This window comes from Callithrix jacchus, chromosome 20 (genome assembly GCF_049354715.1).
Source record: "Callithrix jacchus isolate 240 chromosome 20, calJac240_pri, whole genome shotgun sequence".
Taxonomy (NCBI): domain Eukaryota; kingdom Metazoa; phylum Chordata; class Mammalia; order Primates; family Cebidae; genus Callithrix; species Callithrix jacchus.
This window is the reverse complement of record NC_133521.1, coordinates 46,710,302-46,850,396: the sequence shown is the minus strand read 5'-3', so window position 1 is coordinate 46,850,396 and position 140,095 is coordinate 46,710,302. Positions and strand designations below refer to the sequence as shown.

Sequence of the window (140,095 nt, the reverse complement as noted above, 5' to 3'; positions counted from 1 at the left end):
CTCAAGAGCTGGGATTACAGGTGTGAGCCGCTGCGCCTGGCCTGTGCCTGGTATTTTAAAGCTAATTTTGGAAGCACCTTAACATCACTTCTGTCATATTCTGCTGGTCATAGAGACCAACCCTGGTATGACACGTGAGAGGACTATGCACAGGTACAAATGTCAGGAAGCAGGGATTACTGGGCCACATCATCCTCCTAGAACAGGGAAGAATTTAGCAACACCCAGCAAAAGTATGGGTGCGACCCAGCAACCCTCCTGCTCAAAACTGTCTCTGAAGGGAAATCTCGAACAAGTCAAAAATGCCTGAGAGTACTAATTACAGCCCAGTAGTCAAGTGACTGAGTACTGCATGGCACATCCGCCAGTGGAGTGCTGCGCAGCCCTGGGGATGCAGGTCTCTGTGAGCTCCTCTGGAGTGATTTCCAAGATACACCATTAAGTGAAAATGCCAACGGCACACCAGTAGCTACAGTAGGAAGCCTTTTCTGTAGAAAAATAGACGGGGTGCAGCGGCTCACATCTGTAATCCCAGCACTTTGGTTGAGGTGGGCGGATCACTTGAGGTCAGGAGTTCGAGACCACCCTGGCCAACGTGGCGATACCCCGCCTCTACCAAAAAATGCAAAATTTAGCTGGCCATGGAGGCATACACCTGTAATCCCAGCTACTCGGGAGGCTGAGGCAGAATCACTTGAACCTAGGAGGCAGAGGTTGAGTGAGCCAAGATCGTGTCACTGCACTCTAGACTGGGGACCGAACGAGACTACATCTTAAAAAAATAATAACAGACAACAAAATACATATGTATATTTATCTCTTCATGTCGAATACAAGGAAATACAGATGAGATTATTCAGAAAAATAATAGCTCACAGGCTGAAACAGATGGTAGGACGGGAACAAGGTGGAAAGGAAAGGATGGGGACAGGGAAAGCTCTCAGCGTGTCATTCTGTTCAGTTCTGATGTCCAAACAGTTATTTCTTTACAGTCTTAATTCTAAAAAATTAACAGGGGGCCAGACATGGTGGGGTATGCCTGTAATCCCAGCACTTTGAGAGGCCAAGGCGGGAAGATCACTTGAGGCCAGGAGTTCAAGACCAGCCTGGCCAACGTGGTGTAACCCCGTCTCTACTAACAATACAAAACAAATTAGCTGGGCATGGTGGTGGGTGCCTTTTATCCCAGCTACTCAGGAGGCCGAGACAGGAGAACTGCTTGAACCCGGGAGGCTGCAGTGAATTGAGATCACGCCACTGCACTCCAGCCTGGGTGACAGAGCAAGACTCCATCTAAAAAAATAAAAATTAGAAAAAGAATAAAACAGTAAGTAATTTAACCAAGGAGGTAACAGAACTGTGCAATAAAAATCTACAAAATGCTGGTGAAAACAATTAAAGAAAGCATAAATAAATGAAAACACATCCCATGTTGATGGTTTAGAAGATATTGTTACAAATGTCAACACTGCCCATATAAATCTACAGATTCAATGCAATCAATTTTGACAAATTCAAAACAGTATTAAATATTCTATCAAAAGATTTTGATAGGGAATCTATATCAAAATCCCAGGGACATTGTTTTTGCAGAAAAAGAAAACCCCGCTTAAAAATTCATATTGAACCTGGAAGAACCCCAAATAGTCCAAATAATTTTTTCTTTGAGACAGTCTCGCACTGTCGCCCAGGCTGCAGTGCAGTGGCGCTATCTCAGCTCCCTGCAAATCCCACCTCCTGGGTTCAAGCAATTCTCCTGCCTCAGCCTCCTGAGTAGCTGGGACTATAGGTGTGCGCCACCACACCCAGCTTTTTTGTGTGTGTTTTTAAAAGAGACGAGAATTCACTATGTTGGCCAGGATGGTCTCGATCTCCTGATCTCATGATCCGCCCGCCTTGGTCTCCCAAAGTGCTGGGATTACAGGCCTGAGCCACCGCGCCTGGCCTTTTATGTGATGTGAGTCCCACCTCAATAGAAGTCTTAGGAATCGAAGTGCCAATTGGAATTGTGCAAATGCAGAGCCCACTGACAAAGCGAAACGAGAGAAATTGGGGGTCCGAAACCTCAGGAGTGACTCACAGGATCCACCGTGATTGTCCTCACAAATGTTACCGCGAAAACAATGTGACTTGGCCGGGAGCCGTGGCTCACGCCTGCAATCCCGGCACTTTGGGAGGCCGAGGTGGGTGGATCACTTGTGGTCTGGAGTTCGAGACCAGCCTGGCCAACATAGTGAAGCCCCGTCTCTACTAAAAACACAAAAATTAGCTGGGCTTGGTGGCGGGTGCCTGTAATCCCAACTATCGGGAGCCAAGGCAGGAGAATCACTGGAACACGGGAGGCAGAGGTTGCGGTGAGCTGAGATCACGCCATTGCGCTGCAGCCTGGACGGCAGAGCGAGACTCCGCCTCCAAAAAAAAAAGAAGAAAAGAATCGGACTCGAAAATAAACGCAACCTACTTGGTTCTCAGAAGGGGAGAAGGAACCCGGCGGCGAATGGCGTCAGTTCTCCCTCGATCGCCCCGGAGATGCCGCGCAGGCCCCCGAGCTCCCAAGCGGTGGTTTCAGAACCTGCGGGTCACCTGGGAGCTTTTCCCGCAAAACCAAACGAAAGCTCCCCGCGCGGAGAAGAGCAGGCGGCTGCCCGCCCCGACCTCGCCCCGCCCGGGCGGACGCCCTCGGCGCCACGCAGGCACCACCCCTTCGAGACGCCCGGGACCCGGCGCCCAGAGCAACCTGCGTGCACCTGCGCCCTGCGGGCACCTGAGCGCGCGGCCACGCCCCTGGCCACGCCCCCGGCCCGCTGGCCGCCCTCACTGTGCCCCGCCCTCTCGCTCTTCGGCCTCAAGTCCCGCCCCTCAAATCCCCGCCCTATCAGGCCTCGGCCCTCACAGGTCCCGCCCACATCCCCGCCTCCATTCGACTCAGGCCCCGCCCCAGGCCCCGCCCCCAGGCCCCGCCCACGGAGCCCGCCCGGGTCCCGGCAGTGTCCCGTCCAGCGCGCAGCCGGCGGCAGATGGAGCAGGAGGCGCGGGTGCTGAGAGCTGCGGGGGGCTTCGGCCGGGCCCGGCGCCTGCTGGCCGCCGCCTCGTGGGTGCCCTGCGTGGTGCTGGGGCTGGCGCTGAGCTCCGAGGTGCTGCTCATCGCGCAGCCCGCGAACCGCTGCCGGCCGGACCCCGCGCTGCTGCCCCCCGCGCTGCTCGACGCCGCCATCCCGCGTCTGGGACCCACGCGCGTCCGGAGCCCCTGCCTGCTCCTGCGCTACCCCGCGCCCGCGCCCAACGGCACTCGCGGCTGGCTCTACGCGCTGCCCGCCGCCGGCCTCCTGCGCATCCCGGTCACCCAGGTGCGCCCCTTCCCCGCTGCCCGGCGGCCCTCCCCGCCCGCAGCCTGCCGCGGCCCTGGGTGTCCCTTCTCCGCCCTCCCTGGAGCCTCTGTCCCCGGCCACCCGCCCGTCCTCCTGCGCTCCCTGCTTGGGGGCGGCCCCCGGCCCGACGGTGCGGTGGACGCGCGCCCAGGGCCAGGCCTGCGGAGAGGCTGTTCCCAGGGGCGCGGGCTGAGTCTGGGCGCGGGGTGGCCTGGGGCGCAGGAGGATTGGAGCTGAAGGCCACGGGGAGCAGGACTTGGAATTTGCTTCCCGACCACCAGCGTCTTGAGCAGACCGTGGCTTTGGGCTGGCTTCTCAGGGACAGTCTCTGCTTGGAGAGACTGGCGTGGTCAGCACAGATTGGGAACGGTGGGCTTCCCACCAGTGGGGGGTGGCGCGCGGAGGCTGGGCTGGAGGCAGCATCGCCTGAAGGGGAACCTTGACGGCCTGCGTGAGAAGAGATGGGGAAGCAGCGGCGGGGACCCCCAGGCCCCTCTCTTCCTTCCCACTCCTGAGGCAGCCTTTACCCCGCGGCCTCCACCTCCCACCCTGGGAGGATTGGAAACTGGTTCTGGGTTGCCACATCTCCGCAAGGGGCCCTGGAACCCGCCCGGCTTCTCTCTCCACCCCCGCTCCCAACTGCCCTCCTGTCTGGGGCCTGGATCCACAAAACGTCAGGTTTGAAAGTAAAATCGCGGGCATAGCATGTTCCCCAGCAGTAGAGGAACTGGAAAGGAGGCGGTCCCCCCTCCTCCTCCCCCCCCGCCCCCCCCCCCGCAAAGCTGAGGTCAAGGGTCAAGAGCCTCACCGGGAAATGCCGCTGAGCACAGCTCTCCAGCCACTGCCTAAGTCCCTCTTGAAATGGGCAGGGCGGGGCGGGGGGGGGGGGGGGGAGGGCGGGTGCTGCGGCTCATTTCTTAGGCCTGTGTCATGGCTATGGCCCTTGGCTAGGTGGGGTGGGGGTTGTGTCTATGACGCCACCGAGGCCGTGGGTGTCCCTGGGATCCCTTGGAATAGGAGGTAGAAACAGGTGGGACAAGATTTGGCTTCTGAGGAGAGCAATGGTGTGCAGAGGTGGGGAGGCCCCTTCTACAGACCAGCAGAAAACAGACCCCAACCCCTCTGCAGGGACTGCCGCAGTCCCAAGAGGCTGCTGTGTGACCTGGACCAAGCCACCTTGTCCTCTTGTGCCTCATTTTCCCCTTCTCTTCAGGGAGGGATTGAGCAGGCCGTGTAGGGCACTTTCAGGCAGCCATTCTGGGACTCCCTGCACCTGTCCCCAGCGAGGAGGCAGGGAAGGGTCCTGAGCTGGCCTCCACGTGGCTGCTGTTCCCCACAGTGGAACCTTGTGTGTGGAGACAGCTGGAAGGTCCCGCTGGAGCAGCTGAGCCACCTCCTGGGCTGGTTGCTGGGCTGTGTCATCCTGGGAGCATGCTGTGACCGGTGAGGCCCCTTCCCCTTCCTCGCTGCCCAGCAGCCCTCCCCTGCCCTGGCCCACTGCTCTCAGGGTTCAGCTAGACCTGGAGCTGCCAGGATTAAGCAGACCCTGGGTTACCCTGACCCTGTCCTAGCATGTCCCCTGCTACCCCCTAGGTTTGGCCGCCGGGCAGTTTTTGTGGCCTCCCTCGTGCTGTCCACGGGCCTTGGGGCCGGTGAGGCCCTGGTGACCAGCTTCCCTACCCTACTGGTCCTGCGCCTAGTCCATGGGGGAACGTTGGCAGGGGCCCTGCTCGCCCTGTACCTGGCTCGTGAGTACCATGGGGGCTGCTGTCGCTGGGGGAGGGGCAGTGGGTGGCCTGAAGGCCTCTGAAGCTCGGTTGCCAAGAGCCCTGAGCTGCAGGAGTGGGGAGTCCAGCTCAGGCATCCCACTCACGGGCAGGTCAGCGCTAGGTCCCTGCAGTCCCCAGTGGGACTGTTCCAGCCCTCCCTGAGGCCTCCACCTCAGCCCATCTCTATCTGCCCAGGCCTGGAGCTGTGTGACCCTCCACACCGTCTGGCCTTCTCCATGGGGGCCGGCCTTTTCTCTGTGGCGGGCACCCTGCTGCTGCCTGGCCTGGCTGCGCTCGTGCAAGACTGGCGCCTTCTACATGGGCTGGGCGCCCTGATGAGTGGGCTCTTGCTGCTATTTTGGGGGTAAGTGTGATGGGAGCTGGGCCAGCAGCCCCCATGGGGGCTGAGTGTGTAGTTTCCCTCTGCACCAATGTATACCACACGGGGTAAGCTGTTGGGACAGGGTCACAGAGAACCACAGCCATGTCCCTCCCCTGAGTCCGGGGAGGAGTGGGGGCCGGGCCTCTGCCTCTCCGTCCTGGAGGAGGTGGAGGAAGCCTTGGGTATCCTCACCAACCCTGCAGCTTCCCAGCCGTGTTCCCTGAGTCTCCCTGTTGGCTGCTGGCCACAGGGCAGGTAGCCCGAGCCAGGCAGATCTTGTGGCACTTTGCAGAAGCCAGCGGTGTGGACCCCGAGGACAGTTCCTTGGAGGAGAACTCCCTGGTTACAGGTCAGGCACCGGGCAGGGAGGAGGGAGATTCAGGTACTAGAGGAGGGCTTCAGAGAGGCACTGCCTGCTCTTCACTCCCCTTCTGCCCCCACATCTCTGCTGCTACAGAGCTGGCCATGCTGTCTGCAGGGAGCCCCCAGCCCCGGTACCACTCCCCCCTGGGGCTCCTGCACACGAGGGTCACCTGGAGAAATGGGCTTATCTTGAGCTTCAGTGCGTGAGTAAAGGAAGGGCTTGGGTTCTGTACCTTCCCCGGGGGGTGGCTTTGTGGTCCCCAGAGTCCTGGCTCTGGCTGGGCCCATAGCTTTGTTCTCTCTCCCAGACTGGTTGGTGGGGGCATCAGAGCCAGCTTCCTTCGCAGCCTGGCCCCTCAGGTGCTGACCTACCTGCCCTACTTCCTGGAGGCTGGCCTGGAGGCAGCAGCCTTGGTCTTCCTGCTCCTGACGGCAGATCGCTGGGGACGCCGCCCCATCCTGCTGCTGGGCACCATGGCCACAGGCCTGGCATCCCTGCTGCTCCTCGCTGGGGCCCAGTGTGAGCTTGGGGCCCCACAGGCCATATAGGGGCCGTGGTGTTTGGGCTGAAGGTCTGCCCCATCAGGGGCAATGGTGCAGACAGGGGGGCAGCATGGTTTCCCTCTCATCCTTTTGGAAGGCCCAAAGTAAGGAACCAGGAACCTGTCTGAGCCCAAAACACCTAGCTGGGCACGGTGGCTCACGCCTATAATCCCAGCACTTTGGGAGGCCAAGGCTTGTGGATCACCTGAGGTCAAGACTCCAAGACCAACCTGACCAACATGAAGAAACCCTGTCTCTACTAAAAATACAAATATTAGCTGGGTGTGGTGGCGGATGCCTGTAATCCCAGCTATGTGGGAGGCTGAAGCTGGAGAATCACTCGAACCAGGGAGGTGGAGGTTGTAGTGAGTTGAAATCACGCCACTGCACTCCAGCCTGGGCAACGAGTGAAATTCTATCTCAAAAACAGATGTCCCCAACCACAGAATGCAGCACAGGGGTGAGAGGTCAAGAGGCCAGGCTGGGTAGGCTCTGCCCAGAGTTCAGCTGGCCCCAGGCTGGCATGGGAGGGCCCATCTACTCAGGGCTGGTCACACGGTATGTGGGGCTGGGTGTCAAATGAGATACAGGCCTTGCTTCCAAAGTCTTCAAGATTTCAGGACGGTTCTGGAAATTGCAGACAGTGGACAGCATGTAGTAGCTGAGCACGGGTGCATGGGGAGGTGGCTGGTGTGGCTGTGGCTCTGGGTTCGGGTTCTACCATCCCGAGAATCCGAGCCAGGCTGGAATCAGGCAGCAGAGGACAGGGTCCCCTGCCAGGTTCCTCAGAGGGGCTGGAGGTGGAGGCCTGGGAAGTAGGTGCCCAGACAGCAGTGTGTTTCTCTGTGGAGAGGCTCTGTGTGGCCAGGGTGAAAGGCCTGGGAACCCCTGTCCTCTGTCCCCAGATCTGCCAGGCTGGACCATGCTGTCCGTCTCCGTCCTGGGACTCCTGGCCTCCCAGGCTGTGTCTGCACTCAGCAGCCTCTTTGCAGCTGAGGTGTTCCCTACAGTGATGAGGTGAGTTACAGGGTTGCCCAGCCACACAGCAGGGTCCAGGGCCCCTCATAGGGAGGAGGGGCCAGGTGGAAGGAGGGCCGGTCCCCACACCCCGCCCTGCTGCAATTCCTCCATCCAGTGAGCACTCAGGTGAAGCGCTGCCCTGCTCCTGGGTGGGGGGTGCCCCTGCTCACAGGAGGCTCTGGGCAGACGGCTCAGGAACTGGGAAGGGGAGGGAAGGCCATGCAGGACTGAGCCGGGTGGTGGGGGACAAGGGGCAGGGCAGAGATGAGGAAGCCTCCAGAGATGGCAGAATTTCAGGAGAGCCGTCACTTCCAATCTTTGAATGAACAGAGCACCAAGTGCTGCCCCGGGACAGGAAGGAAGGAGGTTTTTCCAAAACCAGTTTGAAAGTTATCCTCAGCCAGCAAACCTTAGGCTCTGCTTCGGCCAGCCTTCCTGCCACTCACTCCGCAGTCACATGTGTGTGTCCCCGTGTCTGATGCCCCACAGCTGCCCCACCAGCTGTCCCCAACATACTCTCTCCCACAGAGGGGCCGGGCTGGGCCTGGTGCTAGGGGCCGGGTTCCTGGGCCGGGCGGCCGACCCCCTGGATGCCGTGCACGGCCGGAGGGGCTTCTTCCTCCAACATGTGGTCTTCACCTCCCTGGCTGTCCTTACCCTGCTGTGTGTCCTGCTGCTGCCAGAGAGCCGAAGCCGGGGCCTGCCCCAGTCACTGCAGGACGCCGACCGCCTGCGCCGCTCCCCACTCCTGCGGGGCTGCTCCCGCCAGGACCACCTGCCCCTGCTGTCGGCCTCTGATGCCTGCCGGGCCGGCCACACCCTCCAGCAGCACTAGCCCTGCCTGCGGGCCCCAGGAGCCTGGTCAGGCCTGCGGCATGGCTGAATACCCTAGGCCTCTGGTCCAGGGGAGACACATACCCCTCAGAAGCCCGTGTCTCAGTGCAGGTGGAGCCGTGGGGACGGCGCGAACTTGTCCCCAGCCGAGCCCGGGGCCCTGGGAGGCCCTGAGTCTCCTCCCTGGTCAGACTCAGCAGGTGCGGAGGATAAAGGTTTCTCTGGAACATGGCGTCCTCCCTGGTTCTTCCCTCAGGCCACACTTCGGGCCTGGAGGGGCCTCACCTGTGCCCACTCCCCACCTCTGGGATCCCTAGTGAGGAGCCAGTGTATCGGCAGCCCCTGGCCACCCCCTGCTCCAGCCAAGCAGGGTGGGATGGGGGCCTGGCCCTTACTCCCCTCATGGTCAGTGTGGCACTGGACGCCCATCCCCCATGAGACACTGGTACATTTTTCATTCAGATTTACCCAGGAGGCTGCTGTCTTTCATACAAAGATGAGGTCCACTGGTGGGAGGTGACCCCCCTCGGGCTGATGGAGAGAAGCTCTTCCCACCCCGGCAGGAAGGAGCCTCTTCCTGGTGCCCCTCCACACTCGGGTTCTGTCCAAGACTTGGGTCCTCCCCTCCAGTAAGGAGGCTGCCCCAGGCCCGTGGGGTCAGGCCCAGTGACCTCAGGCTGCCTCTGCAGGGGCCATCACTGCCAGGCGGCCCGGGAGTGATGTGTCCAGTTGCGCCCCAGTGTCAGGCTGTCCACCTTCTGTGTCTGGGTGGAGCTGCCCCAGGAGAAAGACTCTCCCTGGCCCGGTGGTCCCATCTGGTTCCTGGCTCCAACCCTCACGGGTACCCGTACATATCTGCCAGCCGGGCAAAGCGGGGCCCCCAGTCCCTGAGGTAGTCGTAGTCCTGATCCTCATCGCCCTGGCTGGACAGGATGGAACTTAGTGTCCCTGCCAAGGAGCCCTCACCCTCATAGTCATAGATGAGGGCTGTGTCATAAGGCGGCACGCTGGGGTCACTGTCCGCAGCCTCCAAGCCCTGCAAAGAGGCCGAGAGAGCTCAGGACGCACGTAGGGGACAGCAGGTGCCCCCCCACCCCACTGTGGCCACAGCCCAGGGCAAAGTCAGCTCCAGGCATGAGCTCAGGAAGGGGAAGCTGCCCACGTCCAGGGCAAGGTATGAGGGGAGGCAAAGGGTCCTGAGGACACAGCAGAGGGCGTGAAGAGGGTGCAGTGGGCTGCCCACTTCCTTAGGATTAGGCCAGTGGCCAGCCTGTCCCCCAGGGCTCTGCCTGCCCCAGCACGTGAAAGGGGTTGCTCCCATCACCCTGGTCTCCTTGTCCCCTCAGCCCCTGTTCACTCAAGCCAGAACCCAAGCCTCCCAGAGACCCCCATCTGCAGGACTGTCTGCCTGCCTTTCTGAGGCTCTGCACCTCTGTCCTCTCAGCTCCTGGAGATTGGAGACACACACTCTCCTACCTGGGGGTGCACACCTTTGTTGGGGTGCTTTCTCTGAGCCAGGTGCTACAGGTGCAGGCAGGCACAGGGGAGGGTGTTCCCTGCGCACCCCCAACCCCAGATTTCCCATGTTTGTATCCACCCTGTGGACGGCAGGGAATCGTTAACGCTGCGTCTAGAGGAGCTCCTGGGGAGGCCTTGATTCTGCTGAGAGCCACCAAAGCCCGTGGGATGCTCCTGGGGCTCCCCCTCCCCCTCCACGGTGGATATGGGGCAGTGGATGGGTCTGTGGCCACGCCACTCCATCCATGCAAAGACCTGCGTCATGGGCGGAGGCTGATGGTCCAGTTCAGATGGTGGCAGCGCGGCTTCCACACCCCCACCCGTGCTCCATCTTCCTCTGTGGGTGCCCTTGGACAGCTCGTGTACAGTGCATACACGCTGGTCATTGCATGTGCGGGCAGGTGTGTAAATGTGCATGTATGTGTGTGCCTACATGTGTGCACCTCTGTGTGCCTGTGTGTGCTAGGGTGTTCCCAGGAGCACCTACATCACTGATGAAGTCAGCGATGTCCAGGGGGCTGGTGGGCAGGGCTCGGAGTGGCTGGGGGTGCAGGCGGCCCTGTGGGGCATCTCTGCGAAGTGGCGGTGGCCCCAGAGGCAGGCTCAGTGCTGTCGGGTGACGCAGCTGGCTGATGTCGTAGGCATCCTGTGGGCGAGGACATGGAACAGAGCCAAGCATCCCTCGGTGGCTCCTGGCCAACTTGCTGTATGAAGGCCCGCAGCCTGTGTTCCTTGGAGACCCCTCCCTGCCCACACCTTCCCCCTCACCTGGTCTTCTTCCCCGCCTCCCTGCTCATCGTAGTTGAGGACATTGTCTCGAAGGTCGTCCTGGGGGCTCCCCAGAAGCCCCTTGCCCCGAGACTGCTGCTGGAACCGTGCCCGGAGCGCCACAAGCAGGACTAGCACTGGGGAATGAGGGGGACGCAGGCGGGGGCCAGACACAAAGCGCGACATCAGGGGGAGGGCTGCGAGGGAGGTGGGAGGAGGAGGCGGGCTGGGCAAGAGAATGAGGCCCGCAAGCAGGGGGCGGAGCTTGGGAAAGGGGCATGGCTGGTAAAATGGATCGGGGTTGGGTAGGAGGGGCGGGGTTGGGGAGAAGGGAGCGTGACCGGTAACGAGGAGTTGGGTAGGGAGGGGTGGCAGAACCTGGGATGAACAAGCGTGGCTGGTAACAGGGGGAGTAACTGGTAATGAGGAGGCGGGTTAGGGAGGAGGCGGCAGAACTGGGGAGGAAAGGGGGTGTCTGGTCACGGGGGCGTGGCTCGTAATGAGGGGCGGGGTTAGGGAGGGGAGGTGGAGCCGGGGGTGAAGGGGCGTGGCTGGTAATGAGGGGGCGGGGTTAGGGAGGTGATAGCGCTGGGGAAGGGGCGTGGTTGTAATTGGGGGCGGGGTTAGGGAGGAGGTGGTGGAGCCGGGGAGGAAGGGGCGTGGCTGGCAATGAGGGGGCAGGGTTAGGGGGCGGTGGAGCCCGGGAGGATGGGGCGTGGCTGGTAAGCAGGGGTTGGCCTGGAGAGGAGGGCCCGAGGGTCGGAGGGTCTGAGGGTCTGAGGGTCCGGGTGGAGGTGGGTGCTCACTCACGCAGCAGCAGGAGGACGCTGGCCAGCACGATGACCAGCGCGCCCAGGCTGACGCCCGCGCCCCCCGCCAGCAGCGCCGCGGACCCCGGCAGGCAGACGCCATCCTGGCTGCAGCGGCACACGGTCACGTTCAGCGGCTGCTCGCGCTGCTGGGGCGGCTGCCCGGAGTCCCAGAGCAGCAGGCTGAGGCGGTGCAGGCCTTCGGGGACCTGGTGTCGCGGCCTCAGGCGCGCGTGGCTCACTGCGGAGGGCGCCGTGGTCAGCGAGGGCCTGCGGGGGCCGCCCCCACCTCGCCTGTCCTCTTCACGCCAAGACAGGGTGCGAGTCCCGAGATCCTGGGCCTGGGTACCCCCCATCCATCTGGGCGCGATGAGTAACCTTGCCCCGCGCAAGGATGCCGCCGGGGGTCCCCGCGGCAGGACCACGGCGTTGCGCACCCCTCGCCCTCCTGTCCCGTCCCCGGCCCGAGCGCGGTGGTGAGGGGAGCGCACCGTTGACCTGGCTGAGGCTCCAGTTCCGGCTGAGCTCTGGGAGCCTGGGGCTCAGCTGGAAGTGGAAGGGGGCCCCGTGGGGGGGCAGGTCTTCATCCGTGGCGCCCAGGAGGAGGCCGGGGCCCTGGTGTGGCTCACTGCACAGCCTGTCCAGCAGCGGCAGGGCCAGCACGGGGGCGTGGTCGTTCACCTCCAGGATCTCCACGGACAGCGTGCCGGTGGCGGTGCGGGGCGGGGAGGCTGCAGGCAAGGGGGCCACGGTTCGGTGACCCCGCCCCAAGACCCTGGACTGCCCCACCAGTAGCTCAGAGGGGTGCACCACTCTGAGCCCCCCTCCCCCCGGGGATGGGCAGAGCCTCGGACACCAGCAGGGGTGCTCGGCCTTCCGGGTCAGGGAGCCCCAAACTGCTCACCGTCATCCTGGGCCAGGACGATGGCTCTGTACCAGCCACCCTTGAGGAAGGGGGACACCGGGCTGAGCACCCGCTGGGTCTGGATCCGGCCAGTGGCTGGGTCCACTTGCAGCCAGTCTTCTGGGTCATAGTCCTTGGAGTAGCTGATACAGAGGAGGGGAAGAGTGGGATCTGAGCTTACCCCAGGGCCCCCACAAGTGTGGTCAGGCATGGGTGTACAACACACCTTACACACACATGCCACACGCGCTGCACACACCACATATTCACACATGCACACAACATATGCACACACATGCTTGAGCTTACATGCCACACACATGCACACACCACATGCATGCACAACACATACACGTGCACACACATACACATGCATAGACATTCCCACACCTGTGCACATCACCCATGCACACACACCTACACATCTCATGCATATAACACACGTGCACACAAATATGTACACACAGCCCATGTGAGTATGATGGGAGCTGGGCAGGAAAGGGGGTGTCTGGTCACCTCACTGGCACCTTCTGTGAGGTGAGGAAACTGAGGCTCAGGGAGGGCAGGCTAGCTGTGCAGGGCCCTGAGAGTCAGTGTCCTCCCCCAGCATCATGGAGACTTGGGGTGAAATGAGACATGAATGGCCCACCACTTGGGAGCAGGGGCCTCCTGAGATGGACGTGGCTGGCAGGGACAGACTGTGGTGTGCAGGCTGGAGCCGGGCCTGCTCTAGGGGGTGAGGTCGGTCCAACACGTACACATGGGTATGCCTGGGACTCGAGACCCTTCAGACCTTCAGGAACCCACACCAGCAGATGGCCCCTACACCCTCTGACCACCGGCAGATGGCCCCTACACCCTCTGACCACCGGCAGATGGCCCCTACACTCTCTGACCCTCAGAGCCCAGGGGCCAGGGGTGCCTGAAGCAGGAATGCAGCTGTTAGCCTCCTCAGCCTTGCCCAGGGCCTCAGGAGCCCCACCTCAGCCTCTGCAGCTGCTCTGTGTCAGGGTCCCGGGCAGAGAAGGTGGCCACCAGAGTGCCTGGGGGTGCCCCCTCTGCTAGGCTGGTCCGAAGTGGGTTTTCCTGGAACACAGGAGCCTCGTTGGTGTCCTGTACATGCACGCGGACCCTGGCCTGGCCCCACTCAGCCCTGGGGGCAGCCGCCTGCAGCGGGGCCTCATTCTCCACTGACACTTTGAGCTCGTAGCGTTCACAGCTCTCATAGTCCAGGGCCTGAGGGAAGGAAGCACAGCCCGTCACCCGCACAGACCAACTGTAGGCGCCCAAGCGCGGTGCCTGGGGAAGCTGCTCCTTGGGTCTGTCCGGAGCGCCTGGACCTTCCTTCTGCCCCTGTAAGCTTGAAAAAACAGAAGTTATGCAGGACGAGAAGGCATGAAGAATACGATGATGCCGGTTGTGTGTGTGGTGCTTCGGGGGCAGCCCGGGATTGGAGCACACGCTCTGCAGGTGTCTCAGTCAGGGCCGAGAGGTGGGGCGGCGTTGCCAGAGCCTGCAGTCACTGGATTTTAAATAAAGGAGTTCACCCTGCGTAATGTGGGTCGGCTTTTTCCACTCAGGGGAAGGCTTTGAAAGCAAAGCTGCATTTTCTCCGAGGAAGAAGTTCTCCCTGGAAATGGCTGCTTTGGCCTGTGGTCTGGACGGTAGACCTGCCCAGCCAGACCCCAGCGTCGCATGAACCAATTTCCTGCAGTAAGCCTCTTACTGTGTCAGTATCTGAATGCCTCCGGATCTACACCTGCGTACGCATCTGTGCAAGTGCAGCTCCTGTGGGCCCTGCTTCTGTGGCAGAACCAGGACTGACACAGGTGTCCGGCTGTGTTTTTGGACACGGATTTCACGCAGAAGGAGGAAGGCTGGGTAAACAGAGGGTGCAGGGTGTTCCCCCGCCTCTGGCCCTCAAGCCCTCTGGGCAGCGTGGCCTGAGCCCTTTGACCCTGGACCCAGTCCTAGGCTGGGGGCTCCATGCCCTCCTCCACTCTCTCTCACCTAAGGATGAACACACGGCCCCAGCCAGTCAGGGGAGGCGACCCTACCAGGAAGGGGCGTGGACCCCAGTGGGGGACATCTGTGTGTGCCAGTCGGGCATTGCTCACCTTCACAATGGACAGCACACCCTCGTTGGTCTTGGGGTCTGTGCGGATGCTGAACTGCCCATCGGGGTCACCTTCCAGGATGGTGAACCTGGCCACCCAGTTGGGGGAGCCTGGCAGGTCCCTGTCCTCCACCTCCAGCCGCCCCACATCCACTCCGCTGATGGCTTCTGTGGCCTCCATGAAGAACTGGGGGGACCGCAGCTCCAGTTACCAGCAGGGCTGAGGGGACAGCATGGGTGGGGCCCTCGGGGCCCTCAGCCCACCCTCCCACCAACTTTCCCCCACCCTCCCCCCTGCCTCCAGTGGGAAGCCCCTCCCTTGCTCCTGCCTGTCGAAGCTGCTCCCCACCCACTGGGTGTCCTCAGGATTGCCTGTTTTGTGAGTCACTGCCTCCCAGGGACCCCCACTGTCCTCCTCTGTGGGCTCAGCTTCATGCCAGGCACCCATACATGCCACCTTCGCCTGGAGGGCAGGGCTGGCTGCTCTGACACCAAAGGGTTCCAGAGGGTCCCATGGGGCTGCTTCTGTCCCAGCTCTGACTCCATTCACAGGCTGCCATGCGCCACCCTAGGTCCCTCCAGCTGGGGCTTCCAGCCATCCACGCAGAGCCCCTTCTCCAAAGCACACCATCCTCCTCCTGCCCCTCGTGAAGCCCCCAGCCTTCTACAGGAGCCTGAGAAGGGAAGGCAGCCCCAAGCAGTGGCTACTTTCAAGGGACGGACAGCAGCAGCACCTCGTCCCTGGTGAACTCAGGGGCATTGTCATTGATGTCATCGAGGGTGATGATGGCCGAGGCAGTGGCTGTGAGGCCGTCTCCAGACATGTCCGCCACCTGCAGGGTTAGATTGTACACCGCGACCACCTGGGGACGCGGGGCATGGGGTCAGAAGCTGAGGGCCTAGGTGGGGCCCAAGGGGACTGGTTGGGGGCGGGAGCCAGGCCACCTGGCCAGCTCAGTTCCTACAGGAGCACTCAGTGGGTGCTGAAGACCCCAAGTAGCCCTGAGAATCCTGCCCCGATCCCAAGAGCATGGGACCGTGATGCTGCCCCAGCCTATGCGCTCGCTAAGCATTTACAGAGCACCTACTGTGTGCCGGGTTAGCATTTACAGAGCACCTACTGTGTGCCGGGTTAGCATTTACAGAGCACCTACTGTGTGCCGGGTTAGCATTTACAGAGCACCTACTGTGTGCCGGGTTAGCATTTACAGAGCACCTACTGTGTGCTGGGTTAGCATTTACAGAGCACCTACTGTGCAGTGGGTCAACATTACAGAACACCTACTGTGCGCTGGGTAAGCGTTTACAGAGCACCTACTGTGTGCCGGGTTAGCATTTACAGAGCACCTACTGTGTGCCGGGTTAGCATTTAGAGCACCTACTGTGTGCCGGGTTAGCATTTACAGAGCACCTACTGTGTGCCGGGTTAGCATTTACAGAGCACCTACTGTGTGCTGGGTTAGCATTTACAGAGCACCTACTGTGCAGTGGGTCAACATTACAGAACACCTACTGTGCGCTGGGTAAGCGTTTACAGAGCACCTGCTGTGGGCTGGGTAAGCGTTTACAGAGCACCTGCTGTGCGCTGGGTAAGCATTTACAGAGCACCTACTGTGTGCCGGGTTAGCATTTACAGAGCACCTACTGTGCAGTGGGTCAACATTACAGAGCACCTACTGTGCGCTGGGTAAGCATTTACAGAGCACCTGCTGTGTGCCGGGTTAGCATTTACAGAGCACCTACTGTGCAGTGGGTCAACATTACAGAACACCTACTGTGCGCTGGGTAAGCGTTTACAGAGCACCTGCTGTGGGCTGGGTAAGCGTTTACAGAGCACCTGCTGTGCGCTGGGTAAGCATTTACAGAGCACCTACTGTGTGCCGGGTTAGCATTTACAGAGCACCTACTGTGCAGTGGGTCAACATTACAGAGCACCTACTGTGCGCTGGGTAAGCGTTTACAGAGCACCTACTGTGTGCCGGGTTAGCATTTACAGAGCACCTACTGTGCGCTGGGTAAGCGTTTACAGAGCACCTACTGTGCGCTGGGTAAGCGTTTACAGAGCACCTACTGTGCGCTGGGTAAGCGTTTACAGAGCACCTGCTGTGGGCTGGGTAAGCGTTTACAGAGCACCTGCTGGGTGCTGGGCACTTAGTGCACCAGTGATCTTGGCTTCCTGCCCTGGGGAGCCATGGATAGTGGCAGGGACAGAAACGGGCAGAGACTAGAAACAGTGTAACCAGGAGGGCTTCCCAGAGGGGCTGACTCAAGGGGTGGTCTTTAAGGAGCACAGAAGCTTGGCAGCGAGGGGCAGCGGAGGCCCTGACAGAGGGAGCTAGTCACTTCCTAGCGGGGAGCCGTCGCCATGAGGCTGAGAGGGGAGGGGCCGCTTGGGGAGGCCCTGGCCTGTGCAAGGCCCCTCACACCCTACTTGGAGCAGACCTCTCCTGCCTGGGCCAGTGCAAGTCCTGTCTCTGTCCGTCAGTGGGTCCACCCCATGCCGTCTCCTCAAGAACCAGGACCACCGTGAGCTCTGCAGTGAAGGGGTGCTTCCCTTTGATGGCAGGGACGGGAGAGTCTGGGGTGGGCAGGCTGGGGGCAGAGGGACCCACGGAGATGGGCTGCTGTGCAGGCGTGCAGCCGCTGGGGCGCCTCATCTCGCGGTCCAGCCCCACCTGTTCACCTCTGGGTCCAGCCCCGCCTGCTCACCTCCCGGTCCAGCCCCGCCTGCTCACCTCCCGGTCCAGCCCCGCCTGCTCACCTCCCGGTCCAGCCCCGCCTGCACCGTGCGGATTTGCCCCGTGAGCTCGTCGATACTGAAGAGCTCGGGGCTGGCCTGGTGCAGGATGGAGAACCGCAGCGCCGCGTTGTCGGTCTCGGGGTCGTCAGCGTCTGTGGCCTCTGCCCTGGTCACGTAGGTGCCTGGGAAGCACAGGGAGGCATGAGGACCAGCGTCCACAGGACAGATGGGCTGGGGGCATTGTGAGGGGCGCATGGGCACCTCATGTGCACAGGCTCCCCGGTCCAGCACAGCTTGACCCCAGATGGGGCAGCCAGTCCATGCTGCTGTTTGCATTACTGAGGTGGCCAGCACACGACAACCGCCAAGTCCAGAAGCTTCCCGCTGCCCCGAAGCCTGCCATGCCGTGTCCACGCCACCTATTCGGCCGACCCACTTGCCCAGCTTGTGCTGTTACGGGGTCGAAACACACGAGCACTGGATGCAACTCTGGGTCAGGTGCTGGCTCCTGTGCCTGCCTGGTGCAGAGGCTAAGGGTGCTGGGTCACACCGGGAAAGCTAGTGGGGGGTCTCCAGGAGCTGCTGGTGTCCAGGGTGACAGGACACATGGTCAGGCTGAGCAGAGAATGCACGTCGAGTTTTGTAGGCCAGAGCCCCAGCCCCACCTGCTGTGGCACTCGGAAAGGTGCTGAGAGGAAGCCACATGTGTCGGGGCCAGCGTCTGCTTCACCTTCCCCCCTTTCCCTCTCCTGAGATTTAGGCCTGACCCCTCGGGCAGCTCTGGTGGACTGAGCCACGGAAGTGGGGTGGGAAGGATGGGCTTCAGGCCACCCTGGAGGGAAGCTCCTGTGACTGTGACCCCCCCCCAGGACAGCTGTAGCTGGGACGTGCTGTCACCTGGGGCAGAACGAGGCGCAGAGGCCACTGCCACAGACACGGGAAGGAAGATGAGGTGGGATGCCAGCCCTGAGGCCTGAGCCTGGCCTGGGAGCCCCAGACATGAAGGGGCCTGTGCCCGTCCACCAGGCCCTTCCCACGGGCCCCCAGGGAGGTGGGAGCAAGTCCCTGTGGCTGGCTGAGGCAAGCAGGTCAGCCTGGGTTTGGGGTGGAGCACACCGGAGATGCCTGTGGGTGCTCCGGACCCCGTGTGAGTACAGGGAGAGGATGGGGTCTGCCTGGCTCCAGATGTCCCCTCAGCAGGAGGGAGAAGCAGGACCCCTGAAAAAGCCCCACCCAGGCTCAGAGTTTTGGGTTTGAAATTTATCTTGAAATGGGAAGTGGCGTGGGTTGACCTGTGGAAACAGACCTGCCTTGGAGACCTGTTTGCTTACTCCAAGGGGCGTCTGGAATTCCTGCTTGAGGGAAATCCTGGACTTCAGGCTCCGCAGAGCCCCTCCCTGCAGCCCCTCCCGGCTGGGCTGGGCTCCTGCCTCACCTGGGGCTGCTCCCTCCAGCACTCGGCCCGTGAACGCCTCCTGCAGGAAGGCTGGGCGGTTGTCGTTCTGATCCACAACCACGATCTCCAGGTCCGTGGGGTCCTCCAGAGGGGATCCTCCCAGGTCCAGGGCAAACGCTCGTAGCTGTTCAAACAGAGAGTGAGGGCTGGCTCTGTTGCCCCCGAACTTCTGTGGCTCCCATTAGGCACATGCGAAAGAGCACGTTCAGACTTTGTCTCCAGCTGGAAACACCAACTTCAACAGGTGAGAAACAGCACAGGGTGGGGCATCTGCCACAGTGGCTGAGGACGTCCCTGGACGGGGCCACCTTCTCTTAGCAGACAGGGCAGGTGCCAATTTTCCTGCTTGCCTTGGCTGCCAGGAAGCTCACACCTGCTTTAGGTGTGACTAAAGTAAAGCTTTCCGAGGGTTCCTAATCTCTTCTCCCTTTCTCTCTGTGGTCTTGGTTCCTCCTGAAGTTTTTTTTGTTTGTTTTGTGACAGAGTTTTGCTCTTGTTGCCCAAGCTGGAGTACAATGGCACAATCTTGGCTCACTGCAGCCTCTGCCTTCTGTGTTCAAGCAAGTCTCCTGACTCAGTCTCCCGGGCAGCTGGGATTACAGGTGTGCGCCACCACGCCCGGCTAATTTTTGTATTTTTAGTAGAAACGGGATTTCACCAGGTTGGCCAGGCTGGTCTCAAACTCCTGACCTCAGGTCATCCGCCCGCCTCAGCCTCCCAAAATGTTGGGATTACAGGCGTGAGCCACTGCGCCCGGCCTCCTCCTGCAGTTTAATTCCCTGTGCCTGGGACATTTTAAACCGCCTCCCATCCTTCTGCAGAACGTGCACAGTGATAGCTTCCAGGTGAAAACTCTCTAATACCTTTCTCTGTAAGGGACCTAACCCCTGGTTCTCAACGTCTAAAGGAAGATTCAGGGCAAATAAAAGAAATCTGCTTCCTGCGGAGGCCAGGGCAGGACGTGTCCTTTCCCCACCTCAGGTACAAAATGATTTTTTTTTTTTTGAGATGGTGTCTCGCTCTGTTGCCCAGGCTGGGGTGCAGTGCTGTGATCTTGGCTCACTGCAGCCTCTACTTCTTGGGTTCAAGTGTTTCTCCTGCCTCAGCCTCCCAAGTAGCTGTCATAACAGGCGCCCACCAGCACACCCGGCTACCTTTTTGTATTTTAGTAAAGATGGAGTTTCACCGTGTTGGCCAGGCTGGTCTCGAACTCCTGACCTCAGGTGATCCGCCCACCTTGGCCTCCCAAAGTGCTGGGATTACAAGCATGAGCCACCTCGCCCAGCCCAAAATGACATTTTGCAGAGGTCAGGCTGGGGGCGGGCAGGTGCCTGCAGGGAATGCAGATGAGGTTCTGGGGTTCTGGGCTCTGGGGCTCCCTCCTCCTCTTGCTCCCACTGCCCTTTTTTCTTTTTTTTTGAGACAAGGTCTTGCTCTGCCACGTAGGCTGGAGGCAGCGTCGCCGTCCTGAGGGCCACCTCAGCCTTCTAAGTAGCTGGGGCCACAGGCTTACAACACCACCCCCGGCTAATTTATTTTACCATTTGATGTTCTGTAGAGACAAGGCCTCACATTGCTGCCCAGCCTGGTCTCGAACTACTGGCTTCAAGCGATCCTCCTGCCTCGGCCTCCCAAAGTGCTGGGATTCCAGGTGTGAGCCACTTCGCCCGGCCCTCACTACCCTTTCTCTCAGACCCCAGAACCCCAGCCTGCAAAGTGCATCAGTGTGGTTTCCTCCCCGACTAATCCCACCCACACAACAGTGGCTGCCGCTGGGATCAGCACAATTCCAGGGCTGGGCTCGGTGGCTCACACCTGCCATCCCAGCACTTTGGGAGGCCAACATGAGAAACCCCATCTCTACTAAACATGCAAAAATTAACTGGGCGTGGTGGCACACACCCGTAATCCCAGCGACTCAGGAGGCTGAGGCAGGAGAATCGCTTGAAGCGGGGAGGTAGAGACTGCAGTGAGCTGAGATCGCGCCACTGCACTCCAGCCTGGCAACAGAGCAAATCTCCGGCTCAAAAAACACCCGGTAACACTATTTTCAGATTCTTCACGGCACGCCTGAGCTGCAGCAAGCTCCTCCATGGGGCCTGCCTGCCCTCCTGTTTAATGGGAGTGTGGCCCGAAACACCTACCTCCTCGGGCTGCCGGTCCTGGCTCCCAGACCCCTGTACCTGCCCCTCGTTTAAGGGTGCCTGGATCTTGCAGGGAGGCGGTCTGGCCTAAAGCCCTGGGTGCTGGGGCAGAAGCCTGGTCTGGTGTGGGGAGGAGCACTGCTCCCGCCAGGCCTGCTTGAGGGACGAAGCCCGGACTGCGCAGACCCGCACCCTGAAGCGGTCGGTCTTCTCGCGGTCCAGCATGGCGTTGAGGAACACCTTCCCGGTGAACTTGTCGATAGAGAAGACGCCCCGGGGCTCCTCGTCCACGCCGGGCCCCTGGATGCTGTAGATGATGCTGCCCAGCTGCTGCTTGTCCGACTTGATCTGCGGGGCAGGAAACTGGGCTGGAGAGAGCCACTCCAGGGTGCGGTGGCCTCTGCCCTCTCCACAGCCCCTCAGGCCCCTCCCCGGCTGGGAGCAGGGTGGGTCTACAGCTCCCAGGACTGGAGGGGCCTGGCGCCCAGTGAGGAGCTGTGCTGGGCTGGGGCCGGCTGGGGCTGGGGCCTCAAGGGTGCCCCGTCCTGCAGCCTCCTTTCAGGCTCAGCCCCTGGTGTCCTCAGGGCGCTGGTCCCTGGGCCGATTCTGGGCCGATTCACCCTCACCTCCATCTACTCAGCACCAGTGGATATGTGGACAGAGGTCACGCCCGAGCGTGCAGCCCAATGAGGACTGTGTCCACCCGAGGAACACGTGGGGCGGGGACTGTGTCCACCCGAGGCACACGTGGGGCGGGGACTGTGTCCACCCGAGGCACATGTGGGGTGGGAGCCGCTCTGGCTTCCGATGCAGCCCAGGGCCACGGGGAGGGTTTGGACCCAGGTTGGAAGTCTGGAGCCCTGGCAAGGTCGTGAAGTGTGGCCCCGCTGGCTCGGCTGTAACAGCAGTGGGGGCTCCCCCAGCTCCCAGGAGACCTTTAGGGAGTGAGGAGACCCAAAGGGGGCCAGCCCACCCCTCCTCCCCTCCCACTCCACCTACTCACCTGTACCAGTGGGTAGGGGAGACGCTTGTGGTTCTCAGACACGCTGATGGGAGGGATGACCCAGGCCCTCCGCACGCGGCTTTGGGCGGGCACCCGGTGCCAGGGGTACAGGGTGCTGGGGCTCTTCCATCCAGGAACCCCCAAAGACAGGCAGAGGCTCTGCAACAGACAGACGTGTCCCATAGCACTATCTCCTGAAGCCCTGAGTGGCAGGAGCAGCTGGGAGCTGGGGCTTGTGGGGAGGCCACAGGCAAAGGGCTTCCCTCAGGGCTGTGGGTGGGTGCTCATTGGCTCACGGGGCTTCCATACTGAGCTGGGACCTTGGTGGCTACACCCCAAGTACTGGCCCTCAAAGCCCCATACAGCTGCCCCCAAGTCTCCTCCCGGCCCTCAGAGCCCCATACAGCTGCCCCCGAGTCTCCTCCTGGGCCTCAGAGCCCCATACAGCTGCCCCCGAGTCTCCTCCTGGCCCTCAGAGCCCCATACAGCTGCCCCAGTCTCCCCCGGTCCACTCAGCAGCCGTGCTGTCTGCAGCCCCTGGTGGGTGGCCACAGGGAGGAAGCGCGGGAGTTCTGGGTCTCTGGCTGGGAGAGAACCCTGAGATTCACTTGGTGGGGGCACAGCCTCGCCCCAGGTGCCAGGGTAGCTGTGTACACAGCAGGCCCTGGGGCCAGCCAGGGCTGGTGGTCCTGACTTCAAATGACCCCAGGAAGCTGGTGGCAGTGCCCAGAGTGCGGGGTGCTGGCGGTGGAGGGTCCCAGGGAGCCGTGGGGTGGTGCCTTCGGGAAGGTACCTGTCCCCCTCCACCTCTCCAGGCTGCTTTGTGGGAATGAAAGCCCAGGGTGCCAGAGCTGCAGTCCATCAAGAGCAGCTGGAAATGTATCCCCAGTTCCTACAGCAGACCCCAGCTGAGTGGCTGACCCAGCCCGACAGGTCCCATCAGGTCAGGGCTGGGCTGCCAATGCCGGCAGTGACCAGCAGTGGCTGCTGGGTTCCTGAGGCTGGCTGGCGGGGGCGGGGGGTCAGGGCTGCCTCGGAGGGGCTGGGTGCGGTGGGGCTTACCGTGGCTACACAGCCAAGAGGACACAGCGGGGGCCAGAGGGCCAGCCCCACCCCTGCCTCACTGCTCTTCTCCCAGGGCGGGAACCTCGGTGCAGTCTTCATCTCATACTTTAGCTCCTGGGACCCCGGCGTGCCCATCTCCTCCTCTGCCACACCCAGGGGCTAGGGTGCACTGTTGGTAATGCACCCAGGAAGCCCCAGAGGTAGGGGATGGGGCCTGGGCAGTGTGGGGCTGCAGAGGGAGACGCAGGGCATCTCCACCCACCCCAGGGCCAGGGAGCCTCGGGCCAGTAAAGGCCTCAAAGTGGAGGCAGCTGCTGCCCCTAACTTCTCCCGAGGTCCACTGACTGTCAGCAGCTTTTGTGACCACAGGTGGCCCCACCCCACCCCTGAGCTTGGGAAACTGAGGCCTAGAGAAGGGATCCACGTCAAAGACCCGGGTGTGGAGGGGCACTGGCAGCAACCCCAGAAGCACACCCTGAATGTTCCGGTGTTAGAAATGCAGTTGCCACACCCAGCTCCTAGCCTGGGCCTTGGGCCTGGGTTGCAGCCACCCTCCCAGGGGGCCTGGTCCCGCCTTGGTCAGAGGGAAGCTTAGACAGAGGTGGCAGGCCCTGCCTGGTGCTGGAATCACTGCGATCCCCAGGACACCTGTGCTTGGGACCACCCGAGCCTGGGGAGTCAGTGTTTCTGGGTGGACTGCATGGCTCTTCCTGAAAGACCCCTGACCCCAAAGCACAGCCTGGTAGAAGCTGCCGCAGCTGACAGGACAGGGACACAGATCGGCGCTGACCCCACCCATCTAGCCAGGGACATGGGGGTCACTGTCAGGGAGGCTGCCCAGGCCGATGCCTGGTGCAGCTTGTAGGGGCACAGAATCTAGCTGGACGTAGCAGGTGCAGCAGGGGCCAGGGTTGGGGGAGAGGTGGGGGGGAGGAGGTGGGGGAGGGGGTGGGGGAGGGGGGAGGGAGGAGGGAGGAGGAGAAGGGGCAGGAAGAGGAGGGGGAGGTGGGGAAGAGGGGGTTGGGGAGGGGGAGGGGGAGGGGGATGTGTGGGAGGGGAACACAGCTGCCCCTGCCCATCCTCTGTGGGCCTGGTTAGGAGCCATCTGAGCCCCCCAGTCCAGGGGTCTGCAGGCTCCCGGCCCTTCTCTTGGGCGGCCTCTCCTAGCTGCAGGCATGGCCAGTACGCCTGTTAGGCTGAACCCCATGAGGCTGGGCCTCTGCGAGATCCGCAGCATCCGAGACCCACGGGCTGCCTGGGGTGCTGAGCCCTTTAAATGTGCCTGGCAAAAGTGAGGAGCTGTGTCCCCTCCCCTCATTGTGCTTAAGGCCACGTGGACAGCACCCAGCCCCACAGGCCCAGCGCTCACAGCCTCAGTCAGCCTTGGCAAGGGTGCCCGGGGACCCCGGGTCCGTCCCCTGACCTTCCCAGTCCTCCACTGCGGGGCTGTGGGGTGAGAGACCTGAGGGCCGCTGTGTATCGAGGGTGTGGGTGGGAAGCTTCCAGGGTCCTGTGGCCAGCATTGTGCTGGGGGTAGCAGTGACTCCCCAAAGAACAGTCCCTAACGCAGAGGCTGGGCAGCCACCTGCAACACCCGGGTGGGGAGGGACACAGAGACCCCCTGCCCCCGTGCCGTGCCCTCCGGGGCACCCCCACCCAGGGCAAGCCCTCAGGCTGCTGGGGTGCCATTCGGGGTAGGGTGGAGCGTGTGAGGTGCTGGGGGTCCCGGGCAGACAATGGGGCATCTCGGGCAGGGCAGGCCCGAACACCACCCACCACGAATAAAATCCTCAGCTCCCCTTTCAGACGGCGCCCGTCTCATCATCGTCTTCACAGCTGGTCCTGAGCTCCTTCCTCGACAGCAGTTGGGCTGGGGTCTAGCGAGGCTCACAGGATGCCCTACCCAGCGCCAGGCTCTGTGCCTACCACGCCAACACCTAAACCAGCTTCCCACCTCGGGCGGGGGAGGGAGCGCCGACTGTGCCCTGGCCAGCGGGATTCTGCGTGGGATGGACTCGGGCGAGGCCTCATCCAGCTCCCCTCTGGAAGGGGGCACCAGCTCCAGGCAGGCTAGGGCACCATGAAAGGGAGCACTGGGAACTGGGGGCTCAGAGCTGGGCAAGCCGGGCCACCGCTCCTGCTGTGGAACCACAGACCTCAAGGGCTGCTCTGGCCACCGAGTGCCGCTGGCTCCCAGGCTGCCCGCTCTCCTCGGCCCCACACCGATGCCTCACCCTCCCGTGCCGCCTGCTCCCGCTGGCTTCACCAAGAACTTAGTCCCTGCAAGGGCCCGGACGTGGGGGCAGGCGGACTTGGGAGGAGGTAGTGGTTGGGGGCTGGTAGGTCTGGGCGGGCAGGGGCCAGAAGGAGATGTGGGCGTGGCCAGGAGTCCTGTTAGGCTGAATCCCAAGAGGCTTGGCCTCTGTCCTGCACCGCCGGCCCTCACCCCCTGTGGAAGTACAAGCTCCAGGCCGTCCACCTGCCCACCCTGAGACGGGGCGCTGGGGCCTCTCGCTCTGGCCGTGCCCTGTCCCCAGGGCTGGTCCAGCACACAGAGGTCCCCACAGGCTGTGGCAGCAGCATCCAAACCACGGCCAGCTTCCCTGGGGTTCTTGGACCTCGGCCAGCTGGACCTGGGCCCCTCCTCTATGGCCTCCTGGGAACTCAGAGAGTAGCAAACTCTTCTGCAGGAAGTGGGAGAGGACGGGGTGGGGGCTCCCCAGGCTTCCAGGTGGAGACCCTGCCGGAGAAGCTCTCTGCCAGCTGACAGATGGCGGCCCTGGCCTCAGAGCACAAGCCACTTCCAGGGCAGAGCAGCTCCTGCCAAGTGGAAACCTGCCTGCCCTGCGTGGGGCCTGCGTCAGCCTTGGCGGGCACAGGGTCTGTTTCCGCCCCGGCTGGGCAGCTCTGCGCTGGGCCTGGGAGCCACCTTTCCCTCCCCGTCCCCTCAGTCCTTGGGAGCCTGTGGTGGTCCTCTCACCTTCCGGCTATGGGCAGTGAGGTTCTGAGAGCCTGAATCGTTTACCCAGTTTACCCAAAGCCACACGGGCAGAGCCAGGAGCCACACGGGGTCTGAGACTCAAGCCAGGCTCTGAACCGCATCCAGCCACAGAGCCACGCCTGCCTTGGGCTAGGTCTGGGCATGGGGGAGGGAGACCCCAGGCCCTGGGACCCCCACATGGCTGAGGGGGAGGGGGCTGCCCCCACCATGCAGACATTTTCACCCTCTACCCGCCCAGCTGCTGCCAAACCTGGGCCAGCTGTTCCCCCACCCTCCAGTCATGCTGGGCCGGGTGCAGTGAAGGCAGCGCCTGGGAGTCCTGGGCCCAGGCCTGTCCACGGCCCGAGCTCACCAGGTCACAGAGGCCAAAAAGCCTTGGCAGGGTGGCGCTGCCCAAATCACAGGCGGTGTGGGTGTGGGTGGGCAGGCAGGCCACAGCCCGCTTCCGGCTCTTGGGGGTGTTCTCAAAGCTGGCTCTTTGCCCTCACCCCCATTCCAGAAGACGTGGCCAGTGGAGGCAGGGCCTGTGAGCTGCCTTGGGGAGATCAGGACATCAGTGCCCGGGACAAAGGCACCTCAACACAGCCGCCCACAGCCTCACACCTGGGCTAGGGAACCTGAGCGCCCGGGAAGGTGGGTTTGGTGGGCGCCGGTCCACTCCTCTTTGCCCCCCTAAGCCAAGTGAGACCAATGGACATTAAGGACCTGCTTCCCCATGGGGGTCCCCAGTGACATCCCCAAGCTCATCCTTGCCCCTGCCCTTAGCCCAGAACCTGGAGGGAACCGTCTGGAAACCACTGCCTAGAGCGGAGTTCCTGAGACCTAACACCTCTCCTGGGGTCCGCTCCAACCCCAAGGGGCTGCTGCCGGGGAAAGCTCCCCACACACTGATCGCTCACTGCAGTTCACAAAGACCACTTCGAGGTGGGAATGGGGGGGCTCTGGGGCTGACCTCACACTCCTGCTCCCCATTTCCTATGGAAGGGTGCTGCTCGATTCTAGGAACACGCTTGGTGGGCAGGTAGGTGGGAGGGGGTTGCCTGGGAAGGGAGTGTGAAGGGCCCTCAGACCTCACCCCTCCCCCAGGCTGGAATCTGGGGTGCCCCGTTCCTGGATGGCCAGGCATGCCAGGAATGGCCCCAGCTGTCGGCCTGGCCCAGAGTGGGTGGAGCATCTCCCCTGGGCCCCAGACTCTCTAGCTGCTGCCGGCTTCAGAGAAGGGATGTGGAGAAAGGCAGCTGTTCCCTGCAAACCGCAGTGTCTGGGGCTGTCCTGCCACTTTTTGAGAACAGTGGCCTGGGAGCCGTTTCCCTTCTTGGCCTCAGTCACAGTCACCCAAGCTAAGAGCCCCCATCTGGCCCCCAGGGCGCTGCTGATGCTCTGTCTCCCAGGCCGTGGTGCCAGGGGCCCAGAGAAGATTTTAAGGGACAGAGTCCAAGGGGCTCCCAAAACCCAGCAGGGTGGGGGGTTCTCTCTGAGTGACCAGTGCTGCCCCAGCCCTCAGCCGCCTCCCAGCTGGGGTGGGGTCCCAGGTGCAGAACCGGTAACTAGCAATAGTGTGGGTGAAGGGGGGGCTGACAGGGGCCAGGAGGCAGCACAGGACCCAGAGGCTGCCCTGGACCAGAGGTGGCACCAGAGCGCACATGGCCCTGAAGGTGGGGGAGGGGCACAGACATATTTTGCCTCACAGTGGAGTGAATTTGAGCCTTGGCTCCAGTCCCCTACCAGCAGGCCCCCCTCCACCAACTCCCTCAGCCTCCAGCTGTCAGGGGAGGGGGCCATTGTCCCCCAGCTCTGGGGGAGAAAAAAAGGGACAGCAAGAGGAGAGGGGAGGCCTCTGGGGAGGGAGAGGTCCAGCCCTCCCCCTCTGCCCGTCACGGAGCCCCCCGGGGCCCGTTGAAAGGCAAACACCCCCAAATCCAGAGGAGGTCTCAAGGAATGTTTTTGCAGGCGCTGGCCTCCCCTCAGCACACCCCAGGTTGGGATGCAAGGGGAGAAACGCTGTCCCTGGAACAGGTGGGGAAGGGCCCTGGAGGTATGGGGCCCCCCAAGCTGCTCTCCCCGGCAGAGGGCTGAGGGGTGCAGGGCCTGGGGGTGAGCATGCGTGCTGAGCCACTGTCTCCCCTGCCACTGTCTCCAGAGGGGGACTGGGGGGCCAAAAGTTGCGGGATGGCAGGAGCTGTGGTGCCCTTGGGGGCAGCTGCTGGAGGGTCTGGCTGGCCAGGTGCCTGGTCGGCTGCCAGGGGCTGAAATTGGAGCCAGCTGGAACCTCGAGGCCTGTGGGAATGAGGGGACTCACGAAGCCCCTTCAGCAGGGGTTGGGAAAGGGCTCCTCTCCCTCACTGTGTCCAGCGCTCCCTGACCACCCCAGGACCACAAGAGCAATGAATGCCGTGAGCGCCGCTAAGCCCTTTATGTCCATTCTCTCTTAAATTGGCAAGAGGGAGGCTGCCCTCTTGTACCCAGTGATGTCCCAACCGCAGCTGGCCCTGCCCCAGCCCAGCCACATCCTCTATGTCCAGGTCCGCCTAGGGTGTGAGGAGACGTGGCTCTGGCTAGCGAGTGCCCATGGCGGGTGGGGGGCCAATGCCTGGGCTTCCACCCTGGCTTGCTCCCATGTTGGAGAGGCTGTGGTGCCAGGGGCCCAGAGAAGATTTTAAGGGACAGAGTCCAGCAGCCTCCAGGGGCTGGGCCCCCAGACTGATCAGCCCAGGCAGCTGCTCAGGGTCCAGGAGAAGAAGCCCAGGCCCAGAGCCGCAGGGCTGCCGCATGCCTTGGTGAGGCCCCTGTCCTGCAGAACCTGGCTTGGGCTGGGCGCTCCCAAGCGAGAAGCAGCCCAGAGTGTGAGTTCCTGGACGGCAGGGCCTGCAGCCACCCCTGCTGGCCGGGAACTTGGGGTGGGCGGTGGGACATCACCCCAGACTGGCCAGGGTCATGGGCCCACCGCCGGGAGTCCCTATGGAAACCCGGTCCCAGCCCTGCAGAGTGGGGCTCTCCTGCCGCTCCCCCCGTCTCTCTGCTCCGCTCAAGACTGGCAGCCCCCTCAGACCCTGGCAGGGGTCCCTCCAAAGAGAGGGCACGGCCTGCTGGGTGGTCCCTGCTTGACCCCAGAAGTCCCGGGGTTATTCCACTAGGTGGAGGGTTTGGTTACACTCACTCCCCACACCCTCCAGAGTGCGGCACCCACCCGAGGCCCCTCAGCTCACAGGCCCCCAAAGCGGTCCTGGGGGAGACCTGTGGAGCTCCAGTGGAAGACGCTGTCCCGCAGGGGCGGGAGAGGCAGCCGGGACCCCGCAGGAGCCAATGCCTTACCTGGGCCAGGAGCCCGAGGACCAGGAGGAGCGCGGCGTCCATCGGGGCCGGGGCGGGAGCGGGGCCCGAGTGCACCCGCGACCCAAAGGAGCGCGGCGGGGCTGAGTGACAGCGCAAGTGCGCGGGGCGGGCCAGGACCAGCTACAGCACGTGTGAGGGGGGCGTAGCGGGGCGTGGCGAGGGCTGAGTGACAGCACGAGAGAGGAGTCTGACGGGCCGAGGCCGGCCTGGGCGGGGCTAAGGCTGAAGGACAGCACTTGGGCAGGCGCGTGGGGCGGAGCCTCCGGAGGGTAAGAGCGGGGCCGAAGGCTGAGTGACAGCACGCGTGCGAGTGGGGCGGGGCCAGGGCCGAGGGCTGAGTGACAGCACAGATGGGCCTGCGGAGCGGTCACTGCTTGTGGCGGGTGGGGCGGGGCCAGAGGAGGATGGGCGGGGATGGGAGGGGCCAAGGGCTGAGTGACACCTTGTGAGCGTGCGGGGCCGGGCCTAGGGCTGAGTGACAGCACGTGCGGGGCTCCGGCGGGCAGGGCCAGGGCGAGGTCGCAGATGCCCCGGCACGCGCGTCGGGGCGGAGGGAGAGGCAAGGCTGTGGGGAAGGCAGCGTGGGTGGGGCCGGGTCGGGGACCAGCTGCGGCTTGTTGCTTCATTTCCTGCTCCTTGGGCCCCAGCTCGCCCCTGACCCAGGGCGTCTGCACCGTAGTTCCTCCGTGGGGGACACCCAGGCTCTTCCTGGACCCCGCGTCCCTCGGGCTGCGTCTCCCCTCATCCTACTGAGCAGTCTCCACGCACCTCCTCATGGCCTCATTTTACTCAGCTCCTGTTCAGTATGGAGCTGCTCTGGTTCACACGCCTCTGACGCCAGCGCGGCTGTAGGACACCCCAGTTCCGCTGGGCCACGCGCCTCCTCCAGCATCCCCTTGTTCCCCGAGGCCCCTGCCTGGAGCACCTTCCTTCCCGATGCTGCCTACAGAACTCCTTCTCGTCCCTCAACGCCCAAGGTCAACGCCGCCGGCTCCTCCTGGAGCCTCCTCGCACCTCGGCCAGAAGCCCTCCCTCCTGTTGAGTGTGGCACCTGCTCTCCCCTCCGAGACCCCGCCCCCGGGAGGGCGTGGGCGCAGCTCAACACCCGCACAGGCCCCGCGCTTGGTCCCGGAGGCCCTGGAGGGAGGATGGAGGGGGCTGTCGGGAGGAGGACTCGTTCTTTTGAGCAGGCAGGTTGGGGAACAGCCCAGGGCCCGACTGGGGAGTCCGTTCCTCTCTGTGGTGGGAGCAGCCGGGCACCTCTGCTCTCCTCTCCGGGTTGTGGGGTGGCTGGGTGGGTTCAGGCACCATCTGTCCGGCTGGCCCGCTTGGAAGGAGGCCAGGCTGCCCGGGAGGCTCAGGCCGGGACTGTCCCTAGCGCTCACTGCTCCAAGATGAGGGAGCGCTGGGAGCCCCTCCATCTCCAGACCGAGAGGCCTGGGGGGGCTGCGTGTAGCCCACTGGGGACCACCAACCCGTCTCTGTGGTCAGACACCCCAAACTAGGGGTGGAGAAGCCCTCTGAATGCTTTTGGTTTTCAGCCTCACGGGACTAGTGCAGGAGTGAGACAGAAGTGCCCGCCCTGCCCCCAGAAAGGCCCGGGGTAGCTGCCATCCGCCACCCCCAGCTCCTCTTCCCTTCCACCCAGCATCCACCTTGCTCAGTCACCTGCCTCCCACTGATGGAGGCCAAGCCCCTTCTCCACGGGATGTGGGGGTCTCTAAGGAAAAGGCTAAGCTGGGCCAGGACCTGGGTGAGCCCCAAATGTGGGGAGGGGCTTGGAGGCAGCTGACTTGGCCGCTGTGGGAGGGAGACCCCACTCCACGTGCTCCTAGATCAGCGGGAAGGCCAGCAGGCAGAAGCCCTGAGTCCAGTCCCAGCTTGGAGCCTTGGGCTGGAGGTTCTTCCCCCCAGCCTCAGTTTCCCCTTGTGTCAAAGGAAGGGGGCAGGGAAGGGCTGGGCGCCCTGAGTCTGGAGGTCCAGTCCAGTGGGGGCAGCAGTCCAATTCCCGCTGCAGGACAATCACCCCTAGAAGAGCCCTCCTCTTTTCTGGCAGACTTGGAGACACCCTACCCTCCCTCTGCACCCCAAGCCTCCAGCTGGAATCCCACTCTGGGCTTCCCCCTCCTTTTTCCAGTGTCTCGAGTCCTGGGCCTTCCAAGTCTCTCCTCCATCACTCCTGCCCTCTGCCTCACCCACCTCAACTCTCCAGTTCACCCAGTGCCAGGGGAAGTGCCTCATGGGCATGGGGTGGGGGTGGGGCCGGCCGAGGAGAAGAGGGGGCCCCCTGGTCCACAGCCTCGGTTCCCCACCCAATTTGCTCTCCCTAGTATGAGGAACTGGGGGCCAACAAATGGCCCAGGACTCCCCCCCTCTCCGCCGGAGCCCCGCAGCCTTGGAAGTCCCACAGGCCCTCCCAGCCACCTAGCCCTGGGCTGCTCCTCCTGACACGGCAGGCAGTGGTCCAGGGTGGGCTGAGGAATTTCCAACTTTCTCTCGATAGATGTGGGCGGGTGCCAGTTTTCAGCTGAGAAGCGATGCTGCCCGCTCTGGAGTGATTCTGTGATCACACAGTACAGTAACAGCGCTCCACCCTCGGTGATTATTAAATTGAATCTGTGTAATCACGGTGTACAAATACAGATGCACACCCCTCCCACTAAGGGGCCAGCATGATTTGGGACGCTGGGGTCAAGCAAGGTGTGCTGACAGGGGGCCCATGGGGGCCCAGGACTCAGGCCAGACGCAGCCCTGTTGCCGGAGAGGCAGTGGGGTCCGCAGGGCAGGGGTTAGCAGGTGTGAAGGGGCCGTGTAGGGCAGAGGGGAGGTGTCCTGGGAGTCTGTGCAGCACTCAACACCAAGGGAGGGCCCCGGTGTGAGGAGGCCCTGGCCTGGGGGCTGTGTCCATTCCAGACCTGAGCCCATTTTGCCTGTGGCAGAGGATCTGCGGGCTCGTTCTGCACGTGGCAGCTGCTCCCTAAGGACCCCCTGGGCAGGTGGCCCCATCTGACGGGCAGGTGGCCCCATCTGACAGGCAGGGCCCGAGGCTGGAGGAGGCTGGGGTGCGGAGTCGGACACAGGTGAGGCCTGGCCGGGAGCCAGGTGTGGGCCACGGGCCATGCCTTTCCCACGTTCTCCTCTGGCCTAGAGGCCGCCAGGCGCTGGGGTGAGGCTGATACCCAGTCCCTGGGGCTGTCAGAGCACAGACCAGCCCATCTAGGCGGACGCAGATCCTCACAGAACAAGTGGATCCCGAAGGGCTGGGCCCGGCACCCACAGCACCTGAGTCCTGGCTGAGTGTCAGTGGCCCCCACTGGCTAGGGGCCGAGGGGGCGGGATCTTGCGGTGTGGAGGAGGCCAGGCGGTGTCTGGCTGGGGCCATCCTGGACTCCGCTGTGCTTGGGGTGTCTGGGGTCAGGGGTGACACTGTCCCCGTGTTCAGGCCACTACCTGACCCCACGGCCATGGGGCTCAGTGCAAGGCGCTCAAGGGACCGCCCATCAGGTTTGGGGTGCTGTTTTTATTCAGAAGCCACTGACACCCCCTACAACACACACATGAAAAGAATATTCGAGTCTGTTGAACAAATCTTGGGCATTCAAAACACACAGACAGACGCATGGGCAATGTTGACTAGGAAAAGCTGCTGGTGGGAGGGTGGCCCTCCTGACCTGGGGGACAGCAGGCCCCTGGAGCCTGACGGTCAGTACTGGCTGTTGTGCCAACAGGGAGTTGAGCAGAGGGGTGAGGGGTGGCGGGCCTGCTGGGGCCTCCCCTGGGCTGTTCGGGTCCTGTCCTGCCCAGCTGCCCTGACACTGGTCTTGCATCTCACCCCTACAGTGACAGGAGCCACAGGCAGGTGCAGCCTCAAGAGCTCGGCAGGCCTCCAGAGGCCTGGGGGCGGGGTCAGGGCTGGGGGGGGTCAGGGCTGGGGGCGGGGTCAGGGTTGGTGGGGTCAGGGCTGGGGGTCAACGGTCAGGGGGGATCAGGGCTACAGGCAGGGTCAGGGCTGGGGGCGGGGTCAGGGCTGGGGGGGGTCAGGGCTATAGGCAGGCCTCCAGAGGCCTGGGGGCGGGGTCAGGGCTGGGGGGGGTCAGGGCTATAGGCAGGGTCAGGGCTGGGGGCGGGGTCAGGGTTGGTGGGGTCAGGGCTGGGGGTCAACGGTCAGGGGGGATCAGGGCTACAGGCAGGGTCAGGGCTGGGGGCGGGGTCAGGGCTGGGGGGGGTCAGGGCTATAGGCAGGCCTCCAGAGGCCTGGGGGCGGGGTCAGGGCTGGGGGGGGTCAGGGCTATAGGCAGGGTCAGGGCTGGGGGCGGGGTCAGGGTTGGTGGGGTCAGGGCTGGGGGTCAACGGTCAGGGGGGATCAGGGCTACAGGCAGGGTCAGGCCTGGGGGTGGGGTTAGGGCTGGGGGTGGGGTCAGGCCTAGGGGCAGGGGCAGGGTTGGTGGGGTCTGGGCTGGTGGCTTGGTGGTCTGTCACACCCGCCGGCCCCGGCAGGGGGCAGTGTGGCTCCAAGACAGCAGCGAGGCAGGTGGGGGAGGGGTAGCCAACTCCTTTGCCAGTCTTCAGGGCAGAGCTGGGAGGGGACGATGGCCCTTCCTGGCTGCTGTCCCCATGCTGGACATGCCTGCCCCCTCCAGGCCTGCCCAGCACCGTCACCCAGCGTGGATGCCTTGGTGACTTGCCCTTGCAGCCACCATGTGGGCAGGGATTAGGGAGGCCAAAGGCCAGGACCGCGCCAGGGAGGGCTATGGAGTTTGGCCCAGGCCTACCTCCCTTCCCTTGGCCCCAAGCACTGGGAGGGTGGGCAGCTCACCTGAGGTCTCACCTGGCATTGCCCCGAGGCCACCCCAGCCTGCCCGATGGTCAAAGGCGCAGGGTGGCTGGACTGGCAGGGGCTCCTGAGGTCGGCCCAGGCCCCAGCAAGGCTGAGGCTGAGGGGGGGCTGACCACAGAGACCGGGACCTGGGCCAGCACTGTCGGGGGAAGGGGACAGACTGTGGAGGTGGCCAGGCTCCTCCCAACGCTTATGCTATCACAGGGTCCACGAGCTTCAGGGCCCCCAGTCAGCATCCTCCAAAGATGAGCTGGGGCAGGGGCTCACGGCAGAGCAGCCCACACCCCAAGGCCCCAGGGTCCATGGAGGCCACATTTGGTGAGCCTGGCTGTCCCCTCGGGCAGTGCTGGAGCTCCCAGCTGCCTTGTGAGTCATGGGGGTGGGGGCTGTATTTGGCTGAACCCCAGAAGGGCAGGTGGGACACGGGTGGCCTTGTCCTGGCCTAGTCCAGAAAGCTGTGGTCCCAGAGACAGTGGCTGTCCAGCCCCCCACACCATGTGAACTCGCCACTCCCAGCAAATCCCACCTACAGGCAGGCCCGTCCCTACCCAGATCTGGTCGTCTGTTCTCTCCTCCTCTTCGTGGGTGTCTGGGTCCCTCCCTCAGTGCCCCACGCCTCTGTGTCCTTCATCCCCATAACCCAACACTGACAGGAGGGAGGGAGGCAGGAGCAAGATGGGCTGGAGAGGGGAGGAGGGGCTCCGAGGGGGTTAGAAGGAGAAGGACACGGTGGGGTGGGGGTTAGAGGGGCCCTGGCTGTGTCTATAGCCCAGTGGCTGCTGCCTGGATGCACTCTAGGTCTCAGCCTCATCCCCAGTGGCCCTGAAGCTGGCCTGTGCCATGGGGCAGAGGCAGCCCCTGACCATCCAGCCTGGCTGCTGTAGCTGGGTGTTGCTCAGGCTGGAGGAGGCTGGAGACTGCTGGCTCCTGCCCACCAGCTTACTGTCCCTGCTATCCCATCTCTTGGGTGGCACCTGTGGAGGCTGGGCTGCCTCAGGAGTTGGCAGCACTCAGTTCTGATTCCCGGACAGGAGGAAATGGGGAAACGGGGTAAGAGGCCCTTTGAGCTTCTGGTCTTGTCATCAGAAGAGGCCAGCATTGCCCTGGGTCTTTTCCCACCTGGCCCTTTGTGGGGACCAGCTGGGGCTGGGAGAGGATGGTCCCATCTTCAGGAAGCTTCTGGAAGGATGGGCCACCTGGTGGCAGGTGCTTCTGGGCCAGGTCTGGGTGGCAGGGAGGGCAGAGGCCAGGGGATGTGTGCTGGACACGGAGGGCACCAGGTCCTCTCTGCCACCTCCCTGATCTTCCCAGCACAGCTGTGCTTGGCGCCCCTGCAATCAGCAGGTTAGCGGTCCCTGAGTCAGCCCAGGCAGCCCCGCCCTCCCCGCCTCCTCTACTCACAGGCCGAGGCTTTGTCTTTTAATCAGTATCAAGTGGACGGGAGACAGATTTGGGAGCAAAGAATCCCAAGTAGCCTTTAAACCACAGTAGTGACCATTCAGATTAAATCAGTTGCTGTCACAGAATCACAGCTGAAGCTGCTGGTCGCTGGTGGGAGAGGGGCTGATCTGAGGCTCCTCCGATGACCCCTCCAGGCTGGGAAGACAGGCTGGGCTGCCCAGGGCTCCGGAGCCACCACACATTCCTGCTGTCCTCTTTCTTTTCCAGACAGAGTGGACTTAGACCAGAGGAGCCCCAGAAAGACGCCTGTGCCCAGGATGGTTCAAAAACCATCAGACACATCGGGAGCCTCACCCAGAGCCAGGATTCCAGGCTGAGCAGCCACGCCCGGGGCAGGGCTGGAGGCTGGGCTGTGGCCCCAAGTCCCGGAGCAGCTGGGCGGTGTCCAGGGCATTGGTGTCCAGCGGGAGGCCCTACCAAGTGCTCAGGGTGTCCGAGGCTGGGCCCCTGGCTCCCTGCAGAGGCCCTTGCTCTTCTGGCCTCAGTTCCTGGCTTGCTCTCTGAACGTTGGCCCAGAGGCACACCTGTTCTGGAGCCCGTGCCTTTTTTTTTTTTTTCTCTGAGATGCAGTCTTGCTCCGTTGCCCAGGAGGGAGTGCAGCGGCGAGATCTCGGCTCGCTGGGACCTCTACTCCCCGGACTCTCCTGCCTCAGCCTCCTGAGTAGCTGGGATTACAAGCACAAACCACCATGCCCTGCTAATTTTTTCCCAGTTTTTAGTAGAGATGGGGTTTTGCCATGTTGGCCAGGCTGGTTTCGAACTCCTGACCTCATAATCCGCCTGCCTGGGCCCCCTAAAGTGCTGGGATTACAGGTGTGAGTCAGCGCGCCCGGCCAAGTACAGACTTTTCCTCACACACACACGGGGAGAGCTCGTCACACAGAGACACTGACGCAGACAACTAAAGAATATTGTTTATTAAAATGAAGTCCTTTGAGACAAGAAGTTGGAAAACGTTAGGAAATTTAGTGACTGTAAAACAAAAGCTAGTAAACAACATGAACTTGCGACTCGACAGGCCCTCCCAAGATGGCGGGAGGACTCCGCGGGGCCCTGGAGGATGGCCTTGGGGGATCCATGGAGTGAGAAGCTATCAACTTGGTTGGAAAAAAAACCTGCCGATTTTATAGTATTTTAAAACGTTGGCCGGGCGCGGTGGCTCATGCCTGTAATCCCAGCACTTTGGGAGGCAAGGTGAAGAGTTCAAGACCAGCCTGGCCAACATGGTGAAACCCTGTCTTTACTAAAAATACAAAAATAAAAAAACCTAGCTGGGTGTGGTGTCACCTGCCTGCAGTCCCAGCTACTCGGAGGTTGAGGCCGGAGAATCGCTTGAACCCAGGAAACAGAAGTTCCAGTGAGCCGAGATCGCGCCATTGCACTCCAGCCTGGGCAACAGATCGAGACTCCGTCTCAAAAAAAGAAGTGTTAGAGGTTAGCTGTGCACGGCTGTGACCCCAGATACTTTACAGGCTGAGGTGAGAGTCGTCTGAGCCCGGGAGTCCCAGGCCAGCTGGGTAACTGCAGAAAATAAAAATAAAAAGTCCCTCTTCAAAGTTTTCCTCTCAGTTCTTTATACATAAGAGCTTTTTAAGAAGTTAATTTACTCTAGACCCTTTGCAGACACTCCTGAATGGTTGTTAGTCTTAATAAAGAAATGTGTATCCAGCGTTCCTGGTTCTTAGAATTTAACCTAGACATTTGCCTGACATGCGTGTGGAGATCGTAGCTTGCCTCCCTTCCTTCTTTGGGGGTAGTTTTGCCCCTCTAAGTGACTCCCTCTGTTCCTTTGTTCTCCGCTGCCTTTACCTACTTAGAAAAGCCTTAAGTTGTGAGCCAACCGGGTGCAGCCTCCACTGAGGTCCAGTCCCAGCCCGTGGATCAGGACACACCAGCGGGGTGGATGTGTCAGATGTAAGTGGCCTTGCCGCCTTTGTTCCGTGTACTCTTGGGGCAAACTGCGGTTGACTGTACCCTTTCTGCAGAAGCGAAGCTGCCTTGCTGTGAGAAAATTTATATTTGGGTGCTACTTCTTTCGCGGCAATTAAAATTTACATATAACAGCAGCAAATGGAGGCCCTGTTGCTACAAATTAAGAAGAAAATTAGCTGGGGCTGGTGGCACATGCTCGCTGTCCCCGCTACTCAGGCTGAGGCAGGAGGTCAAGGCTGCAGCGAGCTACGACTGCACCACTGCACTGCAGCCTGGGCAACAGAGAAGGACCCTGTCTCAAAGCAAACGCCGGCCCTGGCGGTGCCTGAGGCTGGGAAACCAGCGAGGGGGGTCCACGTCCTGCAGCAGGAGAGCTCAGGGCCCTGGAGAGCAGGGAGAGGACGGGGTGCCCACAGGAGTTCCTGAAGAAGACAGAGCACCTGCAGCTGAGACGCCGCAGATCTGGGGAGAGCACAGGCCCCGCTGAGTTCCCGACAGCAGAGAGACGAGGCGACTGGGTCAGCAGGTCTGAAAGCCAGGGCGGAATGTATGCAGGCTGTCACAACTGTCTCAGAAGTAGAAATCCTGAGTAAACCTCAGCCCTAAGGACACCGAATCGGCAATCAGACACCCCACTTCCTCCACAAAGAGGCCTTAGACGCCAATTTATCCACCTTCAAAATCCTAAATAAAATGTGGCTCCTGCATCCCCGGCACGAAGTGTGTCGAATGCAGCTTTTCCAGTGTTGTAAAGGCACGTGGCCCACAGGGTTCTGGGACCCCTGAGCTGAGCCTCTGCCCGGGGCTGCCACTGAGGCCTCCGGAAACACTGGATAGGGCCGTCTCCACGCAGCCTGGGCTTCTTGGACGCATTAATTTACTGCAAACATTACAAAACAAAAAACCCTTTGATTTTCAGAGCTTTTGGGGTTTTGAAATTGGAAATAAGACTCCAAGGACCTGGAGCAACAGTCAGATTAAATACAATAATTCAGTCTCCACACGCGCACACACAACCAAGCAGGGTCCGTCCCAGGAACAGCAGGAAGTCCTCCAGGAGTTCATCCTAACGGAGCAAAGACGAAAAGGATCACCGACTTAGCAGAAACGGAGACATTTCCATAAAGTCTGCTGCTCACTCACGACAATCAGCAGTAGGCACAGCGGTAGGCTGAGGAAGCCCGCTGCCTACCGCTGGCCTCAAGGAAGCTTTGAAAAGGAACGTTAAGCTGCTCTTGGAATTCAGATAGAAGGGTAAGGGCTGGGCGTGTGGCCGTGCCTGTGATGCACAGCACTGTGGGAGATGAGGTGGGGGGATCACTTGAGCCTCGGAGCCTGTCAACACGGGCCACCAGCCTGGGCCACATGGTGAAACCTGTTTCTACAAAAAATACAAAAATTACCCAAGCATGGCGGTGGGCGCCTGTAATTCCAGCTACTTGGGAGGCTGGGGCAGGAGAATTGCTTGAACTGGGGAGGTGGAGGTTGCAGTGAGCCGAGGTCGTGTCACTGTGCTCCAGCCTGGGTAACAGAGCAAGATGCAGTCCAAAAAAAAGAGAGAGAAAAAAGAGGAAAGGACCAGGAACAGCTCAGACCGTGCTGTAGAGGAAACCAGAGGGGGTGCCCCGTCCTGCCAGACACCAAGTCCTCAGAGAAGCTATGGGAGGTGGGAGGAGCCCAGGGCAGCCTGGAGACAGGGACTTGGACCAGGCAGAGTTGGGAGCAGGGGGCAGTGCAGGGGGAGAGAAGGGCGACTCGGTGAACGTGCTGGGGGGGACATCAGGGCTGCACTTCACACCACACACAAATGCATTTCCAGTGAATTAACGGCTTCGGTGAGAAAAGCTTTGTAACTTCTAGAAGAACTATGTGAAAACATATTTAAAAGCTTTGAGTAAGAAATGCTGTTTTTAGGACAAGATCCCAAAAACCCACACCATAAGAAAGCAGAGATTAATGCATTTGAATATATTGAAATTTAACAATTCTGCACATCGATCGATAGAAGAAATGAAGCCAAAGGCCAGCCACATAACCCACGCACAATCACAAAAAATAGCGACCAGCCAACAGGAAATGGGCAGAGAACCAGAACAGGCGACTTGTGGACTAAGAAAACCAAACGGCCCAGAAACAGGGTGGAGACATCCCACCTCCAGCCATCAGGGAGATGCAAGTCAGAACCAGGAGATTCCACCTCACACAGCACCCAGGTGAGAACCGAGCGTCCGGCCGGGGCTGCAGGTGAGAACCGAGCGTCCGGCCGGGGCTGCAGACCTGTTGGTGAGACGGAGCATCACCCCCACCGTGCACACCCTCCTCGGACGGGATCAGGGAAAACTGAGCAAGTGGAAGACACCTGGGCCTATGGTGCAGTGACTGCACTCACAGGAATGTTTCCTGGAGAAATTCTTCCACTGTGCAAGATGCTGCACCTGCAGCCGACTGCGGCTTTGCTCCTGGAGGGGGAGCGTCCAACCGCTGGCGTCAGCGCACACCCCACAGGGCCACCTGAGGACGACAAGGCCAGGAAGTCCACGTAGGAGCCGGAAATGTGCCTCACAGAGGACCCGAGCTCTATCAGACGTGCCGGCACCGAAACCTAGACCCACAACACCACGGAGGCATCAGAGCCCTGTGAGCAGCCGGCCTCGTGGACTGGGAAGGCGCCCACCTGGTGAGAGCCAGAGGCTCAGGAGGCCGGAGGGCTCAGGCTCCATGAACCTGGCGGGGAGGTGCATGGGGTTGGCCGTCATCTCTCTCCTGTCCTCGATGTTTAAAATGGCTTTAAAAAATGTTCTTAAGCAATGTTAGATTTCACTGTCCTGGGGACAGCAGAAGCAGGACGTGAAGACATGGGCTTCCTGGCAGACTGGGAGGGGCTGTGGTCCCCGCCCAAGGATTAGAAGCTGTGAGTGACAGGCCTGCACCCACCTCCTCAAGCTCAGCCTGGGGCCAGCTCTGCACTCGGCCCTTGAGGCTGCCCTGATCCTGCTGTGGCTGTCACCAAATGCTGGGGCCTGGGGCAGCTGCACCTGGAGGGTGGTTCCGAGGCCATCTCTGTGTTGATGGACACGTGTGTCTGTGCGTGTATGTTTGTGCGTGCGTGCGCAGGGGACAGTCCATTCGGCTGGCATGGGGAAGAGGCGGCTGTTCCCATAGGAGTGGGAGTGCCGGGCAAAGACGCCACATGCTGCTGGCATTGCTGCTGTCTTAATGGGTTTGGCTGCGAGACTGGGGAGGGCTGGCAGGTGGAAATGAAGATTGATGACTCCGTGACCTGCAGCCATTCTGGAATAACTGAATGGTTGTGAGTGACCAGACTATCAATGGGGGACGAGTCCTGTGAGCTGATGACGAGGGGCTGCCGGGGTGGGCACTGGCTCATGCTTCAGGCAGGACCAGGGCTGTGGCTAGGGCCACCACTAGTGAAGGACGCCGGATGTGCCCCCCTCCCCACTGCACCGAGCCTGAGCCTGGGCCACCCGACAGTGCCCCCAAGTGGACACACGCACGTCCCCACAGGCAGGTTCGCGCCGGAGGCTGTAGGAAACCCAGTCACCGGCACACAAGGCGAGTCCGTCTCACTGCTCTGTGACGCGGCCGCGTGTGTGTGTGATGTGCTAGACACATGCTTGCCGATGTGGACTCACACACACGCCCATGTGTCCCACGGAGGCTGGGGCGGGGCCACAGGGAATGACGCTAGGAAGGGCGTCCCCAGAGAGGCCGCATCGCACCTGGCAGATGTACAACAGGGCAGCGGTGGAGCGTCCGGCCCAGGATGGTCAGAGCCTGGCTGGCAGAGCCTGGGGCCCTGCACCCACCCTGTGCTCCTGAGGCCCTGGGCCAGCTGGAAGCACAGTGGGTTTTGAAGATGTGCTCGCTGGCCTGCAGGCACCAAGCTCCACCCATCCCAGCCGGGACAGCCCTGGGGAGCCTGCTGGTCAGGGACTGAGGGCAAGACGAGGACACCCTGCTGAGCCTGAAGCCTGCCCAGGGAGCTGGACTAGGACCCTCTCATGCCCATGCACAAGCGCCCCTTATTCCTGTGTCGCAGACGAGGGCACAGGCCCTGAGTGGCCGAGGGACCCGTCGGGGGCAGGGCTGGCACTGACTGTCCCACTTTAAAGACTTGCCACAGCTTGGGACCCACGGAGGGAAGGTGAGGGGACGAAGGGCAAAGCTTGGCCCTGGGGCAAGGCCAGTGGCAGCACCAGGCTCCTGGACACAGCAGATGGCCCCAGGGAACCGGCCCCAGCCCCCCAGCTCAGCCTCCATCCAGTGAGACTGTGGACCAGTCGGCTGCTGGCCAAGGCCATGGGATACCCTCCTTGAGACTCCCAGGGTGAGGCTCAGCTCCTGATGGCTGAGTGGCCTCCGGAGGGCGCTCCCTCCCCATCCCACCACCTCTCCAGATCTGCCTGGCTCAATGCACGTCCATCCTGGGCCCTCCCGGCCCTGAGCCATGGCTGTGCCTGCCTGCCTGGACCTCTCCCTCCTGACTGGGTGTGTTCCGCAGACAGCAGCATCAGTGCTGCATGGAGGAGCTGCGGCCCAACGCCCACAGCACGCGCCACGTTCGTAAGCTGCACCCAGTCCAGCCTGGTGGCTCCTTGTGTGAGCTGGAGCTTGCGGCCAGTGCCACCAGAGGGGACAACCTGGGGCTTTGACCCCAAGCCCATGATCCCCGTCACCCTCAACTCACCTGCCTCAGCTGCTCATGTGCAAAGCTGGCTGAGCACTGCCTTCAGCGGGTGTGAGAACCCTGGGAAGGCACCTGCAGGGGTGTCTAGGCCGGGCGCGCGCCTTGAGGGTGCAGGTCACCCTGTGCTGTGTGTGTGTGTGGAACGGCAGCAGTACCCTCCGCCCACCCTCAGACCCGTGACCCGCCCCTTCCCTGCACCTGTGTGTGGCGCCTGCGGGTTTCCTGCTCAGCAAGAGGCAGATAGGCCCCACGCCACTACCATGCATGTCCATCCCTCGGCAACAGTGTGACCCCAAGCCTTGTTCATGGCTGTGCTGGCAGCTGGCAGGGAACGCCGTGGCCGCTGTGGTGACAGATCATGAGGTGCAGCTGCAGATGTGCATTCCCCAGTGACCTCCTCCCTCATGTGGCTGCTCACTGCGGCAGAGGCACATGGGGCATGCTCCTTCATATTGACCCATTTGGTGAGCTGCTCCTCTGCCATGTTGCGTCTTTCATGTGTCAACACAGGGTCCACTTTACTCTCCCAGGCAGGAGAAGGTGGCACTGACCTCCTGCTCTGTAGCCAGGGAGGAGGGACAGAATTGATGCTCAGGGCCCATAAAGCCAGGCTCTGGGCCTTTGGGGAGTGAGAGTCTGGTCCAGCTCAGGAAGGTTCTGGAAGGGCCACTGAGAGCAGCCCCAACAGTGCACAAGGACCTCGCAATGAGAGGAGCCTAAGTGACTCCCACCCTGATGAGAGGCACTGCGAGTAGGAAGCCGCAGTCTGAGTGACTGCCCGGGCAGTGACCACTGGCCTGGCAGAGCACGGCCTGAAGACGGGGAGTCCCTGAGGGAAGGAGGGAGGGACCGGTGTGCACGTGTATATATACGCAGGCCTGTGTGCAATACATATGTGTGGTGTATGCAGGTGAGACACAGATACATGTGGCGCATGCAGGTGTGAGACATACATACATGTGGTCCACGCCCACCTGCACACATCTGTTACTGACAGTGGCCGGCAACCAGCTGCTGTCCTGCACAAGAACTTCCTCCCACCTCCCAGCAAACGAGCCCAGAAGCTTTGACGTGAGGGTCCGGGAGCTGCGGCTCCTCTGGGTCGGTGGTGCCCACAGTGCTTGCCTCGCTCCCTGCTGTGCCTGGCGCTGCTCCCTACCCTGGTGCCACAGGACAGAGTCCGGGTGGGAGGGAGCGTGGGTGTCCAGTCCCCACGAACAGGACTTGAAGGGAACAAAGCCCCCATTCCTCAGTCAGAGCTAGAAGGGCCCCGAGAGCAGCAGCCTCAATTCAGAGTGGGTAAACTGAAGTGAAGCAGGCTCAGGCTGCGTTGGGCCTGGACACCGGGGAGGACAGTGGTCCCAAGGGCCACTGTTGGGTGGGAATGTGGGCCCAGCTTAGCACTCCTCAGCTGCCGGGCCTGGCTGCCCCGCAGTCTCTCTGGCCCTCAGTGGACCTGCCAGCCTAACACCTGGGCTGCTGGCCCCAGCCCTATCTGTTGAACGAATGGAGGAGGCAGGAGCTGAGCCCATGTCCCTCCTCCCGGGGAAGGCGTAGGCTGAGGGAAGGCAAAGGGTGGCAGGGGCTTCACCTGGCTCCTGAGGACAGGCTGAAAGGACAGGGTGGCGGCTCCCACAGGCTGCGTGTGGGATGTTCCTGGCAGCAACAGGCACGGTGCCACCACCCAGGCCTGAGAGAAGCTGGGTCACCAGCTTGTGAACAGCTCCTGACAGTACCCCCGTGTCCAACTGGGGTCAGAGCTGGCTGACTTTTCACAGATTCAAGCCAGCCTCCCAGGAGGCCAAAGGCACCCAATATGCAGACAGGGCTTCTGACCCAGCTGGCACCTGCTCTTGGGTCTGACTTGTGCAGTGTGGGGCTGCCCAGCCAGGGGCAGGGTGTGTAGGTGGGCGCTGCCAGCCATGGGGGGCTGTGGTATCTTGAGGGGCTCAGTCATGGTGACTTAGCTAATGGCTCCACCTGTGTCTCCAGACGCCAGGTCAGCACCAGTGGTTAAGACAGGGAATAAACAGGCCTTTAATGGGCTGGGGAGGAGGGAGGAGAGGGCGTTTCCTCCAGGATGGGCTTGGTTCTGGCTAGCAGAGTGGAGGGGAACTGGGGGGGGCCTGGCCGGGCACTGGCAAACTGTGCACGGACGCTGACCAGCCTGGCACAGGGAAGGCTGGAGAGTCACTCGTGACTTCAGGACACAGCATTCCACCGCGTGTCCTTGAAGCGCCATATTCTACGGCCAGTCGGCGAGCTCCAGGCTCTCTGCAGTTTGTGGTACTGGCAGCACAGTCGCCCTGGTTCAGAGCGTACGGTACATACTGTGGCATCTGCCGTGTGCGGTACTGGCAGCGCAGTCTCCCTGGTTCAGAGCGTACGGTACATACTGTGGCATCTGCCGTGTGCGGTACTGGCAGCGCAGTCGCCCTGGTTCAGAGCGTACGGTACATACTGTGGCATCTGCAGTTTGTGGTACTGGCAGCGCAGTCGCCCTAGTTCAGAGCGTACGGTACATACTGTGGCATCTGCCGTGTGCGGTACTGGCAGCGCAGTCGCCCTGTTTCAGAGCGTACGGTACATACTGTGGCATCTGCCGTGTGCGGTACTGGCAGCACAGTCGCCCTGGTTCAGAGCGTACGGTACATACTGTGGCATCTGCCGTGTGCGGTACTGGCAGCGCAGTCGCCCTGGTTCAGAGCGTGCGGTACATACTGTGGCATCTGCAGTTTGCGGTACTGGCAGCGCAGTCGCCCTGGTTCAGAGCGTACGGTACATACTGTGGCATCTGCAGTTTGCGGTACTGGCAGCGCAGTCGCCCTGGTTCAGAGCGTACGGTACATACTGTGGCATCTGCCGTGTGTGGTACTGGCAGCGCAGTCGCCCTGGTTCAGAGCGTACGGTACATACTGTGGCATCTGCCGTGTGCGGTACTGGCAGCGCAGTCGCCCTGGTTCAGAGCGTGCGGTACATACTGTGGCATCTGCAGTTTGCGGTACTGGCAGCGCAGTCGCCCTGGTTCAGAGCGTACGGTACATACTGTGGCATCTGCCGTGTGTGGTACTGGCAGCGCAGTCGCCCTGGTTCAGAGCGTGCGGTACATACTGTGGCATCTGCCGTGTGCGGTACTGGCAGCGCAGTCGCCCTGGTTCAGAGCGTACGGTACATACTGTGGCATCTGCCGTGTGTGGTACTGGCAGCGCAGTCGCCCTGGTTCAGAGCGTACGGTACATACTGTGGCATCTGCCGTGTGTGGTACTGGCAGCGCAGTCGCCCTGGTTCAGAGCGTGCGGTACATACTGTGGCATCTGCCGTGTGTGGTACTGGCAGCGCAGTCGCCCTGGTTCAGAGCGTACGGTACATACTGTGGCATCTGCAGTTTGCGGTACTGGCAGCGCAGTCGCCCTGGTTCAGAGCGTGCGGTACATACTGTGGCATCTGCAGTTTGCGGTACTGGCAGCGCAGTCGCCCTGGTTCAGAGCGTGCGGTACATACTGTGGCATCTGCCGTGTGTGGTACTGGCAGCGCAGTTGCCCTGGTTCAGAGCGTGCGGTACATACTGTGGCATCTGCCGTGTGTGGTACTGGCAGCGCAGTCGCCCTGGTTCAGAGCGTGCGGTACATACTGTGACATCTGCAGTTTGTGGTACTGGCAGCGCAGTCGCCCTGGTTCAGAGCGTGCGGTACATACTGTAGCATCTGCAGTTTGCGGTACTGGCAGCGCAGTCGCCCTGGTTCAGAGCGTGCGGTACATACTGTGGCATCTGCCGTGTGCGGTACTGGCAGCGCAGTCGCCCTGGTTCAGAGCGTACGGTACATACTGTGGCATCTGCCGTGTGTGGTACTGGCAGCGCAGTCGCCCTGGTTCAGAGCGTGCGGTACATACTGTGGCATCTGCCGTGTGTGGTACTGGCAGCGCAGTCGCCCTGGTTCAGAGCGTACGGTACATACTGTGGCATCTGCCGTGTGCGGTACTGGCAGCGCAGTCGCCCTGGTTCAGAGCGTACGGTACATACTGTGGCATCTGCAGTTTGCGGTACTGGCAGCGCAGTCGCCCTGGTTCAGAGCGTGCGGTACATACTGTGGCATCTGCAGTTTGCGGTACTGGCAGCGCAGTCGCCCTGGTTCAGAGCGTGCAGTACATACTGTGGCATCTGCCGTGTGTGGTACTGGCAGCGCAGTTGCCCTGGTTCAGAGCGTGCGGTACATACTGTGGCATCTGCCGTGTGTGGTACTGGCAGCGCAGTCGCCCTGGTTCAGAGCGTGCGGTACATACTGTGACATCTGCAGTTTGTGGTACTGGCAGCGCAGTCGCCCTGGTTCAGAGCGTGCGGTACATACTGTAGCATCTGCAGTTTGCGGTACTGGCAGCGCAGTCGCCCTGGTTCAGAGCGTGCGGTACATACTGTAGCATCTGCAGTTTGCGGTACTGGCAGCGCAGTCGCCCTGGTTCAGAGCGTGCGGTACATACTGTGGCATCTGCCGTGTGCGGTACTGGCAGCGCAGTCGCCCTGGTTCAGAGCGTGCGGTACATACTGTAGCATCTGCAGTTTGCGGTACTGGCAGCGCAGTCGCCCTGGTTCAGAGCGTGCGGTACATACTGTAGCATCTGCAGTTTGCGGTACTGGCAGCGCAGTCGCCCTGGTTCAGAGCGTGCGGTACATACTGTGGCATCTGCCGTGTGCGGTACTGGCAGCGCAGTCGCCCTGGTTCAGAGCGTACGGTACATACTGTGACATCTGCCGTGTGCGGTACTGGCAGCGCAGTCGCCCTGGTTCAGAGCGTACGGTACATACTGTGGCATCTGCCGTGTGCGGTACTGGCAGCGCAGTCGCCCTGGTTCAGAGCGTACGGTACATACTGTGGCATCTGCAGTTTGCGGTACTGGCAGCGCAGTCGCCCTGGTTCAGAGCGTACGGTACATACTGTGGCATCTGCCGTGTGCGGTACTGGCAGCGCAGTCGCCCTGGTTCAGAGCGTGCGGTACATACTGTGGCATCTGCCATGTGCGGTACTGGCAGCGCAGTCGCCCTGTTTCAGAGCGTACGGTACATACTGTGGCATCTGCCCTGTGTGGTACTGGCAGCGCAGTCGCCCTGGTTCAGAGCGTACGGTACATACTGTGGCATCTGCCCTGTGTGGTACTGGCAGCGCAGTCGCCCTGGTTCAGAGCGTACGGTACATACTGTGGCATCTGCCGTGTGCGGTACCGGCAGCGCAGTCGCCCTGGTTCAGAGCGTATGGTACATACTGTGGCATCTGCAGTTTGTGGTACTGGCAGCGCAGTTGCCCTGGTTCAGAGCGTACGGTACATACTGTGGCATCTGCCGTGTGCGGTACTGGCAGCGCAGTCGCCCTGGTTCAGAGCGTACGGTACATACTGTGGCATCTGCAGTTTGCGGTACTGGCAGCGCAGTCGCCCTGTTTCAGAGCGTGCGGTACATACTGTGGCATCTGCCCTGTGTGGTACTGGCAGCGCAGTCGCCCTGGTTCAGAGCGTACGGTACATACTGTGGCATCTGCCCTGTGTGGTACTGGCAGCACAGTCGCCCTGGTTCAGAGCGTACGGTACATACTGTGGCATCTGCCGTGTGCGGTACCGGCAGCGCAGTCGCCCTGGTTCAGAGCGTATGGTACATACTGTGGCATCTGCAGTTTGTGGTACTGGCAGCGCAGTTGCCCTGGTTCAGAGCGTACGGTACATACTGTGGCATCTGCCGTGTGCGGTACTGGCAGCGCAGTTGCCCGTGTACTTTTGAAAGGAAGTGATACATACTATCGTATAAAGCAAATGATTATGTAAACTTCTCAGGAATCAGATTTTCAGGGTTAAAGGAGATGCGAATGTAGAATCAGTGGAAGTAACAATCGGGCTATGTGAAATCTGACGTTTTCCGAACAGAAGGCATTTCCTTAGCTACTAGCAAGGCCTAGACACCGCCATCTGGACCGCAGTCTCTGGGTGCCATTCCCTGGGGTGCCGGCCTCTGGCACTTGGGCAGGCCCCCTTCCCCTGACCGTTCAGGGCACAAGGCCACATGGTGAGGCAGGAGTTCAGGTGTGGTCGGGCTGCGGCCAGGGGTGCCCACCCGTCCTGGAAGGCAGGGCTGGATGCTGCTCTGTGGCCTCACATGAGCTCGGTGGCGACATGCTGAAGTGAGCAGGGGCCCCAGGCCATGCCTGCCTGTCCCTGAGGCTCATGAGCCTGAGATGGGGCTGGACCTCTACCTGGGACACTAGTTTATGGCCCCCCTTTCATACGTGCATTCTGAGGGCAGAACGTTCTGGGTAAGTTGAGACCAGACACTGCTGGGCTATTACGGGAAATTCGAAAAAGTTCCTTCTTAAAGTTTCCTTTCTTGTTAAAGAATAAGTGTGCTAATAACTTTGTTAAGCCCTGTGCTATGTAGCTGTTAGACACGCCGTGCTTACAGGCACGTGGTACATTCTGTGTCCTGTACTTTAACCAAGATACCTGTGCTGGACGTGCTCACAGGCATGCCCCAGCTCTCCACTGCTTTTACCTGTTTAGAGAGTTTTAAGTTGTTAGCCAATCGGGTTTTAGTTTAGAACGTGAGGTCTGGCTCCAGCCAAAGGAGATCAGACACAGCAGCAAGGATGACCCCCGTGCATAAGGGATACATTGTCTGTTTTCCTTTGTTCATTGTACTCTCCTGGCACGAAGGCCAGTGAGGGTCCCCTTCCTGCAGCCCAGGAGGTGAAACTTCTGTTGCTGAAAGATCCTTTGTCTCGGTGCCTGTTTTTCTTTTCGGCACTGAGCATCTACTTCCAAGAGCTGTGAATGCTACTTCCCAGAGGCTGTGCTCCTGAAAACTGTTCAGAAACTTCTGGATTCTCCACGGTCCCCGTGCATCTGAATTGACCCCACTAAGTACATGCGACGTGGGTGCACCCAACATTCACAACACACCTTCCTGAGGTTTCTGCATCGTTCAAGCCTGTGGGAAGGGTCAGCAAGCCGCAGACATGAGATCGGGGGTGATGGGGCAGGTGGGGCTCTGGGTGGAGATGGTGATGGGAGGGAGGGTTCACGGGCTGAGGAGGGGCTGGTGTGGAGAAGACCTGGACAGTCCCTGCGCTGGGGGGTGAGGCGGGGTCCCAGCAGAGCGGCTCCAGGGCTGTCCATCTGCACACTTCTGGTGGCACGTGCCGGCGGACACACAGGACTGTGCAGGGTGGCAGGTGTCCCCACAGCAGGAGCTGTTCTCCTCAGATTCCCGAGACCCGCGGGGCAGGGCTGGCTCTGGGAGGTTTGTGAACCCTCAGCTCCTCCCAGGAGGCTCCCCCGGCACTGCCCAGACCTCCTAGGTGGGCCGGGAGACACTGGATCTGGGGAGGCACAGGCAGGGCAGACGGCATGGGACAGGGGCTTCTTTCCTCCAGTGGAGTCTTTATTTCTTTTTTGGGGGATACCTCAAGGACCCTCCTGGGACCTGCCCTGGAGAGCCCAGCAGCCACAGGGCACTGTGGGGTGGGAGGTGCCTGAGTGTATGGGGCTCACTGTGAAGTGGATGCTGACCAGGCAGGGGTGGAATGCGTGGGGTCAGCCACGCCGGAGCGTGGCTGCGTCGTACTACACGACTGAGGTCAGTGGTGACCAGGCCACAATGGAGCATGGCTGCCTCACGCTGCACGGGTGAGGTCGGTGCTGACCAGGCAGAGGTGACACCAGGGACAGGGACAGTTTCCTTAAGCAGCAAGTGGGCCGAGGCTGGGGCCTCATGAGGTGATTTCATCCCAAACCGCTGATTCTGTGTGTCGTGATTTGCGGGGCTGAGGTTTGAGGCCAGTTCTCCGCCCAGACCCCAGGTGCTCGCATGAAGGGGGCACCTGCCGATCGATCCCTGACAGACCTCCAGTCCGAGTGCCCAGCCCCTGGCACCTGGGTCATGAGGGGCAGAAGCGCCTGATGAGCTCCTTCTTGTCAGTCTTGCCCATCTGGTTCCGTGGGATCTCCTCCACCAGCACGAGATCCGAGGGCACTGCGTAAGGTGCCAGGACGTCTCTGCAGAGACGAGCACAGCCTGAGGCGTGTGGCCCTGACACTGCCCAGTGGCAGGAACTCGGGTGCCCCTGGGACCCTGCACCTGGCCAGGCATGTGTACTGGGTGACCACAGCCATCTCTGCCCCAGCAGCCCAGGGGTGGTGACTGCAGGAGGTGGTGGCATGCTGCCATCATTGCTACCACAGAAGCCACAGTGCATGCAGGTCCTGGGTGAGGTCAGCCCTGAGGACAGGGCTGCACACAGTGGCCTGCAGGGTGGAGGGCCCCTACACCGGGCCAGGCCTTCCAAGACCCAGCACTGTAGCTGGAATACCCTGTGTCACCCTATGGCCAGGTCCCCTTCCAGAGGAGACATCTGGAAGGGGTGGGGAGTGGTGGGCAGGGACAGGGGCATTTGAGATGGGAAAAGGCCACGTGGTTCTGCACACAGCAGCCTGCATGGCAGGAGGACTCAGACGCTGCATGGCAGGGACGGCCCCTGAGACTTGACATCTCCACTCAGCGTCCCCTTTCCTCACAGCCAAAACTTGGTGGGTGGGGCCGAGGGCAGTGGGCTGGGATCAGAAGCTGAGACTGTGGTGCTTGGTTCTCCTCCATTCACCATTTAAAGAAAGAAGGAAAGGCCGGGCACAGTGGCTCACGCCTGTCATCCCAGCACTGTAGGAGGCCGAGGTGAGCAGATCCCGAGGTCAGGAGTTCAAGACCAGCCTGGCAACATGGTGAAATCCCATCTTTACTAAAAATACAAAAATTAGCCAGGCATGGTGGCTCATGCCTGTAATCCCAGCTATTTGGGAGGCCGAAGAGGGAGAATCACTTGAACCCAAGAGGCAGAGGTTGCAGTGAGCTGAGATTGCGCCACTGCACTCCAGCCTGGGCGACTAGAATAAAAAAGGAGGGGAGGAAATAAATGAGACGAACCCCCTGAAGGCAGGTGGTCGTGCGGCTGCGGCCGAGGCACAGGGAGGGCTGGCTCAGGGCCTGCGGGCTGCACTGAGCCGTGTCAGAAAACAATCCGACCGTTGACCGTTCAGGTTACTGTTCTCATCTCAGAAAAGTCCAGAAACCAAGTGTCGTGTTTTCTTGACGCATTTCATGGAGAAAGCATTGCCTGCCATCCAGAAACGGCCAGAGACGCAGCAAGGCCCCCTGCCTACCTGCCCCTGCCCGAATGCCTCTCAGGATGGAGGAGAGTCGGCCCAGCCTAGTCCCTCACTCCCCAGGGGCAGCTGGCTTCCACCTCAGTGCTGCTATCAACCTTGACCTCCACATTTTTCTTTTTTTCTCTCTTCTTTCTGAGACAGGGTCTCACTGTTGCCTGGGCCAGAGTGCAGTGGTGCAGTCACAGCTACTGAAGCCTTCACCTCCTGGGCTCAAAGAATCCTCCTGTGGCCTCCCCAAGTGCTACAGGCACATGTCACTGCGCCCACCTCCAACTTTCCCACATATTTCACAGTTACATAAAACTATTACAGATATTTACATGGAGGTGTAATTCACACCCGGCTGTCCAATGCACAGTGTGGTGAGGGATGTGCAGTTTTTTTGAGACGGAGTCTTGCTCTGTCGCCCAGGCTGGAGTGCAGCGGTGTGATCTCGCCCACTGCAACCTCCGCCTCCTGGGTTCAAGCAATTCTCCTGCCTCAGCCTCCGGAGCAGCTGGGATTACAGGTGCCTGCCACCATGACCGGCTAATTTTTTATTTTTAGTAGAGACAGGGTTTCTCCATGTTGGCCAGGCTGGTCTCGAACTCCTGACCTCAGGTGATCCACCTGCTTTGGCCTCCCACAGTGCTGGGATTACAGGCGGGAACCACTGTGCCTGGCCTGTGTAGGAATTTCTGAAGTTTGATTGAAGCAACTGCCCCCATCTGAGTGGCACCCAGGCTGAAAGGGAACACGGCCAGGTCCTCAGAAGCCCATGCCTGCCTGAGTCTCCCCAGCCTCCATGTGTAACCAGTGTCTCGACCTCTAACAGCGAACAGACTCTGGTTGAATGAGACTGGGGGGCACTGGGAAGGGCAGACACCCCTTCTTGGTCACAAGAAGAAAGTGCCAGCAGCTCCCCACTGAGCAGGACATCACCTGGTGGCTTTTTATAGACGCCCTCATCAGAATCAGGAATTTTCCTTCTCCTGGTTTGCTAAGAGTTTTTGTTACAAAAGGGTTTTGAGATTTGCAAATGCTTTTTCTGTATCTCTTGAAATATGCTTTTTCTTCTACATTCTGTAAATATGGTGAATTACAGGAACCCAGTTTTGAATAGGAAAGTGACCCTCTATCCCTGGCTTCAGTACTGCCGTCTTTGTGTGCGTTGACCGGACGTCACTGCTGATGTTGTGTTGGGGACTGTGTGTGTGCCGTCTTTGTGTGCGTTGACCGGACGTCACTGCTGATGTTGTGTTGGGGACTGTGTGTGTGCCGTCTTTGTGTGCATTGATAGGATGTCACTGCTGATGTTGTGTTGGGGACTGTGTGTGTGCCGTCTTTGTGTGCGTTGACCGGACGTCACTGCTGATGTTGTGTTGGGGACTGTGTGTGTGCCGTCTTTGTGTGCGTTGACCGGACGTCACTGCTGATGTTGTGTTGGGGACTGTGTGTGTGCCGTCTTTGTGTGCATTGATAGGATGTCACTGCTGATGTTGTGTTGGGGACTGTGTGTGTGCCGTCTTTGTGTGCATTGATAGGATGTCACTGCTGATGTTGTGTTGGGGACTGTGTGTGTGCCGTCTTTGTGTGCATTGATAGGATGTCACTGCTGATGTTGTGTTAGGGATTGTGTGTGTGCCGTCTTTGTGTGCGTTGACCGGATGTCACTGCTGATGTTGTGTTGGGGACTGTGTGTGTGCCGTCTTTGTGTGCGTTGATCGGACGTCACTGCTGATGTTGTGTTGGGGATTGTGTGTGTGCCGTCTTTGTGTGCGTTGATCGGACGTCACTGCTGATGTTGTGTTGGGGATTGTGTGTGTGCCGTCTTTGTGTGCGTTGATCGGACGTCACTGCTGATGTTGTGTTGGGGACTGTGTGTGTGCCGTCTTTGTGCGTTGATCGGACGTCACTGCTGATGTTGTGCTGGGGACTGTGTGTGTGCCGTCTTTGTGTGCGTTGATCGGACGTCACTGCTGATGTTGTGTTAGGGACTGTGTGTGTGCCGTCTTTGTGTGCGTTGATCGGACGTCACTGCTGATGTTGTGCTGGGGATTGTGTGTGTGCTGTCTTTGTGTGCGTTGACCGGATGTCACTGCTGATGTTGTGTTAGGGATTGTGTGTGTGCCGTCTTTGTGTGCGTTGATCGGACGTCACTGCTGATGTTGTGTTGGGGACTGTGTGTGTGCCGTCTTTGTGTGCGTTGATCGGACGTCACTGCTGATGTTGTGTTAGGGATTGTGTGTGTGCCGTCTTTGTGTGTGTTGACTGGATATCACTGCTGATGTTGTGCTGGGGATTGTGTGTGTGCTGTCTTTGTGTGCGTTGATCGGACGTCACTGCTGATGTTGTGTTAGGGACTGTGTGTGTGCCGTCTTTGTGTGCGTTGATCGGATGTCACTGCTGATGTTGTGTTAGGGACTGTGTGTGTGCTGTCTTTGTGTGCGTTGACTGGACGTCACTGCTGATGTTGTGTTGGGGATTGCGTGTGTGCCGTCTTTGTGTGCGTTGACTGGACGTCACTGCTGATGTTGTGTTGGGGACTGTGTGTGTACCGTCTTTGTGTGCGTTGACAGGATGTCACTGCTGATGTTGTGTTAGGGACTGTGTGTGTGCCGTCTTTGTGTGCGTTGACCAGATGTCACTGCTGATGTTGTGTTAGGGACTGTGTGTGTGCCGTCTTTGTGTGTGTTGACCGGACGTCACTGCTGATGTTGTGTTGGGGATTGTGTGTGTGCCGTCTTTGTGTGCGTTGATCAGATGTCACTGCTGATGTTGTGTTAGGGACTGTGTGTGCCCCGTCTTTGTGTGCGTTGACCGGACGTCACTGCTAATGTTGTGTTGGGGATTGTGTGTGCCGTCTTTGTGTGCGTTGATCGGATGTCATTGTTGATGTTGTGTTAGGGACTGTGTGTGTGCCCACTGGGAACTCTGTCCTATCGTTTCCTTGTCCGGCTTTGATTTCGGGACAGCGATGGTCCCGGGAGGGGAGTTAGGAAGTGCTCCTCCCTGCTCTGTTTCGTCAGACACTTACTTTGTTGGGTCTGCTTTTATTTTTTGCCCTAAAGGTTTGACAGAGTTGACCAGTGGAGCCTTTGTGGCCGTGTATTTGCTTTACGGTAGTTTAAATTGAGGACTTGAAGTTCACAGATCTGGGACTTCTTTCAATCTGAAAGGAGACCCAACACCTGTCCTACTGCAGTCTCAGTCTGGGCACAGTGAACTGGGTTAGCACTGCAGGTGGGGGCTGCTGTCGCCTGAGCACAGCCAGTGGCCTGGACAGTAAGGGCCTGGCTCTGGGACTCCTGCAGGACTGGCAAGTTCTTGGCTGTGACCGCATGACGGGTGGCCTTCCCAGCCTGGTCCTGCCCCGCATAGGTGGCTTCTCCCCAGCAGGCCCTCAAGTGCCCAGCCCACAGCTTCCTGCCTCAGGAAGCTGTGACCCACTGTCATTGCCCACATGATGCTGCGCGAGGAGCCTGACTCCAGAGAGATGTACAGAGCAGGGGCGGGCAGCCTGGTGTCCCCAGGGAGAGGGCGGCCTGGTGTCCTCAGGCAGGGGTGGCCCTGAGCACGGCCAAGGGCTGAGGAGCATCAGGACCTCAGCTCCTGCACATTTGGACCCTGAAACTCTCCAGGGCTCAGCTCTGAGCACAACACCTACCTTTTCTTTTCCACAAGGTGGCTGTTTAATGAAAGCTGTGCCCTGCACACCCGGGCCTCTGTGCTGCCTGATGGGCAAGGGTTCCTGCTCTTTGTGGAGTCACATCTGATGAGCCAAAACTACCTTCAGTGCTCACGAGAAGGCGAGTCAGGGTGGAGGCAGGGAGGGTGTGAACGGAGAGGGAACAGAACAGAGACAAACGTCTGTTCTGAAGGAATCTGCCATAGGTGAGCTCTTACTCCTGCTCCACCATGTGGGACGGGCCGGCCTCCCCCTCACTTCCACCAGGATGGAAGTCTCCTGAGGCCTCCCCAGCCATGCTTCCTTATAGCCTGCAGAACTGGGAGCAGATTAAACCTCTTTTCTTATAAATTACTGCCTCGGGGAGCTCTTTAAGACAGCAACAGGGGCAGGCAAATGTCCAGAGGGACAGGGCGGCCCCCATGGAAACCAGTCTTCAACCAAACACAGCCTGGAGCCTGCAGCCCGGAGCAAGAACTTCTACTCCCCTTTGCCCACTGTTTCTTTCTGAATAATGCTTTTTAACCAACCACATACCCTTTTCCAATGTCACCTGCAGCCTGCCTCTCCCCATTCTGTGCCCCAAAAAAGCCCTGGACCCAGCCACACCCAACTCCGGGTGGCTAACCACCCTCACGTCCTCTCTCTCTGCTGAGAACTCAGTAAAATTAATCGCTCAGGAAGATTCTTCTCCTCCCTCCTCACCCGTCAAACTGTCAGTGTAACCTCATACTTCTTGGACCCAGGACAAGAGCTTGGAACCGTTGAATGAGGCAAGAGCTAGGGCAGCCCTCACCCCGGACCACCAAGACCCCCCAGATGCCCTGCCCGCCCACCCAGCCCTACCTGGCCCACTCTTTGAGCTCCTTGTGGGACAGTGAGTGCCCTTCTCCAACAGTCACCACAGCAATGACCCGCTGGCCCCATGTCATATCCGGAACTCCAATAACAGCCACATCTGCAGAGAGAAGAACGGTATGGGGACATGGGAACGCCTCAGTGGCACTCACAGGCTGGAGAGGGCCCGGATGCACAGGGAGTGCTCGGTCTGGCTGCAGGCCTGGAGCCCGTCCTGGTGCCAGCTGGTCCTGTGGGGAGGGGAGTGAGGGCGGCTCCCCATGGTGGATCTGGCGCTGGGTGCTCGCAGGGCTCAGCCTTCCCACCCCTGGCTCTCTGCACTCTCCCTACTGCCCTCCCGCAGGGGCATCATGCAGATGCGAGCTGTGCCTGATCAGGCCTGGGAGACCCGGTGGGTAAGTGGGGGGCAGCTCCAACACTGAGCAGTCTGTGCCCCATCAGCCCTGTGTGCCCTGGCCAGGGTAGGGAGCAGAAGCAAGCATCACAGGGAGCTCTGCCTCATCCGCAATCCTCCAAAACGCAGCCGCAGCCGGGGAAGGCGGCACCTGGTCGTCTAGCCCAGCCTCCCCAGTGCCCATCTGGCCGCGCACCTGTGATGCTGGGGTGAGCCAGCAGGTGGCGCTCCACCTCCAGGGCGCTGACCTTGTAGCCTCCGGTCTTGATGATGTCCACCGAGGTCCGGCCTCGGATCCAGTACTGGCCGTCCTTAAACACCACGGTGTCCCCTGAGGAAAGGGGGCTCTGGTTACCCCCACGGCAACCGCAATACAGAAGCAGCCATCCAGGTAAGCCCACATTCCTGAAGGTCACGATGCGCATCCCAAGGTGGGACGGTGCCCACGGCATGGGATCTGCCCCTCCCCAACCTCAGCCGTATGTACCTCCTCCGGGGGCCCAGAGCCTCCCCGGACCAGGAGGTGGCTGAAGCACTGCTGGGCTGTGGGCTGCAGACACCCTGCATTAGCAAGTCGGCTCAGCCTGTTTCTGTCACAGTCGTTGGAAACCACCGGTCACAGGTGGGATGTGTGGCCTTTTCTAAGCACCAAGCACAGGATCTGATGCTTTGACCCTGACTCAGGACGGGCATCAGGGTGCGCCGGGTGAGCCTCGCTCAGGACGGGTGCCAGCGCGTGCCGGGCCTCCTGGCTGTGCTTTAAGGCCCCAGATAGCCTCCCTAGACAGCAGCACACAGGGGCCACCCCTCATGCAGGCAGGCTCTGGGGGAGGGGCTGAGGCCCACCAGGGCCTGCTGCTGTTTCTCTCAGGCCCACGAAAGAATCCAGGCCAAATATTCAGTCAAACAAGTGAACAAGACACCTCTCAACACCCGACCCTGGTGGGGTCCAGCAGTGACTGCCCAGCTCCTCTCTATGGGAGGGGCTCCGAAGCCCACACCGAGGCCCACAGGGAGGGGCTGGTGCTAAGGAGGACGGGCCTTTCCTGGTTCCTGGAGCCTCCACTTGTGTCCACCTCCTGCCCGCCGCAACTGACCACACTGGTCCTAGAACAGTGGCTGGGTTGCCCCACACTTTCTTCCTCAGGCAAAGCCATGGCCTCTGCTTGTCCCCGTGAAGTTCCTGGAGCCTCCTGCTGGGAACTGACCTTCCCTGCTACCTGCTTTCTCAAATAGCTCAACACAGACAGCACAGGCCACCGAGGGTGGGGAGCCCGGGAGAGCGGCTGCAGCCTCAGAGCCTGCACTCCCGGCCCGAAGCGGTCTCACGGCGCATAGGTACAAGGTGCGTGTGCCTGTGAGTGTGCGTGTGCAGCCTGGGAGGGCATGGTACACATGACTCTGAGCGTGAGCAGGCACACGTGTGCGCCTGAGGCCGTGGGAGCACGCGGTGCATGTGAGAGCAGTGCTGAGGCCTCGCCGTCTGCTTGCACACACCCTGCAATCCACACAGGTTATTAGCTGGAATAAATCATAAATACTTCATTATACATCATGCTGTTAGATGCAGAAAGGCCTCATCCATCACCTCGCCACTCCTTGAGACCCACGGTGCGCTCCTCAATCCATTAAACAAGACAGATGGGTGTGCCCCAGTGGGCTTTGGGCTCATTTATGGAGTGGAGGGCTGGGCGTTCAGGCAGGCCCCTCCCCAACTCTGGAACTCTGTGCTGATGGGAAGCAGAAAAAATAAAAGGCTCCCCACCAGGAGGTGAGCACGCTGTGGCCCTGGGGTAGCCTGACTGGGTGGCTGGCTGGCTGGAAAGGGGCGTGCAGGGAGGGCTGTGGGCAGGGGTGGACAAAGCCTGTCCCAAGTCCTGTGGGGCCCACTGTGGCTTGTGCTCCTGCTGTGCAGCCTGGCTCCATGTGCCCCCTCTGGAACAGACAGCCACTGGTCTTCCAACAACATCTCTTAATTGCATTAAGCCAGCCCGTCCAGGCTGCTCCTGCTCCACAGCTGCTGATACCTGGGAGGCTGCCGGGTGCCCAGGGTCCCCCCCACAGCCTCTGACGCAGGTCCCCACTGGCCTGCACCACCCAGAGACCCGGTGCAGCAAGGAGCCACTGGCCTGCTCTGGTGCTGCCGGAAGCCACATTGCCTGCACCCAAGGCTGCCGGGTGCCTGGCACCCTCTCAAGCTGCCCTAAGTGTAACTCTCCAGGGGCCCAGTGTCATCACAGCATGACACGAGGGTGAGTGTCCTCAGGACAAAGATAGAATCTCAGATCTGCAGGTGGTGCTGAAGGGGTCATCCCCGGGCTGTACCTACACCCCACACTGGGACAGTGGGTGACAGAGGCTCCCAGTAGGGCTGGGCCATTGGACACGACTGCTCTCCAGGGGCCCCTCCGAACAATGCCTGGGCCCAAGGGTGTGGCCCTGGTTCTGAGGTGCGGGACACAGGCTGTGGGGAGTGGGCTGTAGCGCAGGCATGGTGTGCGAGGAGAGCATCCTGTGGGAACAGTGGTGGGGGGAAGAGGTGCTGATGCGGTGGGGAGAGGCGCTGACTGGGGGATGGGAGAGGAAGAGGCACTGATGGAGGGCGGGAGGCAGGCAGGAAAGCACTGACCCAGCAGCAGCCCAGATGGACCTCCTGGGAGAGCTGCTGATGAAACGACCATTCCTAAAAGGCCCCATCACCTGACTGCAGTTATGAACCTTCCCTATCTGCAAAGTCACAGGAAGACCAGGGGTGTGGGGTAGCAGTGGGAGGGGGTGTGAGGCCATGATGGCCGCTTGAGGCAGCCATGGGGTGCTGCACAGGAGTGGGTTGGTAGAGAGCTAAGCTCACACAGGCACATGCCTTGTGTGTAGAGCTGAGGAAGCTGTCCACGCCCCATGACTGCCCAGTGCCGTGTCCTGGTTCCAAAGCTGCAATACAGTTACACACAGGGTTGAGGTCACACATGGGGCGGAGGCTGCAGGACAGTCACGCATGGGGCCGAGGCTGCAGGGCAGACACGCGCATGGGGCCGAGGCTGCAGGACAGTCAAACACAGGGCCGAGGCTGCAGGACAGTCAAACACAGGGCCGAGGCTGCAGGACAGACACGCACGGGCCCGAGGCTGCAGGACAGTCACACGCACGGGGCCGAGGCTGCAGGACAGTCAAACACAGGGCCGAGGCTGCAGGACAGTCACACGCACGGGGCCGAGGCTGCAGGACAGTCACACACACGGGGCCGAGGCTGCAGGACAGACACGCGCACGGGGCCGAGGCTGCAGGACAGTCAAACAGGGCCGAGGCTGCAGGACAGTCACACGCACGGGGCCGAGGCTGCAGGACAGTCACACGCACGGGGCCGAGGCTGCAGGACAGTCACACACATGGGGCCGAGGCTGCAGGACAGACACGCGCACGGGGCCGAGGCTGCAGGACAGTCAAACACAGGGCCGAGGCTGCAGGACAGTCAAACACAGGGCCGAGGCTGCAGGACAGTCACACGCACGGGGCCGAGGCTGCAGGACAGTCACACGCACGGGGCCGAGGCTGCAGGACAGACACGCGCACGGGGCCGAGGCTGCAGGACAGTCAAACACAGGGCCGAGGCTGCAGGACAGTCACACGCACGGGGCCGAGGCTGCAGGACAGTCACGCGCACGGGGCCGAGGCTGCAGGACAGTCACGCACGGGGCCGAGGCTGCAGGACAGTCACGCGCACGGGGCCGAGGCTGCAGGACAGTCACGCACGGGGCCGAGGCTGCAGGACAGTCACGCGCACGGGGCCGAGGCTGCAGGACAGTCACGCGCACGGGGCCGAGGCTGCAGGACAGTCACGCGCACGGGGCCGAGGCTGCAGGACAGACACGCGCACGGGGCCGAGGCTGCAGGACAGACATGCACGGGCCCGAGGCTGCAGGACGGTCACACACACGGGGCCGAGGCTGCAGGACAGACACGCGCACGGGGCCGAGGCTGCAGGACAGACACGCGCACGGGGCCGAGGCTGCAGGACAGACACGCGCACGGGGCCGAGGCTGCAGGACAGTCACGCGCACGGGGCCGAGGCTGCAGGACAGACACACGCACGGGGCCGAGGCTGCAGGACAGTCACGCGCACGGGGCCAAGGCTGCAGGACAGACACGCGCACAGGGCTGAGGCTGCAGGACAGTCTGAGACTGGGAGAAACGGGGGGATGGCACAAGGAGCACTTGTGTGCTATTTCTAACTTCCTGTGAATCTGTCTTTTTTAAGTAAGTTTTTTGCTTTTTGGTTTATGTAGCAGTTTTCTTCCCAATCTCCAGGAGCAGCAGCCCTTTAAGTGAGCCCATCAAGAGAGAAGTCACACCAACGTCAGCTCTGGATTATGATTGTGCAACTTCTTAAAGAACAAATTCACATAAACTAAGTTTATAAATACAAGGAATGAGTGCTACAAACACAGGAAAGGCCCAGCAATGGCTGATCACACACGCCAGACCTCTCTGCACACTGCAAGACCCCCCCACCCCTCCCCCGCCGCCACTGCCGTCTCTGCAGGTATGTGTCTCTCTCTGCAGGCATGGATGTCTGCGGGTGTATCTCAGGTCTCTGCAGGTGTGGGTATCTCTACAAGTGTGGGTATGTCTGCAGGTGTGTGTCTCTATAGGCATGGCTGTGTCTGCAGGTGTGGCTGTGTCTCTGCAGGTGTGTGTCTCTATAGGCGTGGCTGTGTCTACAGGTGTGGCTGTGTATCCCCAGGAGTGAAAGGCTGGGAGCTGAGATCTTTCAGGAGTGCTGACACTGTCTGCCCATCCTCTCTGGCTGAGCTGTTTCTAGCACGGTCAGGCCCAGGCCCAGTGACCCTGCTGTAGGCCTTGTCCAGGGGTCTCTCCCCTGCGTGGGTGTGGCTGCCTCTGCTCTGAGATGCTTCTCTAGGAGCCAGTGCTCAGGAAGGACTGGTGGGTGCAGGGAGTAATTCATTCCCCGGCCCCCAGGCTTCAGATCCCTGGGAGTCATCCGTTTCCTGGGTCCCGCTTCTCAGTGACAGCCCTGCCTGGCCTCCAACCCCAGGGTCACCACAGGTCCCAGCTTGCCCACTGTGCTACACGTAGCGTTTCCACTGAGCCATGTGAAGGGCAGAAGCGTAGGGGTCAGCACACAGCATGGTGCAATTCTCAGGTCCCCAGGCTTCTGTGCTAGAGCAGGTGCAGCCACACCTGTGGGGAAAGGCTGTGCCTGAGACTCGCTAGCAGCCATAGGCAAAGCCCATCAGTGCAGGACAGAGACCTGTTTCTGTGACAGACGCCTGTCTCAGGGAGGATTCTTGAAGGGAGCTTCTGTGCCCAAGATAGTGAGTGCAGGGTGTGTGGGCCCTCAGTGGATGGTGGCAGCTGTGCATCTTTCCCACCCTGGGCATCAGAGGGTGCTGTGGCTCTCAGCCCGGCAAGCGCCAGAGGTCCAGCCCTGCCCTCCATAGTCAGAATCTCCATCGTCGCTGCTGCCTGCAGCTCCTTCTGGGTGTAGGGAGAGACGTCTCACTGCCCACAGAAAAAGGCCAAGCCCCACGTGCATCCCCCAGGCCTGGTCGCCTTTGCCTGGACATTCCTGGTATCCTCCTTGCAAAGGCCCCTCTAGGCCGGGGCTCTTCAGGGTCCCTCCTGCTGTGCACACATGGCCCCTCTGCCCCAACGCCTCCGGTCTACCTGCCCTGGCCGGTGCCTTGTCTGCAAGGCCTGGATGCCTCCGCCCACAGGGGTCGCCCCGAGGCTTCCCTCCCAGCCCTTAGCTTGGCCTTTGGAACGCGTCAGGCTTTGTTCTAGCTTCTCAGCGCAGAGCAGCCTCAGCCCCAAGGGCTGGCACCTCCCTGCCCATTCCCAGACTGCCCAACACCTGTCTCACCCACCTTGCTATGCCTCTGCCAAAGGAAAGAGTGGCTGGTATTGTTCTTGCAGGTTTGGACCCTGCTATCAAGGGTTCAGGGGCATTGGAGCCAGGGTTTTAATAACGTCCCGGCCGATCAAGGGCAGGTTGGACACCACGGGAGGAGGTGCCGTGGCAGTGAGGGTGACCCACAAGGTTCACAGGCTCCAGGGCGACTGGCCGCCCAGAGCCGCAGAGGACACACTCGGTCATTGTGAAATGCAGGTCAAATGAGTTCAATTACCCTTACTTTTCTTTTTTCTTTTTCTTTTTTTTTTTAAGAGACAGGGTTTCACCATGTTGGTCAGGCTGGTCTTGAATTCCTGACTTCAGGTGATCTGCCTGCCTCAGCCTCCCAAAGTGCTGGGATTACAGGTGAGCCTCAGTGACCGGCCGATAACCTTTACTTTTTATAACAACATAGTTACCAAGATGCATTGATTCTGGAATGAAAGTCAGCTGCCAATGGGCTGTATATCTCCTCGACCTGACTCTCGCATTAAGGGAGTTTTGTTCTGACAGATACAATGTCGCAGTCACAGTGCTATTACCTGGACTGATAAGCTGCTTTTGGATTCAGCGCTGTTTCACGTCTCTGCCTTCCACTGTAACTGAAAATAAATCTGCCAGTACTCAGACTCTCTCCCCGGAAGTATGGGTGGAGAGCGGTGCTGAGGCCCCTGGTCCCCAGGCGAGAGACCTTGTCTGTGGGCCTGGGAGGAAGCACTCCCGGCCAGGGGCATCCTGACCCGCATGTGAGGTAACAACAGCGCCTGTGCTGTGCAGTTCTGGTTCCTGAGCCTGGATGTGGAGCGACACCAGCCCCCCAAAGCTCTGTCCCAGGAAACAAGGTGTGGAGATGCCCAGACCCAGCCTGTTGGACTTTTGCTCCCAAATGCACTGACGCCAGCGAAAAAATGTGTTTGAAGCTTGGCGCCTGGTCTGTGAGGAAGCGCTGAGGGAACCCCAAGGCCCCTGCCTGAGCCCCTGCCCCTGAGAGCTCTGCTCTCTGCCTCCGAGGCCCATCTTCGAGCCTGGAATAGGTGCCCCCATGTGGGTACAGAGGGGCAGCTGGAAACCAACTTACATGAAAGGCTCCGCCAGTTGCCCCTGGGCAGGGGAGGTGGCTACAAGGACGACAGACTGAGGCTCGGAGGGGCAGCGGCGCAGGCGGCCTCCATTGAGGCAGGCACTGGCCATCACCCAGCAGGAGGGAAGGTGCTGGAAGCTCCAGTGCCCGTGGACATTGGAGGCTCCAGTCATCCAGGTCTCCCCTGTGGGCCCGAGGTGAAAGAGGATTCTTGAAGGCAGAGGGAGTCCCAGGGATGGCCTAGACCTAGCTCCCCGACCTAGGTTCAGCCTTCACCCGGTGGCTCCCCAACCTGGGCTCAGTCCCCACCCGGAGGCTCCCTGACCTGGGCTCAGGGCTCTGGGGACGAAAGAGACACCTTATGTTAAAAACAAGGGGTCACCAAGTGCCAGGATTCAACATGGCTGTGGCACCAGCAGCTCTGGAGGCCAGAAAACGATAGAGAAGTGATTCTAACCCAGAACCCCAGACCCAGCCAAACCAGCAACCAAGGCTGAGGGCAGAACGAGGACAGAGACATGCAAGTCTCCAATACCAACCCTACGCTCCCTGCCTCAGGAAGCCCCACGGGAGAGCAGTCCCCAGAGCTGGGGGGTGGAGGAGGGAGGAGGAGGGCACTGCGGCAGGGGCAGAAGCCCTGACCCAGCAGGAGGGAAGGAGGGGCTGTGAAGGGGAAGGAGACTCATGGTGAGACCAGCCCAGCCCTTGAGGAACTGGTACACCTAGACCAAGAAAATCGAGGCTTTCCTGACTCTGGAAAACAAAGAAAAAAACAGCAGTGTCTCCTGGGCTCAGTTCTCAGTGGGGACACCAGGTCTCAACAGTGCGGACTCTGCACACGACAGAGCCGGGCAGAGCCTGAGGAGGGGCCTCCTGTGGGAGCCACAGAGGCAAAAAGGAGTCTGGAGGTGGCGGCCGCGGCCCTCAGGGCGTGGAGACACACAGAAGCCGCAGCCGGCAGGTCCTCAGGGCGCGGAGATGGCACAGAAGCCGCAGCCGGCGGGTCCTCAGGACACAGAGACCGCACAGAAGCCGCAGCCGAAGGGTTGGGGGAAGGGGCGCAGCTGTAGTTCGGTTCCTGAACTGCTAAGACTGCGTGGGTCTTTAAACCATGGGTACATAACTTCGGTTTTAAAAAAACCAAAGGAAAAACACTTGCCCTTTGCCCAGAGTCCTCATGCGTTTTCTAGGGAACCCAGGCTAAGATACATCTGACGCCCATCTCGTGGGCCTGGTGAGGCCCTGTGGGCCCTAGTGGCCCCACAGGCTGCAGGGAAGGGCATATGGCAGGAGGGTTGGGGCTGACCCTCCTCAGCATGGCCTGTCAGTCAGCCTGGCACCTGCAGGCAGCAAAACACAGCCCTCTCAGGAGCTGTCAGCATGCACACGTGGCTCAGAGGGAAGAGATGGGCTTCACCACACAGCCCGGCCAATGAGAGAGGCCCAGTGGGTCCCTCTGCCAGATGGAAGGGGCTGAGGCGGGTGTGGGCACTTCTGCACCTGTCCTCCTGTGGTCACCTCTGACCTTGGCTGGCAACCTTGGTGCAGGGGCTGGCAGCAGCCAGACCGGCCTTGGTTCCCACCAGGATGCCTGTGTCCTTCCCTTGTCCCACAGAGGGGCCCGTGTCCTGTAAAGGGAGGACGGCCAGGAGAGTTTTGGCCAAGGACACAAAGGCCCCAGGGCTTCTGAAAAGGCGCCTGCTCTGAAGGAGGGGACGGCTGTAGGAACAGCTCAGGTTCCACCATCTGACCTCCAATGTGCCACCAGGCCTGGGGCTCAGTGTCCACCTGAGATACTGGGGCTGTGGGAAGCTGAGAGGCCACGAGACTGGGTTCCCACTGGGCCTCCCCGGTGCCTCCCAGCCAGCTCTGGCTCCACAGGGGAAATCCCAGGTGGCTGGGGCTGCTGGGCCTCTGATTTTCTGCTTCTTGAGGCCAGCGAGTCCCACTAAATCATAAGGTCCCTTTAACCCTTCTGGCTGATGTAAGCACCCCATGGCTGAGAACCAGAGGGTCTGGGGATGACCGGTGACACATGGAGCCCTGGCTGGGCCCGGGAAGAAGTGACCTCAGACAGGCTGACAAGCAAGCTGGCGCCCGGCAGTGGTGCCCATGAGCATGGAGGGACCAGGTGACAGGGCTGACACTCAGCCTCGAGGAATGGGGCCACCTGGGCCCAGCTCCCTTCTCCCTCCCTGAGCAGGATGTCTCTGCCTGGAGGTTCTCCAGCCCCCTACTCCCCTCTCCCCATCTTTCCCCACAAGCTCCTGGTAATCCTCCAAATCCTCCAGGGACCCAGGGCTCCCCTCCTCAGTCCTTCCCTAAGAACTCCTGGTGGTCCTCCCGGGATCCCCGGCTCCCCCCGCAATCCTCCCCTGCAAGCTCCTAGTGGTCTTCCGGGGACCCAGGGCTCTTCTCTATGGAGCTCTGTCATCGGATTTCCTCCCCCAGCTAGAGCCTAAGACCCCATCCACCCATGCAGGGACACCGGCCTGCCCCACTGCACCCTCCTGACCCTGGTTCTCCCAGGAGGGGCTGCTGCTCCCACCACCTAGCAGGGATGCCCACCTCCGTGCTGCCTTCCATGTGGCCCAGGCAGCAAATGTGCCCGTGTGTCTCTGAGAGAGTGCAGGTGGAGTCAGAGCATTGGGAAAGACCATTTGGCTGTCAGAAGAACTACCTGAGGGAGACCTTTGACCCGCCCCTGAGCAGTGGAGACCCCATGGCCTTGAAGCCCCCTGTGCAATCTTGAGGGAGAAGCAGGCTGTAGGCTTGGAGGCAGGTCAGGGAGGCAGGAGTAGCCGGCATCGAAGGCGGCAACCTCTCCTGTCATCCTGACCCGGAGGAGGCCGCTGAGGAACTATGGACTGGCTTCGGCCAACCCCGGCCATCCCCGGCCATGTCTAGCCATCCCTGGTCATCCCCAGCCATCCCCGGCCGTGTCCAGCCATCCCCAGTCATCCCCAGTCGTCCCCAGCCATCCCCGGCTATCCCAGGCCGTGTCCAGCCATCCCCAGCCATCCCCGGCCGTCCCCTGTGCCCGTCAGCTTATGCCAGAATCCATGTGGTGGGAGGGGCTGGCCAGGGAAAGGGTTAAGTTTAATTTCTCCTGATTTCTATTTAATATCATGCTCTCCCTGAAGGAGTGGCAGCTGTGAGCTGATTGCAGGCTCTCATCACGCAGGCGGCATCGCTAATGGCCTGTGACAAAGGCATGCGGCTTCCAGGCCTTACCCCCGAGAGCCAATTAAACACACATACTCCCTTCCTGTTTGCAGCACATTACAATGAAATTAAACTGAATTTCAAAACCATTTTCTCCTAAAGACATCTCTTTACAATAATTAATGCACGCTATTCCGCCCCGGCTGAAATCCGCATGGGTGCCGGGGACGGCGGGTTTCCGCGCCCACAGCCCTGCATGTCACAGGCTGCCCTCCCAGCAGCTCAGAGAGCCCAGCCGCTCAACAAACCCACAGGGTTTTGGTTCCTGTGCTTTAAGAGAAAAACATCTTCAGCTTTTTATCTGAATTTAAAAGTAAAAGAAGAACCACAGTGTGAGTGAGGTTGGGGACACTCAGAGCAGGACGGACTCAGGTCGGGCTCCTGTGATTCCGAGTCTGAAGGGGAGTCACGGACAGGCTCAGTCCCCAGACCAGCCTGCATCCTGGGATGCACATGAACGACCAACCGGCAGGGAGGGCTGACTGTGTCGGCCACGTCCTATCACAGACAGGCTTCTAGGCCCCAGCCCTGGGTCCTCTGCTGATGTCCAGCCACGAAGGTGCCTCCTGGGGTCCCCTGGGGAGCCTGTGGGATGCTGCATAGGGCACTGGCCTCTGCTCTAGGGGCTCAAGAAATCTTCACTTTGCAAATGTGCTCAAGGACCACACACCTAGCACGCCTGCCTCTCAGCAGCACATGCTCCAGAGCCTCTGGGAGCCACAGACTAGGCCACAAGGCAGGGAGGCTGCAGGGAACTCAGCACCATCCAGCACCCCTCCAGGAGCCCATCCCCCACGCTCTCCTCCCTCCCACCCCTCCAGGAGCCCATCCTCCACGCTCTCCTCCCTCCCACCCCTTCAGAGCCCACCCCCCACGCTCTCCTCCCTCCCACCCCTTCAGAGCCCACCCCCCATGCTCTCCTCCCTCCCACCCCTCCAGGAGTCCAACCTCCATGCTCTGCTCCCTCCCACCCCTTCAGGAGCCCATTCCCCATGCTCTCCTCCTCCCCGCACCCCTTCAGAGCCCAACCCCCACGCTCCCCTCCCTCCCAGCACCCCTCCAGGAACCCATCCCCCGCGCTCTCATCCAGGAGCCCCTCCCACTTGCACACTGTGTCCCCTGAGCTCTGCTCCCTGTGGAAGGGCACGTGGCAGGCGTGTTTCTGAGTTTGGGCCAGCAGATTCTGATGTGTGAAAATGGGCCTCTCCCACCCTCACACCCAGAGTTCAGGAACAAAGTGCAGATCTTCTGGATAAATCCACTACCTGTGAACACCTGCACCTGCACACCCAAACGTGTCCACTATCCAAATGTCCAAATGCGCCCCATGGGGTGGGACGCGGGATCCTGGCCCAAGTCGGCTTCTCACAAAGGAGGGGGTGGGGCAGGCAGCAGTTCAGGGCAGGCTCAGAGAGAGCATGAGGGTGGCAGTGGGGGCTGCCCACAGGCTCCAGGGGTACTGCTGTCTCAGCTGACTGCCACAAAGTTCCCGCTCCCCCAGGCCTGTTCCAGCAGGCAGAGAGAGTGCGCTAATGTAGAATGGTAAAGAACAGCCACACAGCAAACCTATCATAATGCAGCACCGCGGTGGGTAGAGGGAGGATGTGCAGGGCCTGAGGGCGGCTGGGCGTGGGGGTGATGAGGTCTCTGGTGCAGGGGTGCACTTGGGAGGTGGAGGGCGCCCTGGCCCACAAAGTGCAGAGGGGCCACAGGAAGGGGTGTGTGGTGTCCAGCATCTGCGGTTAGGATATGTACTCGCCGGAGCGGCTGCCGCGCTGAGGGACAGTGCAGATGTCTTGTCTCGGGGCACCGAGGGACTGATAGATGGGGCCACAGACCCTGCTCTAGAGGCTGGTGGGGAGGCTGGGTGCTCAGAGGGTGCAGCGCCGGAACAGTGGTCTCTAGCCCTACCCGCACCACCCCCGTCTTCTGCCTTTGGCTGAAAGTTCTGGAATTCCCAGGCTTAGTGTCACTGAACCCGGGCAAGGCGTGCTCTTGCCTGTCCCCTCCCCCGCCCCGGGGTCTCCTCCGCTCCCCCGGGGCTGGGTCCTACCTGTCTTAAACCAGCCATCCCCGGTGAATGCGCTTTTAGTTTCTTCTGGTTTATTCCAGTATTCTCGAAACACGGAGGGTCCCCTCACCAGCAGCTCCCCGTCCTTCTCTTCAAACCCTGGGGTCACCTGCGGAAGATGAAGCACGTGCAGGTCAGAGGCGGCACACCCACCTGGTGCGGGTGCTGCCACCCTGCGCATCCCCACGTGCTTCCTGGAACTGAACGCTCTGCTGGAACGTGTGGAAAACTCAGCTTTCGAGAGGTAGAAGCCAACCACCCCAAGCTAAGCATTCCGCCGTCCGTGGCACAGGCCCTGGTGCCCTGACCAGGAGCCGGGTGGCCTTTCACTTGTCCAAGAACAGCTACAGAAGCAGATGTTGCTACCCCGTCCTCTAGACTTGAGCATGTGCCTGGCACTGCCCTCAGCACTCGGGGCCTATGCTGGATTCGGGCAGCCTGTCCACTTCTAAAACCTGCGCCCAAATCCCATCTTCAGGGTGTTTCTCAAACCAGGAAGCGTAGCAGCAGGCATCTGTGCAAACCTTGCCTGTAAGGGCTGGGGCAGCTTGGAGTGGGCAGCACCCTCCACAGGGCAGAGTGACCAATTACAGGAGGGAAGACTCCTGGGAGGGAAGGTGGGGCCCAAGGGTGGAGGGTCCCTGGAGGTCCTTGTTAGACATGCAGGCACTGCTGTGGCCCCAGGAAGCACAGCCGTGGCATTCTTCTATGGTGACCGTAGGGAGGGCGGGAGGAAGGCTGGGTTACATGAGCCTGAGCTGGCGCTCCCGGCACATCAGGAGCATATGGTGTGAGCACGAGGGAGGCCTTGGACGTGGCGGGTCTGTGAAGACACCAGCCAAGCCCTTGGCTCAATGGTCAGGAGGGTCTGGGGAGGGCAGAGTAGAAGCAGGGGCCTCAGGTGAGCAGCGGTCAGCACCACGACCCTCAGCTTCTCAACTGTGACGGCGTCTGGCTGTGACCCAGGAGGTCAAGGGATGCGTAGAGTCTCACTGAGGCTCATCACCTGCCATCTGGAATGGATCAAAAAGCCAGGGGCCAAGGCAGAGGCTGTGAAACCGCAGAACACATTGATCTGATGCGCAGAAAGGAAGCTGACAGGCCCCTGGGTCAACACTGCTCACGGCGGCCTCGGCCAACTGTGTCACCTGCTGCTAACCCGGCAGCCTGGGCTCCTCCAGGAGGGTGGACGCCATGCACAGGACGTGAGATGCCTGCCTCACGCGGTCATGGGCTTTCCGTGCAGTGCCCAGCCTAACTCCTGCCTGCTCAGAGGCTTGTGTTTGTGTTTTCAAAGGGAACCACGGACTTAATTTGGATTTCGTGGGATTTTCCACTGCTGTCCTTCATCTGCTCCACTGCTGTGGTCAGACTGGCTACCAGTCAGTACACCCGTGGGATGTGCAGAGACAGCAAGGCCAAGGCCCTAAAAATAAAATGACACTGAAACCAGTCCCAGGGAACAAGGTCAGACTTTACGGAGTTACGCCAACCAAGTCACAGTAAAACAAACACATCCACATCTTCGTGGAAGTTAAGTAAGACAAAGAATCTCATCCCTAACATTACGAATGTCCAGGGTACTGGCCGGGCGGGATGGCTCACACCTGTAATCCCAGCACTTTGGGAGGCTGAGGCAGGCGGATCACGAGGTCAAGAGATTGAGACCATCCTGGCCAACATGGTGAAACCCTGTCTCTACTAAAAATACAAAAAAATTAGCTGGGTGTGGTGGCGCGTGCCTGTAATCCCAGCTACTCAGGAGGCTGAGGCAGGAGAATTGCTTGAACCCGGGAGGTGGAGGTTGCAGTGAGCCAAGATTGTGCCACTGCACTCCAGCCTGGCGACAGAGACTCTGTCTCAAAAAAAAAAAAAAAAGAAAGAAAGAAAGAAAAGAAATAGTAAGGACAAATGTTTGGAAATACATGGAAAAACAGAAAGTCTCAACCAAGAAATAACATACAAAGCAGAACCAAACGAAAATTTTAAAACTGAAAAATACAGAAATAAAAAGATGTCACTGGATCGGCTCAATGGCAGAATGACTGACAGTGTGAAGACAGAGCGATAGAAATGTCCAACCTGAACGACAGAGCAAAACGGCCAGGAACACGAGCTCGCAGCGGGCTGGCGCTCACACTGCGGGTGACAGGGGAAAACACGAGACTCAGGTGCGGGAAGGCGTGTGACACACCTGGGCTAAAAACCCAAAATTTGGTGAAAACACAAGCCTGTAAATTAAAGAAGCTGAGCAGATCCCAAACAGAACAAAGCAAAGGACGTACAAGTGCAGACAGGTCGTCATGCAGTCACCGACGGCTCGACAGGAACAGCGGCTCCCGCGACCACTGCTTTCTCCACGGAAACAATGGAGGCCAGAAAGCAGCAGGTATTTTTATTACTTTTATCATAAAAGAAACACATCATATTTTTATTATAGAAAGAAGCATAATATTTTTATTATTATTATTTTTTGAGACAGAGACTTCCTCTGTTGCTCAGACTGGAGTGCAGTGGCGTGATCCTGGCTCACTGCAACCTCCTTGCAGCCTCCCAAATAGCTGGGATTGTAGGTGCATTCCACCAAGCCTGGCTAATTTTTGTATTTTTAGAAGACATGGAGTTTTCCCATGGTGGGCAGACTGGTCTCAAATTCTTGACCTCAAGTGATCTGCCCCCCTCGGCCTCCCAAAGTACGGGGGTTACTGGCGGGAGCCACCGCAATGGGCCAAGAGTCATTTTTAAAGTGCCAAAAGAAAACAATTATAAACGCATAATTCATAATCAATAAAAATATCTTTCAGGAAGAAAGAGAAAATCAAGAAATTCTTAGATGAATAAAAATAAGATAATTTGTTGCAAGCAGACCTGATCTAAAGAATTCCCACAGAATGTCCTCCGGACGGAACACTAGAAATAAAGGCAAGCAGCAGAAGAGGGAAATATTTGGATGAATAAGCTGAGTTCCTTGCTTCTCCAGTTCTCTAAAGTGTTTCTGACTGTGGAAAGCAAAAGTGACCATTTTGTTGAATGGAGTTGACAACAAATACAGGAATTATGACAACTACAACATAGAGGCAGAGGGTCAGTGACCCACACGGAGGCCGGGTATGGCTCCAGTCTTGTCGAGGTGTTACAATGTTTATTCTAAGTAGACTGTGAAAAACGAAGTCTGGATATTTTATTCCCTGGAACTTAAAAAACTATGCAAAGCATTTATGGTCAAGAACTTAAGAGACAAAACAGAACAGAATAGGAAGAAATGACCTCAAAGAAGACAGTAAACTTAGGCAGTAAAACCCTCAGGAAATAGCAGCAAACACATAGTAAATGGGAGGCGGAAATTCCAGCCCATTGATAATTACATTAAATGTGAACGGTCTAAACATACCAATTACAAAGCTTGTCAGGCTGGATTAAAACCACGCATAACCCAGCGATGCGCCGTTTATAAGAAACTTTCTTACAATTATACAGGTAAGTTGGAAGCAGAGGGGCCAACAGTATATACTGAGCAGACACCAATCAAGAGAAATTCAAACAGCGACATTAATGTCACAGTGACTTAGAGCACACGGCATTGCCAGAAGCATTACACGTTTAAGACACAATCATTCGGAAATGTGAATGTACCGAAGAACAGACTTTCAAAGTATACGAAGCAAAAGGCAAAGCAGAAAGAGGCAGTTACAGCTGAAAAATTCAAGCCCTCACTTTTAAGAGAACACGTGGTGAGAAAACCAGCAAGGATACACTGTCAAACACCTTCATCTAATTAACAGAACAGACATTTACAAAACAAGAAGGACACACACTCTTGCTGTCCCCCAGGCTGGAGTGCAGTGGTGCAATCACAGCTCACTGCAGCCTCAAACTCCCAGGTTCAGGTGACCTTCCCACCTAAGCCTCCTGAGTAGCTGGGACAAAAGGCAACCCCATGCCCAGCTATTTTTTTTTTTTTTTAAACTTTTTGTAGAGATGGGGATCTCACCATGTTGCCCAGGCTGGGCTCGAGTGATTCTCCTGCCTTGGCCTCCCAAAATGTTGGGATTACAGGTGTGAGCCACCACACCCGGGGAAGAATATATACTCTTCTCAAGTACACCAGAACATTCTTCAAAAGAAACTAAATTCTGGGCCACAAAACACAACTTAACAAATTTAAAAGAACTGAAATATACCAAGTATGTCTTCTGACTGTAGTGGACTTGAACTAGAAGCCAATGGCATAAAGATAATGGGAAAATATCCAGATATTTGGAAAATAGGTGCCATATTTCTAAATAATTCACAAGTCAAAGAGGAAGTCTTAAGGAACATTTAGAATATTTTGAACTCAATGAAAATAAAAATATATGAAAATCTGGCGATGCAGCTACTGCTTAAGGGCGATGCACATCATTAAATGCACATATTACAAACAGGAGAGGCCCCAAACCAATAACTAGAGCTTCACCTTCAGCAACTAGAAACAGAGAAAAGCCAGAAGCCAGCAGAAAAAAACAACAATCATCAGTGAAACTGAAAACAGAAAAACAATAAAGAAAAATCAACGTATCCAAAAGCGACTTCTTTGAAAAAAGAGCCATAAAACAGTTAAACCTCTAGAAAGAATAACATAGAAAAAGGAAAGAGAAGACACAAGCCACCAACATGAGGCACGCCGGGAACGTAACGTCAGGCCCCGGCATCACTAAAAGGTTATTAGGAGAATTCCCTTATTAACGTTTTGTAATCCTGTTTCTGCGGACCCTTATCAACCTTTCAATGATTTCATGGCCTGAAGGGAAACTCTACACACAAAAAGTTAACAGATGAAATGAACCAACTCCTCAAAAATCCTATGTTCCAAAAGTCACCCAAGATGCAACAGTGACCTGAATAGTCTTCTAAGCACTGAAGAAATTGAATTCATAGTTCTTCTTCTTCCAAAAAAGAAACACTGGTAGGGCATAGTGGCTCACACCTGTAATCCCAGCACTTTGGGAGGCCAAGGAGGGAGAATCACCTGAGGCCAGGAGTTCAAGACCACCCTGTGCAATATAGTGAGACCCCAACTCTACAAAAACAAAAATAAAAAGTTAGCTGGGCATGGTGGCACACGTCTGTGGTCCCAGCTACTCGAGAGGGTGGGGCAGAAGGATCAGTTGAGCCCAGGAGTACAAGCCTGCAGTGAGCTATGATTGCACCACTGCACTCCAGCCTGTATTCTGGAACGAGACTGTCACACATACACAGTGATAATAGAAAAGAAAACCTCTAGGTCCAGATGATTTCTTTGGTGAATTCCACCAATAATTTAAATTAGAAATAATGCCAATTCCACACAATCTCTTCCAGAAAAAAAGAGGAAAGGAGGGAACACTTCCCAGCTCATCTAATGAGGCCAACATCACCCTCAAACACAACCCAGACAAAGGAAGTACATAAATGGGAAACTACAGACCAGAATTTCTCATGAATACAGATGCAAAAATACTCAGCAATAGGTTAGCAAATCAAATCCAGTACTACATATAAAAAAATGACACACTGACAGGGCACGGTGGCTCACGCCTGTAATCCTAGCACTTTGGGCGGCCAAGGTGGGTGGATCGCCTGAGGTCAGGAGTTCAAGACCAGCCTGGCCATCATGGTGAAACCCCATCTTTAAAAAAGAAAACAATATATATATTTTTCTATTTAAAATTTTTAAAAAATGAAAAAATAAATGACACACCATGACCAAGTGGCGTTTGTCCTGGGAATAAAAGGTTGGTTCAATTTAATCTACCATATTAACAGCCTAATAAATAAAAATTACTTAATGCAGAATTAATGCAGAAAAGGGTTTTTGAAAATATTCAATACGCATTTGGTGATAAAAACTCTCAGCATATTATAGATAGAATCTGCAAAGAGCCAATGACGAACACGCTTGCTGAGAGACTGAATCCTTCTACTGTGAGATCACAAGTAAGCATGTCCACTCTCACTGCTTCTATTCAACATGGTATTGGAAGTGTCAGGCTTTAGTCACACAGACTGGAAAGGAAGAAATGAAACTGTCTGTATCTGTAGAAATTCCCAAGAAGTCTACAAAAACCTCCGAAAACTAGTAAGTGAACTTAGCAAGGTAACAACTCAAGTATCTGAGGCCAACACACAAAAATCAATTGTATTTCTACCTACTGGCAATGAACAATTAAACATTAACAACAAAACAATGGAAAACAGCAACAAAAACCTGAGTGTACAGATTACGCCTGTAATCTCAGCACTTTGGAAGGCTGAGGTGGGCAGATTACTTGAGGCCAGGAGTTTGAGACCAGCCTGGCCAACACGTGAAACCTTGTCTCTATTAAAAATTAGCCAGATATGGTGCACACATCTGTAATTCCAGCTACATGGGAGGCTGAGGCATGAGAATCACTTGAACCCAGGAAGAAGAGGTTGCAGTGAGTTGAGATCACACCATTACACTCTAGCCTGGGTGACAGGGCAAGACTGTCTCAAAAAAACAAACAACGCCCCACCCCCTGCCATACTTACAACAGTTTAAAAAGAAGAAGAGGAAAAGGAGGAGGAGGACTAAAAGGAGGAGTACAGAAAAGAAGAAACATTTAGGTATAAATCTAACACAACAAGTACAGCGTCTATATGCTGAAAACAACGTAGAAGAAACCAAAGTACAACTACGGAAATGGAGAGACATACCATGTTCATGAATTGGAAGACTCAATACAGTAATTGTTAATTCTCCCCCAAGTGATCTCCCCTATCAGAATGGCCAAATTCCAATCAACATCTCCTTCTCTCTCTCTCTCTCTCTCTCTCTCTCTCTCTCTCATATATATATATATATATATATATATATATATATACACACACACACACACACATACACATATACACGTATATATACACACACATATATATGTGCATATATACACGTATACATATATATACGGGCATATATATACGTACATATATACGTGTATATATATATCTTTTCTGAGACAGAGTCTTGCTCTGTTGCCCAGACTGAAGTGCAGTGGCAAAATCTTGGCTCACTTCAACCTCCATCTCCCAGGCTCAAACAATTCTTATGCCTCAGTCTCCTGAGTAGCTAGGATTACAGGCATGTGCCACCACATCTGGCTAATTTTTAAAATATTTTTAGTAGAGATAGGATTTCACCCTGTTGGCCAGGCTGGTCTTGAACTCCTGGCTTCAAGCTGACCTGCCTGCCTTGGCTTCCCAAAGTGCTGGGATTACAGGCATGAGCCACCATGCCTGGCTTTCCAATCAAGATCCCAAAAGGACTTTTTGTAGATATAGACAAGCTAATTCTAAAATCGATTACATGCACCAAAACAACTCTGAAAAAGAATAAAGCTGGTAAAATCACACTATAATTGTAAGACTTAGCATAAAACCACAACAGTCAAGACAATGTGGTGTCAGCAGAATAGAAACATAGATCATGGGAACAGAACAGAGTACCCACACACAGACCCTCTCAAATATGTCCAACTAATTTTTGGCAAAGAGGCAATGGTAACTCAATGCAGAAAGGGTAGTCTTTTCAAATGATATTTGAACAATCGTTCATGCAAAAAAATGAACCTCCCACCTAAACCTCACATATGACCCAAAAATTCACTGAAAATACTGCATGGATATAAATGTAAAACTATAAACAATCAGATGAAGACCTAAAAGAAAACCCTTGCGACCTGGAGTTAGACATGGCAGCAAAAGCTTGATCCATGAAAGTAAAGAAAAGATAGCAGACTTGACCTATGAAATGGAAGAGAATGAAAAGACAAGGCTGAGAGAAAATACTGGCAAATCACCTATTCTTCATCTCAACAGCAGGAAAATAAACCAGTTAAATGGTCCGAAGAGTTAAACAGATACTTTAAAACAAGACCTATAGATGGCAAATAAACATGTGTACAGATGCCCCACATCGATGGCCACTGGGGAAACAACTACTCACTGAAACTACAGCCAGGCACTGAAACCACAGCCAGGGCAGCACTGAAACCACGGCCAGAGTGACACTGAAACCACAGCCAGGGCAGTACTGAAACCACGGCCAGAGTGACACTGAAACCACAGCCAGGCACTGAAACCACAGCCAGGGCAGCACTGAAACCACGGCCAGAGTGACACTGAAACCACAGCCAGGCACTGAAACCACAGCCAGGGCAGCACTGAAACCACGGCCAGAGTGACACTGAAACCACAGCCAGGCACTGAAACCACAGCCAGGGCAGCACTGAAACCACGGCCAGAGTGACACTGAAACCACAGCCAGGCACTGAAACCACAGCCAGGGCAGCACTGAAACCACGGCCAGAGTGACACTGAAACCACAGCCAGGCACTGAAACCACAGCCAGGGCAGCACTGAAACCACGGCCAGAGTGACACTGAAACCACAGCCAGGGCAGCACTAAAACCACGGCCAGAGTGACACTGAAACCACAGCCAGGGCAGCACTGAAACCACGGCCAGAGTGACACTGAAACCACAGCCAGGCACTGAAACCACAGCCAGGGCAGCACTGAAACCATGGCCAGAGTGACACTGAAACCACAGCCAGGCACTGAAACCACAGCCAGGGCAGCACTGAAACCACGGCCAGGCACTGAAACCATGGCCAGAGCGACACGGAAACCACGGCCAGAGCAACATAGAAACCACGGCCAGAGTGACACGGAAATCATGGCTAGGGTGACACTGAAACCATGGCCGGGGGACACGAAAACCACGGCCAGGGCGACACGAAAACTATGGCCAGAGTGATATGGAAACCACAACCAGAGTGACACTGAAACCACAGCCAGGGTGACATTGAAACCAGTCAGGAACTGCTATACCAGCCAGAGTGACACCAAAACCACAGCCAGGCACTGCAAACACCAGCCAGAGCAGCCAATGGGAAAATTTCCGACAATACGAAGTGCCAGAAGGAGGCAGAGCAACCAGGACTCTCACCGGCTGCTGGCAGAAATGCAAAATAACACAGCAACTCCACAAGAACAGCCTGGCAGTTTCTACTAAAGTTAAATACACACTCGATATGACCAAGCAACCCCATTCCTAGGGATCTACCTTAGAGAAATATAAACTTATTTTCACACAAAATCCTGAAATTAATAATGTTTATAAAGCTGTACTTAGCATGGCCCCAATCTGGAAAGAACCCAAATGTCTTCCAATGAGTGACTGGATAAACACCCACATCACAGAATACTACTTGGCAATAAACAGAGCAAATTCCTGACACACACAGGAATTTGGGTGGATCTCAATGGCACCATCCTAAGTGAGAGAAGCCGCAGGCTCGAAATATAACACTATGGGATTTTAGCCATAAGAGATTCTTGAGAAGACAGAACTCAGATGGATACAGATCAGGGTACCGGAGGATAAGCGAATGCTTTTCGATGTGAACCTGCTCAGATCCTGACTGTGGTGGGAGTTCTGTGAATACACAGATGTGTGAAAATTGATAAAATTGTGTGATGAGAAAAAAGAACTCAATTTAACTGTGTGTCACTTCTCAATGTGGTGAGGCCTTTCCACTCATGGCCAGTTTTGTGGTGACAGTGACCCGAAAACCTGAGCCCCTCTACACACTACAAACAAACAGGGTCCCTCTAACCAGCAACTCAGCCCCTCTCCAAACTGCAAACACACAGACTCCATCCACCCATGACCTCAGCCCCTCTCCATACTGCAAACACACAGGGTCAATCCACCCATGACCTCAGCCCCTCTCCACACTGCAAACACACAGGCTCCATGCACCCAGCACCTCGGCCACTCTCCACACTGTAAACACACAGGGTCCATCCACCTAGCACCTCGGCCCCTCTCCACACTGTAAACACACAGGTTTGCTCCATCCAGGGCTTGAGCTCCACAGAGCTGCCTGCATAGCACCAAGTCACTAGACAGACCTGGGAACAAGAAGGCCAACTGAACGTCAGTCACAGACACCTGTAACTTGAGTTCTGGCCACTAAAGGGTGAAGAGGAGCAGGGTACAGACCACGGAGAGGAATCTAAAGCTGTGCGAAACAATGAGTGTTTCTTTGACTAAAACAGAACCAAGGTATCACCATGTTCACTAGTCTGGAGCACGAGCCCTGAGGGAGCACAGACCTGAGAGCCAGGAAGGGCCGGTGTCTTCAGGGACCCGAGAGGCAGCCTGATAACGGCAGGGCCGAGGCAGGAGCCCCGGGAGAGGGGTGTCAGGACAACCGCATGGGCTGGGGTCTGAGGCCACCCTGTAGAGGGCGGGAGGCAGGTGTCCACCAAGGAGCAGCCACCCAGATGGGTTTCAGGAAGGTGCCCACGGCACTGTCGGGGCCACAGTGGGGCCTTGGAGGATAACACCCCAGTGAGGCGCTGCAGGTGACCCAGGCCAGGCAGCACCGTGTGACCCTCCACAGAAGGTCGGCTGCTACAGGTGGCCCCAGTTAGAGGTTTTCGTGGGGAAACAATGACCACTTCAGGTGGTTCTGAAGCTTGTCATTAAATGACACTGAAAGCCACCTGCGACCTACTTGTTTGCTGGGGCTAAAATGCCCAGCCACAACCACCGCTCCCCAGCTACAAACACTGCTCCAACCCTCACCTGGTCAGGTGTGGAAACCAAGGTCCAGGGAGGGCATGTGGCTGTCCACTCACGAGAGCAGCCCACGGCCCCTCTGCCTCTGTGCGGGGAGCCCGGATGTGCCCCTGAGGGCCGAGACAGCGCCACAGTGAATGCAGTCTGCTAAGGTGAGACTCGAGCCTTCATCTTTCAAAACCTCAGGGCAACAGTCAATCATGTGTGGGATCAGGTGTGGATACTGGCTTTAGAGAAAACAATTTCCTTTTAAATCAAGATTCCATTTCCCCATAATCCCTAAACCTTTCTCCGTGATGTGAGTTCACTTGTGATGAGTAGATTCTCACGTTGAAATACGCACAGAAATGAGACGTCCTTTCTTCTTGTTCACCTTTGTCAATTTTAGAATAACACGAGACTAGGAGGCCATCAGTGAGCTCTGCACAGGCACCCACCTTAGCATGCAGGGCTCTGTGACCCTCTCCACATCCGCCCTGGGGCCTGTGGTCAGCGTCACCTCAGGACGGATGCCAGGGCCAGGCCAGTTCATATTTTTAACCAGACTCCCATCATCAACAACAATCTCTCCTGCTTTCTCTCAGGGGTGCCCTTAGCCAAGGCCTTCATGGGCCACGTCAGCATGTCCCTGTGGATGGGACCCTAGGAGGAGCTGTGCGCCCAGTGTGGCATTCCGCTCTGGGCTTCCTCTGCCCACTGCTCCGTGAGCGCAAAGATGAACACTGGCCAGCACCTACAGTGTCCAGAAGTCCGTCTCCAGTGGAAAGATGCCCCCATGGGACCACCCAGAAGGCCAGCCTGGAGAGACGGCAGCCTGACCGCCAAGAGCAGAGTGGCCTACCTTGGTGCCCCTCTCGTCTCCCTCTGCGTGCACAGTGTGGGCGTCGCCTTCCTTCTGTGAGTTTTCTGAGACAATGCGCACTTGCACTCCTGGCAGCGGGGTCCCCACAGAACCTACAGGGGAGGAGAAACACTAAGGGGAGGCTGCAGTGAGAGGGACACGGGGAGAGAGGTGCGTGCTGCGCTTGCATTCTGCTGGGCTCCCGTGTGCCACGTGCGGGAATCAGTGTGTGAACGGAGCAACATGCCCCGGATTCAAGAGAAGACGGCTCAGGAAGTGGGAGTGCAGGCCACGTGACCCCACGAGGAGACAGCCTAGGAAGCAACAGTGCAGACCACGTGACCTCGAGAGGAGCCGGCCTAGGAAGCGTGGAGTGCAGGCCACGTGACCCTGAGAGCCGGCCTGGGAAGCGGGAGTGCAGAGCCACACAGAACATGCCGGCAGGCAGTGTGCTCAGGTCCAGCGGATGCCACAGCGACGGCCACATGGCACAGCAGGTGCTCACACTGCACCCTGGGCCTGGCCTGCCCTGGGCTCCTCATACGTCGCTTTCCCAGTTATCTCCCAAAGCCTCACGGCTGCCCATAGACTCTGCTGTCATTTCCACTTTTATACGCTTGTTCTAAGGAGGGCTGGCGCCTCACCCTCATGGCCTCAGGGCTGTCCATGATGAGGTTCCTGTGTGTGTCCGGGGCACAGCGGGAGGTGCTGTCTTGCGCTCTGCATGGCAGGTGGGCCACACCTTAGAGTGGCTCATTTATTAGCCACCCACGATGTGCTCAGTGCATCCACCCCACCTGCACAGTCCCAACCTGGCTAAAATCAAATCTTATACTGGCCAGGGTGGGACAGAGCCCAGGCAGGGGGCGCACCTTGCCGGCATACACAGGGCTGCTGCAGCCTTGCTCTGCCCGTGCTTTAGGATGGCAGTGGGACGGCAGGGGCTGCTTATGGAACACAGCCCTGGCGATGTGGCATCAGCACAGGCATGGCCTAAGGGCAGAGCAGAGATGGGACTTCCTGTCCACCCACGAGGCGTGAGGCCTTCACCCTGGACTTTCCGTCCACCCACGGGGCGTGAGGCCTTCGCCCTGGACTTACTTCCTGTCCACCCACGGGGCGTGAGGCCTTCGCCCTGGACTTACTTCCTGTCCACCCACGGGGCGTGAGGCCTTCGCCCTGGACTTACTTCCTGTCCACCCACGGGGCGTGAGGCCTTCGCCCTGGACTTACTTCCTGTCCACCCACGGGGCGTGAGGCCTTCGCCCTGGCCTTACTTCCTGTCCACCCACGGGGCGTGAGGCCTTCGCCCTGGCCTTACTTCCTGTCCACCCACGGGGCGTGAGGCCTTCGCCCTGGCCTTACTTCCTGTCCACCCACGGGGCGTGAGGCCTTCGCCCTGGCCTTACTTCCTGTCCACCCACGGGGCGTGAGGCCTTCGCCCTGGCCTTACTTCCTGTCCACCCACGGGGCGTGAGGCCTTCGCCCTGGCCTTACTTCCTGTCCACCCACGGGGCGTGAGGCCTTCGCCCTGGCCTTACTTCCTGTCCACCCACGGGGCGTGAGGCCTTCGCCCTGGCCTTACTTCCTGTCCACCCACGGGGCGTGAGGCCTTCGCCCTGGCCTTACTTCCTGTCCACCCACGGGGCGTGAGGCCTTCGCCCTGGCCTTACTTCCTGTCCACCCACGGGGCGTGAGGCCTTCGCCCTGGCCTGCGTCGCGGGAGTGCCTGAACGCTTATCACATGTGAGATTTCAGGCACTTCAAGGGTCAGCGTGGAGCATCAGTTCAGTGAACTCTGTAACCCACGGGGCGTCCCGGCCTCCAGACACTCGGTGAAGGGCTGCTGGTGCTGGGATCACTCTTGCTGGCCTGGCTAGACCTGTTCACGCCTGGGGTCCCACAGGCGAGGCTGGGCCACCTTGGGGGTTCCCTGTGGCTCCACATGTGCACACGCCTCACACCTTAACTCTGGTCAGAACCAGCATGGGGGCCTGGGGGGCCGGCTTCAGCCCCCTTTCTCCCATCCTTCCTCCACCTTTATGTTTTTCTTCTAAAGATTTTAAAACGGAGGTGAAACCCATGTGACACATGATTCGGCATTCCACAGCACACAGCACGGCGGTATTACACACACACGCACACACACACGCACACACACACGGCACAGCCCCCAGCTCACTCAAGTCGGAACTCCCCCATGGCCCACAACTGCCACGCCCTCCCTCCCCAGACCTGGCACCGAGTCTGCTGCCTGTGGTCACAGTTTTTTTGCTCCGGGCGTTTCACTGGAACAGGAACATCTCACGCGGCTGCTCGCCTCTTCCTGGTGGGGCCTGTAGTGGAGCAGGGGAACAGTGCCAGGACACGGCACAGTTGGGCTAGGGGCGGGGGCTGCAGGTGGGTAGGTGTGTGGCCGTTCCACGCCATCTGCCGTGGCTGAAGAGGCTCGGTGTCTGGATTCTCCAGAAGTCAAGCAGTGGCGCTGCCCACGGAAGCTCAAGGGAGTGGCCCCCACACCCCGGTGTTCCTTTCTGTGCCCTGGGCATGTGCGTGGTGCAGACAGAGCCCGGCCTGTGAGGGCCAACATAGAGCGTGGCTGCAGGTAGGGGTGGGGGTGGGGGTATGCCTGAACGTTCATTACATTCCTGTGGCAGTCCACCTCTCAAATGGCTGTCAGCCCCTCCCTGATAACTCTAACTGGCCTGCGGCCCGTCCTGGTGCCCGGGACCTGGACAAGGGAAACTGCCAGTAAGGCCCTGGAGCTCCCTGTCAATGCCACAGAGATGCCCAGGAGCTATGAGCACATCTGATCTCAACCCCAGGTAGAGTGTGATTAGGTGAGCAGTGCTCACCATCAGTTATTCATCTCCCTCCACAGGAACCACATGGAGCACGCCCAGAACTGTAACACACGGCAGAGCCCACCCTCCACCCGGCGGACACGTTACACACGCACAGCCCACCCTCCCGCAGCAGACACATTACACACGCAGACCTCACCCTCCGGCGGTGGACACGTTACACACGCAGACCTCACCATCCTGCAGCAGACACGTTACACATGGCAGAGCTCACCCTCCACCCAGTGGACACGTTACACACGCACAGCCCACCCTCCCGCAGCAGACACATTACACACGCAGACCTCACCCTCCAGCGGCGGACACGTTACACACGCAGACCTCACCCTCCAGCGGCGGACACGTTACACACGCAGACCTCACCCTCCAGCGGCGGACACGTTACACACGTAGACCTCACCATACCGCGGCAGACACGTTACACACGCAGAGCCCACCCTCTGCCTGGCGGACACGTTACACACGCAGACCTCACCCTCCACCTGGCAGATACGTTACACATGCAGACCTCACGCTCCGCCTGGCGGACACGTTACACACGCAGACCTCACCCTCCGCCTGGCGGATATGTTACACATGCAGAGCCCACCCTCTGCCTGGCGGATATGTTACACACGCAGACCTCACCCTCCGCCTGGCGGATATGTTACACACACAGACCTCACCCTCTGCCTGGCGGATATGTTACACACGCAGACCTCACCCTCTGCCTGGCAGATATGTTACACATGGCAGAGCTCACCCTCTGCCTGGCGGATATGTTACACACACAGACCTCACCCTCTGCCTGGCGGATATGTTACACACACAGACCTCACCCTCTGCCTGGCGGATATGTTACACACGCAGACCTCACCCTCTGCCTGGCGGATATGTTACACACGCAGACCTCACCCTCCGCCTGGCGGATACGTTACACACGCAGACGTCACCCTCCGCCTGGCGGATACGTTACACACGCAGAGCCCACCCTCCGCCTGGCAGACACGTTACACACACAGACCTCACCCTCCGCCTGGCGGATATGTTACACACGCAGACCTCACCCTCCGCCTGGCGGATATGTTACACACGCAGACGTCACCCTCCGCCTGGCGGATACGTTACACACGCAGAGCCCACCCTCCGCCTGGCAGACACGTTACACACACAGACCTCACCCTCCGCCTGGCGGATACGTTACACACGCAGACCTCACCCTCCGCCTGGCGGACACGTTACACACGCAGACCTCACCCTCCGCCTGGCGGACACGTTACACACGCAGACTTCACCCTCCGCCTGGCGGACACGTTACACACGCAGACCTCACCCTCCGCCTGGCGGACACGTTACACACGCAGACCTCACCCTCCGCCTGGCGGACACGTTACACACGCAGACGTCACCCTCCGCCTGGCGGACACGTTACACACGCAGACCTCACCCTCCGCCTGGCGGATACGTTACACACGCAGACCTCACCCTCCGCCTGGCGGATACGTTACACACGCAGACCTCACCCTCCGCCTGGCGGATACGTTACACACGCAGACCTCACCCTCCGCCTGGCGGATACGTTACACACGCAGACCTCACCCTCCGCCTGGCGGATACGTTACACACGCAGACCTCACCCTCCGCCTGGCGGACACGTTACACACGCAGACCTCACCCTCCGCCTGGCGGACACGTTACACACGCAGACCTCACCCTCCGCCTGGCGGATACGTTACACACGCAGACCTCACCCTCCGCCTGGCGGATATGTTACACACGCAGACCTCACCCTCCGCCTGGCGGATATGTTACACACGCAGACCTCACCCTCCGCCTGGCGGACACGTTACACACGCAGACCTCACCCTCCGCCTGGCAGACACGTTACACACACAGACCTCACCCTCCGCCTGGCGGATATGTTACACACGCAGACCTCACCCTCCGCCTGGCGGATATGTTACACATGCAGACCTCACCCTCCGCCTGGCGGATATGTTACACATGCAGACCTCACCCTCCACCTGGCGGACACGTTACACATGGCAGAGCTCACCCTCCACCCGGCTTCTCTTCTTCTCTCTCCCCCAAGCCCGCAGCAGCGAGGCCAAGCACAAGCCCAGATCCCGCAGCTGGAGCCAACCCAAGGGCCGAGGCCATGGCCACCAGGGAGCGGGTAGAGCCCGAGAGTGAGGAAGGCTCTTCACCGCCGTGCCCTCCAGTAACGCTGTTCGGGAGGCTGCATTTTAGAGTTTCCGTGGGCATACTGGATTCGGTGCTGTGGCCACTTTAAAGAACTGACACTGCTCGTGATTTAGAGACAAGGACAAATTGCAGATGTTTCCGCCTCCCTTAGAGAAGAGGGACTGTCCTCAGCGCCCAGGTAAAGCTCTAGTAGGTAGTTGAAGACGCAGAGAGTTGTGCGCCCGGATTTCTTGCCCAATAACCCTGAAGCTTCAGGGTTTCTGGATCCCGTTCCTCAGCCAGGGACTCCTCTCCGTGTGCTCTCTGTCTGGGGCTCCTTCCTGCTCGCCTGGGAGTTCCGCTCCAGTGGAGGAGGGTGAGGTTCCCCCAGAGCCTCGGGGCCCCCGTCTGCTCTTTGGCACCCTCAGTGTAGAAGCATTCCCTGGGCTGCTCCTGCGTCCTCAGTGTAGACAGCGTTCCCCAGACTGCTCCTGGCACCATCGGTGTAGACAGCGGCTCCCGAGCTGCTCCTGGCTTCAGCTTCTCGGCCTTGTATCTACTCCAGCAAAAAAGGCCGGGGGTCCCTGTCCATTTTCTCTGTCTTCTCCAGTCAGGACCGTGGAAGAGGCCACTGTGCTCCTGGCAGCATGGCAGGCCTGGGAAGTGCGTGTGCATATCTGTGTCACTCACTAGCCCGTGACCGTGGGCAGGCTCCGTGGCTTCTTGTGCATGAATGGAAAAAGTGAGCCCACAGCAGGGGCCATTTTGAGGATATGAAACGAGAGGACACACAAAGCAATAGTGTGTATGAACAGTCGTCAGCAACCACAAACTGTGCAGACAGATTCGGGTACACGGAACCTGACCTGCTCACACGCTTCTGGAGCAAACACAGGACATGGCCCGGCGCCATCACACCATCGGTCCTCACTCGCCTGTATCCCCACAACAAACCCAGGACACGGCCCAGAGCCGTCACCCCATCGGTCCTCACTCGCCTGTACCCCTCACAAAAAACCCAGGACACGGCCCAGCACTGTCACCCCATCGGTCCTCATTCGCCTGTACCCCTCACAACAAACCCAGGACACGGCCCGGAGCCGTCACCCCATCGGTCCTCACTCGCCTGTACCCTCACAACAAACCCAGGACACGGCCCGGCGCCGTCACCCCATCGGTCCTCACTTGCCTGTATCCCCACAACAAACCCAGGACACGGCCCGGAGCCGTCACCCCATCGGTCCTCACTCGCCTGTATCCCCACAACAAACCCAGGACACGGCCCGGAGCCGTCACCCCATTGGTCCTCACTCGCCTGTACCCTCACAACAAACACAGGACACGGCCCGGCGCCGTCACCCCATCGGTCCTCACTCGCCTGTATCCCCACAACAAACCCAGGACACGGCCCGGAGCCGTCACCCCATCGGTCCTCACTCGCCTGTACCCCTCACAACAAACACAGGACACGGCCTGGAGCCGTCACCCCATCGGTCCTCACTCGTCTGTACCCCTCACAACAAACACAGGGCATGGCCCGGAGCCGTCACCCCATCGGTCCTCACTCGCCTGTACCCTCACAACAAACCCAGGACACGGCCCGGCGCCGTCACCCCATCGGTCCTCACTTGCCTGTATCCCCACAACAAACCCAGGACACAGCCCGGAGCCGTCACCCCATCGGTCCTCACTCGCCTGTATCCCCACAACAAACCCAGGACACGGCCCGGAGCCGTCACCCCATCGGTCCTCACTCGCCTGTACCCCTCACAACAAACACAGGACACGGCCTGGAGCCGTCACCCCATCGGTCCTCACTCGTCTGTACCCCTCACAACAAACACAGGGCACAGCCTGGAGCCGTCACCCCATTGGTCCTCACTCACCTGTACCCCTCACTGAGCTGGGCTCTGCTCCGTCATTCAGCACAGGTGATGTGGCAACTGCTACAGGTGGTGCCAGACAAAATCAGCACATCGTGCTAAGAAGGATGATGACGAGGACAGAGACTCGAGGTTATACTCGAGTTTGACTTCAAGGCCCCCATCTTATTTCCACCAGAGAGCTTTAGCCACCGAGGAATGAGCTGATGCCACAGCCACCGTGGAGATGTGAGCGCCAGTCCAGGGAAGGGAGCACCAGCACCGACAGCGGTTTCCTGGGGTCTGACATACTTCTTGTCACTCGCAATGACTTCTTTTCACAATATGCTGCCACCTGCCCACTGCCCTGGGCCCTGTCACAGCAGGCCCCCCGCTCTGTGTGGCTACTGCACGGGCAGCTCTGCACTGCAGCAGAGGCTCTCACTGCCACGGCCCCATCATCCTGCTCGGGACGCCCCACCAACAGGGACCTCCCTTCACTCAGAAGACACCTAGCAGCCCCCACGACTCCCAGGCCCAGCTGTGAGCCCACAGGAGGAGCCTCTCCTCCTCTCCTTCCAGCCCAGCAGCCTTGCCCTCACACTCACCCTGCAAGCCCCAGCACCGTATCACGGCCGGGCCCCAGCTGGGCCCAGGCACCACTATGTCCAGGCTTACCCTAGGGCCCCAAGAATCAAGCCAGCATGGAATTAGCCAAAGGACACACAGACAGAGCAAGGGACCGAGCAGAGTATAGGAGTCAACCCCACGCAGTCGATGAACTTTCCACAAAGATCCAAAGGGCCGCTTGATGGAGGGAGTCTTCTCAATGAACAGTGCTGGAAAGGCTGCACTCAGATGCTAAAAAAATCTGTGGGCCGTATCTTGCACTGTGCACAAAATGAATTCAAAATGGATCAGAGTCTGAAATGACAGTGGTGTCGACGCCTCTTCCTGTCTCTCTCATAACAGTGGTGGCTCTCTCAAGAGAGACAGAAAGAGACGCCGACACCACTGTCACAAGAGACACGGGAAAAGACGCCCGCACCAGTGTCACGACAGAGACGAGAAGAGACGCCCACACCACTGTCACGAGAGTAACAGGGAGAGACGCCCACACCAGTGTCACGACAGAGACGGGGAGAGACGCCCACACCAGTGTCACGACAGAGACGGGGAGAGACGCCCACACCACTGTCACGGCAGAGATGGGGAGAGACGCCCACACCACTGTCACGACAGAGACGGGGAGAGACGCCCACACCACTGTCACGAGAGTGATGGGGAGAGACGCCCACACCACTGTCACGGCAGAGACGGGAAAAGATGCCCACACCACTGTCACAGCAGAGACGGGGAGAGACGCCCACACCACTGTCATGACAGAGACGGGGAGAGACGCCCACACCACTGTCACGACAGAGACGAGAAGAGACGCCCACACCACCGTCACAAGAGTGATGGGGAGAGACGCCCACACCACTGTCACGACAGAGACGAGGGGAGAGGCCCACACCACTGTCACAAGAGTGACGGGGAGAGACGCCCACACCACTGTCACGACAGTGACGGGGAGAGACGCCCACACCACTGTCACGACAGTGACGGGGAGAGACGCCCACACCATTGTCACGACAGTGACAGGGAGAGAAGCCCACAGCACTGTCACGACAGAGACGGGGAGAGACGCCCACACCACTGTCACGAGAGTGATGGGAAGAGACGCCCACACCACCGTCATGAGGAACCAGGTGTTCACCACCACCGTCATGAGGGAAACAGGAACCCAATAAAACCCCGTCACCGCCTGTTTGAGCAGCAGGCGCTCCTGACCTCCCGCCCTTCGCAGGGGAAGGGGACAGTGCCAGTGCTGTGGAGAACAGCTTGGCAGCTTCAGACAACCCCGCCATCCCTCTCCTATGTACCCGCCCAAGTGAAATAAAAACCCAAGTTTGCACAGAATCTGCCCGCCAATGTTTATGACATCTTACGTGTCACTGCCTAAAACGGGGTCCCAAGCGGTGGCGCATCTGAAGGGGGAAGAGAAAAATGAATGAAACATAACATAAAATTAAAATGAATGCAGGAAAGAGGAGCAGAAATTAAACATTTCTTCTGTAAGCAGACTTCCCAGTCCCTCCCCTCCCGCAGCAGTGTGTGTTGCTTTGCAGCCTGTTTAGAGATTCTCGCATTCTTCTCTGCAGCTGATACCTGTGTGTGTTCAGTGAAGGCCGTAAGCCATGTGGAAGCAGCTGGACTGCAGCCCTCCAGGTGCTGTCGCGGGGGGCAACAGAACAGGTAAGGCTCGTGTTAGGATTCCTGAGCTCTACACGTAACGAGCGCTGCAGAGCGCGTCATATGGAAACCGGAGTGAAGTGTCTGTCACTGTTTGATACACTGTTCTGCACCTGCAAACTTGTCTTCCCGCCACCGTGTGCTTCACAGATAAAGGCAAGCCCTGTCTCTGTTAGGCACTCAGCCACTTTGGACGCGCATTCGAGGTGGGCCAAGGTCCACCTAAAACAAACTCCCTCTGCAACCTCAACGGTCTCTCCAGGCTCCGAACTCTGCAACACATCCACACACAGATCCACTCGGTAGTGAAAGGAGCGAGCTCTGACACACACAGCTTGGGCGAGGGCAGGCGGAAGCCGAGTGCAGGCAGCCAGGCCCGGAGGCCCCATCCTGCACGATTCAGCCACATGACCTTCCAGAAGAAGCAAAACCACCGGAAGAGAAATGGGAACAAGGGGCCGGGCCTCGGAGGCAGAGGAGGTGCTGACCACCAGGGAGGAAAAGTTAGTTTCTGAGAAGAGGAGCCTCCTCTATCTGACTGTGGTATCACAGAATGAGGTCAGGAGCCTCCTCTATCTGACTGTGATGTCACAGAACTGAGGTGAGGGATCTCCTCTATCTGACTGTGATGTCACAGAACGAGGCGAGGAGCCATCCTCAGACTGATGGAACCGCACAGCAGAGGGGTAACCTCACTGTATATGCAGGTAAGCAGCTGCACAGACAGACACGTGGGACTGTCTCACTTTCACGTGTATACCAAGAGCTCTCTTCTGGTCTGGACAGACTGAAAGGGCTGTACAGAAGGAAGTGGGGCACCCCAAGCTGTGGGCTCTGCTCATGGAAGGAAACGGGTACCCCCAGCTATGGGCTCTGCTCATGGAAGAAGTGGGGCACCCCCAGCTGTGGGCTCTGCCCATGGAAGGAAACGGACACTCCCCAGCTGTGGGCTCTGCTCATGGAAGGAAACGGGCACCCCCCAGCTATGGGCTCTGCTCATGGAAGAAGTGGAGCACCCCCAGCTGTGGGCTCTGCTCATGGAAGGAAACGGGCACCCCCCCAACTGTGGGCTCTGCTCATGGAAGGAAACGGGCACCCCCCCAGCTGTGGGCTCTGCTCATGGAAGGAAGCGGGCACCCCCCAGCTGTGGGCTCTGCTCATGGAAGAAGTGGGGCACTCCCCAGCTGTGGGCTCTGCTCATGGAAGGAAACGGGCACCCCCCCAGCTGTGGGCTCTGCTCATGGAAGGAAGCGGGCACCCCCCAGCTGTGGGCTCTGCTCATGGAAGAAGTGGGGCACCCCCCAGCTGTGGGCTCTGCTCATGGAAGGAAACGGGCACCCCCCCAGCTGTGGGCTCTGCTCATGCAAGGAAGCGGGCACCCTCCAGCTGTGGGCTCTCATGGAAGAAGTGGGGCACCCCCAGCTGTGGGCTCTGCTCATGGAAGGAAACGGGATGCCCCCCCAGCTGTGGGCTTTGCTCCCCTAAGTCCCTGTGGAGGACCCAGGGCTGGAAGCATTGGCCGATAAGAAAGTCAGAATGGGATTGTTAGGGAAGACTGGACAAGAGGGGCCTGGTGCCAGGAGCCCATCTAGAGAAGACAGGCACTTGGGTCACTCACCCCACCCTGTCCCCCACACCCACCTCCCCTGGCACTGCCTGGCACCCGGACTCCAGGCAGATGGAGGCTCCCACCACGGCTGACATGGTGTGGAGCCAGCAGCATGGGCCCAGTCTTCCTCTGAGATGTGTGCCAACCTGTGCCAGGTGCTGCTGTTCTTTCCATGTCGCCCCAGTCACGCAGCCAGGGGCCAGCACGACACCCCTCCCTATCCACCTGACTGAGACCTGGGAGAAGGCTGGCTGAGTGCCCAGAGGGCTCTCCTGGCCTGGTGGTCTGTCCCACAGGGGAGCACCCTCCATACTGCCCTTCAGTCCAAATGTGGGTGGTTGGAGACAGGCCTGCCAGTGCGGGGCGGGGGGGCCTCAAGGCAAAGTGGGAGGGGAACGGGGCGACGGGCAGTGCTGGTACCTGGCACGCGCGCTGCGGGGTTCAGGGGCCCGGACAGAGCCATGCCGATCTCGGTCATGCCGTACCGCTCCAGCAGGGTGTGGCCTGTGATGTTCTTCCACTTCTCCAGCACGGGGAGGGGCAGGGCAGCGGAGCCCGACACCATGAGCCTACACGCACAACCAAAGGCAGCCTTAGCCCTCGGGGAGGCCCTGTGCGCAGAGGTGGCGCCCCTTCGCCAGCGCAGCAGTCAGGGCCGCACACAGCACTGCGTGCAGCACACACCCAGGCCAGCACTGCAGCCTGGGTGACGTGTGACTTCGCTTTTTGGAAATGATTTGTTGGGTGTATTTTAGAAGGTAAGCAGGCCTAACAGCTAATTAGGGTAACAATGTGCTTAGGGTCCGTGGTGTCCCCCCCAAAGTTCCCGCGCTGTTCACAGCGATGCTCAAGAACAGCAGTGAGCGCACAGCTGCTGACCACAGAGCCGACCACGGGGGAGCAGCCACGGTGTGGCGGCTGTGGCCAGGCACCTCCGGGACTACAGCCAGCTCAGCTCGAAGGCTCCACAGGAGAACGGGGACATGGATGAATGGCTTGTAGCACCCAAGGGGTGAGGCCAGACACACCCAAGGGGCTCAGAACCACCCGCAGAGGTGGAGCCATCTCAGCTCACAGGCTCGGCTCACGCTTGGCAGGATGAGGGCTGGAGAATCCTCCAAGCCACCGAGCTGCACTCACACAGCCTCACATGCAGAGGGAAGGCGCTCTTGTTTGGGTTTGAGCAGAGGGGTCCCTGCTGCCCCGCTTTATGAGGGGCAGCATGGCCAGGACCCTGGCTGGGAAGTCCAGATGGCTGAGGCCTCGTTGCCTCTGTCACCCTGGAAATCATGGGGTCCTCTCCTTCACCGACCTCATTCTTGCCGTCGGTCCCTTAGATGTGGTAAAGTGGACTGCTTACCCCGCTCAGCCCCAGGGCACCCCAGGTGGGGCTTTGGGCGGGCAGTGAGCAGAAGCAGCAACACCACGGCTCTGGCAGCCTCTCAGAAAAGGGGTAAGGGAATGGCAAAGGGAGGAAGCAGGATCAGGTGTGTGTCCTGACAGCCCGGAATTCTCTCCAGGAACCAAGTGCCGCTTCCCTGGGCACTTCCTGAGGACGGGGAGGAGTGGCACGGCAGCCGCAGACACACACAAACCCACTGGAAACGCAGTTAAGTGGAGCCTTCTGTTCACTTCCTGTGGTCCGCCCGCCATGCCACTCCTGCCTCCTACAACAAGAAAACCCCCCACCCAGGACTCTGTGGGTGGTGCGGGCTGTGGTGAGTGCGGAGACTCGCTGAGCCACACGTGTGTATCTCCAGTTAGTGGACACACTTCAGCAGACACGAGGGAAAGGGGACTTTCCCAGGCCTGCAGGTTCAGGCAAGAGTGCAGAGCAAACACGCCACTGAATGGCCTGAAAGACCAGATCGGCCCTGGGAGGAGCAGGGATGGGAGGAAAAGCAGCAGAATGCGCCCTAGGTAGGAGGGGTCACGGGGCTGCTGATAAAGGCAGAAAGAGAAGCTGCCGAACCGGAGCCGGGGTGGGGGGGGAGGCAGGCGCTGGGGACACATGGGCACAGGAGGCAGGAGCCAGTGTCTCAGGTCACTGTCCTCACCCTGGTTCTTCAGACCCCATGACAGACAGACAGACAGGAGAGAGAGAAGACACACAGATGAAGACAGAGACACAGAGGTAGAGACAGATGGAGAAAGAGAGACAGATGGAGAGAAAGACGGGCGAGACACAGACAGAGAGAGACGGTGAGAAAGACAGAGACAATGAGACCTGAGACAGAGACAGAGTGACACGGACTACAGACAGAAGTCAGCGTGGAACAGATTCTAGATACGCGTATAGACGGGTGGAGAGGGAGAACACTGAAAGGAAACACACCCTGCTGCTTCCTAGAACTCAGAAGTGATTTATTGGAAGTCAGTTCTATCTGTTGATCTTTAAGACTGTCTGAATGGAAAGTCTTTTCATTTACCTGATTTTTTGTTCACAAACGGCACGCATGAAATCCTGGACATGCATCTGGGTGAAATGTCTGTCGTGGTACTCCATCAGCTTGGCGTACATGGTGGGCACTGCCATAAAGACACTGATCTGCGGCGTTTCAGAACTTAAGAACTTCTCCCAAACCTGCAGAGGAAAGGAAGCCCTCAGTAAGAAGATGAGCAAGCAGGCACCGAGACCCACGGCAGGGGCTCCCGGCTCCACGCACGGAGCCTCTCATCGGTCACAGTCAGGAGTCCACAGCGTCTCCCATCTAAAAGCGGTGCCTCGGCCTCCGACCTGTTCCCACAGAAGTCACCTTGCGTGGGGCAACTGTGTCTGCCCTGAAAGGGGAAGAGCAACCGTGGAGGCGGAAGAGCAATTGTGGAGGGGGAAGAGCAACCATGGGGGGAAGAGCAATCGTCGGGGGGAGAGCAATTGTGGGAGGAGGAAGAGTAATCGTGGGAGGGGAAGAGCAATCGTGGGGGGAAGAGCAATTGTGGGAGGAGGAAGAGTAATCGTGGGAGATAGAGCAACTGTGGCAGGGGTGAGCAACCATGGGGGGAAAAGCAACCGTGGGTGGAGAGTAATCATGGCAGGGGAGAGCAACTGTGGGGAGGAAGAGCAATTGTGGTGGAGAAGAGCAATCGTGGGGAGGAAGAGCAATCTTGGAGGGGGAAGAGCAATTGTGCGGGGGGGAAAGAGCAATCGTGGAGGAGGAAGGGCAATTATTGGGGGAAGAGCAATCGTGGTGGAGAAGAGCAATCGTGGGGGGAAGAGCAATCGTGGTGGAGAAGAGCAATCGTGGGGGGGAAGAGCAATCGTGGGGGGGAAGAGCAATCGTGGAGGGGGAAGAGCAATCATGGGAGGGAGAAGAGCAATCATGGGGGGGAAGAGCAATTGTGGGGCAAAGAGCAATTGTGGGGGGAAGAGCAATCATGTGGGGGAAGAGCAATCGTGGAGGAGGAAGAGTAATCATTGGGGGGAAGAGCAATCGTAGGGGGAAGAGAAGTCATGGGGGGCGAAGAGCAATCATGGGGAGAGCTGAAAAAGGCTTTGGGATCTGTGGGCATGGAGAGACACGGGTAGGGCAGGCTCTTCCAGCAACACAGAGGAGGGCAGATGTGCACCTTGGGGAAGCTGGCAGGAGGCCCCGGCGGCCACCTGCAGACCCCAAGTCAGCACGGTTTCCAGTATGGAGAGGCACGCGGTGACTAGTCAATAGGTGAAGTCTTTTATCTAAGAGTCATGTGAATATATTTTATTCCATAATAAACATTTCTTGCTTAAATATAAATGTTTTAAGTTCCTTATTCATTAGCGGTTTCTTGCATTGCCCATAAAGCTTCAGGAAGAGCTGGTGAGCCATGCTCCTTCCGTGGCCCTCTCTACCTGCAGATGTTCCACGTGGAGCCCCGAATGGCTGTGGCAGAGGGCAGAGGGCAGAGGGCAGAGGGCATGCTTTGTGCTGTGGGGTCAGCCCCTAACAGAGGCCCATGACGCACTGGTCAGATCTCATCCACACAGTGCTGAGACTGGGGCCAATGAAAGCTGACAGTACAGTCCATCCCTGGCTCCTCCCACCTCCTCACTGTCCATCCCGGGCCCATCCACCTCCTCACCGTCCATCCCCGGGCCATCCCCCTCCTCACTGTCCATCCCCAGCCCATCCACCTCCTGACTGTCCATCCCCGGCCCATCCCCCCTCCTCACTGTCCATCCCAGGCCCCTCCACCTCCTCACTGTCCATCCCTGGCCCATCCCCCCTCCTCACTGTCCATCCCGGGCCCCTCCACCTCCTCACTGTCCATCCCCGGGCCATCCCCCTCCTCACTGTCCATCCCGGGCCATCCCCCTCCTCACTGTCCATCCCGGGCCATCCCCCTCCTCACTGTCCATCCCCGGGCCATCCCCCTCCTCACTGTCCATCCCCGGCCCACCCCCCCCTCCTCACTGTCCATCCCCGGCCCATCCCCCTCCTCACTGTCCATCCCGGGCCATCCCCCTCCTCACTGTCCATCCCAGGCCCCTCCACCTCCTCACTATCCATCCCTGGCCCATCCCCCCTCCTCACTGTCCATCCCAGGCCCCTCCACCTCCTCACTGTCCATCCCCGGCCATCCCCTCTCCTCACTGTCCATCCCCGGGCCATCCCCCTCCTCACTGTCCATCCCCGGCTATCCCCTCTCCTCACGGTCCATCCCCAGCCCATCCCCCTCCTCACTGGACTGCGGTTATAAGTGCCTCCCCGTGGTGCCTGGCAGAGAAAGGCGGGAATCTCCGGGGAAGAAATGATATCATTCTCTCAAACACAAAGACTGGAACCCTTCACCATTACAAAGCACGCAGGGAAACAAAGATGTGACCCCAAAGTGAAGGGAGGAGCAAACAGAGCAGAGCCTCAGGAAATCCAGATGCCAGAATCGCCAGACAGGGCCCCTCATGTGACTGCAATAACCAGATGAAGGAATTGAAAGGAAAACATGAACAACACAGGGAAATGGAGAACTGCAGAAATCCTAACACTGAAAACAGAAGCTCCGAAATGAAGACTCATTAAATACACCTAACAAACAAGGCAGCAGAAAAGAGGAAAGAATTCAGCACAGGTCAGCGAACGGGATCTAGGCTGAAGTGCAGACAGAAAAGCAAAGACATGGGCAAGCCGGGCGCGGGAGGCGTGCGGCACCCGAGAAGCAGCACCCATGATGGGTGCAGTCCAGGGGAGGAGACGGAACAGAGGAGCAGAGGGAGAGAGGCCAGGCTGGTGGATGCGACACCTCCACATTGTGAAGACGGTGCTTCCCACACTGAGCTCCAGCTTCAAAGCAATCTTTCCCAAAATTGCAGCAAGCTTATCTTAAAAGGCAAAGGACCCAAAAGATCCAAAATACATTTCAAAGGGCAGATTACAGGTGAAGACACACAGTTCCCAACTCCAAAACTGACCGTTAACCAAAAGTAATTAACACAGTGTGACGCTGTGTAAGATTAGACAAGAGCCACAGCACAGAACTGAGATTCGGAAATAAACCAGTGCGCATGTGGTCAAGTGATTCCTGGCGGAGAAGTCAAGTCAGCCATGGGGGCGGACGACAGGATAATCCTTCTTACAAATGGCACTGGTACACTGAAGAGCTCCGTGCAGAGGGGAGTCTCAGTCCCCACCTCCTGCCATATGTAAAACTAACCCACAGTGGGTCAGAAACCTCCACGTGAGCTAAAACTAGAAAATGACTAGGAAAAAACGAAAGCAAGTATCTCCACGACATGACCTCTGGTTTGGCAAAGACTTTTTCGATGAGATACAAAAAACATGATCTATAAAGTTTAAAAATTGATAAAATGAATTTAAAAAATTTTTTTTGATAAAATGAATTTCATCAAAATTAACGTGTGCTTCAAAAGACACACAAAGAAAATAAAAAGACAAGCCAGAGTTGGGAGGAAATGTTTGCAAACCACACATCCGAAAAAAGCCTTGTATCCAAAATACACAGCAAACTCTTACAACTCTTGAGACCAATTAAAAAACAGTGAGCTTTCACTAGACACTTCCCCAAAGACTGCATACGGATGCAAAAAAGAACAAACAGCGCTGGGCGCAGCGCCCACGCCCATAACCCAGGCACTCTGGGAGGCCAGGGCGGGAGGATGCCTTGAGCTCAGGAGCTTGAGACCAGCCTGGGCAACGTCGGGAGGCCGTGTCTCTACAAAAAACGTTTAAAAAGAAAAAAGTAAAAACAAACAGGAAAACACTCAACATCTGGCCGGCATGGAGGCTCACGCTTGCAATCATGGCACCTTGGGAGGCTGAGGCAGGCAGATTACTTGAGGTCAGGAGTTCAAGACCAGCCGGGCCAACACGACAAAACCCTGTCCCTAAAAAAATACAAAAAAATAGCTGGGCGTGGTGGTGCATGCCTGTAATCCCAGATGCTGAGATGGCTGAGACAGGAGAATCGCTTGAATCCAAAAGGCGGAGATTGCAGTGAGCTGAGACTAAGCCATGGCACTCTGTCCAGCCTGGACAGAGCAAGACTCCGTCTCAGAAAAAAAAGAGCTCAACATCAGTATCACTAGGAAGGTAAGTTGAAGGCAACAAGAAGTGCGGACGCGGAGTAAGGAAACAGCCTCTCACACGCCACTGCTGAGAACGCACAACACAGCCATCCCGGAAAAGTTTCCCACGTTCAGTTCTCTCCTTCTTGAGACAGTCTTGCTCTGTCGCCCAGGCTGGAGAGCAGTGGTGCGGGAAAGCAGTGGTGCGATGTCGGTAGGCTCCCTGCAGCCTCCGCCCCCTGCGTTCAAGCAATTCTCCTGCCTCAGCCTCCTGAGTAGCTGGGATTACAGGCGTGCGCCACCACGCCCGGCTAATTTTGTATTTTCAGTAGAGACGAAGTTTCACCATGTTGGCCAGGCTGGTCTTCAACTCCTGACCTCAGATGATCCGCCTGCCCAGCCACCCAAAGTGCTGGGATTACAGGTGTGAGCCACTGTGCCCGGCCAGTTTGCCAGTCTCTAAAAACATTAAACAGAAACTCACCATACGACCCATCAATTCTACCCCTCTGTGTCCATGTAAGATCAGTGCAAACACGTCTACAGAGATTCATGTGCAAATGCTCACGGCAGCATGATTCAGACAGCCCCAAACTGGAAACAGCGCAAATGCCCACGAGACAGTGAAGGGATGGAGAAAACGTGCTATGTCCACAGGATAAATTACTTTTCCGGAACAAGTGACTGACACGCAGGACAGCACCCTACAAATGGAGGAAGCTGGAACAAAGGCTGCAGGTGACACGGCCTGTGTGCACTGCCGTCCACAACAAGGAATGTGGAAGGCAGAAAGCAGGTTCGTGGTTGCAAGGGGCTGACGGAAAATGGACACCGGTTTGAAGTGACGGCCGCACAGTCCATAATTTACGACAGTGAATTTTCCTGCACGTGAACTGTTCTCGATAGAGCTGTTTTTGCAAAGGGAAGGTGCGATAAAAACATTCTGAGTGAAGCAATATTGAGGGATCTGTCGTCGGCATAGCTGCAGAACGAGAACTATTGAAAAGAGGTTCCTCAGGTGAAGGAAAATACCGAGGGGAAGCACTGTGCTCGTCGGGGAGCTTCTGCAGGAGCAGATGAAGCCAGCCGAGAGGAGACACGCGGGGAATCTAAAAAAGTGTCAGGACTCCCGATATGGTGTCTGTGTCCCCACCCAAATCTCAACTTGAACTGCATCTCCCAGAATGACCACGCGTTGTGGGAGGAGACAATTACATGATGGGGGTCGGTCTTTCCTGTGCTATTCTCATGAAACTGAATCAGGGGTTTCCACTTTTGCTTCTTCCTCATTTTCTCTTGCCTCCACCAGGTAAGAAGCGCCTTTCACCTCCCGCCATGATTCTGAGGCCTCCCCAGCCATGTGGAATTGTGAGGCCGATTAGAGCTCTTCTTCTTCCCAGCCTTCTCCATCAGCAGAGTCACATAGACTCATACAGTAAACTGGTACCAGCAGAATGGGACTGGTGGGCATACAAGATACGCAATCATGTTTGAGAACTTTGGCAGTTTCAACGGAAATGAAATCCATGCCCAGCCTGTAAGCTGGCACCATGACGCATGGATCCAAGAAGCATCTACAATGACACCTACGTGAGAATGTTCACAGCAATTGCTCTAACAGCCACAAACTGAAAACAGTCCAAAGTCTTTCAACAGGAGAAGGGAAAAGCACACTGTAACACCTGCATATTACAAAATACAACACAGCAATGCTAAAAGAACAAACCCATATGATGCAACACTTGGAGAAACTATGAAACAGTGCAGTGAACCAGAAGCATGAGCAACACTGAAGCACAGAGAACACGTGTAGTGGGACGGTGCTGAGGGGCTGAGGGGTGGGGAGCACCCTCGAAGCAGGACAAGGCTGAGGGTGGGGAGCCTGCAGAGGTGACAGGCCTGGAAGGAATGCCTTTCCTGGAATTCATCCAAATCTTCGGCAGGCAGCTGTGGCCCTAGAGAAGGGCACTGAGAGCTGAGCATGACCTCCTTCCTCTGGCACATCCCAATGCGCTGCCACACTTCCCAGCAGCACTGTAAGGCCTGGAGCCCCCCAAAGGGCACCGGAACACTTCACTACCAACAAGTGCTTCCAAGGCGGCAGGAGCACGCCTGTTGCTCTAACCTGAGCTGCTGCAGCACAGACTCCACCAGATGGCAGTTCCCACACAGGGCACCCCCAGCCGCCCTGCCCTGATTCACTGCCCTGCTGTCCCAAGTGCACGCTGCCATCCTGAGGACTCAGCCAGAGCAGCGCTGTCAGAGACAAGTGACTGATGGGAGCCTCTGCTGCCTTGTTAGTGGCGACTCTGAGCTCCAGAGGCTGTGGCTGCACATCCATCTTCCAGAGTCCTCCACCTGTCCCCGAGCCCAATCCGTCACCTGCAGATGCTGACACCCACCATCTTCTGTGTCCCCCAATCCCATCTGTCACCTGCAGACACTGACACCCACCACCCGCGCAGCAGGATGACCTGAAGATACTGCGCCCACAAAGCCACTGCAGGCTTCTGCTCGCCCCACACCTGTATCATACACATTCTTAAATTCAGTCTTAGACAAGACCCCCACATTCAATCATGCGGACAGCTGGATTTCACAAATATAAATTTCTAAAGCTGCAAAACCTGAAACGCGAAGTTTGTGAAACAGTTGCAATCCTTTGTAGCCACAGCATCGAATTTGTTTAAATATTAAGTTTTCAGGGCAGAGTTTAGAGAAAATCCCAAGTAAGTGTCAGTAACGGTGAAGGTCTGAGACTTTCCCGTGTCCACTAACCAGCCAGTCTGCAGCGTCAGGAAGAGGACAGAGACCCCCAGCAGAGAGCCCAGGGCAGACACTCCTGAGCACAGACCCCCAGGCAGACACTCCTGAGCAGAGACCTCAGGACAGGGACCCCATGGCAGATGCTCCTGAACAGAGATGCCAGAGCAGCAGCTCCCCAGCCGTGTGCTTGCGGGCACTGGGAAGGCCAGGTGCTGCCATTCACACAGCGCTGGAGCAGCAGCGAGTGGAGGAAATCTGGATCTGCGACAGCCGGCCAACACCGGCACTTGCACCCACCTGCCTCTTGCCCTGAGGGTGACACACTCTTTAGCCTGGAGGACAAAACCAACCTACCCTTGGCTCCTTGGGAGACCTCTGCCTCTGCCCCTGCCCCTCGGCTCCCTGGGAAACCTCTGCCTCTGCCCCTGCCCCTCAGCTCCCTGGGAAACCTCTGCCTCTGCCCCTGCCCCTTGGCTCCCTGGGAGATGCTCTGCCTCTGCCCCTGCCAGCTGCACCCGTCCTGGCACGTCTATGACAAAGGCTGGCACTGTCTCTCTGTCCAAGTGACCATGGCAGACCAGCCACTGTCAGTGTCCGGGAGGCCCCCAACACAGGCTCAAGGCCAGGCTGCCAAGGAGCAGGGGCCAAGGTGGCACAAGCTGAGGGGCCCAGTCACAGGTACAGACGCTGGAGCCCCCAGAGACACAGGAAAGGCATCGAAGGTCCCTACACAGCGGGCGCTGAGCCACCCACAGCACACAGCCGGGGAACTCACTGCAACAAAACCACTTCGGCTCAGCAGACGCTCACCCAGGACAGCTGTGTCTATGCCGGGCATTCACCAAAGGAGACAGCCACAAGGAGGGTCAGGCCACTGAGCCATATTCCCGCAGCGGGAGCCAGGACAGGCCCTCCTACACACCCCTCAGGCTCACGCGGCCAGGACCTCTTGTTTTCTGATGATGAGGCTGAAGGTCAGAGAGGTGGAGGGCCAGATGAGCTGCCTGCTCTCCACCTCCAGCCACCATGTGTGGTCAGGTGCCTGGTGGTGGAGAGGACCAACCTCTCAGCTGCAGAAGCAGAGGCCAGGTGGGTGGGGCTGCACGTGAGAGCAGCAGAGCAGGAAGCGTCCACTTGAATGGCCCCTTTTCGGAGAAAGTCACACCTGAGTAGGGTTTGAGAAAAACTTCAGACTTCCAGAAAAACTTCAGACAGAAAGAGTCCTCGGCAAGAGCAGTGAGTGTGGGGCCGGCCACTGCTGGCTGCTGTGCTCTGGGCTTAGGGCTGTGCCTCCTCTGGCCAGGACGTCTGTCCTGCCGGACAGCCCAGCATGGTACCGGAGCCCAGCCCTGGGCACCTGGCCTCAGAGGCGGGCTCCTCTGCTCAGGAGAATAGCACTCTGATGAGAAGGATCATGACGTGATCCAAACCTAAGGGCTTTTTCCACATTCACTTTTTAGACTTTTTTTTCCTGTGAATAAAAGGTGTAATTTAAGGGTGGAGGTCAGCAAGCATCCACAGCCTCACCTGAGGTCTCTGCTTCACTGCACCTGTGACAGACACACGTCCTGTCCTTCCTGCGGGCTCAAGGCCAGCCCCCTGTGCCCTCTGCAGCCTGGTGAGTGGCTCTCACATACAGTCAGCTGAAAGACACACAGGCCACAGCAGCCCCTAAAAGCCACCGCCATCCCTGAAATGCACGCAGGTCACAGCAGCTCCTAAAAGCCACTGCCGTCTCTGAAATGCACGCAGGTCACAGCAGCCCCTAAAAGCCACCGCCATCCCTGAAATGCACGCAGGTCACAGCAGCTCCTAAAAGCCACTGCCTTCCCTGAAATGCATGCAGGTCACAGCAGCTCCTAAAAGCCATCCCCATCTCTGAAATGCATGCAGGTCACCATAGCTTCTAAAAGCCACCCCCATCTCTGAAATGCATGCAGGTCACCATAGCTTCTAAAAGCCACCGCCATCTCTGAAATGCATGCAGGTCACCATAGCTTCTAAAAGCCACCCCCATCTCTGAAATGCATGCAGGTCACCATAGCTTCTAAAAGCCACCGCCATCTCTGAAATGCATGCAGGTCACCATAGCTTCTAAAAGCCACCCCCATCTCTGAAATGCATGCAGGTCACTGTAGCCCCTAAAAGCCACCACCTTCCCTGAAATGCATGCAGGTCACGGCAGCTCCTAAAAGCCACCGCCTTCCCTGAAATGCATGCAGGCCACAGCAGCTCCTAAAAGCCACCCCCATCTCTGAAACGCATGCAGGTCACTGTAGCCCCTAAAAGCCACCGCCTTCCCTGAAATGCACACAGGCCACAGCAGCTCCTAAAAGCCACCGCCTTCCCTGAAATGCATGCAGGTCACTGTAGCCCCTAAAAGCCACCGCCTTCCCTGAAATGCATGCAGGTCACGGCAGCTCCTAAAAGCCACCGCCTTCCCTGAAATGCATGCAGGTCACAGCAGCTCCTAAAAGCCACTGCTGTCTCTGAAATGCATGCAGGTCACTGTAGCCCCTAAAAGCCACCACCTTCCCTGAAATGCATGCAGGTCACAGCAGCTCCTAAAAGCCACCGCCTTCCCTGAAATGCATGCAGGTCACGGCAGCTCCTAAAAGCCACCACCTTCCCTGAAATGCATGCAGGTCACAGCAGCTCCTAAAAGCCACCCCCATCTCTGAAACACATGCAGGTCACTGTAGCCCCTAAAAGCCACCGCCTTCCCTGAAATGCACACAGGCCACAGCAGCTCCTAAAAGCCACCGCCTTCCCTGAAATGCATGCAGGTCACAGCAGCTCCTAAAAGCCACTGCTGTCTCTGAAACACATGCAGGTCACTGTAGCCCCTAAAAGCCACCGCCTTCCCTGAAATGCACACAGGCCACAGCAGCTCCTAAAAGCCTCTGCCATCCCCAACTGACAGGAGAGGCTTGATGCTGCAGTCCTGCCTCAAGCCCAGGTGGTTTCCCTCCAAAGCAGCATCCCTGGTCTGCCCCAGAGACAGCGCCCGGCACAGGTGAGGCTGTAGCTGCAGCTCGCGGTTGACCGCTCCTGCCCCGGTGCTCTACGTGCCCAGTGCCGCAACCTTCCCTCTCTGCCTGCATCAAGGAAGACCTACAGAGGTCGCGATGCAGAGGGGAGGCACAGAGGCTCTGCAGCAGCCCTCCGGCTGGGCCAGTACTCCGGAGTAACCGCAAGCTGCCACAGTGGCCGCATCACAGCTCAAGAGGCCACACCATGCGCCCTGGATCCCCAAGGCGTCACCTCACAAAGTGGTGGGAACTGCAGGTAGGTGAAGCAAAGGACCTCACGACGGGAGATCATCTTGGACTATCCACACAGGCCATGCAAAGGGAAGACGAGGGAGCGCTCACCATGGAGCGAAGGCCATGTGCCTCCAAAAGAAGAGCTGGCCGTGAAGCAGCTGGAGCCAGGGGGACAGGAGGCCTCTAGACTCCAGAAGCTGGAAGAGGCAGGAACAGACTCTGCCCTGGAGCCTCCTGATAGAGCAGCCCCACCACATGCAGCGTCAGCTCTGCAAGGCTCAGCTCAGACTCCTGGCTTCCAAGCACGGAAAAACAAACTTGCACTGTGTTAAACCAGGTGTACGAGCATTCACAGCAGCCCAGGAGCTCACGGCCAGCAGGGCCTGCAGTTGCCCAGCTCACCCAGTCTCACTGTTCACGGCTTCGGTGACGTGAGGCCCACTGCAGTCTCAAAATGGGAGCACAGTACCGGAAGGCATGTTGAAGATAGAGCGCGTCCACATAACTTACTACAGTCCACAGTTGTAACTTCTTACTGTTCATCTCTTCCTGTGTCTAACTTACAAATGAAGCTTTATCACAGGTGCACATGTATAGCAAAAAGCCTTGCAGGCACAGGGTGCCGTGCTTCCCAAGGTCCTGGCACCTGCGGTCTTGCAGCACGTTCCCTGTGGGTACGGGACAAATGCACACCAGGAAAGGAACCTGCTCTGAGGGCGCTGCCAGGAGCCACGACCCGACTCACCTGCTGAGGGCTGAACTCAGGCATCATCACGCAGGTGGCGCCCACCCAGAGCGGGCAGAGTAGCGCGTTGACCACTCCATGGACGTGGTGCAGCGGGAGCATGTGGAGGATCACGTCGTCTTTGGTCCATGCCCACTTGTGGACCAGCCCAGTCACCTGCAGGGGATGAGAGCGCGGCTGAGAGCTGGAGCGAGACTGTGGCCTGCAGCAGCACACAGACCTGGGCTCAGGGACGGGAGCTCTGGGTCCCCAGCTGAGGAAAGGGGGGGGGCTGTGGCCCCCAGCAGCACACAGACCCGGGCTCAGGGACGGGAGCTCTGGGTCCCCAGCTGAGGAAGGGGGAGGCTGTGGCCCACAGCAGCACACAGACCTGGGCTCAGGGACGGGAGCTCTGGGTCCCCCAGCTGAGGAAGGGGGAAGGAGAAGCCTGGCTCTTTGCTGCTCCCCTCTAAAGCCTCGAAAGATGATGAAGAAACCATAGCTGATCTGCTGGGTCACTGGCTGCTTCTGGGGACAGAGGACAGTGCCATACCCAGCCAGAGGCTTTAGGGAATTTAGAAGGTGGTGGAGTGGCTCTGCAAACACCAGGCAGATGGAGCCATGACCCAGCATCGCCATCCCCAGCTCTGCACCTTCACAGGCCTGGGACTCAGGGACCCAGTGCCATTCAGACTGGAATCCAGACTCCCAGCCCAACCACTGGCTCAGCCACAGCACTGCCCACGCAGAGCTCTGCCGATTCATGAACTGTCGTCACCTGTGTGCTCACAGCACCTGTGTCAAGCCATGACTCCGTAGGGTCCACTTCCTACCCTCCCTGTCGTGGTTTTGACTTTATTGCTTCAATTGCATGAGAGACTCTATGACACACATGGATACTTTCGGAAGAAAGCAGGATACAAATGACAGATAAGTGACCTGGCTCTAGAGTTCTGTGAAGATGTGACTGAGGCCACAGGACACAAAAATGAGTGGGACATGGGTGTACGTGGGGTCCTGACCACACATCTGAACACGTGGCTGCCTCTGAAAAGCCCCTCACCATCACAGGCAGAGAGGGATGCCTCTGAACTCCTGGCACATGGTCCTGGTGGGGCGAGCAGCAGCCCCTCAACCCCTCTACACTGGAAGGCGTCGCCCCTGCCTGCACCTTTGTGCTTGGCCACTCACAGAGCCATCCTGCACAGCCAGCAGGCCAGTGGCCACACCCTGCGGGCCAAGTCTGGGCACCTCACACAGGTCTGCAGGATGGTGACAACCGTGAATGACTGCACAGAAAAGTGAGGGAAAAGAACAACTTCTGGCCGGAGTCCACCCAGAGCACTGCACGGTGACGGGTCCGCAGCGGCGCGGGGCGGCACTCACCATAGCCCCAAGGTTGCGGTGCGTGCTCAGCACGCCCTTGGGCCTCCCTGTGGTCCCGCTGGTGTAGATGATCATGGCACCCTGGTCTCTCCACCCCTGCTCCGGGACCGGCCCCTCTGCCACTTCCTCCGCTGCTCCACTGTAGACAGCTGGTGTGAGAGGCAGCAGCGGGACCCCCAGCTTCCGGACCACAGGGCTCAGGAGCTCCAGGTATTCCTGGCCAGCAAGGACCACTGAGCTCTGGGAGTCGGAGATGACATACTCCAGCTGGGCCGCAGGGTGCTTCCTGTAGAGGGGGACTGCCACACCACCACTCATCCACGAGGCCCACTGGGCCACGACATAGGAGGCGTCATTGGCACACAGGAAGGAGACCCTCTCCTCGCGGAGGCCCCCGCCAACACACCTGCGGAGCCCACAGATCTCCCGGGACAGGCGAAGGCTGCGGAAATAAAGCTCCGCGTACGTGTGGTGGCCGTGCCGGTCAACCACGGCAGTTCTGTCCCCAAAGCCCAGGGCGCGGGTGAACACTGGGGCGGTCCGGTCTGAGGGGGCTACGGGGGCTGTGTGCAGAAGGCCACTTCCTCTGTGTCCTGCAGGAGCCAGACGGCAGGAGGCCAAGGCACAGGCCAGGCGCCGGAAGGTCAGCTTCACGGGGAGCAGCATCATCCTGACCGGCGTCCCGAGGGCCTCCTGGGGGCGACCTGGAGAAAGGCAAGGCACAGCATGTGAGTGCCCATCCGGCCATCTAAACTCGGCCAAGACCCCAGCCAGGTATGCCTGCTGCACCTGCCATCACAAGGCAGCGCACCGGACAGCGTCCGGCCTTCTTACCACGCCCACGCCCACGCCCACGCCGCTGGAATGTGCACGCCCAGCATCTCAGCTTTCCATCTAGCTCATTAGTTGAAGGATTCCCACATCACACAAGATTCTAAACAATGAAATAAACTAGGTAAAACCAAGGAGCATATAAAATTCCACACCTTAAGGTACATCTGAATGACAGTTTTTAGAATCCTGAGCCTGGAAAACCCTGAGAGGAGGAGGTGTGAACAGCTCGGCCAGGGCCCTCCCCACAACAGGTGTGGCCTGGAGACCCAGACCCCGGGGCTTCTCTCACGCACTTCCTACACAGGTGCGAAAGTGGAAATGTGGTGAGGTGGCCAAGGATACAGGGTCTTGATGTGCCACTCAGGCTCCAGTGTAATGGCACAATCATGACTCACCGCAGCCCTGACTTCCTGGGCTCACGCAATCCTCCAGCCTCAGCCTCCTGAGTAGCTGGAACCACAGGCGCGTGACACTGCACTCAGCATTTTTTTTTTTGGTAGAGACAAGGTTCTACTGTGCTGCCCAGGCTGACCCAAAGTCCTGGGTTGCAGTGAGCAGCTGTGAGCCATGCTTTTTTCCTTCTTTTCTCTCTCCCTTTCCTATCTGAGATGGAGTCTTACCTGCTCTGTCTGTCTGTCTGTCTATCTGAGATGGAGCCTTGCTCTGTCACATAGGCTAGAGTGTAATAGTGTCATCTCAGCTCACTGCAACTTCCGCCTCCTGGGTTCAAGTGATTCTTCTGCCTCAGCCTCTCCAATGGCTGGGATTATAGGTGTGCACTACCACGCCCAGCTAATTTTTGTGTTGTTGGTAGAGACGGCGGGGTCCACCATGTTGACCAGACTGGTCTCCAAGTCCTGAGCTCTGGTGATCTACCCACCTCAGCCTCCCAAAGTGTTGGGATTATAGGGGTGAGCCACTGCACCCTGCCAAGCCGAGCTTTAAATCAGGCAGTTCACAGGGCTAGAGAATGTATTTTAGGTTCAACTATAATTCTCCCCTCTCCCCACAAAAACTTAACTACTAAATAACAAATAAATGCTCAGGGAGCGAGAGTGTCCTGGGAGGGGCCGTGGCGGGCCCGCTTTCCGCTGGAATCCCCTGTTCAGAGAAAAGAGACCGAGAGCAGGCCACAGCGTCTCTGCCTGAGGGCTCACTGCTCGTGACATGTGGGGGCTGGCATCCCGCCACCAGAGGACACGAACACAGGCCAGGGGCAGAGTCCCCGCATCCCACAGCGAGGCCACAGGGCAGCACTTTCCACGAGCCTCCTGCCTCCTTGGCCTTTATAACTGAAGCTTCGCTCTACTCACGAGGGCACGAGACAGTCAGCTTTCTCAGGCTCTTTACAGCCAGAACTGACTGTGTCCTTCCCGGCGCTGACACCTCCTGCTCACTGACAGCCGCTCACCCCTGGTGTCAGGCCCTAAATTCACATCTCCTTCAAGACCCCTGCTGTCACTGCCTCAGCCTCTGAAGTAAGAGGCTGCTCTGCCTCCCTTCCTGGGGAAGCACCCTCTGGCTCTGCTACTAGGTGCTCAGGGGCCCTCGGTATGACAGCGTCCTGGGCCTGGGCAAAGCACCCACTCGGCGCTCAGGAGCCCTCGGTCTGACAGCATCCAGGCCTGGGGCTGAAGCACCCACTCGGCGCTCAGGAGCCCTCGGTCTGACAGCATCCAGGCCTGGGGCTGAAGCACCCACTCGGCGCTCAGGAGCCCTCGGTCTGACAGCATCCAGGCCTGGGGCTGAAGGACAGTCGAGTAGCCCACTTGGTTCCCAGGGACGCTGAGCAGCATGATTCTGACGATGATGTTTCCATCTCACACACACATATTAGGTTAGGTTTCATCTCAGAATTTTGCATTCTACACTGTGTTCAGTAAACAAGGCCACCACTTGCTCACACACAGGGAACAAAGGAGGCCAAGTTCAAGGTCACTCGCTGAGTCAGAGAGAAAAGCCAAGGGGAGCTCCCAGTTCACAGGAGCAGCGGGCACAAAGAGGTGGAGGCACCCATCCTCCTGGGGCGGGCATCAGGCCCGGCGCTGGAACCTGGAAGACCGGCGAGAACACCCGCCAGCAGGCATCTGAGCTGAGGTCCCACGCCCTATGTCTCACACTTCCCGCAGCCGTAACACTCAACACTCCATGAGGAAGGGAAACACGTTCCTTTCCAAACTCAAGACGACATTATAAGAGAAAGCAGCAAGCCTCGTCTCCCGACAAAGGGCAGCAGTGACCCCATGACCCTGTCTCCTCTGCGACACCTGTTTCCCACGCCCAGCAGCCTCTCTCTAGCGCGTCTCTTTCACTACCTTGCTAGAGGAAAGTTACCATGTTGCTGCTTGTGGTTTGCACTAAAGCTCTGTTTTCTGCTCTTAGGTTGAAACCACACACAACACTTTGCAGTTTAACAAAACAAACTCCACAACAATAAAAACTGTCAGAACCAAAGTATGTTTTGAGCCTGAGACCCTCAACTACTGGCCTTGGTTTCTGCTTGTTTGATTGGGGTGTCTGGTTTCTCCGCTAGCCTGGCTCTCAGTGAAGCCCCTGTTCCGGCCAGCAGAGGGACCCCTACCTGACCAAGGCAGGAGGAAAAGCAGCCCCACAGGGCCCTGAACCTCCGCACAGCTCCAGGGGCTGCCTGGACGTCCTGTGCGAGGATTCTCTGAATTCTACCAGACGGTCAGCCCTGTAGCCCACATCACCACCTGACATGGGCACCGTGCTCTGCCCGCCACAGCTGTTTAGAGTCAGGGCCACGGCTGCTCCGCCCACCCCTCTGGACTCTGCTACCATAGAGAAACCCAGAGATTGGCAAGAGAACAACAGGGCTTGACCAGAAACGAGACACGAGATTGGCACGTGGGCTGTGCCAGCTTCAGAGAGTAGCAAACCAGAGCGGCCCCACCGCACTTCCTCCTCACTTGCCACCAATTCCGCACTGCTTTAGAGGTGTGGGGCACGGGAACATGAAGGACCCCCACACGGAAACCAAGCAGGGGCTGGGTGTTTCTGGGCTGGAGTCCCGCTGCTGACAGCCACCGGGCGTGTCTGGAGCAAGTGCTGCAGGGCACGGGGCTTTCTGGGGTGCTCTGAAGCAGAGCACTTGGGCAGCCAGCGACACAGTGGAGACAGACGGTGCCTGTCATTGTCTGCAGCTGTTCCTCAACATGACGGCAGCACAGCAAGGGTAGAGGACGGCTTTCCTCTAACCGAAGCCGGTGCTCAGAAGAGGTTTCTGCAGACCACGAAGAACCAAGTTCTCGCAAAGCGAGTTCAGGCTCATGCTATACACACACGGAGCACACACAGCACACACTACCAGGGAGCAGCCCCCCGTCGACATCTCTACAAATTCCTGGGTCACCCTGCAGGGCAAAGCCGCGGAAGAGTAAGACTGGATTCCCCGCAAAACCCAGAGCTCGGTGGAGCCAGTGATGCTGGCATGCGCAGCCGGGCTGGGCAAACTCAGAGTGCAGGCCAAGCAGAAACTGCTGCTCTCCTGGGCAGAGTCCAGAGCCCTGCATGTGGTGGGCACTCCTGCCACCCACCCCCAGGAGGTGACAGATGCGACTGGCCCTGTGTGAGATGGCCCCAGCTCCCATAGAGCCCACATGCTTAGTGGGAGGCCACGTGCCCAGGAGAGGCCATGGGCAGGAGGGACGGAGCGGGTGAGGGGAGGCTTCCTATGGACGCTGAGAAGGGGCCGGCGAGCCAGCGTCTGCTGGAGGCACGGGAGTCCTGGCACCCACAGCTGTGATCACTCAGGGTGTCTAGGGCACAGATGCTGGGAAGTGACATTGCTGGGTCATCTTTAATTTTGAGAAACACTGACAAAGTCCCCTCAAAAGAGGTGCTGATTTATTCTCCCACCAAGCATGTGAGAGATGGAAACAGCCCCGTCAAACCAGCTTTGAAGGTCCTCAAGCTTGAGACCGTGGAGCACTCAACCACAATTCTTTTCAGCACAGAGGTCGAATCCTCAAGGTCATTGGATCATAGCCCTGCCTTGAACAAGCAGACAGACTCTGCTCAGGGCAGATGGCCGTGCATGGGCTTCCTGAACACCTCCCAGTCCAGAGCTCAGAGTAGGGTACAGGCTCGCAGAAGAGCTTAGAGTCACAGACTCTGCTCAGGGCAGACGGCCATGCATGGTCTTCCTGAACACCTCCCGGTCCAGAGCTCAGAGTAGGGTACAGGCTCGCAGAAGAGCTTAGAGTCACCACAGATTCTGACTTGAATGGCGGCTCCCTTTGTCCCAGTTTTCTCACTGGTTTAGCCCTTTGCTTCCCACCAGTAAGATGGTACAGTCATGAGACCTGCCTCACAGGGTCACATGAGAATAAACAAACGCTTCGGCACAGGCCAGGCAGAAGACAAACGGCTGCCATGCTGGGCAGCGTGCTGCTCCCCACAGAACCTCACAACAAAAATCCCTTGACCAGAACAACACTCGAATGACGGGCTGTTTCAAAATGAGTAAAGGGCACCTGACCTGCTCACCCCACGCGTGACCCGCCCACCCCACGCCTGACCCGCCCACCCCACGCCTGACCCAGACCTTGTGTTTGAAGTGCACGCCAGCGCTTCCTCCTGTCTGCTGCCCTGATGGGGCTGTAGGGCAGAAGAGGGCCGTGCTGGGCCAGCGGGGCGGGGTGTGTTCCAGCATGACACCTGTGCTTTGGGGGCTGTTTTCAAAACTGCACTTTTAAGTAACAGACATTCATGAGCAGTTCACTCAAATCAAGAAAACCAACAGGGAAAAACGTACTTGAAACCCACATACACTTCAGGAAGAAAAATACTATTTTAAAAATGCCACCTGGAAAGGCGGCGCTTACAGCTCTCCAAGCAGTTTCACTCGCTGTTTCTGTCCGCCTTGAGAAGGTTCACAGCCAAAGGGGCCAGAGCAAGGGAAGCCTCATCTTATGTCCCCAACACCTGTGGAAGGAGCAGTAGCCGAGGCCACGCGTCACACTACGATCAGGTCACTCCTTTGCTACAAAGCTCCCCGGGTGCCCATGGTCCGCTGCCAGTGACACCTGTGCTCCTGGGTCCAGCATGTGAACCCCTCCCAGGCTGAGAAAGCAACATGACGCCCCAAACACAGTTTGTGTTCCCATCTCTAAACTCGTTCCCTTTTTGGCAAATTCCTAATCATTCTTCCAAATGACCTCTTATTTTTCCAATTTATTTATTTATTGAGGCAGTGTCTTGCTCTGGCGCCCAGGCTGGGGTGCAATGGTGCTGTCATGGACCATGGCAGCCTCGGATTCCTGGGCTCAAGCGATCCTCCCGCCTCGGCCTCCTGAAGAGCTGGAACCGCAGGTGGACGCCGCCACACCCAGCTAATTTTTGCATTGTTTTTGGAGAGACAGGGCTCTCACTCTGCTGCCCAGGCTGGTCTTCAACTCCTGACCAGAAGTGATCCTCCTCCCTCTGCCGCCCAAAGTGCTGGGACTCCCAGCACGAGCCACTGCACCCGGCCTGCCTCGTGGAATTTGGACTCAGGACCAACATCAACTCCCGACCGCAGAGGGCCTCGCCCTTTTGAAGCCTCCCTCTCTCCAGGGAATGGGCGGCCTGCGGCGCCTTCTCAGCACTTTCCGCGCACGTGGCCGCCGTCTGCGCGGGAGCTAGGCCGGCCCTGAACCCGTACCCCACGCGCGGCCAGGTGCACGCAGCAACCACGGGGGCGGGGAGGACCGCGGGGGTGACTTCCGCAGGCCCAATGAGAAGCGGAAGTGACTCTATTCTGGACACGGCCCGACACGACTCGCTCTGAGGACGCCTGAACGCGGACCCCGCCGGCTCGACTGTCTCACCGGGCCCGTCCCCCGCTCCCCACGGGGCGCCAGAGGCTCGGGGACCGGGAAGGCCGATGCCCGGCCCCAGGCGGATCGCCGGGAAGCGGCCGCGCCAGGGCTCCAGCCCAGGGGCGGCCAGGGACGGGCGCCGGAACCGCGCTCCCGAGAGCTCTGCGCCCCGCCGGCCCGCCGCGGTCCCGTGGGCTCTGCCGCCCGCACCTACGAGACGGCCGCGCGGCCTGGGCGCGGGATCTGCCTCGCCCGAGCGCGTCCTCTCCGCCGCCGCGCGCGCGCGCGCCGGGGTCCGACCGGAACCGCTTCCGGCTCCCAACAGCTTCCCCGGCGCGGCGCGTCCGTTGCGCAAGCGCGTCCCCCCGGCGCGGCGCGGCGCGGCGGTGGCGGGTTCCGGGCGCGCGCGTTCCCCCTCCGGTCTCTCCTGTCCCGTCGCGGCTGGGTCGAGGCCGCGGGCATCTCGCGAGCTGTGGCGGAGGCAGGCGTCGTGGTCCCCGGGCGCTACCTCAGGGCTGCCCGGGTCAGAACGGCGCGTGGGACCGCTCCGAACGCGCGTTGCCGGGCCTCGCCCTCTCCTCCCAGAAGGGGCTCCCTGGGGTTGGGGGCCGCGGTCTGAGCTCCCGGCTGATGTTATTTATCTGCTGAGATGCGGCCTCGCTCTGTCGCCCGAGCCTGGGTGCGATGGCGCCACCTCCGCTCGCTGCAGCCTCCGCCGCCCGGGTTCAAGCGATTCTCCCGCCTCAGCCTCCGGAGTGGCTGGGACTACAAGCGCGCGCCAGTGTTTGTCTTTCCTCGGTGATTTTAAAAGGACGGGGTTCGGCCTGGCGCGGCGGCTCACGCTTGTGACCCCAGCACTGTGGGAGGCTGAGGCGGGCGGATCACGAGGTCGGGAGTTCGAGACCAGCCTGACCAACATGGTGAAACCCCGTCTCCACTAAAAATACAAACAAACAAAAAATTGTTTGGGCGCCTGTAATCCCAGCTACTCGGGAGGCTGAAGCAGGAGAATCGCTTGAACCCAGGAGGTGGAGGTTGCAGCGAGCAAGATTGCACCGTTACACTCCGGCCTCGGGGACAGAGCGATTTACTCTGCCGGGTAAATATCAGCAGAGTCTTGCGCAGGTTCTGTTGTGAGTGTGTTATTTTCCAGGCCCATCTTCCTTTCTGCTGGTGATTATTAGGGCAGCAGCTACGTTCTTGGAGTGCTCAGGAACGGGCACTTCAGGAGCCTGAGGCTGGTTTTCCTGGGAGGATGGAGCTGGATCTGGGGGACGTTTATAAGAAGAGCACGAGGGGAAAACCCAAACTTCTCGTGCCCTGCTTGCCACCCTGCTAGGTATTATACAGAAAAGGAGAGTCCAGGCCTCTGCTGCTGGGACAGGCTTGATGTGGGGTCAGAGTTCCATCTCCTTCCAGGGCTCAGCAGGCTGAATGGTGTTTCCAGCCAGGGGACTCGTGAGGGGAAGGGGCAGGAGGAAGAGTGAGGAGGGCGTCTAACGTCGGGATTATGCCACCTTCGGCCCGAGGACGTGTGTGAGCAAATTTCTGTCCCTGCAGCCATTTCTGGTTTCCTGGGAGGTTGAGCTCAGTCGGGGTCACACACCTGCAGACAGGACATGGGTCAGGGTGACGGCTTCTGCAGTCCTTGGCCATGGCTCTGTGAAGGTGGCCATGGGGGGACGGTGCAGTCTCTGAGAAATGGCCAGTCCTCCAGTCAGCAGGGGTCCCATCCATGCCTTGGCTCTGGTAGCATCCTAGCGGCAGGTGGGCAGCAGGAGCAGTCAGGAATGACCAGATGTTGGAGGACAGCCTCTAGCCAGAGAGGCGTAGTCTAAACCAACCAGCAGAACAGCCGCAGGCAGCCAGGCTGTGCAGAGGGAAGAGACTCCAAACTACCCCGTTAACACCCTTAAGGGTAACAAGGGACGCGACAGCTCCCACGAGTCCAGGACCAGGCGCCCCGAGAAAGAGCACTCCAGTAACACAAAGGGGTGCTGGGAGGGTCAGAATACAAGAGCTTGGGTAAAAACCCTAAGGAAAAGCTAAAGGCCATCTCCCAGAAAAAGATCAGAAAGACAAAGAGATGAAAAACGTGAGGAAAGATTTAAAAAGTCCGTAGGCTGGGTCAGGCATCCAGTGTGCGAAATGTGGTGGTTTCAGGCAGGAGAGCAGAGGAAACCCAGGGAAGCAGCTGTGGGTAAATTCATGACGTTAACGGAACGAGGGGCCACAGAGCACCCAGCACAGGGAATGAAAGCGGCCACACCGACCAAGCAGACCACGTGGACACAGTTCAGAGCTCAGGGGCAGGGATGGGCCAGAGCCCCGCCTGGCATCTCACCGGAACACCCAAGAGACATCAGACCCCAATGTGGCCCCACAGAAGCTCAGGTCTGTCCCCTACCCTCTCACTTCACACCTCACCCTCCATCCTGGGGCCAATCGATGGCTCCCTCCTTCCTCCCATCCCAGCTCTGGTCCAACTGACTTCTGCAAATTCTCACAGAAGCCGACTGTCCTGCCAGCTCTGCTGTGGCCACCCAGACCAGGAGGGCCTTGTTCTCACCTGGATTCCTTAGAGGCCCAACCCAGTGGCTGGAGCTGCCCCATCAAAGCTGAGTCGGATCCTGCTCAGAACCCACAGGGGGCCCTGCCGAAGCCCTGGCTGTGGCCACCAGGCCCCTGAGCCCCACCCTCTTCCCCTCCAGCCTTGTTTCCTATGACTCCTGGGAATCCTGGCCTGGCAGGCAGGGGCAGGCCACCCCCAGAAAGACAGTGGACAGAGTCCTGTGTGTTTACCATGTTGAGAGGAGATTTGAACAGTGAAAGCAGAGTTAGGGATAGATGACGAATACTTAGAAAACTAATCAGGAAACAGACTAAATGCTGGGAACACAGGAGAATGTTTCCCACGTGACCCTGCTGCTCTAGGAGGCTCAGTTGTCCCCACCATTTACAAAGTGCTAAAACAACATCTGTAGTGTAGCCGTCAGCACGCAAAACTGCCACTGATCGAACACAATTTACCGTGGACTACGGGAGGGACGTGGGGTGGAAGGTGTGGGGCGTGGCCTGGGCAGGCCTGGCAGGAGGCCATGCAGACCTCCAGGGATCCCCATGGCGTAAACACGGAGATTCAGAACGAGGGTGCACCTCTGGTGAGCAGGAAGGGGAAGGGTAGTTCTTTAAACTGTGTGGATACATAACAGATAAGAATAAAAGTTAAACCACACTATGGAATAGTTTTCAAAGGGGGAAGAGGAAAGGAAACACTTCAGGTGACACGTGAGCTCGGCTCCTCTCAGCTGGATTCTTGCCCTGTTCCTTAAACTGAGAGGATTCCTGGAAGTCCCCTTCCAGAAGGTGCACAGCCAGGTCTTCAGACGCCAACACCAGGGCCCCTCTATGCGGTGCACTAGAGCCGGGCATGGAGGGCAGTGAGCCCAGCGACTGTCGGGCAAAGGATCACGGTGCCGTTTTACAAACAAGGAAACTGAGACGTTATGTCACATGTCCACGCTGGCATACCTAGAAAGTGGCCGAGCTGGCATTTGAACCCAGAATTTGGTGTCTGTCCCCCCGCCCCCTCCCCCAGATGTCCCTCTCTGCATCGCCGTGAGACCCAATGAACAAAGACACCTCCCTGTGCTGAGAACCAAACTTCCGCACAACACCAGACCCACGGCTTCCTGAGGAACGAGTGAACTGCAAGGCTGGATCCTCGAGGATGCTTACGCTGGGGGTTTGCGGCTAGGCTGGATCCTCGAGGATGCTTACGCTGGGGGTTTGCCGCTAGGCTGGATCCTCGAGGATGCTTACGCTGGGGGTTTGCGGCTAGGCTGGATCCTCGAGGATGCTTACGCTGGGGGTTTGCGGCTAGGCTGGATCCTCGAGGATGCTTACGCTGGGGGTTTGCGGCTAGGCTGGATCCTCGAGGATGCTTACGCTGGGGGTTTGCGGCAGACGCAAGTCAGGAAACAACCCGGATACCTGCTGCGGGCTTAGTGCCTTAGGAGAGAGCCGAATCTTGAGAGGTTCTGCGGCCGTTAACGGTGACGCCAAACAGCAACGTGGGAACTGTGTGCGGCAGTCTAATGATGAGTGAGAACCCGAAATTCACACATCAGAACACGACATTATCTGCTCACTGGGATCCCCAAAACTCTACGGAAAGAAGGTCTGCAGGACGGTGTGGAGGGGGTGCAGCTGCCTCCGAATAGAGCGCCTGCCTGGCTTCCCGCAGCCTGTGGACTGCCCACGGCAGCCTGTGCGCTCCAGGGCCTGGGGCCTCCAGGCCTTGGCTTGGCTGGAAGCTGGCCCCCACATGAAAGGGCTCTGAGCTAGGGAGGTCTGTGTCCCAGGAAAGCAGGGACTCGCTGCTCTGGGGGTGCTCTGAGGCCCCTCTTGCCTGTTCTGTGAGCTGGGGATCTGACCCTCAGGTGAGAGGTGCCCTGGGGAGGGGTCTTGGGTGGGTCACCCCCAAATGGGTGAGATGCTGTGTGTCCTGGCCCTGACTGCTCAGCCCGCTCCTGCTTCCAGCGCAGCACTGCCTGTGCGCCTCCTCCCGGATGCCCTCCCCTGCAAGCAGGAGGGGGTAGTAAGCACTCCCACCTCGGGGTGCGGGGAGGAGTTGGGAGCCAGGCACTGAGCTGTTGGTGGACAGTAACTGCTACTCTTTCCCGCTCTTCATTCTAGCATCTCCATCGCCAGCTCCTCAAGCAAAGGCCTCCGAGCAGATGCTCAGGGAATGCATGTTTCTCTGATCAGCAGACAGCGTCCGCCCGCTACAGCCCCTGAAGAGGCGCGGGTTCCAGGAGCCGGCCACCCCTCCCTGCTGACAATGTGGGCATTGCTCAGCCTGCCTGAGGTGCCCCATCCACCCCAGCTTTTCCCTGAGGAGATCCTCCCAGGTGGATACCCCTGGAAAGTGGCAGAGGCCGGGGGGAATCACGACCCCCCCTTCTGGTTCCATTCATACCTCCGGCTTAATGAGCTGGAACTGCAGGTGGCATTGGGGTCACACCTTCTCACTTGATTAAAGCAAAGCACAATCTGGCTGGCCATGTTTGCTCACAAAGGTGCTTCTGCGAACTGCGAGCACCTGGTCCTCCTGCTGCATGCTCTGGCGGGGGGCTAACCCTGGGTGATGGTGACGGTAGGACGGGATCCCCCTGGAAGCACCCAGGTGGGATTTGCTCATTGGCGGCCACTTGAGGAGGAGGACCAGGGCCCCACGATGGGGCCAGGCAAGTCTAGGCTGAACCTGCCTGTGGCTGCTGGCTTGCAGGATGGCCCCAGAGGACCCTGCCTCCTGGTGTCTGTCCCACACTGAATGGGGTGGCCCTGTGTCGGCAACAGAAGGCCGAGGGGGTGGCTGTGTGTGACTGGGGGTGGGCAGCTCAGCTCCCTCCTTGCCGCCTCTTGTATCACACACTCAGGGAGGTCACTCAAGTGAGGCTGCAGGCCACGGCACTGTGGCAGAGACCCTGAGCCACCGCCACCCAGCACAGCTGCTCTGCAGGCCATGGCCCTGTGGCAGAGACCCTGAGCCATGGCACTGTGGCAGAGACCCTGAGCCACGGCCACCCGTCACAGCTGCTCTGCAGGCCACGGCCCCGTGGCAGAGACCCGGAGCCACGGCCACCCGTCACAGCTGCTCTGCAGACCACGGCCCCGTGGCAGAGACCCTGAGCCACGGCCACCCGTCACAGCTGCTCTGCAGGCCACCGGCACTGTGGCAGAGACCCTGAGCCACGGCCACCCATCACAGCTGCTCTGCAGGCCACGGCCCTGTGGCAGAGACCCTGAGCCACGGCCACCCATCACAGCTGCTCTGCAGGCCACGGCACTGTGGCAGAGTCCCTGAGCCACGGCCACCCGTCACAGCTGCTCTGCAGACCACGGCCCCGTGGCAGAGACCCTGAGCCACGGCCACCCGTCACAGCTGCTCTGCAGGCCACGGCCCCGTGGCAGAGTCCCTGAGCCACGGCCACCCGTCACAGTTGTTCTGGAATCCAGACCTACAGAAGTCAGGAGATAACAAATCTGCATTGTTCTAAGCCACTAAGTTTTGGGGTAATTTGAGGACAGCCATAGCGAAGGAATACACGGCCTCAGCCAATTAGTAGCTTTGTGACCCCAGGAAACCAATCTCTCTGAGCCTCAGTTCCCCACCTGAAGATAAGAGGGCCAGAGCCAATGGATGTTATAAAAATGAAACACGGGCTGGGCGTGATGGCTCATGCCTGTGATCCCAGCACTTTGAGAGGCTAAGGTGGGCAGATCACTTGAGCCCAGGAGTTTGAGACCAGCCTGACCAACATCATGAGATCCCTACAAAAAATACAAAAAAAATTAGCCAGGCAGGATGGTGTGAGCCTGTAGTCCCAGGAGGCTACTCAGGAGGCTGAGGTGGGAGGGTCACTTGAGCCTGGTGGGGGTGGAGGCTGCGGTGAGCTGTGTTTGCTCCGCTGCACTCCAGCCTGGGTGACAGAGTGAGACCCTATCTCAAAAAGAATTAAATAAGATGTTTCAGCTAACAGTCCCAGGACAGTTCCTTGACTGGAGAAAAGGTTCGGTAAATATTTATTTATGTTTGAGGTGGAGTCTCACTCTGTCACTCAAGATGGAGTGCAGTGGTGTGATCTCAGCTCACTACAACCTCCACCTTCCAGGTTCAAGTGATTCTCCTGCCTCAGCCTCCCGGGTAGCTGGGACTACAGGTGTCCGCCACCACACCCAGCTAATTTTTGTATTTTTAGCAGAGACGGGGTTTCACCATGTTGGCCAGGGTGGTCTCAATAAAGAGTCATCATCACTGTTGTAAAACGTCTGTATTGCAAAGTGGGAAGAGTTTAAGATGATCTCAGTCCAACAGGGGGCTCAGGAACGCTTTATGGGAAAAGCCACGTTTGAGTTGGCTCTTGAAAGAGGAGCAGGCTTTGGACCTGCGGTGATGGGAGGAGCAGTGTCCTCAGAGAGGGGGCGGCGTGGACAAAGGCGTGGAAGCTGCAAGGCCTGAGGTGCAGTGGCACAGTCGCAGCTCACTGCAGTGAGGCTTGCTGAGGGCAGCGTGTGCTCTGCTGGAGCTGGGGCCCGAACGTGCGATGGGTGGGCAGCTGTGTGGGTGCAGGAATCAAACCAGGAGGTGCTGGGGTTAAGCGGTATGGAATCTAGATGGAGGGAGCTCGGGAGCCTCCAGAGGGTTCTACGTCAGCTGTGGGAGGCTGGAGCAGGAAGCTAGCTTGGAAGCAGTGGCACCACGTGGCAAGGCCATTCTGATTCTTGTGGGATACCTGGCCCGTGGTAGGCATGCAGGGGCTGCTGGAGATGTGGATAAGCAGGAGTCTCCTGACCCTCGGACGTGGTCACCCTGGCGTATCAGCTCACGGGTTCTGGCAGGACCAGATACGGCAGAGGCTGACTCACATTGGAAGAGCTGTAGGCAGAGACACTGCTGCGTGGGACCCACATATTCCACAGGTTCCACTGCAGTCCGTGCAGCCAAGCACCCCCACCCCTACTCCCCTTCCTGGCCTCTGGCCACCATCATTCTCTCCATCTCCGTGAGTTCCCTTGTTTCGGAGCTCCCACTGTGAGCCGAATGACTTCCACTGCTGTGAGAGGGCCCCGTGGCCCCACGAGAACAGTTGCTCTGGGCCACAGGGAGCCATGGCAGGTTGTAGAGCAGAGCTGGAGACAATGACGTGGCTCATGAAGATGCCAATCTGGAGGCAGAGGGCATCGGGCACTGCTGGGGCTGTGCAGAGCCGGGATGATGGCTCTGACTGAGGATCTGGCCTCAGAGACGGAGGTGGGCAAGGCTGAGAGACGGACGGGCAGCCACAGGATCCACGAGTGGTAGCAGACGGGCTGAGCAGAAGCAGGGCCCCACTGCTTACAGCCTCCCAGTGGAGGAGAGGTAAGAAAAGAAGGGTCGGCAGTGGGCAGAGACAGCGAGGGGCCGGCAGGAGGGCAGAGCGCACCCTCTGGAGACCAGGCTCTGCCCACCCAGCCACTCAAAGTCTTGGGCAGGGCGCTCACCTTTCAGTGCTCAGGCTCCAGCTGTGAAAGTAAGTGGGGTCCCACTGAAGCCCCCTAACTCCAGGAGCGCAAGCCAAGGCCCCTGTGCACTGACCATGTCCACGCCTCACCATGTGGCTCCACTGACCACACCCACAGCTCACCCCCAAGGCCCCACTGACCATGTCCCTACTTCACACGTGTGGCCCATGACCACACCCACAGCTCACCCTTATGGCCCACATCCACTGACCACATCCATGCCTCACCCCCAAGGCCCACGTCCACTGACCACACCCACACCTCACCCCCAAGGCCACGTCCACTGACCACATCCATGCCTCACCCCCAAGGCCCATGTCCACTGACCACACTCACACCTCACCCCAAGGCCCACATCCACTGAACACACCCGCACCTCACCCCCAAGGCCCACTTCCACTGACCACGTCTATGCTCCACCCCCAAGGCCCCACTGATCACATCCGTGCCTTGCCTGTGTGGCCACTCTGACTGTGTCTGTGCCCCATGGGGCCAGAAAATAGCTGCGGATTCCCCAAAGCCAAGAGAAGCTCCCTGTGGCTTCACTTTCCCTCACCTCCAGGAGGCTCTATCCTGAGCAGCTGTGCGTGTGCAGGAGGCCACCCTCCCACCTGCTCCGCCACTGTCCTTATTTTAGGCAATTTCATTTTGAAACTTTCTTTAAATTATTACAAGTAATAGACTCACTGTAAAGAAGACAGATGGAAAAACCAAATAAACATAAACTGCAAGCCCCCCCAAATACCCAGAACGGTTGCCTGGCCCCAGCTGTGCTCCCTGACACGCGTGTGCATGTACATGTGCGTGTGGGTCTCTGCAGGTCACGGGTGTTTGTGTGTGCGTGTACATGTGTGTGGCACGTGTCTGCAAGTCACGGGTGTTTTTGTGTGTGCGTGTACTTGTGCGTGGGCGTGTCTGTGCAGGTCACGGGTGTTCACGTATGTCTTTGCACTCCTTTCTACCCTGCCTCTGCCTTTACTGCCTAAGGCCCATGTCCTGGGGACGGGAATTTTGGTATTTGACCTGGAAGCGTTTGCCCCACCTGGGTTTGGAGAGAGCTCCGGGCAGGGCCTCAAAGTCTTCCGGAGCCTCCGGAGGGCCTGACCTTAGCTTATGTGTGGAGTCCCTTACACACACACCCAGAGCCACACACCCAAGCCCTGGGCCATGGGCACCAAGGCAGACCTCCCTCCTGGAAGGCAACATCAACGAGGCTGACTATCGGGGCCACACACTGGACATGGGCACGATGGGGGCCAGCCCAGAGGGATGGAACACTGGGCACGGGCCTGTGGTGACCCCAGACCCTGATATGACACACCTTCCCTGCAAGGAAGAGACACACAGGCCTCGCTGGGCAGAGCTGTCCAAGTGCCACACACGTGTCCCAGCAACTGATGCTGGCTTGGCACCGGTTGGCTCCCAGGGTCTGGCTTCCACCTGTGGAACAGCGGGCACAGCTGCCAGCTCTGCAAAGCTGCCACGGGAGGCCTGGCTGCCGCCTTCTGCCACCTGTGGCGGGGATGCATTTCCTGGAGCCTAGAAACTTTTCCAGATCCTCCGTCCTCCCGCCACACTCCTCCTCAGGCCCTCCCTCCTCCCTCTGCGCTCTCCAGCAGCCCGGAGCCCCACAGGTTCCTCTCCCTGCTCAGTGCCTGAGGCACCACCTGCACCATCAGAGCAGGGGCCTTTTCCCATGACTTGTGCCAAAGTGCGGCAGACACAATGTTGTCTGGGGGTGCATGTGCTGAGGTCCTGTGGGCCGCACGGTTCCCAGGGGCTCCAAGCCTCTATTTTGCCCACAGAGAGTGAGCCGGCCTGTGCTGCCAGTGGGAGGGACCCTGAGTTTCTGAGAAACCCAGAGGTTGAGGCCCACCTCTGAGCTGCCACAGCTCCCGAGGGAGAAAACGCTGGGACGTGATGAGGCCCCATGTGAGCCAAGGAAGGCCTAGCCTTGTACAGCAGAAAACACGTGGAGTTCCCGTGAAGTTGCGCTGTATCCCAGCAGCAGGCCCACCAGCGGGAGGAAGTAGCGGCAGCCCCTCTGCAGGGGGCCCCGGTCAGTGTACGGACCTCTTCCCAGGTGTCCTGCAGCTTACACAGGTCTCACTGCGCTGGCATCGCCTCTGTCTCTGCAGCGGGCTGGAGGAGGGGCACGGGAAGCTTGCCGCCTGTCTAGGTACAGTGGGAGCATTTTAGGAGCTGGAGTTTAGGGCCGGGAGGAGTCCAGATTTGGGGGAGTTTGGGGAGTAAGGTGGATTCATTCATCCACTCTGCCCTCCAGAAGTAGGGGATGCATAGGATGGGAATGAAGATAAAAATGGGGGGGTGGGGGGGACCACAGGTGGGCAGGCCCTGAAACCATCAGAGCATTCACAGGGTGCAGTGCCCACGGGTCCAGCAGGAGCCACCCCCAGTGGAGGCTGCCTTTCCACAGGCCCAGGTGCCCGGTCTGGAAGCCCGGACGAAGGGATTGAGCCGCCGAGGGGGACGACGGTGACTTGAAGCCCTGGAAATAAAACTGGACAGCTTTTTAAAAATAACATAAAACATAAAAATAGCATAAAATATAACAGAAATAAACATAACATAAAAATTAAAATGACACAAAAATAACGTAAGATGACACTAAGGAGGAGAAAAGCCATACAGCCGCCTCTCACCCGTGGGGTACGTGCCCAGACCCCGGGATGCCTGAGCCCCACACACCCTGCTTGTTTTTGACCTGCAGCACAGGCTACTCCTGAAGGACTGCTGGGTGTGGGCGTCCACAGCGTGGATCCCCGACAGATGATGTATCCCACCCCAGGAGCGTCCACAGCGTGGATCCCCCCGACAGACGGCGTATCCCACCCCAGGAGCGTCCACAGCGTGGATCCCCGACAGATGATGTATCCCACCCCAGGAGCGTCCACAGCGTGGATCCCCGACAGATGATGTATCCCACCCCAGGAGTGTCCACAGCGTGGATCCCCGACAGATGATGTATCCCACCCCAGGAGCGTCCACAGCGTGGATCCCCCCGACAGATGGCGTATCCCACCCCAGGAGCGTCCACAGCGTGGATCCCCGACAGATGGCGTATCCCACCCCAGGAGCGTCCACAGCGTGGATCCCCCCGACAGATGGCGTATCCCACCCCAGGAGCGTCCACAGCGTGGATCCCCGACAGATGGCGTATCCCACCCCAGGAGCGTCCACAGCGTGGATCCCCCCGACAGATGATGTATCCCACCCCAGGAGCGTCCACAGCGTGGATCCCCGACAGATGATGTATCCCACCCCAGGAGTGTCCACAGCGTGGATCCCCGACAGATGATGTATCCCACCCCAGGAGCGTCCACAGCGTGGATCCCCCCGACAGATGGCGTATCCCACCCCAGGAGCGTCCACAGCGTGGATCCCCGACAGATGGCGTATCCCACCCCAGGAGCGTCCACAGCGTGGATCCCCGACAGATGGCGTATCCCACCCCAGGAGCGTCCACAGCGTGGATCCCCGACAGATGGCGTATCCCACCCCAGGAGCGTCCACAGCGTGGATCCCCCCGACAGATGGCGTATCCCACCCCAGGAGCGTCCACAGCGTGGATCCCCCCGACAGATGGAGTATCCCACCCCAGGAGCGTCCACAGCGTGGATCCCTGACAGATGGCGTATCCCACCCCAGGAGCGTCCACAGCGTGGATCCCCCCGACAGATGATGTATCCCACCCCAGGAGCGTCCACAGCGTGGATCCCCGACAGATGGAGTATCCCACCCCAGGAGCGTCCACAGCGTGGATCCCCGACAGATGGAGTATCCCACCCCAGGAGCGTCCACAGCGTGGATCCCCCCGACAGATGATGTATCCCACCCCAGGAGCGTCCACAGCGTGGATCCCCGACAGATGGAGTATCCCACCCCAGGAGCGTCCACAGCGTGGATCCCCGACAGATGATGTATCCCACCCCAGGAGCGTCCACAGCGTGGATCCCCCCGACAGATGATGTATCCCACCCCAGGAGCGTCCACAGCGTGGATCCCCGACAGATGGAGTATCCCACCCCAGGAGCGTCCACAGCGTGGATCCCCGACAGATGGCGTATCCCACCCCAGGAGCGTCCACAGCGTGGATCCCCCCGACAGATGGCGTATCCCACCCCAGGAGCGTCCACAGCGTGGATCCCCCCGACAGATGGAGTATCCCACCCCAGGAGCGTCCACAGCGTGGATCCCCGACAGATGGAGTATCCCACCCCAGGAGCGTCCACAGCGTGGATCCCCGACAGATGGCGTATCCCACCCCAGGAGCGTCCACAGCGTGGATCCCCGACAGATGGCGTATCCCACCCCAGGAGCGTCCACAGCGTGGATCCCCGACAGATGGCGTATCCCACCCCAGGAGCGTCCACAGCGTGGATCCCCCCGACAGATGGAGTATCCCACCCCAGGAGCGTCCACAGCGTGGATCCCCCCGACAGATGATGTATCCCACCCCAGGAGCGTCCACAGCGTGGATCCCCCCGACAGATGATGTATCCCACCCCAGGAGCGTCCACAGCGTGGATCCCCCCGACAGATGGCGTATCCCACCCCAGGAGGTGTCAGAGTTCATCAAGCCATGCACAATTTAAAACTTATGAATCATTTAGTTTTAGAATTTTCCATTCGACGTTTCTGGAGCTCTGTTGACCACGGCTGACACTGCGGAGAGGGAAGCCCTGGGCCAGGCGCAGTGGCTCGTGACTGTCACCCCAGCACTGTCGAGGTGGGGAGTCACCTGAGGTCAGAAGTTCAAAACGAGTCTGACCAACATGGTGAAACTCGGTACTAAAAATACGAAAGAAGTAGCTGGGTGTTGTGGCACGTGCCTGCAATCTCAGCTACTCAGGAGGCTGAGGCAGGAGGATCACTTCAACCCAGGAGGTGGAGGTTGCTGTGAACCAAGACTGTGCCACAGTACTCCAGCCTGGGCAACAGAGCAAGACCTCAGTTCAGAAAAAGAAAGAGGGGGGAGAGAGAGAGAAGAGGGGAGAGGGAGAGAGAGAGGGAGGGAGAGAGACGGGGAGAGAGAAGAGGGAGAGAGGAAGAGAGAGAGAAAACCCTGGCTAAGCGGGGATAAGAGAGAGAGGGAGAGAGAGAGAAAACCCTGGCTAAGCGGGGATAAGAGAGAGAGGGAGAGAGAGAGAAAACCCTGGCTAAGCGGGGATAAGAGAGAGAGGGAGAGAGAGAGAAAACCCTGGCTAAGCGGGGATAAGAGAGAGAGGGAGAGAGAGAGAAAACCCTGGCTAAGCGGGGATAAGAGAGAGAGGGAGAGAGAGAGAAAACCCTGGCTAAGCGGGGATAAGAGAGAGAGGGAGGGAGAGAGGAAGAGAGAGAGAAAACCCTGGCTAAGCGGGGATAAGAGAGAGAGGGTGGGAGAGAGAGAGGGAGGGAGAGAGGAAGAGAGAGAGAAAACCCTGGCTAAGCGGGGATAAGAGAGAGAGGGTGGGAGAGAGAGGGAGGGAGAGAGGAAGAGAGAGAGAAAACCCTGGCTAAGCAGGGATAAGAGAGAGAGGGTGGGAGAGAGAGGGAGGGAGAGAGGAAGAGAGAGAGAAAACCCTGGCTAAGCGGGGATATCTGTATTTTCCTTTTTCTTTTTCAGACCCTCATGTCCTTGGAGCTTCCATGCTGCCCCCTCCCTTCCTGACCACGTTGGCTTCATTGCTCACCCTCTGGGCTCACCGTGCTGTGGGGTAACCAGGAGAGGCCGGGGGCAGGTACCAGCCTTCAGGAGGGGCTGCACCTTCTCTGTCCCAGAATCAGGACACTTGCAGACCTTCTTTGTTCGGCAGGCACTGGTCACGCCTTCTCGGCCCTGACATGAGGTGCATTTGTGCACTCAGTGCCCTGGGCTGGACATCGTGAGGGCAGGTGCCTGGCAGCCGAAATGAAGCCTCTAGGGCTGGTTGTGACATCATCCCCTGTACCTCCAGCCATCTGCCTGGGAGGAGGGGCTGGCCTGGGTCTGTGATGCTCACCCAGCAGCTCTGCAGGGACATGGGGCTGAGAAAATGCAGAGGTGTCCCCTGCCCTGCCCAGGAATAGAATTGGCACATTTTATTGGCACAGGATCCGCACATGACAGATCCACACGTGACAGGTCCAGATGTCACAGGTCCACATGTGACAGGTCCACACGTGACAGTCCATCCATGGCAGGTCCACATGTGACAGGTCCACACATGACAGGTCCACATGTGACAAGTCCACATGTGACAGGTCCATCCATGACAGGTCACCCTCTGGGTGACAGGTCCACACGTGACAGGTCCATACATGACTGGTCTACACATGACTGGTGTAGATTTGACTGATCTTTGACATGACAGGTCCACACACTACTGTCCACATGTAACAGTTCCACACATGACAGGTCCACACATGACAGATCCACATGTGACAGGCCCACACATGACTGATCCATACACAACAGGTCCACCCATGACAGGTCCACGTGTAACAGGTCCACACACTATAGGTCCACACGTGACAGGCCCACACATGACAGGGCCACACACTGCAAGCCCACATGTGACAGGTCCACACATGATAGGTCCACATGTGACAGTCCACACATGACTGGTGCATACATGACACCATGCGGCTGTGTCAGTTCCAGCTCCCACTGGAATTTCACTAACTGTGCTGACTTCCATGGCTGTGGCACCCGCTTCCTGCAATGTGGCTGCAATGTGGATTCCTGCACATGCACCACTCAAGAAAGGCAGCAACAGGGTGTTGTGAGCACGCAGTGTCTGTCTTGGGAAGAAAAACATAGATTTTTCTGGGAGTGAAAAAGTCGGGTGTGGTTGTTTCCTGTGTGTGCCATGACAAAGCACCACATGTGGAAATGGTGGGCGTGGAAATGGTGCCACCGTTCTCCGAAGCAGCAACTCTCACACCCAATGGCGTCCTGCAACTCACTTCAGTCCCGACACCACTCATGTGACAGTTCTGAGTGTTACACCCTCGCTGAACAGGAGCTGGAGACCATGAAGGAGGAGCCAACACGTGCAGGGCATGCCCACGAGAAGAACCAAGTGAGGGGCCGGGCACGTTGGCCCACGCCTGTCATCCCAGCACTTAGGGAGGCTGAGGCAGGTGGATTACTTGAGCCAAGGAGTTTGAGACCGGCCTGGGTTGGTCCAGGTTGAGCCCTGTATTTAAAAATGAGCTGGGCATGGTGGTGTACACCTGCAGTCCCAGCCACTCAGAAGGCTGAGGTGGGAGGTTTGCTTCAGCCCAGGAGGTGGAGGCTGCAGTGAGCTGAGATCGTGCCACAGCACTGAAGCCTGGGTGACAGAGTAAGACTCTGTCTCAAAAAAAATGGAGGCCGGGCGCAGTGGCTCACGCCTGTAATCCCAGCACTTTGGGAGGCCAAGGCGGGTGGATCATGAGGTCAAGAGATCGAGACCATCCTGGTCAACATGGTGAAACCCTGTCTCTACTAAAAATACAAAAATTAGCTGGGCACGGTGGCGCGTGCCTGTAATCCCAGCTACTCGGGAGGCTGAGGTAGGAGAATCGATTGAACCCGGGAGGTGGAGGTTGCGGTGAGCCGCGATAGTGCCATTGCACTCCAGCCTGGGTAACAAGAGTGAAACTCCATCTTTAAAAAAAAATGGAACTGGGCAAGAGATTCCTCAAGCCGCGGCACTCCAGGTAAGTGTTCTGCTCAAAGGCGGCTGCCTGACGCCTCGAAGGCCACTCCCAACAGGCCTGGTCTCTGCAGCGCCCGGCTCTGCCGTGCTTCAGAGCCAGCCTGCGCCAGCATTGCCCTGCATGTCCCTCCTGCTCTGGGGAGCCCCAGGCCGGAAGGACACCCCTCGAGAGGTGCCACAGTCAGGACCTGCTGCAGGGTGGAGGCCGGGGTGAAGGGCATGACTTCAGCTGACTGGGGGTCCACACGGAGCCTCAGGCTCTGCACTTAGCTGCTTTCCTTACTCGTCCTCCCAGCAGCTCTGTGAGCTTGGAAGCCTCCGAGCCTCCAATTCCAGGAGAGGAAATGAAGATCTGGGTCCCAGATTGCCTGGCCCAGGCTCCCGATGTGATAGATGTCAATTACCGTCTATGATGGTGATAGGGACCACTCTCTCCCACCAGCACGGCACCCCTGGGCCAAGCACCCGCTCATTGCAGGTGCAGCTCTCCTGGGTGCCCCGTGACTTGCTGGGGCGACAGATTCTGGAAGATTCCAGGCCTTGGGAGGGCCCAGCAGTGGCCAGGAGGCTGGTGGGGGAGGGGAGCTGTGCCAGACTCGGGAGTGGGCCACCTGCCATGGGTGCGGGTATACGGACAGCTCCTCTCTCCCCCTGGCTCCCATGAAGCCGACCCTGGGAACACCTCTGATCCTTGTGTTTTTATTTAAATGCTCCCCAGAGCTCAATTGTCTCAAGTACAAGGGGCATCTGGATTCAATCAAAATGACAGCTGGACAGTCTTGCCCCCACCATTCCAGAGTGGGCATGGAGCCAGCCAGTCTCTGCACAGCATGGTCGCCCTTGTACCCCTCCCCAGGTCCTGCTGGGCCCTCGGTGCCTCGGTGTCCCTTTCTGTCCCTCCAGGGCCCTTCCTGTGCGCCTCCCCACTGGCCCCGAGGAGCCAGCCAGCCCCCAGCACCTCCTGCCCTTGCAGACCGCAGGGTGAGAGGAGAACCTTGTAGAGACGGCTCAGGCCAGCGGCAGTTGAGGCTGATGGTGGCTGAGTGGGACAGTGACTGTGGACGCAGAACTGAGGTCTGATTCTGAGCCCGCACCGGGCTCAAGGATTTATGTACTACCCCATCCAACTCCACAGGCCCGTCAGGGGGCCCTGACTCCCTGCTTTACAGCTGGGGAAAGTGGAATGGGCAGGTCAGGGGTGGGGACCCCCAGCTAGGAGCATTTTCCCTCTCTGGCCGAGGAAACAGGAAGGAGGCCAGGAACTGCACAGCAGAGCCCAGGACACCTGTGGGGTCCAGAGTCCAGAAAGGAACTGGGAGGGGGCGGCAGAGGCAAGGGGTGGGGGGAGACGGGTGTTGAGGCCTGGGCCCCACCACTTGTTCTGTGATCTCCAGCAGGGCCCCTTACCTCCCTGAAGCAGCGTTTACTCATCTGTAAGACGGGATTCATGTTGGCACCAACTGCTTAGGGTGGGAGGTTCCAACAAGAAGGCTGGGAGAGACGCAGGCACTGTGCAGCCACCGCCGTGTGTCTTTCCTTCTGTCTCTCTCGGAGGCCAGGCGGGCCACCTGGAGAAGAGAAGCTGGGAGAGCATCGGGCCCTGGCTCCCCTTACGTCCAGGAGGACAGGGCAAGCCGGCTCCTGTCCCACTGCAACGTGGTGGTGGCTCTGCCCAGGGCGAGCGCTGGCCTGGAAACCCAGGCCCAGGCCCGAGGCTGGTTCCCTTCCCCAGAGCAGCCGTTCCTGCCAGGCCCTTTCCCCTGCAGAAGCCAAGAAAAGAAAGCTCTCAGCGGACTCCTGAAGGCTCGGCCACGCCCCTCAGTCACAGCCCCGAGACCCTGTAGTTCTGGCTCTGAGCTGGGCAGGTGCCGCCAGAGGGCAGACCTGGGCCCTGGTGGAGAAGAGGCGCGGTATAGGTGAGCCACCAGCGATGTCTGCAGCAGCGGACGGCGCATTACCCAGAAAAGGAAACTGAGGCAGGGCGTGGGGGCAGCAGAGCTCAGGTCCAGGCTTTCACCCAGGTCCAGAGTTCTGCTGCTTTGCGGCAGAGGGAGCAGGCGAGGCAAGGCTGCTGGGGGGTCCGAGCACTGGTTGTGGTGAGGGCGGTGGGGGGTGAGGGAGGTGGGGGGTGAGGGAGGTGGGGGGTGAGGGCGGTGGGGGGTGAGGGCCGTGGGGGGTGAGGGCGGTGGGGGGTGAGGGCCGTGGGGGGTGAGGGCGGTGGGGGGTGAGGGATGTGGGGGGTGAGGGCCGTGGGGGGTGAGGGCGGTGGGGGGTGAGGGATGTGGGGGGTGAGGGCCGTGGGGGGTGAGGGAGGTGGGGGGTGAGGGAGGTGGGGGGTGAGGGCGGTGGGGGGTGAGGGCCGTGGGGGGTGAGGGAGGTGGGGGGTGAGGGCGGTGGGGGGTGAGGGAGGTGGGGGGTGAGGGCGGTGGGGGGTGAGGGCCGTGGGGGGTGAGGGAGGTGGGGGGTGAGGGCGGTGGGGGGTGAGGGCCGTGGGGGGTGAGGGCGGTGGGGGGTGAGGGATGTGGGGGGTGAGGGCGGTGGGGGGTGAGGGCCGTGGGGGGTGAGGGAGGTGGGGGGTGAGGGCGGTGGGGGTGAGGGCAGTTCGGGGTGAGGGCAGCGGGAGGTTAGGGTGATGCCGGGTAAGAGCGGTGTCGGTGGGGGGTCAGGGCTGCAGTGGGGGATGAGGGTGGTGGTGGAGGGTGGGGGCAGTGGAAGCTGAGGGTAGCGGGCAGTTAGGGAGATGCTGGGTGAGGGCAGTGGCAGAGGGGTGTGACGGTGGCAGTGGGGGGTGAGGCCTGTCCCCCTTGCTGCACCGAGGGCCCCTGGCACACCTTGGAAGGCTCCCCTCCCACCAGCCAGCAGCGCCCTTAGGGGTGCCTGGCTATCCCTGATTGACGTATCAGGGCCCACATGCGGCTCTGCTCAGCCTGGGGCATGGACTCATGGCAGACAGGGGAGGAGTCTGGGTAAAGAGGCCCCCAAACTGCCTGCATTGGGGAGAGAACCTAGCTGCTGGCAGGATGTGTGGCTGGCAGACAGGGGCTGCAGGGAGGTCCCCCTACTGCATCTGGAGCTCAGGCCTCCCAGAGCCAGACTCCAGTCGGTGAGAGTCAAGCCCTGAGACCTTGCTCCATTCCCGGGCAGACCCTCCCACTGTGACCCACTTACAGGTGTCCTTCAAGGCACAGCTTAAACCTCGCCTCCTGCTGGGGCCGCTGTAAAAAAGGACCATGGGCTCGGTGGCTTTTACACAACAGACCTCTCCCTCTCACAGTTCTGGAGGAGGCTGCAGTCCAAGATCAAGGTGCTGGCATGGCTGGGTTCTGTGGAGGGCCTGTTTCCAAGCTGCAGATGGCTGACCTCTCATGTGTTCTCATATGAGGAAAAGAGGGCTGGTAGCTCTCTGAGTTCCCTTTCATGAGGGGCGCGGTCTCATTCTCGAGGGTCCACCCTCATACTGAATCACCTGCTGAAGGCCCCACCTAATGCCATCACACTGGGGAAAAGGTTTTCAATATCTGAATCTGATGGTGGTGGTGGTGATGGTGGTGGAGGACAGAAACATGGAGCCCACTGCACCTCCCGTATAATCCAGCTCCTCCAGAGGGGCTGCGCTCTGTTCTCTGAGCTCAGTCACTTTCCCCAGGTTCATGAGAAACTTCGTGAGAGCAGCGCGGCTTCACAGGGCTGGGTGGTGCAGAGCCTGCGGACACGGGCCGTGAACATGGGCTCTGACCAGCATGTGTAGCCCTGAGCCCCTGCTCTGCCACTTACTGGCTGTGTGATCTGGAGCAAGCCACTCTCTCTGCTTCACTGTCCTCACTTGCAAATGGATATGGTCATTGGCTTATCGTGATAATTAAATGAGTTAACATATATAAACTGCTAAGAACAATGCCACCATAATCATCACCATCACCACCGTCACCATCACTATTATCACCATCATCATCACCATTATCACCACCACCATCACCACCACCATCACCATCATCACCACCATCACCATCATCACCACCATCACCACCATCACCACCACCATCACCATCATCACCACCATCACCACCATCACCATCACCATCACCACCATCATCACCACCATCACCACCATCATCACCAGCACCATCACCATCACCACCATCATCACCACCACCATCACCATCACCACCATCATCACTACCATCACCACCATCACCACCACCATCACCATCATCACCACCATCACCACCACCATCACCATCATCACCATCACCACCACCACCACCATCACCATCATCACCATCATCACCACCATCACCACCATCACCACCATCACCACCATCACCATCACCACCATCATAACCATCATCACCATCACCACCACCATCACCATCATCACCACCATCACCACCATCACCACCACCATCACCATCATCACCATCACCACCACCACCACCATCACCATCATCACCACCATCATCACCAGCACCATCACCACCACCATCACCATCATCACCACCATCACCACCATCACCACCACCATCACCATCATCACCATCACCACCACCACCACCATCACCATCATCACCACCATCACCACCATCATCACCAGCACCATCACCATCACCACCATCATCACCACCACCATCACCATCATCACCATCATCACTACCATCACCACCATCACCACCACCATCACCATCATCACCACCATCACCACCACCATCACCATCATCACCATCACCACCACCATCACCAACATCACCACCATCACCACCATCACCACCATCACCACCATCACCATCACCATCACCACCATCATCACCATCATCACCATCACCACCACCATCACCATCATCACCACCATCACCACCATCACCACCACCATCACCATCATCACCATCACCACCACCACCACCATCACCATCATCACCACCATCACCACCATCACCACCATCACCATCACCATCACCACCATCATCACCATCATCACCATCACCACCACCATCACCATCATCACCACCATCACCACCATCACCACCACCATCACCATCATCACCATCACCACCACCACCACCACCACCACCATCACCACCATCACCACCATCACCACCATCACCACCATCACCACCACCACCATCACCATCACCACCATCATCACCATCACCACCACCATCACCATCACCACCACCATCACCATCATCACCACCATCACCACCATCACCACCACCACCATCACCATCACCACCACCATCACCATCACCACCACCATCACCATCACCACCACCACCATCACCATCACCATCACCACCATCACCATCATCACCACCACCATCACCATCACCACCATCACCATCATCACTACCATCACCACCACCACCATCACCATCACCATCATCACCATCATCGCCACCATCATCACCACCATCACCACCATCATCACCACCATCACCACCACCATCACCATTACCACCACCATCACCACCACCATCACCACCACCATCACCATCACCACCACCATCACCACCACCACCATCACCATCATCGCCACCATCATCACCACCATCACCACCATCATCACCACCACCATCATCACCACCATCACCACCACCATCACCATCACCATCATCACCACCATCACCACCATCATCACCACCATCACCACCACCATCACCACCACCATCATCACCACCATCACCACCACCATCACCATCACCATTATCACCACCACCATCACCACCACCATCACCATCACCACCATCACCATCACCACCATCACCATCACCATCATCACCACCACCATCACCACCATCACCACCACCATCACCACCATCACCATCATCACCATCACCATCATCACCATCACCACCATCACCATCACCACCATCACCATCACCATCATCACCACCATCACCATCACCATCATCACCACCATCACCATCATCACCACCATCACCACCATCACCACCATCATCACCACCCTCATCACTATCACCACCACCACCACCATCATCACCACCACCATCACCACCATCACCACCACCATCACCATCACCATCATCACCACCACCATCACCACCATCATCACCACCCTCATCACTATCACCACCACCACCACCATCATCACCACCATCAGTACCATCTTTACCATCACCATCATCATCATCACCATCCTGGTTGAATTTCCAGCTCCTTCTCTACTAGCTGCGTGGCTTCAGGTGGGCCACTGAAACTTTCAGTGCCTTGGTTTCCTCCTCTGTAGGTGAAGGTGACAGTGCTTCCATTCCCAGGAACCTTTGAGGATTACAGTGGCTAACCTGTGCCCATGATGTGACAGTGTGCATGGGTTGTCACTTTGTTGTGCCAGGAATATGCACAGAGTGTCACGTCATTTGGCCTTCTCTAGGACCCGGGGGTGGAAGGATTCCTATCTCTATTCTATGGATGGAGAAACAGGCTTGAGTAATGCAGGATTCTGCCAAGGCCTCAGAGCAGTGAGTGGAGGAGCTGGGAGAATGCCCAGAACTACCTGTGGCTGGACTCTGCCCCTTCCTGACTCTCTTTTTGGGGAACCCACCCTCCCTATCAGCAATTTTCACTGCGAAGCACACAGCTGTGCTGCTGGGACAGGTGTGGCTGGCACTTGGCTCCAGAACTTCCCCAGCTTCCGGGGGGCTGTCGAGTGTGGCAGCTACAGCTGAGAGTCCCTGAGCAAGCTGAGTTGAGACAGAGGCCACCGACCCCTTTCAGGGGCTCCTGTGGGGCCTGGCACTGGGGAACTGTCCTGGTCAGCCAGAACCTGGGCCAGTGGTTCCTGTGTGGGAAAGGGGGTAACTGCAGCCTCCAGCCCTGGAGAGGGGGGGCTCCTGAGGGAGCCCCCTGCAGGGAGATTAGGGGCAGGACGGCTGCCACCAGGCCCAGCTGCTCTGGGCAACACGTTTTGTAAGCAAGAGTCCAGGAACAGGACGTGTGAGCTGGTGCACAGATGTGGCACACCCGGATGGGTACCTGGGCAGCTGTGGTGTCTGCCCAGCCAGCCCCTGGGGACCCTGCAGTGGCTCTTCCCTCCCCCACATCTTGTTTTAGCCACAACACTCACCAGGATCCTCCCTGCAAAAAGACTAGAAAAAATTCTCACTGAATGTGACCCTCCCTGGGCCACTCTCTCCATGTCCTCACCGGCTGTGTTACCTCCACTCTACAGAAGGGGACACTGAGGCTCAGAGAGGTCCGGCAGCTTGCCCAGGCCACACAGCAAGTCCTCAGCGGGACAGGGCCAGCCTCTGCTCCCAGAGTGTCTGTCCAGAATTTGGGCAGCCACGGAACACCGCTCTGCCAATGTTTCTGGAAGGCAGTGATGAGGCAGCAGGCCTGTGCCCGCACCATGGGCGGCGGGAGGAGAAGAGCCATAGGTCTTGGGGTCAGGCTGGGCTGCACCCACTCCCGAGTGTGAACCTACCCCGGCCTCCCTGCTGCCTCCCCTCCCTGATTCGCAGTGAATTCTGCAAACATTTCCTGCTCACCTGGGTAATGAGCACTGCAAGGGAAAATGACCAGGGGCTTAGGTGGGCGGGGACAGCAATCCACAGTCGCCTGCAGAGGCAGAAGCCAGGTGCATGGGCTGCCGTTGGGTGGGCGGGGACAGAGAGGCCATTCCGGAGGAATTTCTAGCTGGCGGGGAAGCCCTGGCCTGTCTGGAGACGGCTCACAGCCTGTCCAGCCAGGGTCACAGGGACCAGGAGAGGGACCTGGATTCCAGGCTCAGGCCCACAGTGTTCAAGAGGTCACCCTGCTCTCAGGCCTCAGTTCACTTATGTTGAAATGTGGTGGCCGGGTGTGGCAGCTCCCGCCTGTAATCCCAGCACTTTGGGAGGCTGAGGCAGGTAGGTCACAAGGTCAGGAGTTCGAGACCACCCTGGCCAACACAGTGAAACCCCGTCTCTACTAAAACAATAAAAAAATTAGCCGAGCCTGGCAGTGTGCGCCTGTAACCCCAGCTACTCAGGAGACTGAGGCAGGAGAATTGCTTGAACCTGGAAGGTGGAGATTGCAGTGAGCTGAGATCGCGCCACTGCATAGCAGTCCGGGTGACAGTGTCAGACTCTGTCCCCCCCCAAAAAAAGAAAGAAAAGAAAAGTGGGGTTGGATGAAATTTGCTCTTTACGCTTCTCAACACGCGTCACACGTATCTCTAACCATCCCTCCTCCCTGTTGCCAACCTTTTTTTTAATGTTCAATATTCGATTATTCCAAACAGCACTGGCCAGGAATACTCAACGGAGCAGGTGGAGTTGGGGGATCTGGGGAAAGGGGTTTTTCTCAGCCACCTGCCACGGCAGCCGGGGAGCAGCCCACAGAACCACGATTCTCTGGGGAACCCAGCTTGAGAATGTTGGGGCTGGGCAGGAGCGGGGAGACCCGTCCAGCGCCCGGGACCTGTGCTCTGAGGCTGGAGTCCTGCCTTGGCACTCAGTGCAGAATGCGGCCACCGGAGCCCTCTCAGAGAAGGCGTGGGCGCTGGATCGTGGTGTCTGCAGGGCCTGCCCGGCTTCTCAGGCGGGGCTCTGAGCCCCTAACTGTGCTGGGGCAGAGGCCCCAACGCCCCTTCCCAACCTGCGTTTCACAGATCACCAGCCTGGGAGAGGTCCCGAGAAAGGAGCGTTCCGTGTCTGACTGTTTGGGGAACGCCGAACACTGTAGCCTCCCCTCCCCACTCCTTGGGGTCCATCGTGTGTGTGGGCGGATGTGTCACGTGTGTGGGCGTGCCTCGTCTGTGTGGGCGTGTCTGTCGTGTGTGGGGGCGTGTCTGCCGTGCTTGGGTGGATGTGTCATGTGTGTGGGAGTCTGTCATGAGTGTGGGTGGATGCGTCGTGTGTGGGCGTGTCCGTCGTGTGTGGGCGTGTCTGTCGTGTGTGGGCGGACATGTCGTGTGTGAGTGTACGCGTCATGTGGGTGGGTGGGTCCGTTGTGTGTGGGCGTGTCTGTTGTGTGTGTGGGCGGGCCCGTAATGTGTGTGGGCGTGTCTGTCATGTGTGTGGGTGGGTCTGTCATGTATGTGGACGTCTGTCATGCCTGGGCGGGTCTGTCGTGTGTGTGTGGGTCTGTCGTGTGTGTGGGCGGGCCCGTCATGTGTGTGTGTGGGTCCCGTGGACAGAAACCCATCACTGTGCTTGACCCAGATTCCTGGACATGTCTGACTTGAGTCCCTGGTGTAGACGATGGGCTGAGGCAGTGGAGACCACCAAGCTCTCAGCTCCGGGGCCCCCCTCACTCCCTCCCCGTCTCGCCTCCACTCTGGCCCCTCTGGACCTGACTTTCCCTCTCCCTGCAGGCCAGGCGTGCTCACCACCCTCCCGAAACTGCATGCCGAGGCCCTGCTGAGCTAAGCTCTGCTGCCGCCGTCCAAAACACTTAATCCTTCTCAGAGCACGGCCCACATTCTCGTCGTCACTCAGGCTGGACCGCAACGGGGCCGCAACCTCCGACCCAGGTTCAAGCAAGAGTAGCCGGAATTACAGATGCTCCACCATGACTATTTTTCTTTTCTTTCTTTCTTTTTTTTTTTTTAAAGATGGGGTTTAACCATGTTGGCCAGGCTGGTCTTGAACTCCTGACCTCAGCCTCAGGTGATCCACCCACCTCGGCCTCCCAAAGTCCTAGGATTACAGGCGTGAGCCATCACGCCCGGCGCACCATGCCTATTTTTTTTTTCTTTTAAGTAAAGATGGGGTTTCTGTGTTGCCCAGGCTGGTCTTGAACTCCTGGGCTCAAGAGATCCTCCCACCTCAGCCTCCCAAAGTGCTGGGGTGACAGGTGTGAGCCACGTGCCCACACATTTTCATTTTCTGTAGGCCCTGCAGGTGATATAGCTGGCCCGTCTCTGTGCCTCAGTTTCCTCTTCTGCAAAGGGGAGGGGTTAGTGAAAAGGACAGCTGCCTCTCAGGGTGCTGAGTGAAGACTCACTGAGTGCTGAGAACAGTGGCCTTGCCACCAGACCCTGCTCAGGGCAGCCATGCTCCTGAGAGGCCTCATGAGATCAGAGGGGCGGAAACCACGCGGAAGCCCACCCCTCGTGGCCAGCCCAACACTCCCTCTGATTAGCCGAAGAACTGCTTCCTCCTGTGGCCGGCGGCATGTGGGCAGGGTGGGGGGTCTCTCCCTCACCCCCAAAGGTCTAGCCCATCTCTACTCTGAGGAGGGTACCCACTGCCCACCCCAGGTGCCTGGGCTGCCTGGAAGAAGACGGGTTCCCATGCCACCCTGGAAACATTTGCGGGGTGGGCCCACCCGGCCCTCACCTGCCGCGCCAGGCGCAGACCAAGTGATTTCACTTCCCTGTCCCTGGGTGGGTGGCGGAATGTTCCGACACCCACACACCGCACACTTCCGCTCGGGGCAGCTGGGCAGGGCGGCCTCTGAGAACCTGAGCCCCTCCAATTCTAAGGAGCACGGCCAGGGCCCAGCTCTGGCATCTGGGGACGGCTGGGGACAGCGCCTCAGCTCTGACGGCCTAGGCTGCCGCTGAGCCCCGGGGGGAGGCCCCCAGAGTAAAGGACACTCCACAGCCCTCCTCACCTCCTCACCTCCTCGCCACATGCTTGGGTGGTGAGCTGGCCCCGGGAGCTCCGGGCCCTGATCTGTGACACCCTCCTTGGGCCACGAGACGGGGAAGGGTTGTGATTTGCAGAGCAGGCGGTGCCTCTGAACACACACACCTTCCAGGCCATGGTGGGTGGGGAGAGGCAGGACGCTTCGAGAAGTAAGGGCCTGGCCTGAGGCGGCGTCCTTTGCAGGATGGCCCTGGTGGTCCCTGCAGCCTCATGTCTCCCTCCTGTGCCGGACGGAGGGCCATGTGGGAATGAGGGAAACCCTCCTGTGGGTGCAGGGCCAGGGTCCCAGTGGGATGGCTTTGGCTCTGCTGGGGCCGCTCTGCGGGACCCGGAGAGGGGACTTGGAGAGGGAGCTCTGGAGCCACAGCATCTAGACTGAGTTTTGCTCACATTGGAAGGTTTGTGAAGCCTGGAGGTCAGGGGACAGGCGAGGCTGCAGGACACACCTGCGTGGTGAAATCTCTTCTTGAGCCACTGCAAGGCCTTGTCAGAGGGAGTTCACTCTTGGCAGAGAGAAAGGAGAAACATCTCACACGCCTGGCGGGGGAGGAACGGGAGTGAGAAGCTCTGCCCACCCATCCCACGAGGAGACTGAGGTCCAGAGAGGAACCCGGGCAGCCAGCGGGCAGCAGTCTGGCCTCCAGCGCTGTGATGCTCCCCTTAAGGGGCCATGCTGTCCCACAGGGCACCCTGGACAGCAGCTGCTGGCCACTCCCCACCCCCACCCCTGCAGGAAGCAGAGTCCAGTGTCGAGCCAGGGCTGATCTCGTGGGGCACGGGACTGCGTGGAGCTGAGAACACGGCCACGGCCCCCGGCTCCTGTAGCCCAGAGGCGAGACCCAGGCCGAGGCGGGGGAGGCTCCTCTGTGCCCCTCCCCCCAGGTCACTCCCTGAGCCCGCCACGCTCCCGGGTCAGAGTTGAGGCTCTTGGACAACCTCCTTTCCTGGAAGCCAAGAGTGCCCCTGGGTTACGTGGCACAGCCTGCCTGGCAGGTGGGCCAGGGTGGGGATGGTCACGCGCTCAGCAGGCCAGCCCACGTTTCCGGGCCAAGCAGCTGGGAAACTCCCGGGGCCGGGCCCTCCCCGCCCAGTCTCCCTTCCTCCTTCTCAGGGCTGGCCTGGCTGGACCACACCTGGGCCGTGGCCACCAGCACCCCTTTTCTCAGCCTGTTTCTGCTCGGGCCTCCTGGGACACTCCAGCACCCCAAGACATGAGTGAGGGCCCCAGTGCAGAAGCCCTGGGAAGCATCAGCCCTTCCTCCTGGTGCAGAGGGGAGACAGAACCCCCCTGCGGAGGACGCCTGCTCAGCCCCACAGTTGGGTCAGGTTTTGGCAGCTGGGAGGCTGGATAAGGCCAGGGCACCAGGCCCTTGGGCAGCCCAGTGGGCACAGCCCAGAAGAGGGGGGCATATGGCTGCATCCTCCTCATGCCCCTGGGGCCTTCCCTCCCTTGGCTGGGCTTCCTTGCTGCAATCAAAGAGCTCCCAGCATCTCCAGCCCCCAGGCCAGGGGACCAGGACCCCACCCCCGTGTATCCCCCAGAAACTGAAGGATGCTCTGGAAGGGGGCTGGACTTAGACTTCTTGCCCCCCAGGCAGGCGTGAGGCTCCTCAGAAGCCTGGCAGGGTTTCCAGGGCTGGGCCGCTCCGAGCTCATCTGCACGGAGTCCGGACCAGAGAGGGAGACATGGCCAGGGAAGAAGAGAGAGGGCAGAAAGGG

The 140,095-nt window shown here is 58.8% G+C and overlaps 3 protein-coding genes across 20 annotated transcripts; 1 reads left to right on the top strand and 2 right to left on the bottom strand.

Moving 5' to 3' along the window:
• The first annotated feature begins 2,986 nt into the window (after window positions 1–2,986).
• On the top strand, window positions 2,987–8,506 carry SLC22A31 (solute carrier family 22 member 31). Of its 4 annotated transcripts, none has more exons than XM_054248558.2 (9): window positions 2,987–3,347; window positions 4,708–4,811; window positions 4,962–5,116; window positions 5,333–5,501; window positions 5,812–5,868; window positions 5,977–6,085; window positions 6,191–6,402; window positions 7,331–7,442; window positions 7,974–8,506. In XM_054248558.2, the coding sequence occupies exons 6-9, from the start codon at window positions 5,985–5,987 to the stop codon at window positions 8,278–8,280; spliced, it is 732 nt and encodes a 243-aa protein (XP_054104533.1). In that variant the 5' UTR covers window positions 2,987–3,347; window positions 4,708–4,811; window positions 4,962–5,116; window positions 5,333–5,501; window positions 5,812–5,868; window positions 5,977–5,984; the 3' UTR covers window positions 8,281–8,506. The 4 variants fall into 4 exon arrangements, with proteins under 4 accessions (XP_054104533.1, XP_008984632.3, XP_054104532.1 ...); XM_008986384.4 differs by having other exon boundaries at window positions 5,723–5,868; XM_054248557.2 differs by having other exon boundaries at window positions 2,987–4,046; window positions 5,723–5,868.
• Window positions 8,507–8,729: 223 nt separating this feature from the next.
• CDH15 (cadherin 15) lies at window positions 8,730–29,236 on the bottom strand. Its single transcript, XM_078358010.1, has 14 exons — window positions 29,116–29,236; window positions 21,738–21,896; window positions 20,927–21,082; window positions 18,570–18,714; window positions 17,156–17,316; window positions 15,129–15,257; window positions 14,396–14,581; window positions 13,261–13,514; window positions 12,279–12,421; window positions 11,866–12,105; window positions 11,376–11,615; window positions 10,566–10,702; window positions 10,285–10,443; window positions 8,730–9,315 (listed from the first exon to the last, which is right to left on the bottom strand). The coding sequence occupies exons 1-14, from the start codon at window positions 29,155–29,157 to the stop codon at window positions 9,115–9,117; spliced, it is 2,352 nt and encodes a 783-aa protein (XP_078214136.1). The 5' UTR covers window positions 29,158–29,236; the 3' UTR covers window positions 8,730–9,114.
• Window positions 29,237–36,335: 7,099 nt separating this feature from the next.
• Window positions 36,336–112,358, bottom strand: ACSF3 (acyl-CoA synthetase family member 3). Of its 15 annotated transcripts, none has more exons than XM_078357996.1 (11): window positions 112,246–112,358; window positions 111,042–111,160; window positions 105,380–106,083; window positions 104,015–104,170; window positions 93,168–93,322; window positions 91,159–91,307; window positions 79,946–80,058; window positions 68,459–68,585; window positions 56,385–56,519; window positions 55,783–55,894; window positions 36,336–38,432 (listed from the first exon to the last, which is right to left on the bottom strand). In XM_078357996.1, the coding sequence occupies exons 3-11, from the start codon at window positions 106,046–106,048 to the stop codon at window positions 38,339–38,341; spliced, it is 1,710 nt and encodes a 569-aa protein (XP_078214122.1). In that variant the 5' UTR covers window positions 106,049–106,083; window positions 111,042–111,160; window positions 112,246–112,358; the 3' UTR covers window positions 36,336–38,338. The 15 variants fall into 15 exon arrangements, 12 of the variants coding, with proteins under 12 accessions (XP_078214122.1, XP_078214121.1, XP_008984630.4 ...); XM_078357995.1 differs by having other exon boundaries at window positions 111,061–111,160; XM_078357993.1 differs by lacking the exon at window positions 36,336–38,432 and adding an exon at window positions 49,471–50,105.
• Window positions 112,359–140,095: the final 27,737 nt, after the last annotated feature.

Bases quoted from the DNA above. Each gene is read 5' to 3' on its own strand.
- SLC22A31 (XM_008986384.4), top strand. From the start codon at position 3,018: ATGGAGCAGGAGGCGCGGGTGCTGAGAGCTGCGGGGGGCTTCGGCCGG. The intron at 4,812-4,961 runs GTGAGGCCCCTT...GCTACCCCCTAG, and splicing joins CTGGGAGCATGCTGTGACCG to GTTTGGCCGCCGGGCAGTTT. The intron at 6,403-7,330 runs GTGAGCTTGGGG...CTCTGTCCCCAG, and splicing joins GCTCCTCGCTGGGGCCCAGT to ATCTGCCAGGCTGGACCATG.
- CDH15 (XM_078358010.1), bottom strand. From the start codon at position 29,157: ATGGACGCCGCGCTCCTCCTGGTCCTCGGGCTCCTGGCCCAG. The intron at 13,515-14,395 runs GTGAGCAATGCC...TCCTTCCCTCAG, and splicing joins GTGTGCTGTCCATTGTGAAG to GCCCTGGACTATGAGAGCTG. The intron at 11,616-11,865 runs GTGCGCTCCCCT...CGCCCTCCGCAG, and splicing joins GAGCCTCAGCCAGGTCAACG to TGAGCCACGCGCGCCTGAGG.
- ACSF3 (XM_054248742.2), bottom strand. From the start codon at position 106,048: ATGATGCTGCTCCCCGTGAAGCTGACCTTCCGGCGCCTGGCCTGTGCC. The intron at 55,895-56,384 runs GTGCGCGGCCAG...TTCTCTCTGCAG, and splicing joins GGCTCACCCCAGCATCACAG to ATGTGGCTGTTATTGGAGTT. The intron at 51,993-55,782 runs GTAGGGCTGGGT...GTTCCCTTTCAG, and splicing joins GAGCTCAAAGAGTGGGCCAG to CCTGGGTGCCACTCAGATGG.